Source organism: Triticum urartu, chromosome 7A (assembly GCF_056163025.1).
Source record: "Triticum urartu cultivar PI428250 chromosome 7A, HENAU_Tu73, whole genome shotgun sequence".
NCBI lineage: Eukaryota > Viridiplantae > Streptophyta > Magnoliopsida > Poales > Poaceae > Triticum > Triticum urartu.
The window spans coordinates 100,234,531-100,377,883 of NC_141879.1; the positions used below are offsets into that span (position 1 = coordinate 100,234,531).

The window sequence follows — 143,353 nt, forward strand, 5'->3', positions numbered from 1 at the left end:
TCTTTTGTTTTTTGTGATTTGTTTGCTATTTCATTTTTGGTTTTTTCTCATCGGTTTTTTTGTTTACATCAAATAGGAGCGTGTCCTTCGGCATGAAGTATAGTTATGCTTTTCGCGTGAAAGCACATTGTGCTTCCACAAAAAGTGAAGCACAAATGCCCTCGCATCAAGCAACAGTTGTACTTCCGCATGCTTCCCCCAAAAGTGAAGAACACTAGTGCTTCTCGCATGAAAGTACAACTATACTTCCCTATAACTGATGCACAATTAGTGTTGTATTAAAGCAAGGGTTAGTACAGTTTTGGAGCATATACTTCTCCCATAACTTTTTGTCAAAACCTATCGACATGGGATATTTTTTAGATCTCGACGAGAGGAATGCAGAGGTGGAAATTGTTTGTAATTTGGACACACGATTAATGAGATAAATAGTTTCATAAAAAGAATCTACGAAAAGCACAAATAAACCCATTTATCTCTCCCTACGCATGGGGAAAATCCCACAGAAACACCTTAATTGCAACAACTGGCACATACCCTATGCGCCACTTTTCATCACCAGAGAAGGCCTGAGTGACCTTTATGCTTCCCCAAGTGAAAGCAGAACCGTATTTCCCCATAACTGAAGCACAAGTAGTGTTGTATTGAAGCATGAGTTATTACAGTTGTGGAACACATATTCCACCCTTAATTTTTTTTGTTAAGATCTATCAACATAGTATCAATTTTTTAGATCTCGACGCGAGGAGTGCAAAGGTGAAATCGGTTCATATTTTGGACGCACGGTTCAAGAGATAAATCATTTTGAAAAATGAAATATATGAAAAGCAAAAATAAACTCACCCATCCCTACGTGTGGGAAAATAAAGCAGGTCGGAGTGACCTTTGCAAGGAGTACACGTGTGAACTAACGATTTCAAAGTTTCCTACTAGATGGGCCTGTGTGTATTGGATTTTGGCTCCGACAGAATTCAAGCTTTGTCCACGGCATGTAACTTGTACTCCCTCCGTTCCAAATTAATTACTTGTCGTATTTAGAACGGAGGGAGTATAAGTCTAGAGACATCCTATTTGGCGCTCACAACGACGAATAGTTGCCCAAACGCATAGTGGCATGCATCGTGGGACGGCCAAGTTCGGCCGCTGCGTCTTGTTTGTTATAGAGCACCCCTCCTACACGTTTTAGCAATTTATCCGGTTTGCACTTGTGTTTTTACATGAAACACAAGCAATTTCTTAAGAAAAATGTGATTATTTTATAATTATATGAACAATCTTAAAAAAAAGGTGTTGCATTCTTCTGAATTTACATGAAATATTTATTAAAATGTGTTAATATTTTTAAAATTGCATAAGCATTGTCTAAAATGCATGATTGTCTTCAAAGTTTGCACGCACAATTTTTGAGAAAAGGTCACCATGTACTTCAAAATGTACATCATGTGTTGAAAAATGTTTGCCATGTTTTAGAAAAATGTTCGTGGTGCATTTTGAAAATATTTCAAACTTATCTGTATAGATGAGAAAATAAATCAAAGAAAAGGGAAAAACAAAACCAAAGAATGAACACAAATACAAAAAAAAGACACGGTGCAAATGGCCCAGCCCAGCTCACACTGTCAGCAATCTGCCGCACTGAGTGTTAAGTGGAAATACCCACAGGTCTCGCATAAGCTAGCGAGGTAGCACGCCTAAAAAAAGAACTCGCTAAGTAATTGCTCAGGTGAATGTGCATACCGGGGACTCATGAGATTAGGCGATAATGACAAAGCTTGGATAAACGTGTGATACGGGTGCCATGAATTGAGTTTTGTCCATTTGCAGTCTTTTGTTTCTTCCGAATGATCCAGTTGCACACACTCCCAACAGATATTGTTGGAAATATGAGCAAATTACTACGAGATTTAATCCGAATAAACAGAAGATAAATCATGACCACAGCAACAGAGATTAAACTAATTATGCGAACTAGCATAGCAGATGAACATATCACATCTAGGGCACATACTAGAAGCATGAATTCTACCACGATCTCGAACAGGAAGGATAGAATCACATACGGTGCAGCGGGTGCAGCACCGCCGGCGTTGACGTTGTCGCCCATGTCGTCGAGGACGAGGTTGCCGAGGTCGGGGAAGAAGTCGTCGTTCGCGAAGTCGTCGCTGCCAGCAGTCGCGCGAGTGCGCTCCCCAAAAACCTGATCGCCCCTCTCCCGTACAGGATCACGAGAGGCGGGGTTCCGGAGGCCTGCTGTCCCTTCTCGCGGTGCACGCCGGAAGGAGGGATGGAGAAGACTTGCTTGGCGGCGCAATGATCTGGAACGGTGGTGAGAAACCATACGAAGCGGCGGCGGCTAGGGTAGACGTCTGCCTGACTATATAGTGCGGGCCGGGTAGGTCGTGGGAGTAAACCCCACGTCCGAGTCGTCACGATCCAAAAGAATCGGAAACGGTTCAGTAATTAACGCGTCCGTTAATTATTAATTAATGACTCATTAATTTTCCCATGCAGCAAAAATATAGACAACGTGCATAGCTCTGCCCTCGGCTCGGCTCAATCCCGCAACCCGCGGTGCGTCGTGACGAGGCATGGCGTGGCGAGGCGAACGAGGAGGAGGAGCACGCGTGTAGGTTTCCTCTTCTCATGCTCATACAAGTGGTAGAAGAGCTCACCTTATAAAGAGGTGCAACTCTCTCTCAACTTACGGGGTGGGACTAAACTTTAGCCTCACTCACTCCACTCACATGTGTGCATGAATGGGCCAAGAGAATTTCAGAATTTTAGTTGGGCTTTGGGCCAAAGGCCTACTAGCAAAATTCCAACAATCCCCCACAAAGTCTCATTGGCACATCTCATCATTTAGTTCCAAAACATTGTTTTATATATCGGTGCTTAGTGGAGACTGTGAAGTTGAACTTCCACTTAGAAATTTATGCTACACTAGATCACAACTTGAATAGTGGACTATGCCTTGAACTACAAGTTTTCTGTGAAACTAGTTTCACACAAATTCTTGACCGATACTGGGCTGCCGCAAGGCTTCCCCGCGGGTGGAGCGTATACGTCATACTCCAGGGCCTTTCATGAATTTTATTAGAGAACACCCAATTCTCACAGACTGCGACGTTAACAGTCAAATTCATATAGGTGTGTTCCTCAGAAGATGTTCTGCAGGAGAACATCTCTGCTTACCCGAATAAGCCACTTGGAACACATTAAGATAAGTATCAACCTGCCATGCAGATCAGGAGAGTATTGCATCTTCACGGAGTGGGATAATTAATATAGGGATACTCTCCTCCCAACTGACCAACAGCTTGTCTCCCACTTCTACTTCATGGGATCTCCGATCACATAGAGTGGGTTACCACTATGGACAACTCATGCGGTGGGTCTCAAACCCATCTCCATCGATGCATTATCTATCACATTACGTGATAGACCCTTTGTGAAGGGATCTGCCAAGTTTTTCGACGTTTGGATATAATCCAACGTAATAACTCCGGAGTTCCTCAATTTTCTGACAGATTTTAGTCTCCTCTTCACATGCCTTGAGGACTTCATATTGTCCTTAGAACTGTTTATCTTGACGATCACAGTTTGATTATCACAGTTTATCAGGATAGGGGGTATTGGTTTTTCAACCATAGGTAAGTCCATCAAGAGTTCACGAAGCCACTCTACTTCAACAGTGGCAGTGTCTAATGTTGTGAGTTCTGCTTCCATAGTTGACCTCGTTAAGATGGTCTGCTTGCAAGACTTCCAGGAAACAGCGCCACCACCAAGTGTAAAAACATAACCACTTGTGGCCTTAATCTCATCAGCATCAGATATCCAGTTTGAGTCACTATAACCCTCCAGTACCCTTGGATACCCGGTGTAGTGAATCCCATAGCTCGCGGTGCCTTTCAAATAGTGCATAACTCTCTCAAGCGCATGCCAATGATCATCTCCCGGTTTTGACACAAACCGACTCAGCTTGCTCACAGCAAAAGAGATGTCAGGCCTCGTGGCACTCGCCAAATACATAAGCGAGCCAATAATCTGAGAATACCTCAGTTGATCTCTAGCAATCCGTCGATTCTTTTGAAGCAACACACTAGCATCATATGGAGTTGGAGAAGGCGTGCAGTCGCTATACCCAAAACGACTCAAGACCTTTTCCACATAATGAGACTGAAGCAGTGTGATCCCACCATTCTCATCTCTCAACAGCTTGATGTCTAAGATAACATCAGCTACTCCTAGATCCTTCATCTCAAAACAGCAAGATAAGAAATCCTTAACCTCCTTGATTAAATCAAGTTTGGTTCCAAAGATCAATATGTCGTCGACATACAGACAAAGAATAACTCCTTCGCCCCCACCATAGTGATAGTACACGCACTTGTCACCATCGTTTACTACAAAGCCGGCAGCAGTTAATGTTCTTTTGAACTTCTCATGCCACTCCTTAGGAGCTTGTTTAAGGCCATATAAAGACTTTAATAACTTGCGCACCTTTTCTTCCTGACCAGGTACTACAAAACCATCTGGCTGATCCATGTAAATTTCCTCCTTCAACTCTCCATTGAGGAAAGCCGTCTTAACGTCCATTTGATGAACGAGAAGACCATGTGAGGCAGCCAGTGATAGTAGCACCCAAATTGTGGTCAGTCTAGCCACGAGTGAGTAAGTATCAAAGAAGTATTCACCTTCTTTCTGGGTATAACCCTTGGCCACAAGCCGTGCCTTGTACTTTTCAATTGTACCATCAGGTCTAAGCTTCTTCTTGAACACCCACTTACATCCTACAGGTTTGCACCCATAAGGACGGTCAGTGATCTCCCAGGTGTCGTTAGCTAAGATGGAATCCATCTCGCTACGTACAGCTTCCTTCCAGTAGTCAGCATCAGGAGATGCATAGGCTTCTGAAATAGTCCTGGGTGTGTCATCCACGAGGTACACAATGAAATTATCACCAAAAGACTTTGCAGTCCTATGTCTCTTACTCCTCACAGGAGTTCCATTGTTACCCTCAATAGGATTCTCAATGTGTTCCATCGCAATGGTGGGTTCAGGAATTACAGTGAATTCCTCACTAGATGGAGTAGGTATCTCTTGATTTGATGAACTCGACATATCCTTCATAGAAAATATGTCCTCAAAGAAAGTTGCATCATTTGATTCCATAGTCGTACCAATATGCATGTCAGATACATCAAATTTTATTATCAAAAATCTATAGCCGATGCTATGAAAAGCATAGCCCAGAAGAACACAATCCACGATTTTTGGTCCAAGCTTACGCTTCTTGGGAATTGGTATATTGACTTTCGCCAAACAACCCCAAGTACGTAGGTAAGAGAGTTTCAACCTTTTCCTTTCCCATTCCTCAAATGGAGTCATGGTCTTATGCTCTGTGGGAACTCGGTTTAGGACATGACACGCAGTCATTAGCGCCTCCCCCCACCATTCCTTGGATAGACCCGAAGTGTCTAACATGGTGTTAACCATATCAGTTAGAGTTTGGTTCTTTCTTTCGGCTACCCAATTTGACTGGGGTGAGTAGGGAGGCGTCCTCTCATGGATTATACCATGTTTCGCACAAAACAGATCAAATTCATTGGAAAAATACTCTCCACCACGATCGGACCTAAGCCGTTTAATTTTTCGATCAAGTTGGTTCTCTGCCTCAGCTTTATAGTTTTTAAAGAAAGTCAAAGCCTCATCTTTTGATTTCAGAAGATACACATAACAATATCTAGTGGAGTCATCAATCAACGTCATGAAGTATCTCTTTCCACCTTTTGTCAACACGCCATTCATCTTACAAAGATCAGAATGTATAAGCTCTAGTGGAGCCAAGTCTCTTGCCTCTGCAGTCTTATGTGTTTTCCCAAGCTTGATGTGATCAAGCATTGCACGCTCCCTCTACCATCGAGATTGGTGTTTGCGTTGAGCATAGACATGATTGGATTATGTCTATCGCAATACGGTTATTCATTTAAGGAGAATAATGGTTACTCTGTTTATTTGAATAATACCTTCAATGGTCTTGCACCTAAAATGAATGGCTTATTGAATCTCGATCGTAGTGATACACATGTTCATGCCAAAAGATATAAGATAGTAATGATAGTACCACCTACTTGTGGCACTGCCGCATAAGTCATATCGGTATAAAACGCATGAAGAAGCTCCATGTTGATGGATCTTTGGGCTCACTCGTTTTTGAAAAGTTTGAGACATGCGAACCATGTCTATTGGTGTATATGCATGAAGAAACTCCATGCAAATGGACCGTTTGGACTCACTTGATTTTGAATCACTTGAGACATGCAAATCATACCACATGGGCAAGATGACTGAAAGCCTCGTTTTCAGTAAAATGGAACTAGAAAGCAACTTGTTGGAAGTAATACATTTTGATGTGTGCAGTCCAATGAGTGCAGAGGCGTGTAGTGGATATCGTTATGTTCTTACTTCACAGATGATTTGAGTAGATGTTGAGTATATTTACTTGATGAATCACGAGTCTGAATTATTGAAAGGTTCAAGTAATTTCAGGGTGAAGGTGAGAGATCGTCATGACAAGAGGATAAAATATCTATGATATGATCATAGAGATGAATATCTGAATTATGAGTTTGGCACAGAATTAAGACATTGTGGAAATTGTTTCACAACTAATACAGCCTGAAACACCATAGTATGATGGTGTGTCCGAACATCATAACTGCACCCTATTGGATATGATGCATACCATGATGTCTCTTATCGAATTACCACGATAGTTTATGGGTTAGGCATTAGAGACAACCACATTCACTTTAAATAGGGCACCACGTCATTCCGTTGAGATGACACCGTATGAACTATGGTTTAGAGAAACCTAAGCTGTCATTTGTTAAAAGGTTTGGGGTTGCGACGCTTATGTGAAAAGTTTTAGGCTGACAAGCTCGAACCCAAAGCGGATAAATGCATCTTCATAGGACACCCAAAACAGTTGGGTGTACCTCCTGTCTCAGATTCGAAAGCAATAAGGGATTGTTTCTAGAATCGGGTCCTTTCCCGAGGAAAAGTTTCTCTCGAAAGAATTGAGTGGGAGGATGGTGGAGACTTGATGAGGTTATTGAACCGTCTCTTCAACTAGTGTGTGGCAGGGCACAGGGAGTTGTTCCTGCGGCACCTACACCAATTGAAGTGGAAGCTTATGATAGTGATCATGAAACTTCAGATCAAGTCACTACCAAACCTCGTGGGATGACAAGGATGCGTACTACTTCAGAATGGTACGTAATCCTGTCTTGCAAGTCATGTTGCTAGACAACAATGAACCTACGAGCTATGGAGAAGCAATGGTGGGCCTGGATTCCAAAATGGCTCGAGGCCATATAATCCGAGAGAGGATCCATATATGAAAACAAAGTGTAGACTTTGGAAGAACTACTTGATGGTCGTAGGGCTGTTAGGTACATGTGGATTTTAAAAGGAAGACAGACAATGATGGTAAGTATCACCATTAAGAAAGCTCGACTTGTCGTTAAGATGTTTTCTGAAAAGTTCAAGGAGTTGACTACGATGAGACTTTCTCACTCATAGCGATGCTAAGAGTCTGTTGGAATTATATTAGCGATTACTGCATTATTTATGAAATCTTGCAGGTAGGATGTCAAAACATTGTTTCCTCGATGATTTTCTTGAGGAAAGGTTGTATGTGATACAACCGGAAGGTTTTGTTAATCCTGAAAGATGCTAACAAGTATGCAAAGCTCCAGCAATCCTTCTAAGGACTGGAGTAAGCATCTCGGAGTTGGAATGTATGCTTTGATGAGATGATCAAAGTTTTTGGGTGTATACAAAGTTTATGAGAAACTTGTATTTCCAAAGAAGTGAGTGGGAGCACTATAGAATTTCTGATGAGTATATGTTGTTGACATATTGTTGATCAGAAATGACGTAGAATTTCTGGAAAGCATATAGGGTTATTTGGAAAGTGTTTTTCAATGGAAAGCCTGGATTAAGCTACTTGAACATTGAGCATCAAGATCTATAAGGATAGATCAAAACGCTTAATGGTACTTTCAAATGAGCACATACCTTGACATGATCTTGAAGGTGTTCAAGATGGATCAGTCAAAGAAGGAGTTCTTGCCTGAGTTGTAAGGTATGAAGTTAAGACTTAAAGCTCGACCACGGCAGAAGAAAGAGGAAGGACGAAGGTCGTCCCCTATGATTTTGTCATAGGCTCCATACGGTATGCCATGCTGAGTACCACACCTGATGTGTGCCTTGCCACATATTTGGCAAGAGGGTACAAAGGTGATCTAGGAGTAGATCACCAGATAGCGGTCTAAATTATCCTTAGAGGAATAAGGATATGTTTCTCGGTTATGGAGGTGATAAAGAGTTCGACGGAAAGAGTTACGTCGATGCAAGCTTAACACCTATCCGGATAGCTCTGAGTAGAGATACCGGATACGTATAATGGAGCAACAATTTAGAATAGCTCCAAGTAGAACAGTTATTTGAAATAGCACCAAATGTAGCATAGTAGTTGCATCTACAAGATGACATAGAAATTTGCGAAGTACATACGGATCTGAATGCTGCAGACCCGTTGACTGAAACCTCTCTCACAAGCATAACATGATCAAACCCAGAACTCTTTGGGTGTTAGTCACATGGGGATGTGACCTTGAGTGTTAATCACATATCGACGTGAACTGGATTATTGACTCTAGTGCAAGTGGGAGACTGTTGGAAATATGCCCTAGAGGCAATAATAAATTGGTTATTATTATATTTCCTTGTTCATGATAATCGTTTATTATCCATGCTAGAATTGTATTGATAGGGAACTCAGATACATGTGTGGATACATAGACAACACCATGTCCCTAGTAAGCCTCTAGTTGACTAGCTCGTTGATCAATACATGGTTACGGTTTCCTGACCATGGACATTGGATGTCGTTGATAACGGGATCACATCATTAGGAGAATGATGTGATGGACAAGACCCAATCCTAAGCCTAGCACAAGATCATGTAGTTCGTATGCTAAAGCTTTTCTAATGTCAAGTATCATTTCCTTAGACCATGAGATTGTGCAACTCCCGGATACCGTAGGAGTGCTTTGGGTGTGCCAAACGTCACAACGTAACTGGGTGGCTATAAAGGTACACTACAGGTATCTCCGAAAGTGTCTGTTGGGTTGGCACGAATCGAGACTGGGATTTGTCACTCCGTGTAAACGGAGAGGTATCTCTGGGCCCACTCAGTAGGACATCATCATAATGTGCATAATGTGATCAAGGAGTTGATCACGGGATGATGTGTTACGGAACGAGTAAAGAGACTTGCCGGTAACGAGATTGAACAAGGTATCGGGATACCGACGATCGAATCTCGGGCAAGTATCGTACCGCTAGACAAAGGGAATTGTATACGGGATTGATTAAGTCCTTGACATCTTGGTTCATCCGATGAGATCATCGTGGAGCATGTGGGAGCCAACATGGGTATCCAGATCCCGCTGTTGGTTATTGACCAGAGAGTTGTCTCGGCCATGTCTACATGACTTCCGAACCCGTAGGGTCTACACACTTAAGGTTCGATGACGCTAGGGTTATAGGGAAAGTATGTACGCGGTTACCGAATGTTGTTCGGAGTCCCGGATGAGATCCCGGACGTCACGAGGAGTTCCGGAATGGTCCGGAGGTAAAGATTGATATATAGGAAGTATGGTTTTGGCCACCGGAAGTGTTCCGGGCATCACCGGTAGTGTACCGGGACCACCGGAGGGGTCCGGGGGTCCACCAGGTGGGGCCACCAGCCCCGGAGGCCTACATGGGCCAATAGTGGGAAGGGACCAGCCCCTAGGTGGGCTGGGGCACCTCTCACCAAGGCCCAAGGCGCCTCCAAGAGGGGAAGGGGGCACACCCTAGTCTCAGATGGGCCTAAGGCCCACCTAGTGGTGCGCCCCCCTCTCTCCCCCCTTGGCCGCCCCCTAGATGGGATCTAGGGCTGGCCGCCACCCCTAGGGAGGGAACCCTAGGTGGGGGCGCAGCCCCTCCCCTCCCCCTATATATACTTGAGGTTTGGGGCTGCCCAACACATGTGATTTGCTCTCCCTGTTGGCGCAGCCCTACCCCTCTCCCTCCTCGTCTCTCGTAGTGCTTGGCGAAGCCCTGCTGGAATCCTGCGCTCCTCCACCACCACGCCATCGTGCTGCTGCTGGATGGAGTCTTCCCCAACCTCTCCTTCTCCCCTTGCTGGATCAAGGCGTAGGAGACGTCACCGGGCTATACGTGTGTTGAACACGGAGGTGCCGTCCGTTCGGCACTAGGATCATCGGTGATTTGGATCACGACGAGTACGACTCCATCAACCCCGTTCACTTGAACGCTTCCGCTTAGCAATCTACAAGGGTATGTAGATGCACTCTCCTTCCCCTCGTTGCTAGATTACTCCATAGATTGATCTTGGTGATGCATAGAAAATTTTGAATTTCTGCTACGTTCCCCAACAGTGGCATCATGAGCTAGGTCTATGCGTAGTTACTATGCACGAGTAGAACACAAAGTAGTTGTGGGCGTCGATATTGTCAATTATCTTGCCGTTACTAGTCTTATCTTGATTCGGCGGCATCGTGGGATGAAGCGGCCCGGACCAACCTTACACGTACGCTTATGTGAGACCGGTTCCACCGACTGACATGCACTAGTTGCATAAGGTGGCTGGCGGGTGTCTGTCTCTCCCACTTTAGTCGGATCGGATTCGATGAACAGGGTCCTTATGAAGGGTAAATAGAAATTGGCAATTCACGTTGTGGTTTTGGCGTAGGTAAGAAACGTTCTTGCTAGAAACCTATAGTGGCCACGTAAAACTTGCAACAACAATTAGAGGACGTCTAACTTGTTTTTGCAGCAAGTGTTTTGTGATGTGATATGGCCAAAGGATGTGATGAATGATATATATGTGATGTATGAGATCATGTTCTTGTAATAGGAATCACGACTTGCATGTCGATGAGTATGACAACCGGCAGGAGCCATAGGAGTTGTCTTTATTTTTTGTATGACCTACGTGTCATTGAGAAATGCCATGTAAATTACTTTACTTTATTGCTAAACATGTTAGCCATAGTAGTACAAGTAATAGTTGGCGAGCAACTTCATGGAGACACGATGATGGAGATCATGATGATGGAGATCATGGTGTCATGCCGGTGACAAGATGATCATGGAGCCCCAAGATGGAGATCAAAGGAGCTATATGATATTGGCCATATCATGTCACTATTATTTGATTGCATGTGATGTTTATCATGTTTTTGCATCTTGTTTACTTAGAACGACAGTAGTAAATAAGATGATCCCTCATAATAATTTCAAGAAAGTCTTCCCCCTAACTGTGCACCGTTGCGACAGTTCGTTGTTTCAAAGCACCACGTGATGATCGGGTGTGATAGATTCCTACGTTCACAAAGAACGGGTGTAGGACAGATTTACACATGCAAACACTTAGGTTGACTTGACGAGCCTAGCATGTACAGACATGGCCTCGGAACACAGAAGACCGAAAGGTCGAACATGAGTCGTATAGAAGATACGATCAACATGAAGATATTCACCGATGTTGACTAGTCTGTCTCACGTGATGATCGGACACGGCCTAGTTGACTCGGATCATGTAATCACTTAGACGACTAGAGGGATGTCTATCTGAGTGGGAGTTCATAAGATGAACTTAATTATCCTGAACATAGTCAAAAGGTCTTCGCAAATTATGTCGTGGCTCGCGCTTCAGTTCTACTGTTTAGATATGTTCCTGGAGAAAATTTAGTTGAAAGTTGATAGTAGCAATTATGCGGACTAGGTCCGTAAACTGAGGATTGTCCTCATTGCTTCATAGAAGGCTTGTGTCCTTAATGCACCGCTCAGTGTGCTGAACCTCGAACGTCGTCTGTGGATGTTGCGAACATCTGACATACACATTTTGATAACTACGTGATAGTTCAGCTAAACAGTTTAGAGTTGAGGCACCGAAGACGTTTTGAAATGTCGCGAAACATATGAGATGTTTCGAGGGCTGAAATTGGGATTTCAGGCTCGTGCCCACGTCAAGAGGTATAAGACCTCCGACGATTTTCTTAGCCTGCAAACTAAGGGAGAAAAGCTCAATTGTTGAGCTTGTGCTCAGATTGTCTGAGTACAACAATCATTTGAATCGAGTGGGAGTTGATCTTCCAGATGAGATAATGATGTTTCTCCGAACTCATTACCACCAAGCTGCTAGAGCTTCATGATGAACTATAATATATCAGGGACATATATGATGATCCTTGAGATATTCGTGATGTTTGACACCACAAAAGTAGAAATCAAGAAGGGGCATCAATTGTTGATGGTTGGTGAAACCACTAGTTTCAAGAAGGGCAAGGGCAAGAAGGGATACTTCATGAAACGGCAAATCAGCTGCTGCTCTAGTGAAGAAACCCAAGGTTGAACCCAAACCCGAGACTAAGTGCTTCTGTAATAAGGGGAACAGCCACTGGAGCAGAATTACCCTAGATACTTGGTAGATGAGAAGGCTGGCAGGGTTGATAGAAGTATATTGGATAAACATTGTGTTAATGTGTACTTTACTAGTACTCCTAGTAGCACCATGGTATTAGATACCGGTTCGGTTGCTAAGTGTTAGTAAACTCGAAATAAAAGGCTGCGGAGTAAACAGAGACTAGCTAAAGGTGAGCTGGCGATATGTGTTTTCCCAAGCTTGATGTGATCAAGCATCGCACGCTCCCTCTACAATCGAGATTGGTGTTTGCGTTGAGCATAGACATGATTGGATTATGTCTATCGCAATACGGTTATTCATTTAAGGAGAATAATGGTTACTCTGTTTATTTAAATAATACCTTCAATGGTCTTGCACCTAAAATGAATGGTTTATTGAATCTCGATCGTAGTGATACACATGTTCATACCAAAAGATATAAGATAGTAATGATAGTACCACCTACTTGTGGCACTGCCACGTAAGTCATATCGGTATAAAATGCATGAAGAAGCTCCATGTTGATGGATCTTTGGGCTCACTCGTTTTTGAAAAGTTTGAGACATGCGAACCATGTCTATTGGTGTATATGCATGAAGAAACTCCATGCAAATGGACCGTTTGGACTCACTTGATTTTGAATCACTTGAGACATGCAAATCATACCACATGGGCAAGATGACTGAAAGCCTCGTTTTCAGTAAAATGGAACTAGAAAGCAACTTGTTGGAAGTAATATATTTTGATGTGTGCAGTCCAATGAGTGCTGAGCCGTGTAGTGGATATCGTTATGTTCTTAGTTCACAGATGATTTGAGTAGATGTTGAGTATATTTACTTGATGAATCACGAGTCTGAATTATTGAAAGGTTCAAGTAATTTCAGGGTGAAGGTGAGAGATCGTCATGACAAGAGGATAAAATATCTATGATATGATCATAGAGATGAATATCTGAATTGCGAGTTTGGCACAGAATTAAGACATTGTGGAAATTGTTTCACAACTAATACAGCCTGAAACACCATAGTATGATGGTGTGTCCGAACATCATAACTGCACCCTATTGGATATGATGCATACCATGATGTCTCTTATCGAATTACCATGATAGTTTATGGGTTAGGCATTAGAGACAACCACATTCACTTTAAATAGGGCACCACGTCATTCCGTTGAGATGACACCGTATGAACTATGGTTTAGAGAAACCTAAGCTGTCATTTGTTAAAAGGTTTGGGGCTGCGACGCTTATGTGAAAAGTTTCAGGCTGGCAAGCTCGAACCCAAAGTGGATAAATGCATCTTCATAGGATACCCAAAATAGTTGGGTGTACCTCCTGTCTCAGATCCAAAAGCAATAAGGGACTGTTTCTAGAATCGGGTCCTTTCCCGAGGAAAAGTTTCTCTCGAAATAATTGAGTGGGAGGATGGTGGAGACTTGATGAGGTTATTGAACCGTCTCTTCAACTAGTGTGTGGCAGGGCACAGGGAGTTGTTCCCGTGACACCTACACCAATTGAAGTGGAAGCTTATGATAGTGATCATGAAACTTCAGATCAAGTCACTACCAAACCTCGTGGGATGACAAGGATGCATACTACTTCAGAATGGTACGTAATCCTGTCTTGGAAGTCATGTTGCTAGACAACAATGAACCTACAAGCTATGGAGAAGCGATGGTGGGCCTGGATTCCAAAATGGCTCGAGGCCATATAATCCGAGAGAGGATCCATATATGAAAACAAAGTGTAGACTTTGGAAGAACTACTTGATGGTCGTAGGGCTGTTAGGTACATGTGGATTTTAAAAGGAAGACGGACAATGATGGTAAGTATCACCATTAAGAAAGCTCGACCTGTCGTTAAGATCTTTTCCGACAAGTTCAAGGAGTTGACTACGATGATACTTTCTCACTCGTAGCGATGCTAAGAGTCTATTGGAATTATATTAGCGATTACTGCATTATTTATGAAATCCTGCAGATAGGATGTCAAAACATTGTTTCCTCGACGATTTTCTTGAGGAAAGGTTGTATGTGATACAACCGGAAGGTTTTGTCAATCCTGAAAGATGCTAACAAGTATGCAAAGCTCCAGCAATCCTTCTAAGGACTGGAGTAAGCATCTCGGAGTTGGAATGTATGCTTTGATGAGATGATCAAAGTTTTTGGGTGTATACAAAGTTTATGAGAAACTTGTATTTCCAAAGAAGTGAGTGGGAGCACTATAGAATTTCTGATGAGTATATGTTGTTGACATATTGTTGATCAGAAATGACGTAGAATTTCTGGAAAGCATATAGGGTTATTTGGAAAGTGTTTTTCAATGGAAAGCCTGGATTTAAGCTACTTGAACATTGAGCATCAAGATCTATAAGGATAGATCAAAACGCTTAATCGTACTTTCAAATGAGCACATACCTTGACATGATCTTGAAGGTGTTCAAGATGGATCAGTCAAAGAAGGAGTTCTTGCCTGAGTTGTAAGGTATGAAGTTAAGACTTAAAGCTCGACCATGGCAGAAGAAAGAGGAAGGACGAAGGTCGTCCCCTATGCTTTTGTCATAGGCTCCATACGGTATGCCATGCTGAGTACCACACCTGATGTGTGCCTTGCCACATATTTGGCAAGAGGGTACAAAGGTGATCTAGGAGTAGATCACCAGATAGCGGTCAAAATTATCCTTAGAGGAATAAGGATATGTTTCTCGGTTATGGAGGTGATAAAGAGTTCGACGTAAAGAGTTACGTCGATGCAAGCTTAACACCTATCTGGATAGCTCTGAGTAGAGATACCAGATACGTATAATGGAGCAACAATTTAGAATAGCTCCAAGTAGAACAGTTATTTGAAATAGCACCAAATGTAGCGTAGTAGTTGCATCTACAAGATGACATAGAAATTTGCAAAGTACATACGGATCTGAATGCTGCAGACCCGTTGACTGAAACCTCTCTCACAAGCATAACATGATCAAACCCAGAACTCTTTGGGTGTTAGTCACATGAGGATGTGACCTTGAGTGTTAATCACATATCGATGTGAACTGGATTATTGACTCTAGTGCAAGTGGGAGACTGTTGGAAATATGCCCTAGAGGCAATAATAAATTGGTTATTATTATATTTCCTTGTTCATGATAATCGTTTATTATCCATGCTAGAATTGTATTGATAGGAAACTCAGATACATGTGTGGATACATAGACAACACCATGTCCCTAGTAAGCCTCTAGTTGACTAGCTCGTTGATCAATAGATGGTTACGGTTTCCTGACCATGGACATTGGATGTCGTTGATAACGGGATCACATCATTAGGAGAATGATGTGATGGACAAGACCCAATCCTAAGCCTAGCACAAGATCATGTAGTTCGTATGCTAAAGCTTTTCTAATGTCAAGTATCATTTCCTTAGACCATGAGATTGTGCAACTCCCGGATACCGTAGGAGTGCTTTGAGTGTGCCAAACGTCACAACGTAACTGGGTGGCTATAAAGGTACACTACAGGTATCTTCGAAAGTGTCTGTTGGGTTGGCATGAATCGAGACTAGGATTTGTCACTCCGTGTAAACAGAGAGGTATCTCTGGGCCCACTCGGTAGGACATCATCATAATGTGCACAATGTGATCAAGGAGTTGATCACGGGATGATGTGTTACGAAACGAGTAAAGAGACTTGCCGGTAACGAGATTGAACAAGGTATCGGGATACCGACGATCGAATCTCGGGCAAGTATCGTACCGCTAGACAAAGGGAATTGTATACAGGATTGATTAAGTCCTTGACATCATGGTTCATCCGATGAGATCATTGTGGAGCATGTGGGAGCCAACATGGGTATCCAGATCCCGTTGTTGGTTATTGACCGGAGAGTTGTCTCGGCCATGTCTGCATGACTTCCGAACCCGTAGGGTCTACACACTTAAGGTTCGATGACGCTAGGGTTATAGGGAAAGTATGTACGTGGTTACCGAATGTTGTTCGGAGTCCCGGATGAGATCCCGGACGTCACGAGGAGTTCCGGAATGGTCCGGAGGTAAAGATTGATATATAGGAAGTATGGTTTTGGCCATCGAAAGTGTTCCGGGCATCACCGGTAGTGTACCGGGACCACCGGAGGGGTCCGGGGGTCCACCAGGTGGGGCCACCAGCCCCGGAGGCCTACATGGGCCAATAGTGGGAAGGGAGCAGCCCCTAGGTGGGCTGGGGCGCCTCCCACCAAGGCCCAAGGCGCCTCCAAGAGGGGAAGGGGGCAAACCCTAGGCTCAGATGGGCCTAAGGCCCACCTAATGGTGCGCCCCCCTCTCTCCCCCCTTGGCCGCCCCCTAGATGGGATCTAGGGCTGGCCGCCACCCCTAGGGAGGGAACCCTAGGTGGGGGCGCAGCCCCTCCCCTCCCCCTATATATACTTGAGGTTTGGGGCTGCCCAACACATGTGATTTGCTCTCCCTGTTGGCGCAGCCCTACCCCTCTCCCTCCTCGTCTCTCATAGTGCTTGGCGAAGCCCTGCTGGAGTCCCGCGCTCCTCCACCACCATCACGTCGTCGTGCTGCTGCTGGATGGAGTCTTCCCCAACCTCTCCTTCTCCCTTGCTGGATCAAGGCGTAGGAGACGTCACCGGGCTGTACGTGTGTTGAACATGGAGGTGCCGTCCGTTCGGCACTAGGATCATCGGTGATTTGGATCACGACGAGTACGAATACATCAACCCCGTTCACTTGAACGCTTCCGCTTAGCGATCTACAAGGGTATGTAGATGCACTCTCCTTCCCCTCGTTGCTAGATTACTCCATAGATTGATCTTGGTGATGCGTAGAAATTTTTGAATTTCTGCTACGTTCCCCAACACTTATGCTTTGTGGGAACTCGGTTTAGGACATGACACGCAGTCATTAGCGCCTCCCCCACCATTCCTTGGATAGACCCGAAGTGTCTAACATGGTGTTAACCATATCAGTTAGAGTTCGGTTCTTTTTTTCGGCTACCCCATTTGACTGGGGTGAGTAGGGAGGCGTCCTCTCATGGATTATACCATGTTCCGCACAAAACAGATCAAATTCATTGGAAAAATACTCTCCACCACAATCGGACTTAAGCCGTTTAATTTTTCGATCAAGTTGGTTCTCTGCCTCAGCTTTATAGTTTTTAAAGAAAGTCAAAGCCTCATCTTTTGATTTCAGAAGATACACATAACAATATCTAGTGGAGTCATCAATCAACGTCATGAAGTATCTCTTTCCACCTTTTGTCAACACGCCATTCGTCTTACAAAGATCAGAATGTATAAGCTCTAGTGGAGCCAAGTCTCTTGCCTCTGCAGTCTTATGGGACTTGCGAGGTTGCTTAGCGTGCACACATACTTGGCACTTGGAGCCTTTGACAGTAGAGATTTTCGGAATTAAATTCATATTGGCTAACCGCGTCATGCAACCAAAGTTAATATGACAGAGTCGTGAATGTCAAATATCAGAATCATTATTGTGGCAAACATTATTAATAACTTTAATGCAAATATCTGACAAAGATAGGTGGAACAAGCCTCCGCACTCATAGCTTTTTCCAACAAATTGTCCACACTTAGAAATTACAACTTTATTGGATTCAAAAACCAACTTAAAACCAACTCGACATAAACGGGAACCGCTAACGAGATTTTTATTGATGGACGGCACATGATGAACGTTCTTCAGACGCACAGTCTTCCCCGAAGTAAACTTCAGATCGACCGTACCAACACCTCGAACGATGGCATGTGACCCGTTCCCCATCAGCATGGGTGAAGTCCCTGTTGCCTGGTAAGAAGAAAACATGGAGGCGTCAGCACAAACATGTACATTGGCACCGGTGTCAATTAACCAATCAGGGGATTGAAATACTGAAAGAATGGTAGGAAAAATACCGTATCCTGATTCCTTCATATCAGTATCACCAATGACAACATTAGCGGACTTGCCGCTCTTCTCATGTTCGCACTCCTCAAAGCGGTTAGAACACTTCGGAGCCCAGTGATTAGGATCACCGTAGACATGGCAAAGTCCCTTCCCCTTCTTATGAGAATTCTTCTTGAAGTTGGTAGAATGTGATGGCTTGTTCTTTGTATCAAACTTGCCTTTGCCCTGAGTTTTGTTCTTATTGTTTTTGAACTTGTTGGGCTGGGAGTTCTTCTTCTGTACCATGTGGGCACTAGAACCGCCCTCAGCAACTCGAGCACGTGTGTCCTTTGCTCTCGCCTTCTCTTCAACATCAAGAGTACCAATGAGATCCGCAATGAAAAACTCCTGTCTCTTGTGTTTCAGGGAAGTAGCAAAATTGTTCCACGAAGGTGGAAGCTTGGCAATAATGCCTCCGGCAACAAATTTGTCCGGCAACACACACTTGAAGTACTCAAGTTCTTTTGCGAGCGACTCTATCTCATGAGCCTGTTGTACAACAAGGCGCTCATCAGTCATCTTGTAGTCATAGAATTGCTCCATGACGTACAACTCGCTGCCGGCGACCGAGGCACCAAACTTGGCCTCGAGCGCAGCCCACATGTCCTTGCCGTTGTCAAACGACATATACGAATCCACAATGGAGTCATCAAGAACACTCAGAAGAGCGCCTTTAAAGAGGGTATCGATCTTCTCAAAAGCTTCCAGCTGTGCTGGATTAAGATCGCCCTCAGGCTTGCCCTTGATGGCATCATAGCAGCCCATGGTCTGAAACCAGTAGACTGCTCTCGTGCGCCACCTCTTATATTGCGCCCCCTTAAAGGCAGGCGGCTTCAGATGCGCAGCAAAACCACTCGGAGTAAATTTCCTATAATCAGGTTTTTGGATTGTTGGAAATATGAGCAAATTACTACGAGATTTAATCCGAATAAACAGAAGATAAATCATGACCACAGCAGCAGAGATTAAACTAATCATGCGAACTAGCATAGCAGATGAACATATCACATCTAGGGCACATACTAGAAGCATGAATTCTACCACATCTCGAACAGGAAGGATAGAATCACATACGGTGCAGCGGGTGCAGCACCGCCGGCGTTGACGTTGTCGCCCATGTCGTCGAGGACGAGGTTGCCGAGGTCGGGGAAGAAGTCGTCGTTCGCGAAGTCGTCGCTGCCAGCAGTCGCGCGAGTGCGCTCCCCAAAAACCTGATCGCCCCTCTCCCGTACAGGATCACGAGAGGCGGGGTTCCGGAGGCCTGCTGTCCCTTCTCGCGGTGCACGCCGGAAGGAGGGATGGAGAAGACTTGCTTGGCGGCGCAATGATCTGGAACGATGGTGAGAAACCATACGAAGCGGCGGCGGCTAGGGTAGACGTCTGCCTGACTATATAATGCTAGACAACGTGCATAGCTCTGTCCTCGGCTCGGCTCAATCCTGCAACCCGCGGCGCGTCGTGACAAGGCAAGGCGTGGCGTGGCGTGGCGTGGCGAGACGGAGGAGCGCGCTTGTAGGTCTCCTCTTCTCATGCTCATACAAGTGGTAGAAGAGATCACCTTATAAAAAGGACAACTCTCTCTCAACTTTCAGGGTGGGACTAAACTGTAGCCTCACTCACTCCACTCACATGTGTGTATGAATGGGCCAAGAGAATTTTAGAATTTTAGTTGGGTTTTGGCCAAAGACCTACTAGCAAAATTCCAACAGATATGGCATGTGTACAAACAGCATTTTCATGTGCTATGACATGTGAAACAGCTGAGAGCTCTTTTTCTCCTCCGAGACCAAGAGATGTAGGAGTATACCATTTCTACACGTCAAGCATCTCTATGTGTATATATATAGAGAGAGAGATACATGGATGAATCAAAATATCAGAGTTAGTGGAGGTACAGTACAACACAAGGTCACAAGCACCCAAGCGTAGGAACGCAATGGTGAAGTTCACCGCACGCCGGAGCATGCCCGAGCCGGTGGCGCCGGCACGGCCAACACCACGCGAGACCAAGATCCTCTCCGACGTCGACGACTGTTATGACCTACGAGTATACTCTTTTGTGATCGAGTTCTTCCGCTGCCGACCAGGCGGCCATCCGACGACGACGCCGGCGAAGGCCGTCAAGGCGGCCCTCGCGGAGTCTCTAGTGTACTATTATCCCATTGCCGGTCGGCTGAGGGAGGTCCCCGGAAACAAGCTGGTGGTAGATTGTACCGGAGAGGGAGCGGTGTTCGTGGAAGCATCGGCCGACGTGGGCCTGGAAGAGTTTGGACATCCGCCACTGCGGCCACCGTACCCATGCGTCGAGGAACTCTTATGCGATGCAGGCGATACGACAGTCGTGGTCGGCAAGCCCTTGTTCTTCATCCAAGTATGATCAATATTCTTCTACAGTTTTCTTTCTGTCTTAGATAATTACCAGTGCATTGCAATGAGATATTGATATTCCAGTACGTTAGCCCATAATTTACCTATTCTTGCCTTTATTAATGTTCATGATTTACCTACCTAAATAAATTCAAGGATTTTATTTGTTAATCACTTAGTAAGAATTTATTGGTTTATCAAAGAATACACAAATTATTTGAAAGCCAAATAAAAGGTGTGACAGTTAAGATGGTTTAAAGAAAACTGATGAAAACACTAGAGATATAGAAGAAAAAATTAAAAGGGAAAGAAGAAGGGGAAACATACGTAAGGTTGGACAAAACACTCTGACTGACAGAGAAAAGAATGCTATTTTTTTTTCAAGTATAAGACATTATTTGGTGAGTTAATAAAAGGGATGGTTTAATGGTTTTAAGGAAAGCCGGTGAAACAAACTATAGGTGTATGTAGAAGAAGAAGAAAATCAAAACAGAAAGATGAAGAAGGTGCGTGCGTAAGGTTGGATGAAGCACTTTATCTGATAGGAAAAGGAACACTATTTTTCAAAAAAGTAATATAAAAAAGTAGAGATACTCATGAAACTAATTTAGTCCCCGGCTAGTATGTCATTAATTGGTACTACGGTAATCCCTCTGTCCCCAGCTAGTATGTCATCAATATGAGGTTCTTCTATTTCAAGGTTCAATTTTAAATATCAGTTGGATGGATCAATACTGCTTGACCAATACTATATAGGATGTGATGCTATGTTTTCTTTGGAACATCCACCAGGGGAGAGCGTTCCCACCTAAATATATTACTCAAATGTAGCTATAGTGACAAGAGAGACGAGGCGCGAGTGGACGATGCCATGAAAGGTTGTGGCATTTCTTGAGTCTCAAATCTTCCATATAATTGAAAGCACAACTGTAGGCCAATTGGTCCGCTCGCTGCCGACAAGTGTATGCCTTCCATACTTGTGGTAGAGATTGAGGGCAAGAAGTCGAGGTCCATTCAGATCAGTGAGGCAGACGATCAATGGATGGAGATATGCTCGGTGTCCTAACGGCTGGCATCCCACCAGCATGAAGGATCTTGTAGAAGAGGTTGGCTCTAGAATTGATCCCATCGCCGAAGAGGGAGCCTAACCAAAATCTTGACCTTGATGGGAACTTTGGAACATCTTGCATTAGAGTCTTCTACTTCCTTGAGAGTAGCTGAGTAGGTATGTTGTAAGCATTCTTGGCTGATAAGGGCATCCCGTGTGTAAGGAAGCACTCATTGTCGGCGGTGTTGATGATAAAGTCCCGCAACAACAAAATCACCTCATCCAAGTCTACCAAAGAACATTAGTCAGGTGGTTTCTTAGGTTAGCTAGCAAGCCACCGGCCTAACTTGTGAGACTAGTATGGTGGGGTTTATGTTGTGATAGAATAGGTTGGGAAGCTATATTATGGAGTTGACTAAGTAGTTGTTGGTGGTGAGAGGGTAAATAGTATTTTTTGTAGATAGGGAAGCTGGTGGTTTACTATTTTCCAGGGGAAGGAGGAGGTTACACTTCGTGATGGCTATGATAGTGTAATGGCAAGTGGAACCAGTGCACCCAAGGGAGGTCTAGAAGCTCAGGCAGTTTGAAAGCAGATTTCATGAGCAGGCAATTGTTTTGGAAGAGTAATTTTTTGTACCTAGATGATGGTTTTTTTTTACAAATATTTTCCGAGAATTGAGGCATCATTTCCTGGTATAAGAGTCCTTGGTTTCCATAAAAAGGCCCTACGAATCGCATAAATAGTATTTACAAGTCCTTTCATAAGGCGGAAAACAAATACCAAAGAGAGTAGAATGAGGCAAGCTTCGCGCACCAAAGAGGGTATAATAGTACGACGTAGGCCATCAGTAATTCAGGCACCAAAGAGAGTAGAATGAGGCAAGCTTTGGGCGAAGGTGAATGTGCAACCTGACCTTGCAGGTAGTTGCAAAATTAGCTTGTAAAGGAGCTGAAGGCAGATGTTGGTAGTTCATCAGGAGAGAGGGGTAGGCCAATGCAGGTCAGGGGAAGAAAGCGACATAGCAATTTTGGCTATCAAGATGGAAGTGAAGTGATCAGTGTTGAGTGTGAGAATGGTGGTATAAGTTGATGGTGAGTCCAGCCGTCAGGGCAAAATCATCAATGATGGATTTGACATGGATTACGCCCTGAGTGGAAGCGTGAGCTATAATAAGTGTGTCACTAGCATATTGTAGAGTGATTGAAGGAGGTGTCGGTAAATGGGGTGATGAAGAAGCTCAACGGAGTGTGCCTTAATCACCATCTGCTAAAGCAGGTCTACGACGATAATGAATGGGTGCGGGAATAGGCACATGTGCATTGAAAGTGCACGATTCAAACTAGAGGGGAACATCGAACAGTTAAACTTGTAGTAATATAATTGCGGATTAAATCCCACATAGCAAAGATGTTTTATATGAAGTTTGGATACTCGCCTCTTGACGAAGCTTGAGACTTACTTCAAGCAGACCATTCACATCATGTGTGTTTTCCTAAATCACTACTGCATGTAATTGTCTTTGGTTTTGCTAATTCTATGTTGGCCTTGATTTTCTTAAGTCTCAATAAATTTGAAAAAGTATGCCTTTAGTTTAATAAAAAATGTGAATGGGTGAACAAAATGCAGGTTACATTTTTTACTAATAAACAGAAAATTACTTTCCGAATCGATTGAGACTTGAGAAATATCAATCGATTTTGACGTAGACGGACCCGATTCTCCTTCTTAGCTACGCTCTTTCTCCTCCCGCAAGGGGTAGGTGACGTAGTACATGTTGAAAATTCAATTCGCTTCCTATTAGCGGCCACCCATATTGGCCTTATTACCCATTTTTGTATCTATATACACAATTTCATGGTGGAAATCTTCAACGCAACCCATTTCCCATTATGCAACCATGTCACTCCGCAAAACAGTTATTCCTGTCTCAAAGAAAGTTTTAATTTAATTATCGCTCTATTTGGGTTTCAGTTTAAATGCATCTTTCTTTATTTATTCAAATAAACAAACTTTGTGTGTACAGGTAACAGAATTGATAGGCAGAGGGTTCATACTTGGTTTCCAGGTATGCCATAGCATCGTCGACGGCTTCGGAATGATCCAGTTCATAAAAAGCATAGGTGATCTTGCACGTGGCGAGGTGCAACCGGCAGTGCTACCCGTGTGGGAGAGGCATATTCTGATGGCACGCACTCCTCCACGCATCACCGACATCGACCCCGCATACACACCGGTCCTAACTGGCTCCGAGCACGATGCCAACAGGATTGTCAACGACGTTATGCTATCAACGGCAGTCGAGAGCATGGTGCACAAGTACTTGCTCTTCAGTCCAAGAGAGATAACTCATTTACGAGGGTATATCGTCCCATCGCTTCTCACCAAACCCGCCACTGCCTTCGAGCTTCTCACTGCTGTAATGTGGCGTTGTCGGACGATAGCGCTTGGCTACGAGGTCGATACAAAAGTACGCCTCATCTTTACAATCAATGCCCGTGGGAGATGGAAGCGTGATTTGCCCATCCCACGGGGATACTACGGAAACGCCCTTGTGTACACCATAGCGGAGACCATGGTAGGTGACCTATGCGGGAAGCCACTCGGCCACATTGTGGAGCTAATCCGTAAGGCCAAGACCGACATGTCGCTGGAGCGGATGCGGTCAATGGTGGATATGATGGCACTATTGCGTGGGCGGCCAACTTTGCCCGCGCAACAAGTCTACTGGGTGACAGACAATAGTCACATTGAAGGTGACATAGTGGACTTTGGGTGGGCGGAGTGGGTTGGTGGTGGCATGCCAGTCCCGAAGCTATCAAGCTTCCACACTAGATGCAAGGATGTACATGGCGAGGAATCAATCACGGTTTCAGTCTTATTGCCAAGGTCGGTGATGGATAAGTTTGCCAGTGAGATCGCCTCCTGGTTGAACAAGGACAACGGAGGCAACTACTTTACACCTAGCTCCCTATAGTTATATTTATACTAGTATATCGAACACACACACATGCATAGTATGCGTACGTGATTGAACAATAAAGAGCACTACGATAAAGAAATTATATGTATCATAGTTATACATAACAATATATTTTTAGTATAGGTGCCACACTTCTGTAATCCCGGTAATATCATAGGTTTAAGTACTATGCAATAAGAGCCTTTTAGTTATGTCTATAACTACTCCTTCCATTCCTAAATATAAATCTTTTTAGAGATTCCAACTGGGAATACATATTAAGCAAAATGAGTGAATGTACACTCTAAAATATATCTATATACATGTAGGTTTTTGTGAAATCTCTAAAAAGACTTATATTTAGGAATGGAGGAAGTATATGTTTACCACATTATGTAACAGACAATTGTTGATATGTTTGTTTAACAGTCACAAATATTGGACAGCACAAGCGTGGGAACTTTGTTTGGCAAACCTTTCAAATATCAACAACTACACAAAATCGTGCTCTGGAGTCCTGCCACAACATTCTCCATCTTCCCTGTTGGAGGAATTAATGTGGAGCTATTTGCATGCATGGAGACGGGTATATGCATGGGATATTCCCTGTTGGTAGGGTGTGGAGTTACTTGCATGTATGGTATACAAGAGGTTTAATCGTAGAATTATTTCATAACTCATAACTTTGAAATGTGCTATCTCACAAACCATATATTTTTATTTATGACCCGTCTTTATTATCAACTTTGTTCAGTGAATGCTTCAAAAATAGCTCCTGCATGATATATTTTAGCGAATTTACTTAAAAGTTACCCCCCCCCCCCCCCCCCATGTTATATGTAGTTCCACTGACTAGTATGAAAATTAGCAAATTTAAGTTTATTTGGTTACATTAGGAGATTAGCAGGGCTATTTTGGTTCTAGATGTGTCACCCTGTGTTAGCACTAAATAATTGGGCCACACTATAGAAACTTCTAAAACTTCAAATCATCAAGCTAAACACTTATAGAAGAAATTACCAAATATGGCTATTCCTAACTAGTTGTGAGAGAGAAAGTCACTTGAACACAGGTATACATGTGAATACAAAGAATCTTTGTGGGACCAGCAAACAGTCGATGTGACATGAATGGCAGATGAGTGGAGCAGATATGGGTTGTGCGCGCAGCTAGTTAGGAAAAATCCATGTCCAGAAAGTGGTGGCGTCAACTTGGTAAACAAGTTGCCATCATAATGGTGCGTAGTTACCATGGTGGTTAGTTTTAGTTACCAGCATATGGTGGTAATGTACTTGCATCATATGTCCTGATAAAACCTTTGTCATTATTGCCCATCAGACGACACGCCGGGAAATTTGATTCCTCTCTATTCTACCGTGTTTGTTCCTTCCAAGTGCATACTCTAATGATCTAAGCTAACTTGATGAGTACGCCCACTGTTCTCCTCGCACAAAAAGAAGACTAATTAACAGCACCTTATGAAATGGTAAACAGTCAAACTCCACTCATGCATGCTTCTTATTCATCACAGCACCCGGTTCACAAACCATAAAGCAGCAACTAGCAAGCATGTAGCACTCAGTACGGTTCCACAAGCAGACTAATTAACAGCAGCGATTAAGGAGCAACCAACTGATAAGCTACTACTAGTACTAAGGATTAAGATGATCGAACAAAGCGCTCAGTGCTTAACAATCAGGCTCCCACCGAAGAAAGAAACGACTCTCGAACTCGCGCTGGTCGAACAGTGGCAGAGGGCGCTCATACCATCTGTCGCCCAGCAGCCGCATCAGCTTGCCGACGGCGTCGTAGTAGCCGCTGCACGCCTCCTCGCTGGCGTCCTTCGCCGCCACCTGCGTCATCGCCTGGTTCACGGCCAGCAGCTAGCCCGTGACCGGGGCGAGGTCGGGGCAGATGAACAGCTCATTTTCCGGGAACCGCTGGCGAGCGGAGAAGGGCGGCATCATGCGCTGATCGGCCGTAGCGTCACAGAAGAACGTGCAGCTCATTGCACGCGAAAGCTGCTGCACGCGGCGGCGGAGGTCCTCGTGGGTCGCCGCCTGGAGAGCCCGGACGGTGGACAGCGCCACGGCGTAGGGAACCCAGCGGAGTGCCGAGGGCCTGGCCACGCCAGTAGCGGGCTCGTAGTGGCCGCGGGAGGGAACATGGCGCCGTTGCGCGCCGGAGAGCTGGATCGCGTATCCTGACATTGTTTATGGTGAGGGGGGTGCGCTCTAATAGCTGTATGAGAGGCGCACAAGATACGCCTATTTATAGCACAGGTTGCAGTGGCGTCTACTGTCACTCCTGGGCTAATTCATCAACACTCCCTGTCAATGCAATGTAATCAATTCCTGCGTTGGAAAATAGGGGTTGTATTGGAAACCCAACGGCTCTTGTATTCCCGGCGTGCTGGTGCAAAGAATCACCTCATCTTGGAACTCGCTACCTGATTTAGTGCGTGCATAATTTCGAGAAAAGCTGACAACCATACATAGACTCAAAACAATGGCTCAAATTCGATTTGATGGAAGAGGGCATGCATCCTTTTCAAAATTCAACTTTGACTATAAATTAAACGACATTGCTTTTTTTAAGTGAATTAAACCAATATTACTATAGTAGGCCATGTAACTTGAAACTTACCTCGTACTTATATCACTGAAAAATTCTTTCATATACGCAGCAATTTGATTTTCATGACACACAAATCCACATTTTAGTAGTGAAATTATGGTTAAAATTATATTGCCGAAAGTATGTGCACCATTTTTTGAGTCGAAGGGAATACTTCTAAACAAGGCCACTGCTAGCTAAAACAAGAAAGCAAGGCCTACTCCAACATAGTTTTAATTCGCTATACGACATTTTTTATAGAGAAAAGGCCCGAATGGATTGTTGGGGAATGTAGTAATTTCAAAAAAAATCCTACGCACACGCAAGATCATGGTGATGCATAGCAACGAGAGGGGAGAGTGTTGTCCACGTACCCTCATAGACCGAAAGCGGAACCGTTATGACAACGCGGTTGATATAGTCGTACGTCTTCACGGTCGACCGATCCTAGTACCGAACGTACGGCACTTCTGCGATCTGCACACGTTCAGCTCGGTGATGTCCCGCGAACTCACGATCCAGTAGAGCTTCAAGAGAGAGCTTCGTCAGCACGACGGCGTGATGACGGTGATGACGAAGCTACCGACGCAAGGCTTCGCCTAAGCACTACGACGATATGACCGAGGTGGATTATGGTGGAGGGGGCACCACACACGACTAAGAGATCAATGATCAACTTGTGTCTATGGGGTGCCCCCTTCCCCGTATATAAAGGAGTGGAGGAGGGGGAGGGCCGGCCCTCCTATGCCGCGCCCCATGGGGAGTCCTACTCCCACCGGGAGTAGGATCCCCCCCCCCCTTCCATGTAGTAGGGGTAGGAGAGAAGGAAGGAGGAGAGAGGGAGAAGGAAAGGGGGGCGCCGCCCCCCCCCCCTCTTCCTAGTCCAATTCAGTCCAGAGGGGGAGAGGGCGCGCGGCCTGCCCTGGCCGCCCCTCTCTCTCTCCACTAAGGCCCATGAGGCCCATTAAACTCCTTGGGGGTTCCGGTAACCCCCGATACTCCGGTATATGCCCGAACTCACTCGGAACCCTTTCGATGTTCAAACATAGTCATCCAATATATCGATCTTTATGTCTCGACCATTTTGAGACTCCTCATCATGTCCGTGATCATATCCGGGACTCTGAACTATCTTCGGTACATCAAAAGACATAAACTCATAATACCGATCGTCACCAAACGTTAAGCATGCGGACCCTACGGGTTCGAGAAGTATGTAGACATGACCGAGACACGTTTCTGGTCAATAAGCAATAGCAGAACCTGGATGCTCATATTGGCTCCTACATATTCTACGAAGATCTTTATTGGTCAAACTGCATAACAACATACGTTGTTCCCTTTGTCATCAGTATGTTACTTGCTCGAGATTCGATCGTCGATATCTCAATACCTAGTTCAATCTCGTTACCAGCAAGTCTCTTTACTCGTTCTGTGATGGATCATCCCGCAACTAACTCATTAGTCACATTGCTTGCAAGGCTTATATTGATGTGCATTACCGAGAGGGCCCAGAGATACCTCTTCGATAATCGGATTGACAAATCTTAATCTTGATATATGCCAACTCAACAAGTACCATCGGAGACACCTGTAGAGCACTTTTATAATCACCTAGTTACGTTATGACGTTTGGTAGCATACAAAGTGTCCCTCCGGTATTCGGGAGTTGCATAATCTCATAGTCATAAAAACATGTATAAGTTATGAAGAAAGCAATAGCAATATACTAAACGATCAAGTGCTAAGCTAACGGAATGGGTCAGGTCAATCACATCATTCTCAAATGATGTGATCCCATTAATCAAATGACAACTCATATCTATGGCTAGGAAACTTAACTGTCTTTGATTCAACGAGCTAGTCAAGTAAAGGCATACTAGTGACACTCTGTTTGTCTATGTATTCACACATGTACTAAGTTTCCGGTTAATACAATTCTAGAATGAATAATAAACATTTATCATGATATAAGGAAATATAAATAACAACTTTATTATTGCCTCTAGAGCATATTTCCTTCATGGATTTGGGTTGAGGGGATTTAGGTTGAGGGGACTTGTTGTAGCTAAGCATCCTTCATTTAATGATTTTGCAACTAAAGTTCTTCATGCATGGTAGGCTTCTTCCATTTAAGTGTTTTTCCTAGGTTCGCGCGCTTAGCATTGTTTCTTTCTGGGGTCATCACAATCATCTCTCTCCTCTTAATTACCTTGTCACTATAGATTTTTTGCCTACATTGCAGCCTTAGCATCTGTATAAGGTGGAGCATTGGGAGGGGCTTTAGCCTGCCCATAATGGGTACTAGTAAGTGTATCATACAAAATATACACTGCAGTATATCTCACACTGAAGAATTTGAAAGATTTTCTACATGATGTTTTCCACTCCTTCACATCATGTCTAAGTTCTTATGTATGTTTGATCGCATGTTTATCACCTGTGCTATGCTTTCTTAGTTTTGACTTAATGACTTTGTCTTCATTCTGAACGACATGCATGGTGCAGCTTTTCTTTTTGCTGTGTATTTCATAACTCTAATATTCATCAAAACCTTACTTTTTTGACGAATTTGTAAAAATCTATCATTCACCTCCCCTCCGGTCGATAACTTGCACTTTCAAAGAACCTGCCCGGGAGAAGGGCAATAAGGTTTTGCGGAGCATCTTGGCGCGACTGCTCCCGATCCGTCCCCGTCTCCATGCTCCTCTGCTTCGACTACTTCCTATGCATTGACTCCATGACGAACGACGACAAAGCCGCCAAGAAGAAAGCCACAGACGATGTCGAGTCTGTTGTTGCTGTCACTGCATTGGTCTGGCAAGAGATATATGAATTAGAGAACTAAGGATCGTTGCTCAGCTGGTCAGGTACTTTGTGATGGAGCCAGTGCACCAGGGTTTACGTCCTAGACTTCATTCATTGGGTGTGTACGTGAGCATCTACGTTCATATTGTGTTAAAGAAAATCATGAATCATAGTGCTATGACCGAGCGTGGGAATGCAATGGTGAAGTTCACCGCATGCCGGAGCATGCGCAGACTGGTGGTGCCGCCGTGGACAACATGGCGTGAGACCAAGGTCCTCTCCGACTTTGATGTTCTGTGTGTCTTACGATCAATGGCTAGGGTTTATTTTCCTCCGTGGTGAACTCCCGCCACCGAGTCCCTATCGATCTCGAGTTCTATTTGAGGCCAACAGAGGTTTTCCCCTGCCTTGGTTCTCTCTTGTCAAGAATCAGGGCTGATGGCGCCCGCATGAGATGCATGTTCAACTACTGAAAATGGCACAAAACACCGTTTGACAAAGTCCGTCAGTCATTGACTTGTGTGCACCTCCAACTACCTTCTCTCTCTTCCACCAAACTTCATGTTTCCTTGTGTGTGATGATTTTGTTTCATGTTTAGATCATTTGGTGTGGAAACACATTAAACAAAGGATATCGAGATCTCTTGCATTCATTAGTCATTATTGACAATATCAAAGAGATTTTCTAGGAAATCTCAGGATTACCCGGTTTAACCAATGGTGTGATGAGCGCAAAACTATCCCTCATCACTTTGTTTGGTTAGCTACTAAACCACATGGATTGCCATGGATACGGTTCAATCCATTGAGGGTCATCCAAGCCGGGAACAGTTCCATGTGGTTCACAATTTTCATGTTTAGTTTGGGCAAAGGCGGGTGAAATCCCGGCCCAAACCACGTCGATCCGCTCCATTCCACGTTGTCCAGAAGATCCGAGTCCCCTTCGTGGAATCAGTCCATTGGAGGCAAGCGCAATTAACCTACGAAGAAATAGGAAGCGTGGCGAGGCGGTGCCTCTGGCAACGACGACAACAATGAGCGGCAACACAGGCCACTGACAACGACGACGGCTTCCTTCTCTACCAGGGGTCTTCCCGTAAAAAATGCGAGGCCCCACGGCGGTACCGCGGTGCTAGAGTCGCATGAGGGGCCATATTAGGAACCGCAGATGTTACATATTTTTGTGCATAGTGACCGTATTGAGAGGTTTTCAGGTACAGGAGCAAATGTGTAGTGCGCCAACAAGTCAAGGGACGAATCATGTGATTTTCTCTATATGGTCGAGCTATTAACGAATGGTGGCGGGCTGGATCGAACGAACTTGTGAGCATCTGTGCGTCATACATAGATTGTCAGTGTGCACAGTACTTTCTGTCTTGGTTTATTAGTCTCCTTGGATTTAGTGTCATATTCTGTCCATGGTTTTAACTCATAAAATATAATTATGCATAGCCGAAATAATATTATCAAAAACTATATTCAAATGCGAATCCAATGATATAAATTTTGGTGATATTTTATTAGTTAAATCTACAGTCCAAATTTGACACAAATACGAAAGGGGCCAATAAACAAGGACAGTGATATTACTATTAGAACCTGGAGTAGTATGTAAAAACAAAAAGTGACTTGCCCAAAAAATTCAGGCAACTATACATATCAAAAGTCACTTGCACTTGAGGTTCAAAAAAAGTCACTTAATGTGTCGACTGCAACTGTTGTGGACAAATATAACTCAAATGTGCAATTTTAGAGTTATAAATAGATTATAAATCCATCGAAATCACTACAAAAACTAGCTACAACAAAATTTTCTGCCAACTCGGGTTGATGACCAGTTGGATTCTAATCAAATAACTTGATACCTTTGATCCATTTAATTCCTTTGCCTACATCCTCACACTCCTTGACATGGCGAGACAGCTCCTCCTTGTTCACCGCCTTCCCCCGGCACTCCACATCGGGCGTCATGTGGAAGCACGGCTCCATGGACACGGCGCGCACGCACGGCGGCTCGGGCACCTTGCCGTCTTCCGGGATCATCAGCATCGTCGGCCGCAGCCCCGCAAGGCTGCTGCTCATGTAGCCAAACGTGGACGCCCCCGTGGTGAGCAGCACGTCGGAGAAGCTGAGCAGGTAGATCTCCGCCAGCGCCTTCTGGTTGTGCGTCCGCTGCCCCATGATCTGCCGCTCCTCGTGGCTCGGCTGGAACACCCCCACCATGTCGCCGCCCTTGGCCGCGTGCTCGTAGTAAGTGGACTTGATCCTGTCGTAGTAGTCTGCTTGCAGCGACGCGATCAGGATGGCCTTGGATTTGGAGCCGCCGTGGTCGTGGCTACTGCTGCTCGCTGCAGCGTCGCCATCGACGACCTCCGGCAGTATGTGCTCCTGTCGAGAGCACGCCATGATCTGGCTGTACATGTCGTCGACGGGGATGGTTGCCCAGGAGAACATCCTGATCTGCACGCCGATCCTCTCCTCCGCCTGGGCCATGTACGTGTGGTAGTACCTGGTGATCATGCCCCAGACGGAGTTGGACGGGTGGAACAGGTACCGGCCGAGAAGGTGCGCCACGCTCTCCTTGGCCGGGAACAGCCTCCGGAGCTCAGCTTCGAACTCGGCCATGTCGTACAGCGCCGGCACGAAGTAGAAGTCGTTCTGCACCAGCAGCCAGTTCACCTTGGCCAGCACGAGCTGGTCGTCGTTGCAGTAGAAGAGCCGGTCCGAGCGCCGGAGGTCGTGCGCCAGGTGCAGGTACACGTACGGCGGCACCGATCGCGCCGTCGCCTTGGCCGGGTCGTTGGCGATCTTCTTGCCGTCGAGGAGGTTCCCGTACGACTGGTTGGAGCCCACCCCGAGCCAGGACATGTCGGCGACGGGGAAGTCCGGCGGGAGCACCCAGGTACCGGGGAACGGCTCGCAGAAGAGGCCGGTGAAGTCGTCCGTGGAGTGGACGAGGAGGACGCGGTCGGTGAGGAGCGCGTAGAGGAACGTGCTGAGCAGCGAGAGCATCCGGTTGCCGAGGCCGTTGTAGGGGATCCACACGACGTAGTTGCACTCCGCGTCCTCCGTGCTGCTGCTGCTGCCGGACCGGAGGTGGTCAACGGACCTGGCGTACGGCGGCGTTCCGGGGCCGCACCGGCTGTGCCGCGCCTCGTAGTCGCGCAGCTTCCGCAGGAGGTGCCGCGACGGCGCGTACGGGGAGTGCTTGTAGTAATGCGGGGACTGGTAGCGGCCGAGGCACGCGCGCCGGTCGGAGCCCGGCGAGAGCAGGCCGCCAAAGAGCTCGTCCGCACCGGCGGCGCTCTGACGAGAGACGTTCAGTAATCCTGAGGAATTATCAAGCACGAGAACTTGCAATGTTACCAAAATTTGATTTATGCGAGACCATCACGAGATCAGATGATTAGATTTCGTTCATGTGCCCAACCCCAAATTGGATCAAGCATTAGCAAGCTTGTATTGTGTTGTGGGGATCGGCAAAGCTGGACGACTTTTGCACCTAATCGTGAGTACACATATGCAAATCGACCACGAGAGAGAGAGAGAGAGAGCTTGCTTGTACCTCCACCCATGGCGGTCAGCTTGGCGGCGTTCTGCCACACGGCCAGCGCACCCGCCCGGCCGCCGAAGAGGAGCGCCATGAACGGCAGCGTGAACAGGCACGCGATGAGCAGCACGCCCGCCCTGCCCATCCCGTCCCTCCTCCTCGCCGGCCACGCCGCATCCGCCACCGGATGATCTCCCGCCTTCTTGTTGCCGCTCATGTCCTTGATCATCTCCCTAGCACAACCACATGCGCAGTATACGTCAACCGATCGGGCCACGAAAGCCCCGCTGTTTTAACAAGATCCGTAAGCTCGTCATGGGATGGATCGATTAACGTCTCCGTAGAGTTGCGTCGCGTGATCCGCGGCGATTCGCTTTGGCGTGCAGGTGGGGTTGACCTCACCCGGGGTAACCGAGCCAGCATGTCGTGGGAGCGTCGTGGTTGGACTTGGAGGCTTGGAACCAGCATGTGACGGGCGCGCGTGTTTTTGGGACTACTGGGCACGATATATATGAAGGCAACTCTTCGCACACTCGCCGATTTTATTTACTCTCAATATTAGCTTTTCTCAAGTCAAACTTTGTAAACTTTGGCTCAAAGTTTTAGAAAAAATTACTGTATTAGCTTCTACGATATCAAATCAACACCGTTAGAGTCATTGTTGAATATATTTTCACACTATATATATTAGCTAAATACCCGTGCATTGCTACGGGGATGAAACATTATTTGAAGAGTGGTGCCATGTGACAGATTGTCTTTGCCTACGGTGACGTTGACTGTGTTGTGACGATTTTGGTGGCTAATTAGACTGGGTGCATGCGAAGCGACATATTATAGACGGTTTTAAAAAGGAATCTCTACTATTAAGGAAAATACGGTTTTTAAAAATCTCTACCACAAATAATACTAGTAAATGCCTACGTATAATGCACGTTAATATTAGGCAGTATATTAATTGCACGCATATATTAGGTAAGATATTATTTGTGTGTTAATTATATGATTAATGCAAACACTAATATTTGATATGGTATTAATTAAGTGCTCACCATTGAGGAACCTGAGTTGTTGGATTGATCTGGTTTGATGGCCGAGATTAGTTCGATCTACCCTTTTGAATCTTTTTATACGGGTATAGATGCAAGCCTAGTTAATTGTCTGGTGAATTAGTTAATTGCATTAATCACTTGGTTTTTAAATTGATTTGGCGTAAAAAATCACGATTTAAACATTATATCGCTAATTAATTGTATTAATGACTTGATTTTTCAATTAATTTGGTGCTCGGTTTTCAAGTTTATTTTATTTTTGCAGTTTTTTTAATTAATGAATATGTGCCGAACGACGAAGTACCAACTCCTCTTTTACGGTGAATGGTAGAATGTTCGTGCATTGCTATGGGCTATAACGCATATATAAATGAATCAAAAAAAGATTAAAATCATTTCCAAGGTCGAAGCTCATTTCGAACGTGTTCGGACATCAAACGACGCCCAGTAGGCCCCCCAAAATTCAACCGTTTGAGCAATCCGGATCCCTCAAATCCAGACCATATGTGGGGGAGAAATGTCATTGTCCGGACTATCCACCAAGTTATCTCCCAGGCACGGGCTCAACACAGAAACCCGACCCCAAGACGCATCCTTCCTGAATATTCTTATCATGTCTTTTAAGTATTTATAAATTATATAAGTCAAAAAAATCTTGGTATAACTATTATTGAAGTAAGAATATTATTTTGTAAATGGCAAACATTTATATTATATTTAAGTCTTTTATTGTTTACCTTTTTATTATTTCTAAATGGTGAACATTTTAATTTCATATGTTTTGAGTCATTTTATTATTTTTTTGTGTCTTTTAGTTATTAAAATAAAAAAATTAATTTTAAATATTTCATTTTTTATTTTTTAGTTATTAAATCAAGAATATTTATTATTTTGAGTCACTTATTATTTTGAGTATTTTATTTTTTGAGTCTTTTTATTGTTTTTAGGTGGCGGCGTTGTTTTATTTTCTCTTCTGGCCCACTAGCCTATTGGGACAAGCCGAACAATGTGTCTGACGCTGGTCAAACCAAGGGGGCCACACCCCCTCGCCCCACTTCTCTCTCTGCCTACCCCTCTATCGATCCCCTTTTGTCGACGATCATCACTGGCCGATTCTGGCCATTTTTGTCAATATCTGGTGTTGAGGTACACATCTACACCTCCCCCTCTCGTTGATGTATGTCGTAGACCAAGTCGTTTTGTTTTTTTTGCTCCCTGAGGTCAATCCCGTTTGATTCCCAATGCTAGGGTTTCGGCAACGATGAAAACGACGGCAGGTGAAGGCGACGGAGTCACGGAGATGCAAGCAAACAACGATGCACCTCGGCGAGCATCTCCCTCCGATTTTCTAATCAACGCCATGGCCATTTAGGAGCCACCACCATTTAGGATTAATTAGGTTGAAATAGCTCAATTAGTTGCATATGGTGGTCCATTGCTGATCAAATATAAAATATATGCAAAATGTGTGCTATTATATTATTATTATTTACATACAACAAAAACTGCAATTTCAGTGCAAAGTTGTGTGCAAGTTTTTCTTCTTCTTCTTAAAGAGTAATACCAATGCCACTAATTAATGTCTCCTTATAAAACTTCATTATTTTGATTTTGTCCCAGTTATTATTTCATTTTATTTATTGTTTAAGGGTAATATTATTGTCACTAGTTCGTTTCTTCTCAGGAATCTTATTTTTTGCGAAATTTCACTACTATATGCTTATTCTTGCATATTTTCAAAAAGTGCAATCTGTGTGCATATTGCGTGCATTTTTTTCATTGTTTGTGATTCAGTTTATTTTTTCTAAACGGGTAATACCAATGCCACTAATTCATTCTTCCATGCAAAAACCTCATTGTTTCAAAAAAAACTGTACTTTTTTATTTCATTTTTACTTTTTCAATGGTAGTACCAAAGCCACTAAATAATTATTCCTTCGAAAACTTCATTATTTGATTGTGTTTTAGTTTTTCTTTTATTTTCTTTCTTTTTAAAGGCTAATATCAATGCCACTAATTCATTTTTTTGGAAAACTACTACATTATTTTGATTTTGTTGTAGATTCTATTTCATTTTCTTTCTTCTTGAATTGTAATACAAATGTCGGTAATTCACAATTTCTTAGAAAACTACATTATTTCAACTTTGTTAAGTTTTTATTTATTTTCTTATCTTTAATGGTAATAACAATGCCAATAATTTATTACTTCTTAGTAAAATTTCTTCCTTCTTAGTAAAATTCATTCCTATAAAAATCCACTATTATATAATTATTCATGCATATTATAAAAATGCCTTTTTGTGTAAATTGTGCCAAAATTTTGTCATTATTTGTTTTAACCTTTTCCATTTTCTTTTTTCTTAAAGAGTAATACCAATACTACTAATTCATTATTTCCTAGAAGATATTATTATTTTCGTTTTTATATTATTTTCTTTCTCTTTAATGGTAATAGCAGTACCACTAATTCATTCTACTCGGGAAACTTCCGTTTTGCAGAAATTCCACTAGCATATGCTACTATTGCATGTTATAAGAAGTGCAATATCTTTTTAAATTGTGTGCAAATTTTACCTCATATATTTTTATTTTGCTTCATTTTCTTTCCTCCTAAACAGTGATATCAATGCGACCAATTCACTATTCCTTGGAGATCTTCATTTTTTATTTTTTGACGAATTTTATTTTTGTTCATTTATTATTTAATGTGACACGACCACAAGTATTAGAATTTGAGGCCACTCGCCATTTTTCTTCTTTTGTTTATTTAGTCAACACCTCACAGTAATTTATAGCATGGCAACTAAAAAAATTATGATAATCTATGAATATTTAGAATATCGACAGTAAAATGTTAATTACGCTAATAATTCACAAAAATTAATATGATTTTTTTTCATTAGTGGGTATTCCAATATTTAATTTCACAATATTATCTTGTGAAACAAATAATTAAATTCTCTATAGCAGGCACATGAAAAGTACGGTACCTGGCGTACGCATAAAGTAAAGTCGATCGATTGATCCATCACAGATGATGCAGTCACCTAGCCTGGGCCTGCCTTGCGTCATGATAGATCAACCCGGCCGAGGTCGTGCACTGTGCTTGTTTCCCACAAATTTGTGAACATTTTTTAAATCCTAAACATTTTTGAATTCATGATCTTTTTTTTACTTCACAAGCTTTCTCAATTTATTGTACACTTTTCGAATTCACAAACACACTTTTAAATTCATGTAAATTTTTTTATTGATGAACATTTATTTGAATTCACAAACATTTTACTGAATTCATGAACATTTTTTGAATCCACAAACAATTTCCATATCCATGAACATTTTTCCACAAACATTTATCGAATCCATCAACATATTTTTGAATTCGTGAGCATTTTTTGAATCCATGCATTGGCGGTTGTAGATGCTCTAAGTGCCTAAGTGCTAGGAGTATACTTGTAGTGTATATCTAGTACTAGGGGCCCTAATGCATCGGCAAGTAGCCTTGCAAGTTACACTCCACTCATGAATCATAACACAAATACGCGGTCCGGTTGGCCAACTGAGGTTCGCTTGTTCCAAAATTCTGTGAAGCGGAAATCCTCGTGAAGTCGGGATCATGCGCGGAGGCGACATCCAGCAGGGCACGGACGCAGAAGACGAGCAGGGAGTGGTGCTAAAGCCACTGAATTGGGTCTCATACCTTCACTAACTGAGAGCAACCACTTCATCCTGTCGACTGATGATTTCACAAATGCCTTCACGTATATCTCCCATGGTAGACCTTGCATGTCCTTTATCTAAGAAGTTCTAAAAGAACACCATTCAACCATCCGGTGATAAAGATCATCATCTCTAAATATATAGTATTTGAAAGCCATCCACCAAATGGTCTTTCCCACCCTTATGGTATTTATTTATTTTTGAAACGGAGGTAAAAGATTTGCCTCGTCCATTAAATAAAAGAGGAACAGAGTTTAGAGTTTTACAATAACACCGACATACACAGCATGACGATTACTCATGCAAGATAATAGTCCCTAGTCTTTTAGCACCCGCGGTAACCCAAAGCTTTGTCTCGTCCATGATGATGTTAAGAAGGATAGGCGGCGGCGCGCACTTGTGCCGGAACATCCGGGCATTGCGCTCATTCAAAATGGTCCAAGAGACAAGCATGATGAGGGAGGTCGAGCCTCTTCGGTTGGGGACATGTTTGCCAGTTCGCTTGTCCCACCATTCGTGGACAGAGTCGGCAAGGTGCCAGTCAGAGGTGTCCATGTGAGTAAGGCCAAACTTGGCGACGATTGACCTCCATAGCTTAAGCGTGTAGCAAAACTTGAAAAAGAGATGTGCACCAGTTTATTGTTCCCTTTTACAAAGAGAGCAGAGACCATAATTTGCTCAACCCCGTCTCTCCAAACGATCGGCGGTCCAGATCCTATCTTGGAGGACCAACCAAGCAAAAAAATTACCTTCGGGGTAGCCCAAACTTTTCAAACCATGCAATCCATAGGGGAAAGAGTTAATCCAAGGAACTGGGCCTTATACGCGATGGCCGCCGTGTAGATCTCATCGTTCGAGTGCTTCCAAACAATGTCATCATCAAGTTGCTCATCAAGGTGGACGTCATTCACAAGCATCCATAGAGTGAAAAATTCCCGGATGTGATCAGCAAAGACGACGGTGTTGAAGATGATTTTGAATATCCATGCATCACTTTTGAGAGCTTTCCTCACCTTCCAATTCTTTTTCCTCTATCCTTTTTGGACTCCCCTTGGCTTCTCGGGCGCACGCCCAAGGATATTGAACCCTTAGGGTGTTGGCTCCTCATGAAAATCGAGATTCAGCTAGCCGGGTTGGTGATGGTGGCGTCCTCCGAGTCATTCCTTAGGCCACTTCCAATGCATAGGTGCTTAGATAATGTGCTAAGCATATAAAAAGTTTAGCAACCAATGTCCACAATGCATAGGTGCTTCACTTGTTGGTGCTAAGCTCCCCTCATTTAAGAATTTAGCAACGAAACTATTTCATGCATTAGTGAGTTTCTTTCATTTAATTGCTTTTTCCTAGATTCATGTGTTTGGCATTGGTTCTTCCCGGGGTCATCAAACTTACATCTCTCCTCTTTATTACCTTCCCACATCAGATTTTCTTTTGCCTACATGACAGTCTTAGCATCTGTACAAGATGGAACATTGGGGAGGGCCTTAGCATCGTTTAGAGGAAAGACTACTTCCCTGTCTTGGTTGGGCACTTGGCTTTGGCCCTGTTTGGATCCATGGGTTAGAGTTAGTTTGGACGCAACTAACCCAAAAATATCCAAACAGGAGGGTTAGTTTGGGTTAGATGCGTCTAACCCATCCAAAAAAACTAACCCACCCAAGAGATGCTTATTTGGGTTAGTTCTTCTAGGGACCACTAAAAAAACATTTTTTTCTCTCGCTCTTCCTGCAGTAGATCCCTCTTCACTTCCTCGAAGCTTCTCGTCCTCTTCCTCCCTCCCCCCTCTCGCACCGCTCGTAAAGGCGCCTTGCCGTATCCGCGCTCCATCTAACCCTGCCATCCAAACACGTCTTTGGTTAGAGTTAGTTCAAGGTTAGAATCTAACTCTAACCTCTAACTGAGTTAGAGTATCTAAATAGGGCCTTTGTGGTGGAGCGGCTCAGAGAAAGTCAGTGGTGGTAGCGCGTCGCTTAGCGGTTATTTGTTGCTTAGGCGTGAGTCTCCAGGAGCGCAAAGTACGCCGTCGCCGGTACTTCCCACATGTCGCCTCCCTTGGGATTGGTTGGATCCTGCCACCAATCCTCCAAAACTTCTAGACACTTAGGCACTTAGGGCATCTACAGCGGGACTTGACAAATTTGACCCCTTATACATTTGCAGCGCGTCCGGGCACACCCGTCGGCGTATCCGGACAGGCCTTCATATTTCCGTCCTGGCATTCACATATCTTAAATCCGGACTCCCAAATCCGTACAAATACATGCACGTCAATCATACAAGCCAATGTCGCACGTAAATAGCAAATGTTGGTACAAAGTATAGATAGTGTTTACATAAAATTATTTTAAGTGTCAAACTCAGCATTGGCTCTTTGGTTGCCATTGTGGGTTCACATGTGCTCCACAAGATCATTGAATAGTTGCGTGTGCACCTGCCGATCTCAAAGATTCTGATGCATCTGCAAAAAGTTCATCGGCTATGCCGCATCTTGATCTTTTGGAATTTCAACTTGTTCTTCAGGTGCTTCGAAATCATGGGTTTGGGTTACACCATCACCTCATCCTTGACAATTGTTTTGTGCAGAATACCACAACATGTCATCAGCTGCCACAAAGTTTCTAATTTCCATATCATTGCAGCGCTCCACATAATTCTCCAATGAGTCTGAAGCACACCAAATATCCTCTCCACATCCTTTGTAGCCGCTTCCTGTGGATCGGGCATGACGGCGGAGTGCGAGACGGACGACGCGGAGGAGGAAGAAGAGAGGAGATAGCAAATGGATCCGGCTGGTCTTCGGGATGAATTTTGTGCAATTTGGGGTGAAGTCAGGTTGTCGGGTCTGACGTGACGGACGTCCGGACGCCCCTATATCCGCATTATATTTAGGATGGATATGAGAGGTACCGGTCAACCCTGACGTTTGAGGGCCGTTTAAGGGGGCCGTCTGGGTCAAAAAATTATGACCGGACAATGACCGGACGACCCGCTCAGGCATATGAGACGGATTTGATATGCCCGTAGATACTTTTACGGGTGGGGGCGTATGTTGACCCGAGAGACATGCTCGTGGCACGGGAGTGTCCAACATTGATTGAGACGCGGCCATGCTGCTCTACTTGGGAAAGTAATTTCCTTGTCATGTTGTCGTGGTGTGAGTGGTGGATAATCTCTTATTAGTGTTGTATGCCGAAGGGCGTTCTACTAGCCGCTTGCCTATCGTGATATGAGAAATGATACGCCCTTTCACGGTGTGTATTCAAAAAATAATTATTATTCCGAGCGAAAGTGTTATTTTTTTTGCGGCAAAGCGAAAGTGTTACTTTAATCTTGAGCACAAATGCACATGCATGAACAGTAAATTCAAAGAAAAAGTTAAAACAGTTTAAAAATCTTTTTTTTTGTGAATGAACATCAACAAGTTTTTTAAATCAATTAATCAACAAGTTTTCGAACATCCAGCAATATTTCGCTCCGGGAAGACATCCTGAGGTGTGTGCAAGAAAAACAAAAAAAAGTGCGCTCCAATTTTTTTTAGTCCCAAATTATGTTTCTTTGTACAGGCCTCCAAGGATGTCTTTTCAAAGTGAAATTTTGCAGGATGTTAGAACTTTTATGATGTTCATACATAAAATCATATATTTTAAATTTCTTTACTATTTGTTCGGAACTTACTGTTCATGCGGGTGCATTTGTGCTCAAGATTAGATACTCCATGTCCGATTCCGAGCTAATTTAATTTGAGCTAATTTTGATGTATGACAATGAGGTTCAGATTTAGACAACGAAGTTTTGTAGAATGAATAACTTAAATTTTCATATAGCATACAAACATAAAAGTTGGAAATAATTCCTTATTTAACACTATCTTAAATTTCGTTTCCTTATTTGACACTAAAAAACTTTTTCTTCCCTATTTAACAGCGAGTCTAAATTTTATGCCTTTTATTACATTTTTGTCCATTTTAAGTCTAAATAAGACCGGAAAAGACTCTTTTATCCTTCATGTGATTTGTGTGTGCGTGGGGCAGTAGCACACACGCAACATCAGTGCGAGAAAGTAGCACACACATAGCAACACACACGCACGTGCACGCACACAACAACACACACGCACGCAGGGGCGAAGCCAACAATGTGGCAAGATTTGGTGCCCGCCATACCTAATATTTGGTGCACATACTTAGTTGTATGATATACTAGCTAGCATACTCCTGTATAGTACGTGTTTGGTTTTAGCTTAGCCGTGCGTCCGTGCCGGCCCTGCTGGTCTGATTGCTGATAGATAATGGATAATGGCTAATGGGCCGTGCTCCTTGATCAGCATGTGCCTTCAGTGCACTCCACACGTTTCCCCTTTAAAAAGAGTACACGCAGTTTGGTCGTATTTGTTGAACACAAAGTTATATGTACTATTCTAGCGAGCTCTTGCACAGTTATATTATATATGATTTTGCCCTTCATAAACTCTGCCACACCTGAAAAATATTTCTGTCCTCGTCACTGCACGCTCGTATCACACACACACGCACGCAGCACGGACGTACACAACACATATGCACGCAACTGCATGCGCGTGCGCACACACACATGCACGTACACACCCACTAGCAAACACACACGTACACATGCAGTAGCAAACACACACGCACACACACAGACACTCAGCAGTAGCACACACGTACGCGCGCGCACACGCAACAGCACACACGCGCGCACACAAACATACCATTTGAGGGCAAAGGGGTCTTTTCAGGTTTCATTTCGGCTCAAAATGAAACGAAGTGTTATAAAAGGCATAAAATTTAGACTCGTTGTTAGATAGGGAAGAAATTATTTTTGGATGTCAAATAGGGCATAAAATTTAGGCACGGTGTTAAATAAGGAATTCTCTCTAAAAGTTGTTGTTGGAATATTTCAGAATCAAGTTCAAATTCTGTCAGAACCGAAATTTGAAATTCAATCGAATGAACTGAATTCAATTCTGCCAAAACGTAACAACAGTAGTTGATAACAGAAAACTCTCGGTGTACAGTGAACTTATTACAGAGGTGAGATTTAAACGAAAATAAAAATTAGTTACACAAACTTTTCAACATACATTCCTTGCTTCCCCGCAAGTTGTTTGCTCTGCAACCTGAAATTCTGGGAGGGATCAGCTGCTGTTGACGACCCTGCAGTTGCGCCTGATCTCGCCGGCGCTTCCGGTGAGCGGGCTGATGTTCCCCATCTTGATCATCGCGGCCACGAAGTCGGCGAAGAAGAGCGCGCTGTCGGCGCTGTACTGCCGCACCAGCTCGTCCTGGGCGGCGCCGTTGAAGAGCTCCTGGTCGGAGTGCAGCAGGGCCCGCCGCGCCACAAGGTTGGGGTAGTAGGCGTTGTCGAAGACGAACCGCGTCTGCGCGTCGAGCGGCGTCAGGTTGGTGTCGCCGGAGCCTGCCGGGGCGGGGCAGCTGCGGCGTAGATCGGCGGCGAACGCGGGGTCGATGTTGGTGTCGTTGTAGATGTGATCCCGGAAAAAGACGCACTGCGAGAAGCCGATGGTGTGCGCGCCCGAGAGCGCCGTGAGGTCGCGCGGGCTCAGGCTCTTGTTGGCGAATGACTGGATGAGCTCGGTCAGGTTCAGCGTCGGCCCCGGGAGGTCGCTGTTCGCGCCGTCCAGGCTCGCCGTCGTCGAGTCCCGCCGGCCCAGCGGCACCGCCCAGCTTGGGCCGCCGAGCTGCGCACGTACGTGACAAAGTACGTGCACGCATGCAGATTGTGGTCAGCGTAACTGTACCAAGTAATGAACGTACACACATGCATGCAGAACGTGAACGTGTGCTGCTGCGCGCCATGCAGGCACGTACTGTACGTACCAGAACTGTGCCCTCCCGTGCGGCCAAGGCGAGGATGTCGGCGCAGGACACGACGCCCGGGCAGACGTACTCCACATTCCTCTTGATATCGTCGATGACCTCGAAGCCACGGACGGAGTTGACGTTGGGGAAGGCGGTCTTCTCGCCCGTGAAGTTGGTCGCCGGCACGTCGTCCAGAAGGATGGACCCATCGCAGCCCTGAGAGAGACATACATATGTGTCGTCGCACCACCTCTTGACGTGATCACGAATGTAACCTCGTACGTGCATGGTGAGTGTGTTTACCTGAACGAAGCAGTCATGGAAGAAGAGGCGAAGGAGGGAGGCGCCCATGCGGCGCTCCGTGAGGACGGCCTTGATCATGCTCACGCGCACGATGAACCCCAGAGCAGGGCAGCTCTTCTCATAGAACTTGGGATCCAGCTGCCCGTTCCCGTAGCCGTAGCTGTTGCCATTGCCGTCACCGTAGCCATTGTCATTGCCGTTGCCATCCCCGTAGCCGTAGCCGTAGGCGGCGGAGGAGAAGAGGGAGAGAGCAACAAGGCATTGCCAGACAGTGGACGAAGCCATGGGGAGCTCACAAGTCACAACAAAGTTAAGCTCTCAAGTCTCAAGAGAGCTAGCTAGGCAGGCTTTCTTTGGAGCAGAGAGCTGAGCTGATGAAGTGTTGTGTATACATGATGCCCTATTTATAATGCTCTTCCGCTTCCATGCACATAGCTCTAATTTTCTGTCTCTGCCAACTAACTGATGCCCCCAGCCATGCATGTGGGAATATTCTGATAAGGTGGCACGATAAATTTCATTGTACTACCTGTATATATGTTTTTGAGGAGTAATTTCGTCCTAGCTAGATTCCTGAAAATAATCAACCGTCGTTTGGTGCAACTACGGGCAGTTGCCGGCACACACATAGTTAAACGATAGGCATGCCAAACTTTCAACGGGGCTGGACCGCGCGCTGTATCTTGCATAGGAAAGGTGAGTGGAGGTGACACGGCAGAGCTGGGCATCAGTCGTGCTAGCCGAGATGTGTTGGCCGTACAGCAAAAAGTTAATCAGCTGGCGCGACTGGCGGTCAACTAACCATGAGAATGTCGTTGAGGTGTTAATTATGATCAGTGCTATCAGTACACGCACATTACGCGAGAGTACGACGAACCAACCAACGAACCTGCAGTCTAAGATATAGGGTGAGTCAATGGAGACGACTACTTTACATTACATTACATGTAGATAGATGTAGCGCCCTCTAATCTATATCTATATCTATATCAATATAAAAAGATTCAAAGGGGCAGATCAATTAATCTTAGCTATCAAATCATGTCAATCCAACGACTTAGACTACTTCAATGTTGAGTGCTCAACACGTTTAGCGTGCGGTTAATTTTATGCCAAATATAATGTTAATCATATAATAACACACAAATAATATTCTACTTAATATCCGTATGCACTTAATATACTTCCAAATTAACGTGCATTGCACGCATAAATTGACTAGTGTACTCGAAAAAGAAACGTAGTGCCCTCTAGTGTGTACATGCATAGTACTCCCTCTGTCCGGAATTACTTGTCGCGAAAATGTATAAAAGTGGATATATCTAGAACTAAAATACGTCTAGATGCATCCATTTCTTTAACAAGTATTTCCGGACGGAGGGAGTATATGTGATTCAACAATAAAGTGATAGGACGTTTTTGCCTCTTTTTTCTGAAAATTGCATCATGTATCTTTTAGTTATTTCTAGAGAAAGCTTTACGAAGTGAATTCACTACGACTCGAAGTCTTGTGTATGGATACTCTGCTCATTCTAGTACATGCTGCTACTTAATTATAAGCGCTTCTTTTATGAGCTTCTATCGTATGCAAACAATGTGATTATTTAGCAGCCTGCTTTCATGGCTTTGAGTCTCACTTGAAAAAATTATAAGTGGAAGTGTGTTTTGTTGTTCTTTGCTTAACTAGATGTCAAAGTATAAAGAACAAGCCCATGTACAAGATGTCAAAAGTATAATTAGGTACAACCGTACAAGCTCAAGTTCTATGCTTCATAATAATAACAGCTTTGCAAATAACAAGGTCCTGTATGAAATATCGAAGTCTAAATAACAAGTTCATGTTCTTTACTTAATAATAATAATAATAATAATAATAATAATAATAATAATAATAATAATAATAATAGCACCTTCGCAAATAAAAATCTTTTGGTGTCCCAAAGGCGCCCATCTATCAGGGCTCCTTTAATAATAATAGCAGCTCCACAAATAACAATCTTTTGTTGTTCCAAATGCGTCCATCTATGAGGGCTCTATACTAGTTCTATCAAAGTTTTATTACGCCAAAATCCTACATGCATATCATATGCAAATATTATAAATTTCAGTGTGGAAAATATATTGCATGTTTGTTACTTGGGAAACCGATGTTGAACGAATTAAATTGGTACTCCCACCGTTTCGTTTTACTCTGCATATTAGATTTGTCTAAAGTCAAACTCTTCAAAGTTTGATCATGTTTACACAAAAAATTATTAACATTCACAATACAACAATGACATCATTAGATCCATCATAAAATATAATTTTATATTATACTTATTAGGTCTTGTAGATGTTGATATTTTCCAGTATAAATTTGGTCTAACTTTGCAAAGTTCAACTTCAGACAAATCTAATACGCGAAGTAAAACGAAATGGAGGGAGTACATGTGAGATTTCAACATAAAATGCTTATTGGTACTTCAGAATTTTCCCTTGTAAAACAAAAGTGTCAAAGTGTTTCTTACTTCGTTATACTTTGATCATATACTGTGCAAATTTTATTCAAATTTGTTGTGCGATTTTGTTTTAGCACATAGATGCACCGAGGACAGATTTGAGTTCCTGGAACTCTTTTGTTTGACTATGTTTAACATGTAGATGCACTTTAGGTTGAATACAAATCTGACTCTATTTTTTTTTGTAGCTCAACATTGTAACCAAGGTCGTGTACACATCTTGTGAAGGTTTCGCAAAATCTTGAAGTTGGTGGAGGTTTGGCAAGATTAGGTAGCTTGTGGAGTAATGATATTTTTGTAGTATGCCTAGTTTTTTGGGCTTAGAAACTTTGGCAAGATCTGGTTCTTTTTTTCATTTCGGTTGTGAGTTGTGTCGCAGAAACACATACTAAGTAATGCAATATACATGTAAATAATTCTAGTTGTGATTTTCGGATGACAGCTACTCTATATTGAACTAATGTGATATAGTCCTTCTCGTTTGCATGTTTGGTAATTGATATATAAACTGCCGGGATAAATAAACATCTAGGGCAGACTTAATTTATGCTAGAAATTATCATAACTGCCGGCAACTGTATTTACTGGCACATACTTTTACCTGCCCAGAAAAAAGCTGTTAGCGGATATTGCGATCGCGGGCCAATTTACCGTCCCTCGTCACCTCCGGCCAGCGTCACTACGCACCATCTCGTCACATGTCCTACCTTTTTGAACACATTACAGACGCAAGCGCTCATATACATGTCCTACTTGATCCGTCCGATTCATTGTCGCCCTAGCCATCCCTCTAACCCCCTCCCGGCACCGGCTACCCACAGCACCCTCGTCAACCTCCGACAAGGATGTCGGTGCCCACTGTGCTTGCTCTCTCTGTGAAATTCGACTGAGGCCTGGGTCTTTTATCGACCACGTAGAGAATATGATATGGGCTCTACTACCATTTTTAGTTAAAGTAACATTTGTGATATTCTAAAAAAATAACCTATGAGGAGCATAGGAGCAAGTGGAGTATTTGAAGCATTTCAGAACAGGCATGGAGCGACTTTGGCAATGGAAACTGGGGCCTCAAAGTTGATCTTGGAAATTGATAGTGCTGGCATAGTGGAAGAAATAAAGGAGTTGTTCCTTGGCTTCTAGGAGGTCTCTATTTGTGCGGTGCGACGAATGGAAAATGAAGTTGCTCATCGCTTAGCAAGCACTGCCTTCTTAATAATTTAAATATGACTTGGCTTAGTGTCCCTCCGAAGTGTATGGCGGACGAGCTAGTCTCAGACTTTTTGTACTAGTTGGATCAATGATGGTGGCGTCCTCAACCTCATCCCTTTCTTGGAAGCACCGTGTTGGAGGCGGGCCTTCTTTGCCTTGGTTGGGCACTTGTCTTTGCGTTTGATAGATTGGGAGGAGGCCGGAGGTGATGGCGCAACGCTCGGTTATTGCCCGTTGCTCGGGGCATGAGACTTTAGGGGGCACAAAAGACTTCCTAGTTCCTACACATGGCCTCCCTCTAGATTGGTCGGATCCTGCCATCCGCTCGCTGCTTCTAGGCGCTTGGGTGGAGGGTGTGTTGAACAGGGGAGTTCCAGAGACGTGCCGGTTATACAGGGGTGTCCGGCATTGGTCGAGACATGTCCCTGTGCTACACTAATTGGGCAGGTCGTTTCCTTGGCGTGTTGTCGTGGGTTGAGTGGTGGCTAATCTCTTATTAGCGTTGTATGCTGAAAGGCGTTGTACTAGCCGCTTGGGCATCCTTCTATGGGAAATGATGCACATTTTCATGGTGCATTCTGGGGTGGTGGGCGGGGCGATCAAATGATTCCTGGCAAATTTAAATGTGTGAAGAAGATGCTTGAATTTTAAACAGCGAAAACAAAATTCCATCGAATGAGTAACTTACATTTCCATGTAGCATCCAAACATAAAACAGGAATTAAATCTTTTAGCGTCAATTTCAAATTCTATCGGAACCAGATCTGAAATTCAATTGAACGAACTGAATTTGTTTCTTGGGAGCCAAAGGTTATGTTTGGGGAACGGTAACAATAGTGGTTAATGGCAGAAAATTCTCGGGCGTACAATGTACTACTCCCTCCGTCCCATAATATAAGAGCGTTTTTGACACTAGTGTAGTGTGAAAAACACTTTTATATTATGGGACGGATGGGGCACTTATTACAGACGTGAGATTTTGAACCAAAACAAAAATACAAAGTTATACAAACTTCTGACGATAAATTCCTTGCTCTCGCATATGATAAATCACGTAAATATTTCACGACGAACGACGTAAATAAGTTGTTTCTGCCGGAGCCCGGGAGTCTGAAAGAAAAGATTGATCAGCTGTTGTTGACGACCCTGCAGTTACGCCTGATCTCGCCGGCGCTTCCCGTGAGCGGGGTGATGTTCCCCATCTTGATCATCGCGGCCACGAAGTCGGCGAAGAAGAGCGCGCTGTCGGCGCTGTACTGTCGCACCAGATCGTCCTGGGCGGCGCCGTTGAAGAGCTCCTGGTCGGAGTGCAGAAGGCCCCGCCGCGCCACGAGGTTGGGGTAGTAGGCGTTGTCGAAGACGAACCGCGTCTGCGCGTCGAGCGGCGTCAGGTTGGTATCGCCGGAGCCCGCCGGGGCCGGGCAGTTCCGCTGTAGCCCGGCGGCGAACACGGGGTCGATGTTGGTGTCATTATAGATGTGGTCCCGGAAGAAGACGCACTGCGAGAAGCCGATGGTGTGCGCGCCGGAGAGCGCCGTGAGGTCGCGCGGGCTCAGGCTCTTGTTGGCGAACGACTGGATGAGCTCGGTCAGGTTCAGCGTCGGCCCCGGGAGGTCGCTGTTCGCCCCGTCCAGGCTCGCCGTCGTCGAGTCCCGCCGGCCCAGCGGCACCGCCCAGCTTGGCCCGCCGAGCTGCGCACGTGCGTGACAAAGTATGTGCACGCATGCAGATTGTGGTCAGCGTTACGGTACCAAGTAATGCACGCACACACGAGTAATACGCATGCATGCACGTAGTACGTACCAGAACTGTGCCCTCCCGTGCGGCCAAGGCGAGGATGTCGGCACAGGACACGACGCCCGGGCAGACGTACTCCACATTCCTCTTGATATCGTCGATGACATCGAAGCCGCGGACGGAATTGACGTTGGGGAAGGCGGTCTTCTCGCCGGTGAAGTTACTCGCCGGCACGTCGTCCAGAAGGATAGATCCGTCACAACCCTGAGAAAAACATACGTGTTGTCGTACCACCTCTTGACGTTCTCATATGTGCATGATGAGTGTATTTACCTGAACAAAGCAGTCATGGAAGAAGAGGCGGAGGAGGGAGGCGCCCATGCGGCGTTCCCTAAGGACGGCCTTGATCATGCTCACGCGCACGATGAACCCCAGAGGAGGGCAGCTCTTTTCATAGAACTTGGGATCCAGCTGCCCGTTACCGTAGCCGTTGCCGTTGCCGCTGTTGTTGCTGTTGCCATCCCCGTAGCCGTAGCCGTAGGCGGCGGAGGAGAAGAGGGAGAGAGCAACAAGGCACTGCCAGACAGTGGACGAAGCCATGGGGAGCTCACAAGTCACACCAAAGTTAAGATCTCAAGTCTCAAGAGAGCTACTAGCAGCTAGGTAGGCTTTCTTTGGACCTGAGAGCTGAGCTGATGAAGTGTTGTGCATACATGATGCCCTATTTATAATGCTCTTCCCCGAGCCATGCACGTGGGAATATGCTGACAAGGTGGCACGATAAGTTTCATCTATGCACTACCTAGTATGTATATGTTTTTAGGAGTAATTTCGTCCTAGCTAGATTCCTGAAATTAGCCAACCGTCGTTTGGTGCAACTACGGGCAGTTGCCGGCACACACGTACATAGTTAAACGATGGGCATGCATGCCAAACTTTCAACGCGGCTGGAGGACGTAGGGACTACAAGTAAACACCGCGCGCTCTATGTTGCATGGGAACGGTGAGTGGCGGCGACACTCGTAGCCTCGGCGGAGGCAGAGGCAGGCATGTATCGGTCGTGCTGAGATGTGTTGGCAGTACGGTAGAAGCTTAATTGCTGGCGCGACTGGCGGTCAACCAACCATGAGAATGTCGTTGAGGTGTTATTATCAGCACCAGTATAAGTGAACTAGTCAATAGCATGCACATGCAAGCGCACATTACGCAACAGTACGACGACGAATGTTCAGTCTACAGGGTGAGCAAGACAACCGGAGCCGGAGGCCACTACTTTACACGTACGTAGCCCCCTCTATCTAGCTGGATCATACATGCATGGTAATACATGATTCAATAAATAGTAAAGGGTGGGGGTCGGGCTACGACCGATCGACAATACCTTTCTTTTTTTTTCCTTTTTGCGGGGAACAATACCATTGTTGAACCAGAAACCCTATCTATATCTATATCTATATCTATATCTATACCTCTATATCTATATCTATATCTATATCTATATCTATATCTATACCTATACCTATACCTTTCTACTAATAAAGCAAGGTGATATTCTTGGTTTTGTCCCGCATTAGATGTTTTTTTCCGTTAGTTTTGGTCGACGATTCGTCCAATCGCGAGGTGGTACTAAATTTTTTGTCCATCCAATTGGTCTGCATCCACATCCTCTCAATGGGCCTGCATGCACGTTTTGGTACCTTACATGATTTTCACACGTACTCACAATAATACCACCTCGATTGCTTTCCTGAAATCCTACCAATTTATATACCTACACAAATTGCATGTAATATCAACAACTAGCCTCTTGGATCAACAAACACAGAACGAGTCAAGAGAAAAAGAGAAGGGAGCCGGCAGACATGACCGGCAGTCCGGCGCGCGGGGCTCCCGGAGCAAGGCAGGGGGCGGAGATGGCCACAGGGCTCCCGGAGCAAGGCAGGGGGCGGAGATGGCCGGAGGAGGGGGAGGCAGTGGTCGGCCGAGATGGCGTCAGGCTATAGCCGATCTGACGCGAGATGACCGGAGGAGGGAGGGCAGACCGGCAGCACGCGGGGCTCCCGCCCCTCTTGTGAGCATGTGTGGTGGCGCTAGGGATTGGGAGGATAGGATCGAGGGAGTGGTTTTTAGGCCTTATTGGGCCGGCCTGGCCGGTTGGTCTTTTCACATATTCTCTCTCTCGTCATTACAGAAACTAGGAAAAGAGGCAATGATGAAAAAATAAATAGATAGCTAGGTTGCATGAAAAAATATTAAACTTTTCTTGTGGCATGCATGATTTATACTTATCTACAAAAGAAGTTTCACTGAAATTGGAGAATTTTGGAAAAAGTTTTGGGGGCCAAACTTGTAATTGAAAATGCAAGGGATTTTGAAGAAGGTTGGAACGAAAATTGGAAAAGCAATTAAATAAAATACAAGGAAGGCTCAAATGAAGTTTGGCCCCCATGTGGTGATGACGGGTGGAGGTGAACGACGAGTGTGTTGCTCTGCTCGCCGGAGAACACGCATGGCGGGAAGAAAGGAAGTTGTGGTGTGTGGCTCGCTCCTAATCCCAATCTCTGGAGGAAAGATGATAGGGACGGGAGGAGAGAGATATGCGGAGGGGGGTGGCCCACAAGGCTCCAATCTTATGTTATCTTATCTTCTTACGGAGGTTCAATCTATTCATGAGAAATCATTATTTTCAATAATCTTCTAAGAAATTGGCAGCTAAATTTGATAACATAACTTTATTTGATATATAAATTTTTGAATAATAATTTAGAGGAAAATAGCATCGATTTTTATTAAAAAATAGTACTTTTTTTGTCCCGTTGCAACGCACGGGCACATGTCCTAGTTACTACTCTTTCCGTTCCAAAACTTTTGTCTTAGATTTATCTAAATACGGATGTATTTAATACTAACATGTGACTTGATACATCCATATTTAGACAAATGTAAGACAAGAATTTTAGGATGAAGAGAGTGCATAAAAAGTTTTACTTAAATCGTGCGTGCCGTCAAAGGAGGAATATCTACCTAGAGTAAAACTCGTACGTACAAATAGCATTGAGCAGGCTGTTGACTAGCGTAGGAGCCCCTTTCAAAATAATTTATTACCCGTTTCAGAAGAAAAAAAAGGCTAGCGTAGGAGCAGGGTGGAGGATTTGAAGCATTTTAGGGCAGACGGGGAGCGAATTTGCCCATGGAAACCGGGGCCTCAAAGTTGATTTTAGAAGCATTTCAGGGCAGACGGGCAGCGAATTTGTCCATGAAACATCTCAGAAGTTGTTGTTTGGCTTACAGGAGGTCTCTGTTTGCGCTGCTGTGGGGTGCGACGAATGGCACATGAAGTTGCTCATCACTTAAAAGACAGGTTGTTCAACACCATTGGATCGCAGCCAGAAAACCCTTCTCTTTCCCACCTCCCCTGTTCGGCACCATTGTATCACAGCCAAAAAAAGGCTTCTCTCCTCCTAAAAAAAGGCTTCTCTCTCCCACCTCTCACCTCGCCGTGTCATGGCTCCTTGTATCTCCCACCTTCCACCTCCCACCATGCCGTGTCATAGCCCTGACATGGCCCTTGGCCCTCGCAGCACTGTCGTGTGACCCTGTCACCCTGTTTGCAACTCCGGCATGAGGCTTCGCAGCACCACCAGCAGTCTGCCGCTTGCAGCACAGCTGCCCTCTGTTCACCGCACCCCACCGCTGCCTCAGGCAATTCGTAGCAGTGCATGCCCATGCTGATAGCACCACGCACCGCTGCTCCGATGGCTGAGGATCACAGCTCCGCTCACAAACAGTTGCAGCTCCGCACACCACCACTCGTATCTCTGCTGGTCGAGGGCAGGGGAAGCATTGTAAGCGAGCGACCACCACGATCTCACGCCGATTGGCAGCATTTCCCCAGAAAAAAACCCTCATAAACTGTTGAGGACTTCCTCTGTTTTCAGATGAGCTCGTCCAGTACTTACAAGCTGAAGCATAGCGACCCTGAAAACTCGAAAGGCTTGCTGACCTACAAGAAGCAACTCATCCTTTTGCAAAAGATAAAAACAAAGAATAAGAAGAGATGAAAAAGAAGAAGAAAGAGACGGAAAGACGTCAACCCTAGCCTCTTCCTACTGAATTAGCTCTCGCCTATTATGTCCTAAAGCAGTCTATTTATTATTATAGACAGTTTTGTACAACTGGGTGGCGATGGCGATGTCGCATGACATGAAATGTTGGAACATAGCCACGCAGTTGCAGAGGTGTTTGACTGGGCTCTCTTCGCACAGACTAAACATGAGCCACCACGACTTGGACCTCGATTGACATCCATTGCGAGCTTTATGTCCAGTCAGTGGACCGATGTAGCTTCGGTTATATCATATACCATGGCAGATGGCCAGACACGCTGGAGCCAAAACCTTCTTTGGCCCCACACCACTTTCCATATTATACCGAACTTGACAGACGACCGGTTGCGGACCCTTTCCTTGGTCGACGGCGCCTTTGTTGAGCTCTGCAACTGAGGTACACCAAAATGCCTGCGTGTTCAACAAGGAATCGAATGAGAAATCACACGCCTTCCTCATACATATCAAACTATGCATATGTTACTTACAAGTAGTGACAGCAAAGCAAGCAGGTACCATCCATTGGCTTGCGACCTGCATAGTAGTAAAATCATCACCTTAAAGTCAGCACACTCCAGGCAATGACCATATAACATTGACCAGGATAAGATTAACTGCTCAAAGCAATGGCCATATAACATTAGCCTAGGATAAGATTGACTGCCTTTTCAGCCCAAACTAGCTTGTCTAAGAAATACTCATAACAGTTTACTGGTTAGATCAGCCTTAAGTAATACTCCCTTTGTACTAAAGTTGAGACACTTATTTTGGGACAGAGGGAGTATCTTCCAACAATAACTAGATAGCAATCTTCCCCTCTGTTCTATTCCAGCGAAGAGATTCTAGAACTAACTTTCTATCCTCTACATGCGCAAGAACATTATTGTAGTTTTCTCTCGGGTTCAACCCGCCCCGATATCTCACCGACCACTTTCCTAGGGATAGGTCCTGGTTTTATATCTACATTCCATCTTCCATCAGTATTCAGACATACATTCCTGTTAACTCTGACGTATTAGATTCCTTGCATCCTGTACCGCTGTGGGTCTCATCTCATTCAATTCCTGTCAAGGAGCCAGGCAGCTTCCAACAACCAGCTACCACATCAACCTTTACCGATTTGCACGCTCTATGACATACTAGGTTCCTTAGGGGAAAATGTTCTTACAATTCAGAAAAATGTTCATTCCTTGTTAAAAAATATTCATACATTTTGGAAAAAATATGCATCCCATATATAAAAAATGTTCTTATGCTAAGAAAAGTTGATGTATCTAAAAAAATGTTCATGTCAACATATTTTGTTTTCCCAAAAGGTTTTTGAATATATAGTATGAAAAATAAAATATTCACATATTCAAAAACAATCTTCCTGTTCTATAACATGTTCGTGCAAATCTGAATTGAAACGCTCCTCCTAATTGGTGACACGTTTTCCCGTATTCACCGACAGTAAATGCAGGTCAGAGAGCCTTGTTCGAACAAGCTATGTCTTCAATGCAGACCATAGGGAGAAGAGATCACCGCGTCCACACACCGTTACAAATCACGTTTACTCAAGTGCCAGCCGTTGTATGGAACAGGTCCATCTGTGTATAAATCTGTTTTGCGCTTTCATGCCACCGCGTATTCGTCTAGACACTTCTCTAGCCACAAATCATGATTTCAGGAGTAGGTGCCGCCGAGTTCCATTCGTCCGTGTCCTTATATGGCCTTCCTGTTCACGAAAGCTCTATGTTCTCTATAGTCTTAATTCCCAATGTGCTTTTCAGGATAGACATTAACCTGGCACAAAAATAGTTGTGCAGCAGCTCTGCCTTCTAAGATTCAGGGCCTGTTTGGTTCATACACCAAGTTTGCCAACATGTGCCACACTTTTTTTGCCATACATGCCTAAGGTTAGGCAATCAAAATTGGCGCCACAAAATCAAACACAATAATTTCAGGCCTGACCCCTGCGCTGCCACTCCCTGACATCTCAGGGGAACCCTAGCCCCTGCCACCAGCCTTCCTCCACCATCTCCTCCCGCTGGCGTTGCCGCAAGCCCTTGCCGTGCTGTTGGCGGTCCCTGTTCCCAAGGAGGGGGGGGGGGGGGGGGGGGGGTTGCCTGTGGTCTTCGTGCGGCGGCCCTAGGATGGTGGTGGCGGCGCTCAATGGGGCATGTGCTGGCGCATCCACCCGAGGGGCTGAGTTGCGGTGGCGAGGTCCTTGGCCTCCCGTCTCGGCACTTGCTCGTGGCAGAGGTGGCTCGGGCTCATCCCGATCTTCCCAGCTGCTCGTCCTGGAGGCGCAATTTCCAGCAGTTGTGGCTTCGGGCACATCAACAGTGGAGCAGCGTGGTTTTGATCTGGCTGCTCGCATGGCTTGGTGCAGCGGGGTGGCAGCCCAGCCTCCTAGCTCTGGTGGTTGCGTGTCAAAACGTTTGCCTCCTGCGACACTGGCAGGGATGGTCACCGGGTCTGTGCGGACTCGTCCAGATATGACCTTCCCATGAATGGAGGCAAGGGAGGTGGTGGCTCAAGTGTGGCTTTGGGGCCATCGCTACACTGGTGATGCACGGCACAACGGGTTGGCATACCAATGATTGTTGTCGGTTGCGTGGGGGCATCGGATTGTGCCGAAGGCTTGCCGGCCGCAAGATTGCCCAAGCACCAGCGCCCATGGGACGTTGTCGAGGAGTGTTATGCCCTCCCCCCCCCCCCCCCCCCCCCAGGGTCGGGCGGTGACGGTGGTTCACCGTAACCAGTCATTTTCCCTCTTTGGAGGGTCGTTTTGAAGACCATGCCTTCCGTTGTGCTTTTCTGTAGTTGGGCGTGCTCAACATCTTTGGCGGTCGGGCTTTGTTGGGGCAAGGTGTGCTTCTTTCTCTTGCAAGACTCGTCATAGAAATCAAAGTAGCCTAGTCCTCAACATCTTTGGCAGATTGTTTGGCATCGGCCAACAACGATTTCACATGTTGCGTGCAGCGAGTGATCTTGGTTGGTTTTCCACGGTGAAGGAGTCGCGGAGTTGTAGCAGCACATAGCAACACAGTGGCGACGATGCTAAGCGATGGAGGTCGGGCTTTGTTGGTGCAAGGTGTGCTTCTTTCTTCCGCAGGACTTGTCATAGAAATCGGAGTAGCCTAGTCCCCGACATCTTTGGCAGAACTTTTGGCATAGCCAGACAAAGATTTCACATGTTGCGTGCAGCGAGTGCTCTTGGTTAGTTTCCCGCGGTGAAGGAGCCGCATGCTCGAGAAGTGATGATGATGATAGTTTGCTGGCAATCTCGACGGCGTTCCTCTCGTCGACGTTGTGTAGCCAGGTTGGACGGGTGCCCTGCGTCATGGGTGTGATGTGCCTGTTTTCGCATGTTTCCTATTAATTAAATGGGTAATTCTCTTCTTAATGACTCCCTTCGTTCCTTTTTTTTTGCCTACATACAAATTTTCCATGGAAGTCTACTTGTCGGCTGTCGCGATCCTTTCCAACTCTCCCTCCCTTTCGTACCCGGCTGCACACCCGCAGTAACTCTCTCTCTCTCTCTCTCCCTCTCCCTCTCTCCGCTCCACGACTTTTCTATCTCTTCGTCTCCTCTCCCACCTCCAGCAATCCCATCTGCTCTTCCCCTTCACCCTCTCATACGTTTCGCTGCCGTCCCGCTCATCCCGCCTTCCCTTTGTCCTCCACATCCCACTTCCCCTTCTCCACGCCCTGCTCCTCATGGACGAAATCCATGCATGCTTGTGGGAGGAGAGCTTGGTCGGAGAGGACAACGGCATGCTCACGGACGGTGGCGGCCACTCAGAGGACTGCGCGCCAGCTGCGTGCTCACTGAAAATGGCGTTCACCGGGAGCACCACATGCTCATTGAAGGTGGCGTCCACGCGATGGCCCGGCGGCGTCCACCCAGACCACAACGAGCTCCCAGAAGGCGGTGTGCACGCGCTCGACCACATCATGCTCCGGAAAGATGGCATGCACATGCTCACAGAGGGCGACATCCACTCCGACGACGGTGTGCTTGTGGAGGGTGGCATCCACCTTGACGACGGCGTGCTCACGGATGGCGTCGTCCACCTAGTGCTGGTCAACACGTCGAAACATGATCAACAGAGGAGATAAAAATTGGAAAAAGATCGACATGGAAAGAATCAATTCATAGCGCTGTCGCTCTCCTCGAATACGTACATAGAATTGGGGTTTAGGCTAGCCATTGCATGCATGTTCATGATGTGGGAGAGAAGAACAAGGAGAGTGAGGGGGGTTGTTCTGTTCATGGTGTATGAATTTGTAGACATTAATTCTGAGTTTCAAAGACCATAGGGGCAAGCAAATTTTCGATGTGCTAAACTATGGCGGGCAGTTCTGTTTCGGAGGCAGCCCAATGCATGTAGCTCCCGCTTGCGCAGGGTCCGGGGAAGGGTCCGACCACTTGGGTCTATTGTACGCAGCCTTTCCCTACATTTCTGCAAGAGGCTGTTTCCAGGACTTGAACCCATGACCTCATGGTCACAAGGCAGCAGTTCAGTTTCGGAGGGAACTGGAAAATTTGAGCACAAAGTGTTTTGATCAAACCAAAAAATTTGGCTCCAATTCCACCAGTTTTCAGCGTCTCTTGGTATGCTTCCTTTCTCCTCATATGCGAACACCATGAAAAAGTGTAGCGTCATGGAACGGGCACCATGGAAGTGCAGAGTCATGGGACGGGGAGAGACAGATTCTGCGCATGCAGAGAGTTGCAGAGACGCATGCGGAGAGATGGAGAGAGAGGAGTACTACGTGCGCGCGAGTTTTGAGGCGTGGGGCAAGGAGAGCCAATCGTTTGCATGCACATCATAACTACTACATAGCAGTCATTTGTAACAAACCAGGGGCAAAATTCCAATTTTGGCAAAGAAATCCTCTCCTTGGTATGTGGGCTCTACCTTACACGCATAGAAAAAAAGGACAGGAGGGAGTAATAGATTGAGCCCTAAGGGCTCCAGTTTCAAAAATAAAAAAATGGCGTCACATGTTGCCACACATTGCATGAAAAGAATCTTGCCACAAGTGCGGCTGCAAACCAAACAAGGGGCTAACTCAGTCAAACTTGCCTAATTTGTGGTGTGGCAAGGTGTGGCAACTAAACTTCATGGCAATAAGTATAACAAAAAATCATTGAGAAACTGAAGATGGACTACAAAAACTATAATGGATCATAGTATACCATTTTGAACCACAAGCTCAGCTGCTGCTTCTCTCAAGAAGCCAGAACTACCCCAATTCAAATAACCCAACAGTGCTGGATTATAGACTAAACATGGAAGAGTTATACTTTTTAAGCGAAAAATGAAAGAACTATATCAGCAATAAACTTAGGCTATTGCAGAGAATATTTGGCAACTGTTTTCGGCATGAAAAAACGGCAAACGGTTATATATTAATAGCATGCTAACCTTGATGGTAGTCAGTGTTTAGTGTTTACATAAATTGTACAGCTCAAAGGGATCACTGAACCAACAGAATGAAGACAGGAAAGGAAGGCAATTGTTAATTGACAGAGAAAGGCAAGATATGATACCTCTTCATGGCTGATAAAGCCAAAATAATCTCTTTTATCATCAAATTTATTAGCACTCGGTGCTAAAATGGATTTTTGCAAGCCAGCTTCATCTTGTCTCTTGTAAGAAGATTTTATTAATCGATTGGGACTACTAGAAACTTCATTCTTTTGGTATTCTGGCAGCTTTCTTGTTGTGCCTGTTGGTTGGATACCATAACCTTTCGTACCCCAAACTTCAAATCGGGAATCCTGGTGACATATCAATTCCTTGCCAATGACAGATGAAAACATTGAAAAATTTACATCGGGTCTACGCAAGGGTTTCTGGATGTTCTCAAAAACTGGAAATTTTAACCGAGTTGCTTCTGAGAAAAGGACAGGATCTCTGAGTCCATTGCCAGCAAACTCCACAATTTTTCTCAAAAGCCAATAACAGTTTGTTACCATGTGACTACTGTCAAGACAATTTGAATCCCCATATACTGCAATTCGCCCTTCGCCTGCTTCAAGCATACCAAGAATCGAGGAGAGCTGACATGAAGAAATTAATAAGCCTTGGATACCAAATCCGTATGACGATATTGTATTACCTCTACCAAATTATAAGACGTTTTTGTAGGCTAAACTAGCATACAAAAACGTCTGATATTTTGATACGGAGGGAGTATGATTTGAAATTTGAAAAAAAAAATTATTCATTGAAGTAATAAACGATCGATCAAACTATTCTCATGGATAAAACTGTAAGTCCAAAACAAAATATAACTTCGCATCTACATGGAGAACGAACAGGCCAGCAGCACACTCACTAGCATTCTATTAATGGGATAGCTGCTTAAGCCACTACTGAACCATACCAAAGGGTCAAAGCGTCGCAATAAAAAAAAATTTTACAGGACGCAATAAATATGTTACCTATCTGCTCTAACTGTATTTTTTTAAGAATTAGCTGTTATCATCTTCCTCGACGCCAACAATGGGGTGGCATAGAGCTGGGGACTAAGTAAGCGTATGGCAGACGGTTGCAAGAACCAGCCTGAGATGTAGCCTATTGTGTGTGTGTTGCCTATGGTTTTAATTGGACTTTTACTTTCTTTTGATGAAAAATCTCTGACATTGTTTTGCTTTCCTACTTAAGGAAAAGATGTGAAAGCCTTCATGTTCTCTACAAAAATCATCTTCAACGAAAACAACTTATATAGCTGGACATACAAAGAGATCAGCTGGAAGATAAATTTCAATAGGGAAAAACTCCAGGTTGATTCTAAAGCCACCTAACCCCCTGAATTTAAAGCTGTATATCCTACGACCAGAACTTCCAAAACCAAAGCGATAAACCCCTAATCCAGTGTTGGAAGCAGTTTTGACCCACTGGATGACAACTGGAAAATGATGTGGAAAATTTAAACAAAGACACCACCTCCTTTGCTGTCTTCTCAAGTGAGCGTCACTTGGCAATGGTGAACCAGAGTCAACTCCTGGCATGCCTGACATGACAAGACCACTATCTCTATCGCAAAATCACTCTTAGTCTCTTACATTTGTTTATCACATTTTATTACAGTAAATCAAACAATCTAAATACCTAGAGCTTATGTCTGGCCAACAAAGTGCTTTATGGAAGTTCAAGGGGCTACCGTACAAGTAATCATCATCCAATAGCTAGAAACTCGCAGATAAAACAATACTCCCTCCATCCGGAAATACTTGTCGGAGAAATGGATGTATCTAGATATATTATAGTTCTACATACATCCATTTTTATCCATTTCTGAGACAGGTAATTCCGGACTGAGGGAGTATGATATAAAAAGGAGTCCAACTAAACAGGCAATGGATGCTAACCTTGCTCTTCTCCTGGGACTGGGAGTTATGTGTATCTGGAGTTGAGCTATTCTGTGCAGTTTTGGGGTCTTCCTGGAGTTCGAAGCCATGCAAAAAACCTCCTGCTGGGAATTGCACTATATCAGTCCCAGAAGCATAGTGGGACTGCTCACCATTGATTGAGAAATCACCACTCAATATTTTGTCCCCAAAAGCAATGCCAAATGGGGCCAAAAGTTCATTAAGCGCAGGAATATTTGCACCACCAGTAAGCGGACTCCACCAACTGCGGGTATTTTCATCAAAGAATGTCATCTTCACCATGGTATCAACATGATACCATTCAGCAAAAACAGCAAGGCCGAGCCCCTTGTGTACAACATCATCCCTGAGTTTCTGAATCTCTTCACTGAAGTACTCGTCCTCAAGATCAACCATGAGCAGTGTACCATAATTGCTAGCGTCAAAGCAGGTAAGTGGTGACCCAAGGGTCTCAACATAGTATCCTGCATCTCTCAGCATGTTGAACAGTATGTGAAAATTTGTGTGCAAGTGGTCACCATGCCAATCAAGGATATCATTATTCACATTAAGTGAATCCCTCGGAACATATCCAGATGGGTACTTGATGTTATGAAATTGGTCCCACAGTATTCTTCTTGACCTAACAGGTGTTTGAACCACCCTGACCTTCAGGTAAAGAACACACGTACTACTCCGTGGGCTGCTTTCCCCCTCAGCAGCTGGGCTGTAAATCGACAGGGTAACATTGCCACTAATTATGCCTGAAAACTGAGAACCTTCGTCTTTAACTTGCATGTGCAGGGCAAGGTACCCTGTCCAAGGCCAGATGGTGTCCGAGTAGGTGAAGTGAACAGTGAGAAGATTGCCCACATCTTCAGATGGCTGCCATACAGGTGGATCCTTAACATAACCAATCACCCCCATCCCGTTAAGAATTGTAGCATTGAATACTACTGGCATGGCTCCAGCATACAAAGGTTGCCGACAAAAAGGCCAGAAGTAGGGACAGTCGGTGAAGTCAAGCATGTTAGGAAATACACTTGCTCGTGGTTGGTAATTTTTCAATATTTCATATGATTGCCATCTGGAAATGGATAGTAGAATAAATGAGCGTGACTTGAGCAACCAATGAAACAAAAGAGCAGGCAAGGATGACAGGATACATTGTCTGGTTTCTGAACCGTTGCACCTTACAACTGGAATGCATCTGAAATGTCCAACACACCATACACCTATGAAGAGATATGTAGAACAAAAGCAAGAAACTTACAGATCAGGCTTGCCTGCACCCTGCTCATATATATTCGGCCCCACAAGCTTAGAAGCACCCTCAACAAGGGCCTGTTTCATACTGGCAGGATTAAGGATGGATTTCCGCTTGTCTTCTGGTATAACACTAACAAGCAAGCATACTGCTCCAGCAACCACCGGGCTTGCAACACTTGTACCTGAAAGAGTCTTGCAGCCTGTGCTGGTCTTAGAACCCATTATATCACGACTGTATGCGACAACATCAGGTTTTACACGGCCATATCTGCAGAATTGAAGACACAAATTCTGAGGGTGCTATTTCTAAATGTGAGAAATGAAACGAGTGTAAGAGTAAAGTTGCTTAGCGCTGTCAAAAAAATCCAACACCACAAAACAATGAACATGCACCACCTTTCCAACATCCAATTATTTGCTTCAGTTTTTTATTTCAGTATCAATTACAAGCTAGCTATGACCAATAATGTATAGCAGTTAAGAGGTACAGAAAATAGTTTTCCTCGTCATATTAAAAAAACACAGATATGTCGCACTAACATCCCAAGCAAGAAATTTACACAAAAGCATTGTTTTTAAGGCGTCCTGCCTTGGAAGCTTAGGCGACGCTTAGGCGGTAAGGCGCCCTGGCAGCGCCTTACAAATATGCCTTAGGTCGCCTTAGGTCGCCTTACCGCCTTAAAAACAATGCACAGAAGGTACAAAAATTGAAAATTTTCACACTAAAACCGAAAGAGGTGTAATTATAACAGCATAAATACAGTCATCAGATTAGAACTTGACATGAACTAATTTCCCTTGACCCCAAAGAAGATATTATGTTTTAAGAGAAACTGCATCTCCCATCTTTCGTGTGCACTTTGGCCAAGTTTAGTAAGCAAAAATCTAGCAAAGACCTTTAACACAGAGAGGAAAATATGAGATACCCATAACCTACACCTTCAATATAATTTCAGGATAGTACAGATATAGCAAGCTCACAACTATGCTACAGCTTCTATAGGCTTCGCACACTGTTCTAATGCATTCCTAACCAATATTGGCTTTTTCAGGAGGGACAAAGCCCAGCAAAATTGCCTACGGAGATATTAGAAAATTAGTGACATACCAAGAAGACAGTACACTATCAAGTTAAAAAATGTACCCATGGGGAAGTTCCCAGGTAGTCATGCCTCTAGAGGAAAATGAAGCTATGTGGTTATTGTAATCAATACCACCAACGCCGATGACATCGCTTTGGTCTGCTGGGTTATTTAATGTGCCATAGAGAGGACCATCATTTCCAATAGCTGATACCATAATAATGTTGTTTGCTGTGAGCTCCCAGACCTACAGAACAAATTTAGAAAGATTTCAAGACCCCGATAAAAAATTATTTAAGATCCCCAAAGTTTACTCATTAGCAGCAGAAAACATTTGTTAGCACTCGTAATTTGGACTGGTTCTTTTTTTACTCCAGTAAGCAGAGAAGTACGCAAAACTACACAATTAAGGGGAAATGCATTGAAACCAAAAATAAGAGAAGACAGCAACAGTTGGTGTTGCTCAAGTCAATGACCGCGAACATTCATAGAGGAGATTTGCCAAGGAATATAAACCCATAGTTGGTTAAAACTCGATAGCTACGAAAGTACATGTGTTCATGCTACGAAATTACTACAAAATCCTTCGTTCAGAGCAAGTCCTTAATTTGGTCAATAAGTGGGCCTTCTTCCCATTATTGGCAGGTCAATAAGCTCACCTATTTATCTACAACCCAAAAAAATACGATAATTAATTGACAAAGAAAGACAGGACTTCTGTAGCTATCAAGGATACTGCCAGTTACTAGTAGCCCATCACTAGAGAGCTATGAGTTACTATCATTACTTAGTAGCTGCAAGAGCTATCACATTTCAACGAATTGCAGTAAAAAAACAAAAGTCAATGTAATACTAATAAGTGAGAAGGCAAAAGAAAGAAATTGGAGTTCAGTGATCATAACCAAGTTCCACCTTTTCCACAAAGGGGAGATCCAGGTAATCAGGTCCGCCAATACTCAAATTCAATACATCCATACCAGTTGCCATCGCATAATTAAATGCATCCAAGAACCATGATGTGTAGGATATCTGCACTGCAAGGAAAAGGTAATTCTCAAAATCTTACCAGCACAAATTTTGGCATAATTAGTTGTACTTGCTTCAAATAAATAGTAAAAATTGCTCGCAGAATTTTCACAGATACTAGTAACATAGCATCTCAAGGTCTGGTGATTCTAAATTGTATTTTACATTTATAAAATGAAGACATGTTGAGAGCATTAAAACACTGTAAGACTCATGGTTTGTCTTTCCAAAAAGTTACAGTTCGGTTTCCTTAGTTTTGAGGACATTTGCAAATGCAAATACAAAGAAGATGGAAAGTAATTATGATGGTGCAAAAAGCTGGTGGATGCGCTTCATATATAGCAACCAAGTCCAGTACCTGAGCATCTGTGAATACTCGAAATGCATATATCTCAGTGTTTGGTGCAAATCCAGGACATTCTGGATCTTGACCAGCAATCACTCCAGCTACAAATGTTCCATGTCCAAGGTTGTCATTTAATGTGTCTTCATTTGTCCAATTTGTGCGCTCCTGCACAGTTATGCTATCTTAGAAAGACTTCACTTTTTGGGGGGAGTTTTATCTCATATGCAAGAAAATGGTGTAACTTTAATTTGTCCTGCACAGTTAATCAGGATAGCAAGCTCTAATTTCGTTTTCCATGTGAGATAATACAAGCATAGCAGTTTCCCCAAGGCATTGCCACCATAGTTTTGTGACGGGCAGACATGAATTAATGTTGCAACATCTCAGAAGAAGTACTTTTGTCAGGACAACAGTGTTAGGTAATAACAATAATAAGCTACGAAGCACCATACGGCCGGGTCCGGCGTACCCACGTCCAAGACGCGACAGATACGCCGGATACGTTGTGATACGCGTATTCCCACAATGTCGCTTCTTTCAATTAAAAAAGAAAAGAAAAAAACTATACGGACGTGGGACGTGGGATGATGGGAGCGCAGCCCGAGCCCAATAGAAGCCCGGTGCAAACCCTAACAGCAGCTCTCTATTCCCACAACCACAGGAGGACCAAGGCAAGCGATTGGATCTTTGCGACCGCACACGCACACTGCCGCCTGGAATCGCATCGCCACCATGTGGATTCACCTCGCTAATGCCTGGAGTCACCCATGTCGCCACCTCAAATCCTCTTTGCCGCCACCACCCGTCACCGGTAAGGTCCTCCCCAGTCCCCGCGTGCTTGCTGGGCAGCTGCTGGGTGCTGGCCGTTGGGTGCTCTGGCGCTGGGCTGCTGGGCTGATGATGTTGGTTGTATGCTGCTGACCTGCTGATGTTGCTGCTAGGGAGTGAAAAGAGGCACAGAGGCGACAAATGGGACAGTATTTTGATCTCATCTCATGCATTCAATTATTTTGTGTCTTTATTACATGACATTTTCTGAACGATAGATATAGTCGCTGTATCGCTGTATGACAGTTTCTAGAGATTGACGTATCCCGTGTCACCATATCCGTACCACCGTATCCATGTCGCCGTGTCGGTGCTTCATAGCTAATAAGTGCATGTTAAGATATCGTGTGTGTTTTCAAGAGCAGAGACAAACTTCCACAAGCAAAATTGTTTGCCTAACTTCCTCCAGATTCATGTTTTTCTACCTCTTGTGCACATATACTGGACCAAAATCACCAGTGACAAAATTTACTCAATATCATACCTTAATATTGCGAAAATGTGGGTGATCTGCCCGAATACCAGTGTCAAAAATGGCCATTTTGACTTTCCTACCAGTGAAGCCTCTTTCCCATAGTTGTGCAGCTCCAAATAGAGATGTCACATGTGGTCTCTGTCAAAGGACACGTGTTACGGTACTAAAAAACATGACAACAAGCAGGCTGCATGAAAATTCACAAAATCTGAGGTGTCTAGATGATACAATCCACTGTTTAGAACGTCGCTCTGGCGTTGCAACATAGTGCCATAGCATCATGCTAGTTGGAAGCCGTTCTAGCTTTAAGCATAAACTGCATAGCACGTTCATTTTCAGTTCCAGTTTATATATAAAAGGCTAATGTTCTGGAGTCCTTTTACAAAAGACGAAAACAATAAGGTTAACATTCTGGACCAATTTTAGCAACTATAGAAGTACTCCCTCCGTCCCAAAATATAAGAACATTTTTAACACTAGCATAGTGTAAAAAACGTTCTTATATTCTGGGACAGAGGGAATACAAATGAAAAATCTAGTCCTATACAATTGTTTCCACAAGAAGTTGACATTAAGAACATAAATGATGTTGAAAATGGCCTTCAATTCCACTGAATGTGACTGGTCTAATCCTTTTCCGAGCTGGCGATCTTTATGTACCCCGGTCCGGTTGCAAGCTACTACTAATAATTATCAAACAAATGATCATGCATAGATGTTTCCACCATGGGCAGCACTGTGCCAAGAGAAATGTACCCGCATTTGAAGCTTCCGCCTCGGACCACCAGAAGAGGAACTAGCATTATTGCTGGGAACCGCGTCGTCGTCACCGCCGCGTCCCTCCTCCTCGAACGACATGGCGGTGAACCGCTTGCCCCGCCGCTGCGGCCGATCCGCCGAGAGGGCGGCCCGCGAGTGGCTGGCGTCGGGGTGCACGTCCCGGACGCGGCCGAGCGCGCGGACGGCCGCGAAGACGGCGTCCCGGTGCGCGTCGCGGATCTCGAGCACGGCGAAGTCGGTCGGGTGCGCGGCCGCGGGGTTCCGCCGCTCCACCCACCGCCACGGCCCGGCCTCGCGGGGGAGGCCTCCCTCCAGGTACTCCCGGTGGTCGTCGGCGGGGCGGTACTCGAGGAACCGCACCACGTACCTGCTGGCTAGGGTTTCCTCCCCGCCCCGGGCCGGGGGGTCGGAGGAGGGGAGGAGGGCGCGGAGCGCGAGGAGGAGGAGCAGCGGGAGGAAGGCCGCGTACGCGGCCCTCCTCTTCTCGGCCGCCATCGCGGGCGGCGGCATCGGCGCGATTCGCCGGAGATCGGCGGCCCCCGCGCGGTGGCTCGCCGGAAATGAGCGATGGGTGGGTCGACAGGACAAGCAGAGAGCACGAGGCGCTGCGGGTGTTACGATGACGGGGCCGCACCGCACGGATGCCCACCACACTGACCGGTGGGAGCACAAGTAGCATTTTTGTTTTTTGGAGAAAGCAGTTTTTTTTTCTTGGAGTAAAGTAAAGCGTCGCTCGGTGAGTCATTCGGCTGCCTGATCCGGTGATGCTTATCCAGGACCACTGAAATCTGGGCCCAAGGCCACGAGACCAGTGGAGAGGCGGCCCACGGTCGCTTCCTGGCTTGCCTGTCCGCGGGGTGGTGGTGCGTCGGTTGGCTTTGCTGGTGGTGCGATTAGTCCCACCTCGCTCGCGGACGGGGGTGGCGGGGGGCGAGATGGGTATAAGAGGGGGCCGTGGGCGGACGGGAGAAGGCATCTTTGCGCTTGGGGCAATGACGCAGCTAGTGAGGTTATACCGAGGCGCGTCAATTGCTGGTTGAAAACTATTTCCAAACCCCCTCTTTGGCCCTCATGGGCCACTGAGAATTTCTGGAAGGGCTCCCTCTCTTCGGAGAGGGGAAAGCCCTACAAATCTAATTCAAAATTGGGCCTGATTTTGTTCTTGAGCCTGTAGAACTAAACCAAAATCTGGCCTGCACTTGAGCTTTGTTCTATTTGCCTTCATTTCGTCCTGGTCTGCAACTTTTGCTCTTATGTACCTTCAAAAAATTTTGCGGCAAACTAACTTACGAATTCCAAAATTTTGCATCCAAAGAAACTAATGCAGTGGAACTTTGAAGCCAAACTCACACACATTTTCTAACCAATAGATAGTACTGCAAAATAAATTGGGATCATTCTCATGTAACATACCCAACCTGCTTGAGCTTTGATACTCATGCAACATCCGATATTAGAGTTACTGACTTTATTATTTTCATTATATAATACATGAACAAGCTATGTGGTACATCAACATGTGGTACATCATCATATATGTTTGATTTTAGATGTCTACTGCGTAACCGTGACCAACCCCTACTCTATTTCCTTCTCTATAAGGCCACTCCATGGTCATTTTCCTTCAACGCGGCCAGCATGCTTGAACGAGCAATCAACTATAGCTCATCCTTGACATTGTCAGCGGCAGCTACTGTTTCAATGTTAGGAGTTTGGAGCTTCTCCTTAATTTCGACGTCCGAAATCTGCAGCTTCTCCTTGATGAATCTCGCCATGTCTTTCAGGCTTAATTTCTTTGAAAGTTTGATCTGCATTTCCAAAAGGAGAGCAACAATATATCACTAACACATGGCGAAGGGTAACTTATGGCGTCTTTGCATTTGTTTCAGCAGACGTACCGGGTTGGTCTTGTCTTCAGCAGGATAAAGCAAGAGTGTGGGGTAATTGTTTACCTGTAAGAAACCATGGGGAAACTGTAAGCTAAAGTTATATCTTTGATGGGTCATTACGGGTTTATTAGATCAATTCATTCAGCAGAATGGCAAAAAACTATGCTTCCAGGTTCCAGCATTCAAATGCAAAGGAGCTAGAAACCTTCAGATCTCTTTTCACAAATTTAACTTTAATAAACATCCTAGTTATCACCCATTCATTTATGCCACTTATTAAGCTTTTCTTCCTTATATAGCTGTTAGCCAGTCATAAGTGGCAGCAATTCCACCAGAACCTCATCTTAAACATATAGGAAGTCATTTTTCTGCTTATTCTTTATCCACAGAACTATCTTTGAAAGTCCATGCATGGCAACATTTGCAGTGAACAACAACTGTGTTTTTTTTTGCGGGAAACAACAAACAAACTCCACATCAATATTTTACATTCACAGTAAACAACAAACAAACTCACCCTCATATATGTCAATGTTCATGTGTTATGCACACATTGTTATGGGCTTAGTTATAAATTTCATGGATGTAACTATGCACGGTCCAAAGCTTATAAATTCATAAAAACAGTTATTACTTTTTAGAGCAATCTAATTTAAAGTTTCACAAATTGTCTAAAAAACACTTAGTGTGGTAATTCAATGGACATAATTCCAACAATAGTTAATTAAATCAGCAATCCAACAGATAACGTGAACGTATCGAAAGTAATCTCTTTCATATGATTTTCTTTTCTCAAGGCACTTATATAGTAACTAATAGCACATAATCCCAATACTTCAATGAGAACTACCACCTCTGTATCAAATATAAGACTTTTTTGTAGACTAGTTTAGCCTACAAAAACGTCTTATATTTTGCTACATAGGTAAGTATAATTTAATGGATGGCATGACTGTGGTACAAGGTTGAAAGTATTTGATCTCTATGTTGTGGGCATATGTGATGGTACAGCAAAAGGATCGAATTACCTGCAATTTTGGATGTTCATTCACCGAAGCATCAATGCGTGCAAATTTAAGATTGTCCAAACCACTGAAATGCTTGGCCAACTTCTCAATGTTTTTACTGATGGCTTCACAGTCAACACACCAAGGTGCATGAGCCTATGGTTTTCAATGTAAAAAGGGGTGTGAGATCTTGGATAGAAATAAAAATAGTTTGAAAAATGATGAATCGTGAGTATTGGAGTATACAAAATTACAGATAAATAACTATGAGTAAGATCAAATACCTCGAGGAGAACATTGTGAGGGCTTCGCAGGACAGAAGAATCAAATGTACGTCCAACAACCTTTTCAACAAGTCCCTTCTGCAAAATGGTGGGTGGGGGTCAAAGGCTAAGTAGACATGCCAGGAAACTAATTACAAAAACTTCACAGCATTCCCTATATGTTAACAGATCTTATTAAGAGCAAAAACTGAGTATGCATGTCAGGAGTAACAAGTTCATATGTTGCTCACATCTTAACATGAGTTGTATTTGAGTTAGACTGCTTAGGGACTTTGAATACTGACACATTAACTTGCAAGATTCAAAACTTGACAAAATTAAAGCTTACTTCTTGTGGTACTGGTTCTGAGCGGAAGTATGGAGGGAGTGTACCATCCAAAAGGCTTAAGGAGAACTCCTGTTATTCAGTGCATGATCTAATAAATCAATTTGCTTCAAGTAACATATCATAAAATCAAATAAACAACGCACTACCTTTAGGTTCTTCGTGTTAATATCTGCCTCCAACACATATTTAGTACCTTTGCTCGTATCAAATGCTGTAACCTGGTAAACTTTATAGTTTTAGCAACAGGCTATATCGTTAAACAATACGGAAACAACCCCCACCATAATGCACACATGTGCACACCTGCATCTACTGGAAAAAGATATATAATATGGAAAATGAGATTCATAATACTTTGAACGTACAGTAGGTTTATCTCCTTCAAGGCCATAAAGAGTCAGGAATGGTTTTGCAAGGTTTTCTTCAGCAGTGTCCACATATATAAACATTATCTGCAGTGCCAGAGAGAGAACTGTTTCAGTCATTTGCATGATATGACGAAAATGGACAGAGCAGACGGCAGCTATCTATTTATATCAAAACTGAGCACCTTTGTCTTAAATCCTCTGGCCACCTCTTGAACAATAGATTCAAGATCTTCAAAATCATAAGCCTCTGCGAAGGTGAAGACCTAGAACGAATTTGCAGAAACTAAATCAAATTAACCATGCAAAAGACCAAGAGTACATTTATAATTTCCTACGATCACTTTACAGTTATAAGGCTTATTACATAGTTCAATCCACTAGGGAAGAATGTGATGTATATCCAAGGTGCCCTTGTTAATATTTAGAAAGGCTGGGATAGACTAACCTGCAACTTAATTGGGCTTGAATAGACTTTAGCTGAGTTTAAATCAGTGAATACAGTAATTAGTGGGAACTTGTTAAGCTCCACAAACTGCAATATCTCCTTTTCTTCAAATGCTCCATCTGGAAAATGGAATTACATGAGTTATTGGACAAATCATAAATTTATGACTGTTACACTTACAATAACTATATTGTACACGAAATGGATGATAAGCATGAGCAACTGGCATTGAAGCTTAACCCAGCATTATCTTTCTTTTTGATAGCATCTTTCAATAATGAGTAAGGATTCCGATTAATAAGTTACTCATCAAATCATGGCATGCAAGGCCATGCAAATAAGGAAAAAAATAGAACATCTGCATAAAAGATACTTACCGAACTTTTCAAACTTCTCTGGTTCGCTTTTCACAAGGCCCAGGAATTGTTCTTCAGATGCAATCCCTGGAAAAAGAATCTTGGCCACATTCCTATCACTGGTTTCTACAAATTGAACCTCATTTTCAGCAGTCGCTGCCTTCACAAATTCTCCGTGGTCAGCTCCCTGACAAAAATGGATATGAATAAACAATGTCAACAAAATTGAGCAAATGTATAACGTCATCCTCAAGTTTTTATCCAGAGAGCAAAGCATAACCTGCAAATTAAACATCTTTATCAAGCATTTCGCATACCTCGTAATTCTTGAATAAGCCAAGAGCAAATGTCTGGCCCTTCTTAAGAAGTTCCTCAGCTGAATCCTTCGACTCAATCCTAATTACTGGCGTGCCGGTCTTCTTTCTAACCCAAGTAACTATCGCGTCCCTGTCAACAGGAGAGACAAAAGCCTTATTAGTCAATTCGTCGAGCAGATCAAAGGCAGCTGAGCAGCCAGCCTGCTCACTTGGTGTGGAGGCCGGTGTAGGCGTGCTCGGTGCCGTTGACGAAGAGGAGCACGGAGGGGAAGCCGTTGACCCCGACGGTGGAGGCGGCCTTGGGGAACCGCTCCCCGTCGAGCTTGGCGAAGGCGACGGCGCTCCCCATGGCGCGCAGCGCCGCGGCGGCCTCGGCGAAGCGCGGCATGAGCTTGGCGCTGCGCTCGCACCAGGGCGCGTAGCCGAGGAGCAGCAGCTCCGGGTGGTCCCGCACGGCGCGCGCCGCGTTGTCGTTGTCGAGCACCAGCACCATGGACTGCGTCCGCCGCACCGCCTCCGCGCCCCCGCCCCCGCCCGCGCCCGGCGGCGTCGCGTCCTCCTCCTCGTCGTCCACGGCCAGCAGCGCCTCCAGCACCTCCGAGTCGTCCACGTCGTCCAGATCGAGCTTCGCCGCCGCGCCTGCCGCCGCGGACACCGCGAGCAGCGCGGCGAGGAGCGCCGCCGCCGCGAGGAGCCGCATCGCCCTCATCGCGTCCGTCCTCCGCCGAGATCTAGGAGATGAGGGAATCCCGCGCGCACGACGACGCCACGGGGAGAGGAGATCGGAGTGCGTGTGGGGAATGGGAGGGGCCGCGGCGCGCTATTACTAGTGGTGGTGCTAATGGCGACTGGCGAGCGAGCTCGAGTGTTCAAACGGCAATGACGAGCGCACGCCGCTGCGCCGCGGCGGTGACGGGCAGGCGCGGGCGAGACTGGCGGGTGGGGCCGGGTGGACGGCGGGGCCGCCTGTCGGTGAGGGCGGCCGGCGAGCGGGGCCGTGTCGGCGAGACGGGACGGGAGCACATGGGGTTGGGATCGCGACCGCGTGATTGGTGGTTAAGCTAAGCTAAGCCGGTGGAGCTGCGTTTGCATGTGATGGGCGAAGGAAGGTCAGCTCTCCTTGGCTTCTCTAACGAGGTCAAAGGCCTTTTTTTTTGTCCGGATCAAAAATAATTGGAGGAGTTTTGCTGGATTCAAATTCAGTAGAAATATTTCTTCGCATTTGCTATTCCTTCGTTAACTGGAAACAAAAGGTTATATTTCAATCGATTTGGAGGGAGGGTGAGAGCGGTGCGGCCCTAAGCTCGAGCCGACGAGGGTGAGCCAAGATATCGTCGGAGGAGGGGACGAAAGCGGCCGGCTAGTACGGGGGGTTGGGGGAAGGGATCGAGTTTTTACTTCTTGAACTAAGCATAAACCCCTTTTTGTTACAAAGCATAATGGAAATATAAGTTGTCCAAATCGAGCAAGATATTACAGAAAGTAAGAACGAAAAGAAGCGGGTTCAAATTACTATCAGTAAACCCACTCTACGTGCTCGCAATCGACATACGCATCATGGGACGAAAACCTGATTGCACAACAAAAACTAACCTACCGGAGATAAGATAAACCTCATAGTGTTCAGACTATAGCATGGCCAAAAGACAACATCAAATGTCCAGCACAATAAGAGCCTTCAAGCAGAACCACACGCAGTAGGAACAACTCCAATAGCATGCGGAGAACTATTACCCGTGTTTGGCGTCGGTGCCCTTCTGGATTGCTGCACAATTCCTCATCATGTTAGTAGCATTGCTCCGGAGCAGCGTAGCTCCATACCTCAGCGAATGAAAGTGTGTTTTTTTCTAAATGGGATTTTGGCGTGATGACGACATGGTTAGTGAAACTAATGACGATTGCTAAGATTTATATCAGGTTGTCGGTTGTCACACCCTAGGGCGGACGGGGATCGACGACGGCGTAGGGGAGGGGAGCAGAGCAAGGGAGATGCGGCAGGTAGAAGAAGGAGATAAGATAGAATGAGGTTCAGAATATTCTCAATTCAAACTTGCCGTCACACAGCGCACCCGTTCGCTTATATAAGGCGAACCCATTACAAGGCCCACGCCCCACACCCCACACACTCTACTCGCTGGCCCAACTACTAGCTGCTTCAAATGTTCTTTCTCCCGCCCTACGTCTTGGTTCCCTCGATCGCCTGCGCCGCACTGCTTACAGTACCCGCCCCTGAAGAACTAGCTTGTCCCCAAGCTGGTGCGCTCGGGTATCGTGCCTTGAGCACCTCGTAATCCTCCCAGGTCGTTGATGAAGCTGAAATCGTCACCCATTTCACCAAAATCTGCAGATATGCTGCATTGCCCTTCTTGACCATACGTCGATCAAGAATTTCCTCCGGTACCACTCCTGGTGCTGACAGATCCACCAGCACTGGCAACGTGGCGAACATTGGGGTGTGATCTGGCACATGTCCCTTCAACTGGGAGACATGGAAGACCGGATGCACCTGGCTCCCTCTTGGTAGCTCCAGGAGATATGCTGCATTTCCCACTTTCTCCAAATTTTTGTATGTACCAAAGTACTTGAGAGCCAGCTTGTGACAAGGACGATTTACCACAGTTGATTGAGCATAAGGTTGCAACCTTAAGTAGACCATTTCTCCTACTGCAAACTCCCTTTCAGATCGCTTCCGATCTGCAAAATGACTGTACTTGCATTGAGCTCTTGTCAGATGCTCCTTCAGAGCAGCATTGTGCTTAGTGTGAGTTGCCAGCCATGTGTTTGCATCGGAGTTTTGAGAGGTAGTATGTCCCAACAATTGGCCCATATTGGGAGCATGGCCGAAGAGCGCCTGGTAGGGTGTACAGCCCAAAGAGGAGTGATATGAAGAGTTGTACCCAAATTCAGCTTGTGGTAGCCAAGTTGCCCACTTCTTTGGAGAATCATGAATTGCACAGCGAAGGTACATTTCGAGGCACTGGTTGACTCGCTCCGTTTGACCGTCAGTTTGTGGGTGATAAGCCGTGCTCATCTGCAACTCAGTCCCCACACATGAACAGCTCTTTCCAAAAGGAGCTAGTAAAAATCCTATCTCTGTCTGAAACGATAGCCAGAGGAAGACCGTGCAATCTGATGATGTTGTTCAAGAAAACTTTGGCCACAGACGCAGCTGTGAACGGATGCTTTAAAGGAAGAAAGTGACTCACTTTAGTGAAACGATCGACCACCACCAATATGGCACTGTACCCTTCTGACTTGGGCAACCCTTCAATAAAATCCATGCTGATTTCTTGCCATGGGCTGTCAGGTACACATAGAGGCTGTAGTAATCCAGGTTTTTTTTTTGCAGAGTTCATGTTTTGCTTGTTGGCAAGTGGCACATTGCTTAACAAAGTTTTCCACAGCCACTTTCATTCCCTGCCAACTGAACAGTTGCTTCACTCTGTGATATGTTGGTAGAATTCTAGAATGTCCCCCAACAGGGCTTGAGTGAAAAGCTTGTATCAATTTGGTTTGGAGACCTGTGTTGGCTCCTACCCAAATCATGTGATCTTGTTTAATCATACCTTCTTGCAACTGAAATCCAGGACTAGCATTTGGGTCTACAGCTAGTTTTTGCAGCATTGTAGAAGCCACAGGATCTACTAAGTAGGAATTCAGTATTTCCTGCACCATAACTGGTTTACTGGTAGACACATTCTGAACTTGAAATAGATGGGCAACTCTAGATAAAGCATCGGCTGCTGAATTTTCCACTCCTTTCTTGTATTGCATAGTGAATTGCAAACCCACCAACTTGGTCATTGCTGCTGGCGTATAGAAAAAGCCATCGGCATAGTGGGTTATTACCATAGTGCATGAGGCATACAAATGGCTCTGGAAATCCAAAAGCATTCTCAGAATATAGGTCTTCGGTTGGCTACTCCTCTCTGACAAAGTTAACACGCGAAACATGTTAAACATAAGGCATTACAATATCAACCATCCTCGTTTCAAACAACACCTGCCATTGGAGTCAAACAGTTGAAGCAGCGTTCGGGAGATCCACATTGATATATATGCAAGATTATACCTGGGGATAGACCAGTCCTCTTATCTAACACTGAGAATCAAATGTACATCTACAAAGACTGGTCAGACTCAAAAACTCCTTGTATTAATAGACACGCCTCAATTCTCTACCACCACAATGAGAACTCACACGGTCCACCATCATGAGAAGAACGAACAGAAGAATGGGCAGAGAAATAAAAGGCCTCGTGTATATTCCTGTACTCAATTACAGAATTACTTGCAGCTAGGGAAAAATCCTAGTGCATTGAACGTCAATTAGCTTGTCCCAAGCCACCTTTCTTCAAGAATACTCACTAAGCCCAGATAGCAAGTGTTGACATGGCAATAGCCCCAAAAAACAAGGCAACATATGAGCACACTTGCAGCTTCGGGTTGCAGCTCATCCTCCGGCTAAGGAAATCAGCAGCAATGAGATCCACTAAAGCCATATATATCAGTATTCCGGATGACATTGAATCAAGAATACCCTCCACGACCAATGCCCTGGGGCTGTTGGCGTTGTAGAACAAAGCGATCCCCGCTCCCACGGCGATCCCAACAGGTGTTGTGATAGCAAAGAAGAAAGCCATCAGGAGTGCAATGAAATTCTTGAACTGAGCCTGCATTTGTTTATGCAAAATGTAATGAATTGATGCAATTGACATGAAGGGTTCATGAGTGCCAACTTCAAGTGAGGAACTGCTGACCATAAAGCAGAAATGAAGCGGACAATTAACTCAGAAATGCAGCCACCCAAGGCAAAACCCTCGAAGAACTGGTGGAAGGAGAGAGCAGCAACAAGAGGTTTTTTTTACGGAACCTTGTCAGAGAGCGGGGAGCTCCCGCATTGCATTAAGAAGAAGTGAGTTGGCCCGGTTAATAAAGGAAACCACCCAAAAACCATACATTGACATGAAGAACAAGAGGTTTAATGATACATGCGGGCTCTGTGAAACGCCCAAAGAAAGCCCGATGATCACCGAATGTGATACAATCCCCATTTCCAGAATCTTGCTAACAATATAGGAAATCACTATTTAGCATATACGTTGCAGATTTCCAAACTCAAATCATCTATCAAGATAGCGCATTTCAGATAAAGCAAAGGAAATTCACTGGCCAGAATTCAAACATAAGAGACTAAGCATGTGTACTGTGTGTTTATACATTGCTATATATATAACCTGCATAGGAAGGTAGAATTTTTCTTTTGCAGGATAATACTTGTATTACTCAAAACTATCCAGGGTTACAATCATGACCGGCAATGTCGAGGAGTTCATCAGGACCTGATCCAAGCCACACAACAGTTCGGCATTGTGATCGTCCAAAATTTGCCAAAAAGTGACTAGCATTATTTTTGCTGCGCACAATATGAGTAATACAAGAATTATGCTCGATCAAACTAGCTTTGATCTCCTCTATTGGAAAAGCATATTTTGATCTATTCATATCTCCAATATGAATCATCTTCACTGCTTCAAGGATGTCTTATTCAACATCAACATGCAAATTGCTCCATTGCAATAATACAACGATTATGCAAATTCTTTGGGATAACTGAATTTCTTTGGGAGATTGACTTTACAATATTATTGAATTCTGAAATTTTGATTTGCATACAAGATGTGACATGCATGCGTTTTTTACCATGTACAAACTGTCCGTGCCTGCGAGACAACCACATAACGAGCTTGGCACGGCCTCTCCTCGCTCCCATGGGCGTGGGCGTGGGCGTCATACACGGCTTCTCCATCACACACGTCATGGCCATGTGCATGGCTATGCTGGTGCGCCGCCGCGTGCGCGCATCCCTACTATGTGCATGGCGTCGTGCTTTTCGTCGTCGCCGCTCATCGCGGCGGCAGTGGTCCCTGCGAGAGAGCCGTCCTCGAGCAGCGCCGTCGTGTCGTCATGCCCGGCTTTGGCCGCGGCAGCAGCCTCCTCGCCGTGCCTGGGCTCGTAGAAGCAGGTGCTGATGAACTCCATGATGAGGGTCCCCAGGGCAGCAAGCATGCCGATGAAGCCCGGGAAGGGGAACCGGCGCCAGGGCGTGGTCGGGAGGCACGGGTTGGACAACTTCTGCTCAGCGTCGTGCAGCATGTGCACGAACCCCGGTGGCGAGGCCTGTCAGGGTCAGCATGGCAGATATGTTCGGACAGCCCTATATCGGCTTCATATTTAGACCAAATTTAAGGTTATCCGCACTATATAGAAAGGAATAGAGGCGGTTCAAGAAGGGCCGTAGGACCGTGTTTGAGGCCGATTTGAGAGTCCCGTACTCCCGTTGGAGACGCTCTTACGACGCAGATAAAAGCCAACACATCGCTCGTCGCCCCCTCGTCGCGCACTCAAAACCTCGCCGGAGGGGACGGACTGCCTCGCAATTACTCGCCTCGCTGCTGGTACGTACGCTGCGTTCGCTGTAGATTCATCTCTTCCTCCCTGCTGCTTCCCTCACCGATGGCGATGCAATCTCCTCCTCCACCCCCGTTCGCAGATTGGCCGCCTCCTCTCCCCACGGCGATGGCGGACGGCCCCAAGGTCATCTGTAAGCGGCGGAAGCCAGCGGACAGCCTCACCGAAGACCTCCTCGTCGAGATCCTGTCGCGTGTGCCGTACAGATCGTTGTGCCGCTTCAAGTGCGTCTCCAAGCAGTGGCGCGGCATCATCTCCCACCCCGACAACCGCAAGGTGCTGCCGCAGTACCATCTTCAAGAACTCGCCGGCTTCCTCTACGAGCGCCATTACCTAGTTCGCAATTTCGCCCGTGTCTCGGCGGGAGGCCGCCCTCGTATCCGCCCTTCCCTCCCCTTCCTGCCTGGCTGTGATCACTTCCACCTTCTGGACAGCTGCAACGGCCTACTCCTCTGCCGCCGCTTCGAGACCGCTGATTCATGGGAATTTGATTACGTCGTGTGCAATCCTGCCACGGAGAAGTGGGTCGTCTTGCCCGGCTTCTTCAGCATGTGGCACACAGCTCGCTTGGGGTTCGACCCGGTTGTCTCCTCGCACTTTCATGTGTTTCACTTCCTGGAGCACGAAATAGCTGGGTATCCTGACGGTGATGATTACGAGAGTGATGGACACGTCAAAGGGGTTGAGATCTACTCGTCCGAAACCGGGGCCTGGAGTCACAAGGACAGCGGTTGGGGCTTCCCAACTAGGATAGCGCATGATTCTAAAAGTGCATTTGTCAATGGTTGTCTGCATTTGATCGCCGCCGAGGATGCGGTGGTGGCAGTGGATGTGGAGGGAACTACTTGGAGGGTTATTCCTATGCCAGATGATCCGGATGCCCCTACAATAGATCCTGCTTATGGGTTCATTGATCTGTCTCAAGGGCGTTTGTATTTAGCGAATACTGATCAACATGATAAGTATAAACTATCGATCTGGGTTCTTGAGGACTATGACAGTCAAGTGTGGGTCTTGAAGCACAGTGTCAGATATATTCATCTACTTCGAGTGAAGTATGCCCATCTGGGAAGCAAGTATCATATTGTCGCCCTCCACCCGCAACGAAACATGATTTTCTTTGTTTATGGGCATCACAAAAGACTCATGTCTTACGAAATGGATAGTGGGAAAGTGCAGCGCATCGACTATCTTGGACATGATTCCGTGCTACCCTACCTTCCTTATGTTCCCTTGTACTCAGAGGAATTGGCAGATTGGCACTGATAATCTGGCTCGCATATCACTGCTCCATTGTTGATCCTTTCAGATAATGTTGAATTATAGGTCCCAAGAAATATCGGCAGCTATTTGGTTAGATCTTCCTCATGTTGTGTTACTTCTCCTTTGGTCTCGAGTGTACAGTGTAACCTCACTTTATGGGGCTACCTGTTCCAGTTAACTTAGTAGTGCCTCTTATGTAAACATATATGTGTTTATGGTTGGTAGCAGCATAGGTGCAACATCCTTTGCTATTAATTTTATGGAGCTACAGTTTTAATTATACCATGATTGCTGTCTGTGATTGTCTAGAATGTTGTGTTGGGCTGTTGGTGTATGCCCTCTTACAATTACTGTATCTGTGTTGTTGAATTTTATCGTGCATTCAAACTATGTAATCATATACCGTAAAACGTTGGGAAGGAATATATGTTCTTTTCCTCTTGTCAATGCAGTGACATCTTTTTTTATCTTCGACATATAGTGAACAAGAGAGCATGTGAGAGTTTATGTTCCTTTGCTCCTGTAAATGTTGAAATGATCAGCACTAGTAAAGCACATCTATTATTTTCTATTAGATGCTATCAGGAGTCTAAAGCATCATAAGTCTGATTCTATTTTTTTGTCGATTCCATCATTAAAATTGCTTGATTCACTGTGTGTCATATTTAGTTCGAGTGTCGGATGTAAAGTCTGAAACTAACCTTTTGTTGATTTTATCTAGAAAATTGCCCGATCCACTTCCTGTTGTATTTAGTTGCAATTTCTGGTCTTCGCCCGGGGACGCTTTGAAATTTGAATTGACGTTTAATTTAACACAGAAAGGTAGGTACCATCTTCTTCAGAGGCGCCTACAGTATATTCAGATAATATATATTATCAGGATAACAAATAATTACATTAGAACTCTCCGTTTTTCAGCCTCCGTGCGCCCTGATTTTGTACCTGCTGGTGCCTTTGGTCCAGTTGGGTATTAAATAACAGACTTTGCAGATTGTGAGTTCAGGTGTAACTATAGAATGAATTAGATGTGTTAGAAAAGTTAAAGTCATATACAAGGGCTTAAAGTTATGAATATCAACTGCGGGTGGAAGCAGCGAGGGAAGCAAAAAATTCAAACAACTGGAAACTCATAGGCTGTAAGTGGATTTTTGTATACAAGGTTTTGTTCCGTAGAATTTTACAACTTCATATCCAACTCTTTACACAGAGGGATATATGCTTTGTGGGAACTCTTTGGCATGAAATTTAGGGAAACGAAATAATGACAGGGTTTGCTATTTCAATAAATGGATTTATGGTCTTGTAACAAGATTCACATCAATGATATAAACGCGTTCATCTACAAACGTAAGTGTAAACTGTTTTGCACTATATTGTATATATTTTAATATTGGTCTTGCTTTTTGCAATGATGAAGTCATTGGTGGAAGTGAAAGCTTGGTTATCTTCTATCTTTCATATGAAAGACATGTTTGAACCTTCGTATGGGAGTTGAAATACACGGGGAGTGTTTTGAAACGTTTCTCTATGGAAAATTGCGAACCTGTTAAAATATCTTTGATAAAGGAAACAGTAAGAAATTGTGTTTAACTTCTAAAGGAAATGAAGTTTTTTTTAATGTATTTTCATCATTATAGAAGCATAACACGTAGCAGCCGCCCAGCCCCGCGTCTTGGGCAACACGGGAGGCACTCCCAGCCACCGGCTCTAGGGCTCCTTCCTTCCCTGTCCTCCCTCTCGCCTCCTCCGCCGGGAAAAGCTCCGGCGGTTGGCGGCGGCGGGGATGATTCCTCCACTCCCCACTCTGTACTCCCCCTGGATCCCCTTCTCCTCACCTCTAGCTCCAGGCCGCCCGCCGTGCTCCTGTTGCCTCCTTGGCCACAAATCCGTCGATACGAGGGCCAGATCCATCCGTCCGGTGGTGGCTCCGCACTGTTCTGATGCGTTGTTGGTGGTTGTCCCCTCCGCATCTTGGGGGAGGGAAGTCCAATGGCGTGGTGGCCATGGCCTCCTCTCCGTCGGTTGGTCCTGCAGCGGCTGCCCTTGATGCGAGGAGACGAGCCCCCTGGGGTGCGCTCCCATGGCAACGACTCAGTGGATGTATGGCCATTCCTTTGCTCCATCGGCAGTGCCGTCTCCTGGACCTGCATTGTGCTCAAGCGGGTCCCTTTGGGTCCATCTTGCTCTGGCGGCTGTTGTGGGCTGTGGCAGGACGGTTTTGAGCTAGATGGAGGGAAAGGACCAGGTGGTGGCCCTAATGGTCATCGCGCGAAGTCACCGATCTACTTGCGGTCGGTCCACTTTGATCTGGCCATCAGTGAGTTCCAGACTTATTCTTCGAAGGAAAATAAATATTGGAGCATATGGCTCTCTTTGGACACCCTGATTTGATAGGGGGCGGTCATGTACACCCGCAACATCAGCATAACCAGGTTCACTAGGGTATCGTGAAGCTCTGGCTCTGTTGACACCTTGGGACATGTTTGTACAAATATTTTTAAGGGATCACACATGCGGAGAATGCCATGGTGTGATTGAAGGACCTGCAAGTGGCGAAAGTGGAGTCTTGGATGCGATGAAGACTTTGCTTCATAGGCAGTTTTTCAGACTTGGCTTGTGGGATATGTTCTCGTCCAGACCGGACATGAGTTCCTATGAGCCTGGTGGTACGTGACTTGCAGTAGTGGCCTCCCCAAGTAGGGGCGGCAGCATAGGAAGACTTCTTTGTTGGTGGTGCTTCTCTAAGTACCGAGTCGTGATTTTCAGGACGAGAACCCAAAGTCTGTCCTTTATTGTTGTGCCTCATAGTGACCTTGTTGAAGGTGTTGTTTTGAGAACCCGGTCTTTCTCCACGGTGAAAACCTAAGATTTTTTATCGCGCAATGACAAAGCTTGTACTTTGTTTCCTTCTAGGAGGCATTGCTTTTGAAGAACCTCCTTTGCAATCCAGGTGTTGTCTTTGGTGATGGTTAGAGTGTTGCTACTGCAGGTGATTGATCACTGTGGCGGAGTCTTTTTTCTTTTCTTTTTGTTCTCTTTTTTATTTTCTTTTTTGGATGTGTGCATCCTGGATGTTTTTAGGCATCTTGTTGATGCAGAGGTTGGGTGTAAATGAGATCTGCTTGATAATAATTTATTCCCCTTTGAAAAATACTGAAATTTATTGTTGCATTCCAGCAGCGGAAGGGAAGACGTGTGGTTAAGGGAATCTCACGCGTCATATATGGTTGTGGAAAGTGTATCACAGCCTGACATTTTTCTGAATTTATAGTAATGATAAACGTATTGAGTAAGTTATTATTTTATCCATGGTGTGAAATACCGATTTGAACTTTTTTTAGTACTAATATGGTGCAGTTTCAACTAAAGTCACAAATTCTTATCAAGTTTTACATATGGTGCAGCTCAAGTCATCAGGAAAAATCTATAATATTATAATTAAAGACGTAGATGAATAAACTGTATCTCGACAAAATTAACTGTGGTGTACAAATAAATCTGCAGTCCAGCAACAACAGTATCAGCGAGCTGCTTCAGTTCACACATTGCTCAATCATGTAAGCTAATTCTGGTAATTGCAATATACAAAAAGAATGAAAAGTTTCTGCTGCATCATATTCACTGTTCATATGATTGGCATTCAAGTTGGGCAAGCCCCGTAACCTTCATTCCACGAGCCCTGCTCCGGTGCTCCCCCCTAACCTAATTTCGGAGGGGTATTTTTGTCCTTGCGAATTTGTTTTTTTCCTAGCCCGCCGCAGCCCAGATCCAAGCCCTGTCTAGCCCTGTATAACCCAGACCGTATACGTACCGTACCCTGGTCCAAAAAAAAACATCACACGACCCCACGTCCACGTAAGACCTGCCGAATCCAATCATTCACGCGAGCAGCTCCATCAATCTCGCGAGCATTGACGCAGCTCCATAAGTCACGTAGTAGATCTCCACCAGCGGCTATCTCGTCGCCGGCGATCTCGTCGGACAGCAGGCGCGACAACGTCGTGAATCTCCAACGATCCGCACAGGTACCGCATCCCGCGTCCCCCCTCTAGTCTCGCTCGCGGCAACATCGAACGAACTGCCGCCGCGCCAGTGGCAGTGGTTAACCTAGCGGAGCGGGTAACCTAGCTACCCGGCGGCGCATGCGATCGTGGATCTTGTTCCGGTAGTGCTGCTCCTCGTGATCTGGGTTCACATAGCGTCGGTTGCCGCCGGCTGTGCGCACCACCAGTATCGTTATTTGATGTGGCGGCTAACCTAGGTATCCGGCGGCAGAGGTAATCACAGATCTAGCTATGTTTTGAGATCGTGCAGTTCCTCGCGATTGAAAGTGATCATGATGGGTGTCGTGGCCATCTTCCTTACTAAGTTTGGCAGATCTGAACGGCCTCGGTTGCGGTTGTTTAGATAACATCAATGATCGTGTGCTATGTGTTTTATATTTCATCATTGATAATGTTTGCACATGTGATGATACAAATTATTGGTTGTAGGAAATGGCGGACGAGGAGTTAACTGATATCATGGTAGACATGGAGTTTGGAGAACTGATGAAAGACTGGATAGAAGATTGGTCAGATGATGAAAATTCAGATCGTGAAGATCGGTCAGAGAATGGGAACGAATGGGACGATCTTAATGTGAGTGGCATTGTCATGTTGTAATTTTTTGGTGGCATCCGACAACATTAAATCTTTGTGTTGAAAATTTATAGATCGATGAGCTTGATGATGATCAGGAAAACAACTCGGAGCTCTCGAATGAAGATTACATTAGTCAGGTACGTAAGTGAAAAATTTTGTTGGCATGCAAATTGAGTTTCTTCTGGAATATTATATGATAAGTAATTATGTATTGTGTTGTATTTTTCAGTTCATTTCCGAATGTCATAATGCGTACGACTATTACGGTGAATTAGACGCGGAGACAGGCCTTAACGACGAATCATTAGATGCACCTGCTTCTGGGGAGTCCGAGTCGTCGGTCGTCATGAGTGAGGTATGTGTGTAATCAATGTTCTATGGAAGTAAGTAATGTTAAACCATAGAAATCTATTTTCATGGCTGTGGTTTGATTGTGTAGGTGACACAAGATGATGGGGCAAAGAATGTCCAAGATACTGCCAGTGCAGATGATAAGAGGGATATGTTCATGCAGATAATGGAAATGACCTTTACGTCTCACGATGCTGCGTATGATTTCTACAACAGCTATGCTAGAGATAATGGTTTCAGCATTAGAAAGAATAAGGTCAGGTATAGCAAAAGAGAGTCACGTCATATGCGTTATAGGCGGTTTGTTTCTTCAAGACAAGGGAAACATGACGGGAAGTTGCTAACCGAGGAAGGACACAGCCGTAGGCTCAGAGCCGAGACACGCTGCTTTTGCGAAGCGCACCTGACCGTCAAGCTTGACCAAAAGCGTGGAGTTTGGTATGTTGAAAGTTTTGAGGACAAACATAGCCATATGTTGGCATGACCGGACGAGGTACCTTTTTTTTGGTCCCATAGAAAAATCAAAGAGTATTAGAAGCATGAGATAATGTCCATGAGAGCTGCAGGGATTAGAATTCACGACATGATGGATTGCTTCATTAGCAAACATATATGGTACGGCGGTATTGGTTTTACCAGGCGTAAAATATACAACCTTTGCGCCAAGGAGAAGAGGAAGCTGCTTTCAAAAGGTGATGCTGCCGCAGCCATAGGCATCATGGCCAGTAGGAAACAGAGGGATCCTAGCTTCTTGTTCGAGTACAGGCTAGATAAGGAAGGACATTTGAATAGGATGTTCTGGTGTGACTCCCAGTCTCATCATGACTATGAGGACTTCGGCGACATGCTTGTATTTGACAGCACGTACAAGATGAACCGCTATGGTATGCCATTCATACCTTTTGTTGGTCTTAACAATCACCGGAAGACCACTGTTTTTGGTTGTGCCATAGTTTCGTACGAGACCGAGGAGACATACGTGTGGCTTCTGCAGACTTTTTTGAGGTCCATGTGTCAAAAGATGCCTAAGAGTGTTATCACAGACGCCGATGCTGCGATGATCAAGGCAATTCGCGAAGTCTTGCCAGACGTGTGGCACCGTATATGTACGTTCACATAGAGAAAAATATGAAGATTCACCTCAGTCACAAGTCCTTGAAGGAGTTCCGAACTCTTCTGTACTACAACACGTCCACGGCAACGTTTGAGGAGAGATGGCACGCATTTTCCAAAAGATGGCAGTCGGAAAAAACTGTAACATGGTTGAGGTGGATGTATAAGAAGAGGAGACTGTGGGCCGCGGCATATCTAACAGAGGGGTTTTGGCTTGGCATGAAAAGCAACCAGCGGAGTGAAAGCCTGAACTCATGCCTTCACCTCCACCTAGACGGTGAAATGACCCTGGTGGATATGATTTTGCACTATGAGAACGCCGTTGTGCGTATCCGTGAAAACGAGGCGTGAGATGACTGCACGGCCTCACAGAGTTTACCGGTGCCAGTTACTAGCTCGAGGGAACTTGAGATAGCTGCTTCTCACATCTTCACTCCAGCAAACTTCTATATGTTGCAAGATGATCTTAGAAAAATTGACGGCATGGAGATTGTAGAAATTAAGCTGGGAGACGGATCATAACAGTACATCGTGGCCTGGAAGAATAACCGGAAGCACCGTTTTTGGGTGGAGTATACACCAGTAAATTCCGCAGAAACTATAAGGTGCAGCTGCAGAAGAATGATTCGAAAGGGTCTACCTTGCAAGCACATATTCCATGTACTGAAGCACTTGAACATATCTGAAATACCAAAGTGTTTAGTTCTTATTCGGTTCACGAAAGAAGCAAGGTTGGGACTGCCCGCGAGGCGCACAAGCGATCTGTTGGGATTTGGTTGGACTGGGGCTGGGGAAAGAATGAAATATAGCCAGGTCAGTGTGTTAGCGTCTGAAGCTATGCATGCGGCATGCAAACACCCTGCTTTGTGGGATCAGTTACAGGAGAGTTTGAAGGCTGTGATAGCTAAGAGTCATGAGTATGATCTGCTACAGTAAAATTTGTTGAAGCAAACAAATGACATCAGTAAGTGTGCAGTTGAATATGTGGACGATGGTGAAGGCAACATGATTGAGGTTAAAGATCCTAGGAAAGTGTCAAGCAAAGGTGCAACAAAGGTAGATGAGAGCCGCCCTGTCTCGAAAAATGGTAGACCACTCTCTTTTGATGAGTTGAAAACCCGGTGCGGCGCTTGCAAATTGGTAGGACACACTAGACGTAGCAGGAAATGCAAACTAAATCAGAAGTAAGTGTTTGTATGCATTGTGGATTATTAAATTTTGTATCATTCATTAACTTAGCTTGTCTTCTATCATGTGTAGATAAGTGGAGAAGGAACAAGAGTAGAACACTTGCTTCAATTATTTACCGTGTTAATCGGCCGGCTCATACTTTGGCTAAGGTAGCTGTAGGCGCTTGTGTTTCTTTGGTTTGGAGGCTTTCGCCCCCTGATTGTATCCTTAGTGTATTAGCAGACGAGATACCAGTCTTTGTTTAAATAAAGTAAGATGTTTCCCTCTAAACAAAATTCAAAAAAATTCTTTTCTGTGTAATGACCGGGGCGGGAGGTAGAAAGAATATTGTACATTTCCCCTGCCCACGTCCTAAATGCCATTAAATAAGTAACTGTACCACTCTCCTCCCCACCACACACTCACCCACCTCCCACGGGTGCCGGTTCGAACTCCCCTCTTATCCCCACCTACAGTAGATCGAGAATACCCTCGCCGGCGACCGCTGCAGCCGCCTCCATGGAGAGAAGCCTCGGCTGGCAGAGAGCGATGATGGACCTCGCCGGCGATGACGAGGGGTGGCGCGCGCAGTTGACAGAGGTGTGCGGCTGGTTCCCCAGCACGGAGATGTTGGTCAACCACGCGAGTGGCCTCGTCAAAGTCCTCACCGACGCCGAGAGAAAGCGCGCCTTCCCCTACGGCCGAGGCATCCCGCCGGCTGTCCTACTCGTGTGGGCAATGCGAGAGGCCATGCTGAGCGACTCCCCTGTTCAGCGCGGAAGGTGGTGGATGTACCACTCCACCACCATGACGCTGCGGCCAGATTCAGCACGCGTCGCGTCGAGGGCGGACCGCGTCGACGTCGAGCTCGCTCTCCCTGCGGCCGTCCAGCCCGGACTACAAGGTCCGCCACGTGTCGAAGCCAGTGCTGCCGTTGGGCTGTGACGTCGTGGAGGATGACGTGGAGGAGGTACTGGTCATCCCTGATGACCATGAGGAGGGCGAGGAGGAGGTACTGGTGATCCCTGATGACCATGAGCTGCAACAAGCTTGCACCATTTCTCTACGGCGCATACTATTTCTCCATTCAGCTCGTCCATCCTGTTGAAAAAATATATATAACTTCGTGACATTAGCTAACACTAAAGCAAAAATAACAATAGACATGCAAAAATATAAAACTTTCTGGCAGTAGATAACACTAATGCAAAAATAACACTAATGCAAATACAAAACTATCACCATGTATACTGCAACATGCAGCCAAGTGTGTGCTGACATGAGGCAATAAAAAATAACTACAATTGGTAATTGAATTTACTTGCATCTGATCAAGTTCTTTGAGTATCAGATAAATTATATAATCAATAAATTTAATATGGTAAACTTTTACTAATTCGTCTGGTTGTCTTATTAACAGGGTGACAAATCGTTCAGCTGTAACTAAACTAGAGTCTATAGCAATGGTACCTAGCTATATGAGGTTCATCAACATCTAATGCTAATAACTCTTTAATGTTCTATGTGCACAACAATATAATTGGATCGTGTGACAAAAATATAATTGGATCTTGTGACAAAAAATGTATTGCATCATGCTTCTCGAGAAACAACATCTTATTCTACCATGCTATGAAAGAACCAAAGATTGTTTTTATCTACGCCATCTGGTCAGAACGCATCTAGTCGAGTTCATACTAGTTGAAAATATGTGGTAAACCTAAGTCCATCAAAGCAACGAGACGGAGGAAGTAGCTTGCTATGAAGGCGCGAGTGAAGGAGGACAATGTACTTGATCGGTCGACGAAGATGAAAGAAGTCGGCGATGCGTTCTCGACGTAGTTCGTCGAGGTCGGCCTGCACGTGCGGACGACCTTGATCTTCTCGGGGTTTTTGTGGCGTGTGGGATGCGGCGGACGGAGCTGTCGACGCCTTGCCGACAGGAGTCGATCTAGTCAACGACATGTGCGAGGAGGAGGAGATTATATACGAGGTCGACGCCTAGGTCGTCGTAACTTCCCTGTGGCCAATCTCGCGATCTATATTTTCCTCCGTTGAAGCGAGGCTGAACGTGCTCCTCAATCGTAGGGATTAGGAACATATGGATTAGCACGATCCCATAAATGTGTAACAGAACGGCAACTACTCCCGTGATCGACGTGCGTGTGATCGACGTGCATGGAAAGCGCGGCGTTGTGGGCCCCACAATATGGATCCGACACTTATTTGCGGACTGGGCCGGCCCACCTACCTGCATTGTTTCTTCCCTCAAAAGAAATATCATTGGTTCATCCCTAAAAAAAACTCTTTGTGACACCTATTAGTTATTGTATACTTGTATATGTTCATCAATATTAATGGTATCTCTATCATTTCTACAATATTATACATGCATCAAGTGTCGGAAATGAACGATACTTCTCATGCATGCATGCCATGGTCATCGTAGGTTACGCATAAAGTTTGGGATCATTTCGTGAGATCGTAGGTTACGCATAAACCACATTCAGACCTGCCCTCCGGCAGACCCGAATGGTCCTGCTTGTACATAGTGCATGTGAAAGCATGCATGAGATGATCCCAACTTTTGGGACCATGTGGGCTTGGCCATTGTGGTCCCCCAGGCAATGTGTGCACGAATTCGGACACAAAACGCACGTTGCGTCACGTGGAGGCAGTGTTGTAGGGTTTTGTCGCCGGAAAAACCCTAGAAAATGCATCGAGTTTTGGAAATGAACGATACTTGTCATGCATGCTTGCCATGGTCATCCCAGGGTATGCATACAGTTTGGTCTGAATTAGTGAGACCGAGAAGATAATCATGCTTCTAGTACATGGTGCACGTGGAGGTATGCATGCGACTGTCCCAACTAGATTTGATTTAATAATATTTCAAGTATCAAACAGAGAATAAAATTTATAATTAGGAATGAAGAATTGAAATAAAACAGAACATTTGATCAGAATGAAGAAGTGCAATAAGATAACATATTATCTTACATTTTGAAAATATTTCAAATATAAAGAAGAGAACAAATATTAGAATGAAGAAGTGAAATAAAACAGAACATTTTATCTTACAAACTAAAAATATTTAAAAAATAATAAAGATAAGAAATATTAGAATGAAGAATTGAAATAAAACACAACATTTTAGTTCATATTTCGTAAATATTATCAATATACAAAAGAGTACGAACAAATGAAATAAAACACAACAGAATTTGGCATATTTTTTTAATTTTAGTAAACACTGTTAGAAATAATATAGAAAAAAGAGATTTGATTTTAAATATTATAAATATAAACAAGAAAAGAAACAAAGAAAATATAAAACATATCAGCGCGCGGGTAAGGCTGCCCTGGGCCAGCCCGCCCGAATTAGGCCCAAGGCGGAGCCACGCAGAGCACATCGCAGCGCGCAGCCGTTGGGTGGTGGAAGTTTAGTCCCACCTCGCCAAGCGAGAGAGCGCCGCACCGGTTTATATACCCGACTGCGACTCCCCTCCTAAGCTCCTATCAATTGCATGCAGTACATTGCCTAACTCTCGTCCCCTCTGCCCCGTGGGGCCTACTAGCAGCAGAGATATTCTGCACCACGGGCCTGCATCCTGGCCCATGCACGGCAGGGTTCCTAGTCTTATGCAGGCGTGGAGTATGAATTCTCCTGCTCTGGTAGGTGGGCACTTTTTTTGGCATATTGCCATCTGTATTGATCTTCAAATCACACACTAAATTATACACATGCTCACTTGCATTCAATACACATTTTTTTGCATATATGACAAGTTAATGTTTTGACCTTCAAGTCATCAAATAAATTTTACACATGCTCGCTTACATGTAATACACATGGATATTGATTGGATTTCAACAAAAATGAGGCCGTGGTGTATGAATTCTACTACCACATGCATGCCATGGTCATGGTACGGTGTGCAAAAAGTTTGGGATCATTTGGTGGGACCGTCAAGGGAAACCTCTTCCAAACTTGCCCTCCGGCAGACCCGAATGGTCCGGCTTGTACATGGTGCATGTGGGGGCATGCATGAGATGCCCCCAACTTTTGGGAGCATGTGAGCATGGCCAATGTGGCCCCTCAGGCAAGGTGTGCATGAGTTCGGACACAAAACACACATTGCGTCACGCTGCGGCAGTGTTCTAGGGTTTTATCACTGCAAAACGCCTACAAAATGCATAGAGTGTCGGAAATGAACGGTAGTTGCCAGGCATGCTTGCTATGGTCATCGTAGGGTGTGCATAAAAGTTTGGTATCAATTGGTGAAACCGAGAAGAAGAACCTACTTGTAGTACATGGTGCAAGTGGAGGCATACAGGCGATTGTCCCAATTATATCATAAATTATTTAAATTTATAACTGTATGAACAAAGAAAAGAGGAGAATATAGAAAACAGAAGAAAAATTTGAATGAATAAGTGCAATAAAAGAAAACATATTATCTTACATTTTGGAAATATTTCAAATATAAAGAAGAGAAAAAATATTAGAATGAAGAAGTTAAATAAAAGATAACATATTATCTTACATTTTGGAAATATTTCAAATATAAAGAAGAGAACAAATATTATAATGAAGAAGTGAAATAAAACAGAACATTTTATCTTACAAACTAAAAATATTTAAAAAATAATAAAGATAAGAAATATTAGAATGAAGAATTGAAATAAAACACAACATTTTAGTTCATATTTCGTAAATATTATCAATATACAAAAGAGTATGAACAAATGAAATAAAACACAACAGAATTTGGCATATTTTTTTAATTTTAGTAAACATTGTTAGAAATAATATAGAAAAAAAGAGATTTGATTTTAAATATTAGAAATATAAACAAGAAAAGAAAAAAGAAAATATAAAACATATCAGCGCGCGGGTAAGGCTTCCCTGGGCCAGCCCGCCCGAATTGGGCCCAAGGCGGAGCCGCGCAGGGCACATCGCAGCGCACAGCCGTTGGGTGGTGGGAGGTTAGTCCCACCTCGCCAAGCGAGAGAGCGCCGCACCGGTTTATATACCCGGCTGGGACTCCCCTCCCAAGCTCCTATCAATTGCAGGCAGTACATTGCCTAACTCTCGTCCCCTCTGCCCCGTGGGGCCTACTAGCAGCAGAGATATTCTGCACTACGGGCCTGCATCCTGGCCCATGCACGGCAGGGTTCCTAGTCGTATGCAGGCCGTGGAGTATGAATTCTCCTGCTCTCGTAGGTGGGCACTTTTTGGCATCTTGCCATGTGTATGGATCTTCAAATCACACACTAAATTATACACATGCTCACTTGCATTCAATACACATTTTTTTTTGCATATATGACAAGTTAATGTTTTGACCTTCAAGTCATCTAATAAATTTTACACATGCCGTGGTGTATGAATTCTACTACCACATGCATGCCATGGTCATGGTACGGTGTGCAAAAAGTTTGGGATCATTTGGTGGGACCGTCAAGGAAAACCTCTTCCAACTTTTCTTTCATAGGCATAATTGGCACATGTGGGTCACCATGTTCAAGAAAGTTTGTGGGATTTGGAGGTGGTGGGAAAAATAACATTTGTTCAAAAACTGGCTTATGTTAGACCAAATGGCCCCTCCGGAATACGGTCATTTTTTCGACCACCTCCAAATGACCTGAACTTTGGCACACATGATCTATTGCACAAACAAAGGTGGGTTTCCAAGGTTTTATATTTTTTTGAATTTTTTATTAATTTATAATGCCCTCTAGGCTGACTGGTCAAAACATCAGTCTATACCTCAGGGGGGCATTGTAAAATATTCTTTTGCAAATTTTCTTTCATAGGCATGATTGGCACATGTGGGTCACCATGTTCAAGAAAGTTTGGGTGATTTGGAGGTGGTGGGAAAATTCACATTTGTTCAAAAACTGGCTTAAGTTAGACCAAATGGCCCCTCCGGAATGCAGTCATTTTTTCGACCACCTCCAAATGACCTCAACTTTGTCACACATGATCTATTGCACAAACAAAGGTGGGTTTCCAAGGTTTTATATTTTTTGAATTTTTTTATTAATTTATAATGCCCTCTACACTGACTAGTCAAAACACCGGTCTATACACCAGGGGGGCATTGTAAAATATTATTTTTCCAAATTTTCTTTCATAGGCATGATTGACACATGTGGGTCACCATGTTCAAGAAAGTTTGGGTGATTTGGAGGTTGTGGGAAAATCAAATTTGTTCAAAAACTGGCTTAAGTTAGACCAAATGGCCCCTCCGGAATGCGGTCATTTTTTCGACCACCTCCAAATGACCTCAACTTTGGCACACATGATCTATTGCACAAAAAAGGTGGGTTTCCAAGGTTTTATACTTTTTTTGAATTTTTTATTAATTTATAATGCCCTCTAGACTGACTGGTCAAAACATCGGTCTATACCTCAGGGGGGCATTGTAAAATATTCTTTTTCCAAATTTTTCTTTCATAGGCATGATTGTCACATGTGGGTCACCATGTTCAAGAAATTTTGGGTGATTTGGAGGTGGTGGGAAAAAGCACATATGTTCAAAAACTGGCTTAAGTGACCAAATGGCCCCTCCGGAATGCGGTCATTTTTTCGACCACCTCCAAATCACCTAAACTTTTGCATACATGATCTCTTGCACAAACAAAGCTAGGTTTCCAAGGTTTTTTATTTTTTTATTTATAATGACATCTAGACTGACTGGTCAAAACATCGGTCTATACCTCAGGGGGGCATTGTAAAATACTTCGGTCTATAATGCCCTCTTATTTTTTATTTCTATTTCTTTAATTTTTTTAATTTATAATGCCCTCTTATATTTGTTTATTTTTTAATGCCCTCTTATATTTGTTTATTTTTTAATGCCCTCATATTTTTTTGAATTTATTTATTTATAAAGTTAGGTTTCCAAGATGGCTAGGCTGGCCCATGCTTTTCCTTTTGTTTATTTTTTCCTTTTCCTTTAGTTTACATAAAAATTACCTGAGCACTCAAAAAATAACATAAAAATTACATGACCTGTCAAATAATAACATACCAAAAATTCAAAAAGTATTTTTATCAAACACATCTTTTTGAATATTTATATTTTCTTTTCTTATAAATAAGTGACACTTTCAAATTTCTAATAAGTAGGGTAATATAAATTTATTAAAAAATAAAGTATATCTTATTTCAAATTCCTTCTTTTTGCACACATTATTTTTAACTAGTATTTTTTGCACATATAACTAATATTTGCTCTGTTATTGCAGCATTGGTTCAAATGATGGAACATTTGATCTTTTTGCTTATTCAAATTATGCATTGATGGATTGTGTGAGGATGAACAATTATCAGTAACTTTACGAAACCCCATGTACTATAATTCATGACAGCAAATTTGGAACATTGCCAGATTCAATATTTGGTATAATTGGCACATGGGCACAGCATGTTGCACTTGCCCACAGCATAGACAGGTGTTGCATCATGTCTGAAGCAACACTGAAGCGCCATTTGTGATCATTGCACCATCGAAACAACAACTAAACATGAAGGAAGCATTCACCACCAATAAAGTTAAGGCCACACATATAGATAGCATTCTAAGTTACCACCACATGTACCAGGCAGTTCACCACAGATCCAGTTCACACACACAATACATTACATTACATTACGTTAATAGAGGTAGTTTCCAACCAGTTCAGACCCAGATGCAGCTTCCCAAAAGTAAAACATCATCAAATATAGTGATGATGAGTACGGCTTCCAGCTTCTGATGATCAGCATGATGTACGACTAGAGGTTAGGGTTTCTCAGGACCTTGTGGAGGGCAGAATGCTGAGCCCCGATCTTGTAGTCATCACTGCTGATGGATGTAGGCCGACAATGCTTCATCAGATGCTCCAGCAACCCAGACCTGGGCTTGGGCTTGCTGCATAAGGGGCACCTGTACTTGTCCTTCCTCTAGTTATAGTACATGGCAGATCCTTGTGCCCTGATCTTCTGCACCTCCTTCTCTTTAAAGGACCCGACGTTCCCCTCATCCACATCATCTCCAGATTCATACTGCACACATTAATGACTGACATTAATACATTATGCATTCAAATACTATAAACACGTAATACTAACTCAATGCACAAATAACATTTCAACTAGGCCTTACCTCATATGGCTCATCTTCATCAGTCATATGGGTAGAACCCAGTCTTGTCCCACTTCCTCTTGTTGCCCACAAGATCCTCCTCCTCCTGCTATATTGTCAAACAAGCACATCATTTACAATGAATTGAATTGCAGTTCAAAGAATGTCATTACAAACAAAATTGTGAATGTGAACCACATTGGTATGTTGCAACTGACCAAATTCTTTCCTTATAAATGCAGAATCTAAGCAATCAATCAACAGACAAATGCTTTCCTTCATAAATGCTAATGAAAATCCAAGCTAGATTCTTGACATTGCTACTAATTACAGAAGCCAACTACAAATTTTAATATGCACAAATTACTATTTTTGGGATAATGCAGCAAAGCTCCTACACATATTAACATAATGCAGTAGTTAATTAGGTACAACTTCAACTATAAATGCATACATCTCCAACAAACATCTAAAATTTCATTACTTACCTAAACAACAACAAATTATACTATAGATGAATCTTGTATCATCTAAATCAATTCATTGGCACATCAAAATTAATGCATTCCAAATCAAATATGTTTCCATCCAGTATCATTGAACCACAGATCAAATCAAATAATCACATATGTCTGTAGCATTGAACTACAGATCTAATAATCATATGACGTCTATCTGACCTTAAATTCCCCCTTAAATAAGGTATTCAACCTCATACTAATTAAAATCTATGAAGCAACGGCAAAATTCCACTACTAACCCAAACTAAATAAACATAGACTGCCCCTTCCCCTCTCCTTCAGAAGCCCCAATCCAACACAAATAAATCCAGCCCTTGAGAAGCTCTTTTTGATTAACATGACAACACCCATTACATGAGCACATCCTTCACTATATTTACAACCAAACTAATGCACCATCTAATCACCTCAGGTAGACAATTTCCAAAAACACAAGGCCATGCACAAACCATCTCATAGCCTTTACCTGACAGGCATCAATCAAGCATCAAAGAACTGCAACTATGACAACATGCATCAATCAAGCATCTAAGAATTGCAACTATGACAGGCATAATACCTAGAACTAAGCATCCATTTAATTAATCATCAAGCCAAAGAACTAAAGCAGGCACCAACCCAATCCATCGTCTAATCCTCAAGCCAAACACCTAAAGAATTGCAAAAATTCCACTACTAATCTAATAAGCATCTGAAAAAACCCCATCCCTCAATCCGGCTACTTCTAACCTAATCTAATAATCATATGAGGTCCACCATTCTTGCACGAATCAAATACAAAAAAACCCTAATGCAAAGAATACCCTGCATCCAACAAATCTAACCAAAAAACCTTCTCGCCACAAACCCTACAATCTAAAAACTACCACATTAAAGTGATAAGCAGATACTTTCTGCTCCGCCTGCTCCTCGCCAGAGCCGGCCTCCACCTTCTGCACCTTCTCCACCTCGTGTGCCTCGCCAAAGCCCGCCTCCACCTTCTGTGCCTCGCCAGAGCCCGCCTCCACCTTCTGCGCCTCGCCGGAGATTGCCAGAGCGGGCGCATCTGGCTGGACTGCGCCGCTGCAGCCCGCCCCCGCCTTGTCCAGATCTGCAGCGGGGGGAGCACCGCGCTGGACGCCGGCACGTCCCCTCACAAAGGTGCCCGCAGCGACCTGTCGCGCCTGCTCCACCAGATCTACGCCCCAAGCGGGGCGCTCGCCTCCTGCGTTCGCCATGGCGATGGAGAGGATGCGGTGAGGGAGACGAGGAGGTTGGAGAGGAGAGGGAGTGGGAGTGGGGAGTGGGGAGTGGAGAGAGGGAGACGATGCGGCGGGGGGAAATGGTGGGCGATGCAGCCGGAGGTGGTTGCCGTCCACATTTATATGATGGGACAGATTTGACAACTACCCGTGACACGTGCTGCCCCACGCGCGGGCGGCTTCACGTGTGCACGAAAGGTCGCCGTATGTACGGGCATACGTATACGGCCGGGCATACGATCTAATTGGGCCCGTACGGGCCTCCCAGGGCTCCTCGACGGCTATACGCGGGGGCAACAAAGACGATCGTGCCCCTCGTTATGAACTGTTTTTGGTTCATCCTGGCCGTCGATGTGTTTTTCCACCCCGCGTTCAGCCCAGGGGGGAGCACCAGAGCAGAAACGTCATTCCACATATACAACCAAAAGAGCGCTACAAGGTGCGGGCAAAAGACTGGCGTGTGAGTTCATAACCATCCTCATTTCAAACAGAACCTGCCATTGGATTCAAGCAATTGAAGCAGCTTTCGGGAGATCCTCATTAATGTATATGCAAGATTATACTTGGGGACGGACATGTCCTCTTATCTAAAACTAGAACATGAAGGCGCGCGTTGCCGCACCCGGTCCAATTAATAAAATAACAACATAAATATTGAAGGAAATTTAGACATTTCAAAACTTTTAGAAGATTTGAATGATTCAAACTTACAATGTTAGAAGTGGAACCCTGCGTGCCTATGTGGTATTTTTTTTACTTTTAGTTATGGAACCAACAGTTTAGTGTGGTCTTTGGTGGCTTACAGAGACTGGTTTTGGTGTGGGCACCATGGGTGTTATGCCGGAGGACGACCCTAGCAGGAGGTATATCTGCTACATGGCATACCAGGCATTTCCATTTTAGTTTTTTTATTAGGATTCTGTCAGTTTGTGGAATCTTTGGGCTTGAAAGCCTCAAAATCTTGGATTATGTTCCCCCATGCCCTGAGAGCATGTATTCAGGCCAGTGGTTGTTCTTTTTGGAGGTAACATGATCAAGAATCATCTCTCTTTAATTAATTACTCTTAAGACTTCTGCTAGAGTGATGGCACTTGAAGGGGGAGAATGCCAAGCTGAGGCCATCTTTAGGGAGCCAAGCTGATGTGGTTGTAGAAGATGCCGACAAAATGCGAAAATGAGATGCGCTGAAGCAAATGCTTCAAGAGAATAATTCGAAAGTGCGAGATGTAGGTAGAAGATTGGTGAAGATGGTAGCAAATAAAAGCCAGATGCATCGGTGTGTTTTTGTTGCTCTTGGCCATACAACATGTAATCTTATGTATGTTAGTGCATCAGTATTTTTTTTCTAAGTGCAATGAAAAAAACGTGTATGGCTCATATATACTTTCAGTAAGCAATGAGAGCAATAACTAAGTAAAATCTGACAGTTATCTAAATGCAGAGGGATCAACCACATTAACTTGTCAACAACCAAAATATTATAGCTAATTATTATATAGTACTAACTGATCTTGTTCCAAACTCTATAACATATTAGTATACATTCACAATAACACAGTACATTGAAACCAAAAGAACATCCTGAATAATGTTGTGTTTGTTCCAACAAAAGCACAATCTAATTCCCTCTCAAAAAGAAAGACACAATCTAGTTTACTACTCCCTCCGTTCCAAATTACTCGTCGTGGTTTTAGCTAAAACCACGACGAGTAATTTGGAACGGAGGGAGTACAAATCAGAACATCATCTAGAGCGGGACAATGCTAATCCATGAGCTTCAGTGGCTTCGAGTACACCCTGGTAGACTATTGGCAGCATTAGGCACGACACTATTAGATGTGGCATCATTCGCCTTGGGAGCGACAGGGGGCTTTTTTTTCCGGTTACAGGAAGCTTTGACTTGGTAGTTGCTTGCTTTTTGTTGCCATGGAACATTTGGACTATATTGTTTGTGAGTTCTAGAAACCTTGTGCTGGGTTGATAGCTGGTGGTAAAATTGTTCTCTTAATCCAGTCATGCAGAAAAATTGGGCAAGGTAACAAGCGATATGTAATTCATATTTTCTAGAAATATTATTCTGCCGCTGAGATCCAGAAACCTCATGATATTACCTGCTAATCCAAGCACAAAAGAATCACACAAAATAACTTACAGTATACGATGACATACACCCCAAACAAAATTTAGTGTTACTCTGCTGCGGCAGCGTTGCAGATAGATCAGCCTGTATTGAAACCTGCTAGAAAAAAACATTTTATCGGTCACAGACAATCATTAGCTCCCTGACGATGCACTCAAGAATGTTTACACATTTTATGCTAATGAAGTATAACCTGTGGCACACATGAATTTCGAACACTAAAAGCAGAGCACAAGTTGCAAGAAGTATAAGGGAATCCCGGCAGGGATAAAAACTGAAGAGATAACATACTATGTACAACCACTTAAAAAGGTGGAAGAATTATAAAGTGGAAGGAAGAAGAAGGGTACCTATCTAGAAGGCATTCTCGCAAATGATGCTCCCACACCCTGTGTCCAGCTCCAGCCCCAAGAGAGAAATTTTGAAGGCGACTCCTGAAACAAGTAACAGTAAATAATCTACCTTGGTAATACGCGCACAGAGCATGACAAAAGAGGAGCAGATATAGTGGGCAAAGGGATCAATACCCATGGACACTAAAAGGTTCATGGAGGCAAGATAGGAGGACGAAGGAAAGATGAAAAAACAACAAACAAACACATCATCACTACCAGCGAGTTACAGGACGCAGACGACCGATTCATCCTGTACTATGGCGCCGCCGAGTCCGCCGCCGCAGGGGAAGAAACAGAAGAGGAATAGACTGACCAACCCTGCAGGACGCAAAACTAAAAAACCGTAAAGAAGGGGTTGCGGACGAAAATTTCAGGGCAGGTGGACGGCACCGGCGCGGAGGCAGTTGTGCAACAGAAGCTCGCCGACGGCGGAACATGGCGTGTTGAGGAAGAAGGAACGCCGGTGAATCGAGAAGCAAGAAACGGCGGCGCGGAAGGAACACAAAAACTGTTCGGACGGGGAGGATAACCCTAGAACGCCTACGACCCCTAGGTGTTAGTGGAACGACGTGGGCCTTCGAAGGCCCGAGTGCGGAGAGGAAAACCAGCTCGTTCCGCGGAGCAGCGGCCCGCGACGCGTGCGAGCGAGGAATGACACCATTTGATCTGAGATCGTATGTTTGATCGGACGGCTGAAACGGTGATATTCTGTGGAGGCTCGTAGCTAGCCTCGTTATACTGTTTCTCAATTGAGGATGAAATGTACATCTGCAAAGACTAGGGAGACTAAAAAACTCCTTATAATAAACTAGCCTCAATTCTCTGCCACCACAATGAGAACTTATACGGCCCACCACCATGAGAAGAATGGATAGAGAAATAAAAGGCCTCAATTACTGGCAGCTAGGGAAAACTCCAAGCGCATTGAACGCCAAGCAACTTGTCCCAAGGCACATTTCTTCAAGAATACTCACTAAGCCCAGATAGCAAGTGCTGACATGGCAACAGCCCCAACAAGCAAGACAACATATGAGCACACTTGTAGCCTCGGATTGCAGCTCATCCTCCGGCTAAGGAAATCAGCAGCAATGAGATCCACTAATGCTATATAGATCAGTATTCCGGATGACATTGAATCAAGGATGCCCTCCACCATGAATGCCCTGGGGCTGCTGGCGCTGTAGAACGACGCGACCCCCGCCCCCAAGGCAATCCCAACAGGTGTTGTGATAGCAAAGAAGAAAGCCATCAGGAGTGCAGAGAAATTCTTGAACTGAGCCTGTATTTGTCCATGCAAAATGTAATGAGTTGATGCAATTGGCATGAAGGGCTCATGAGTGCCACCTTCAAGTGAGGAACTGCTAACCATAAAGCGGAAATGAAGCGGACAATTACCTCAGAAATGCAGCCACCCAAGGCAAAACCCTCGAAGAACTGGTGGAAGGAGAGAGCAGCAACAAGAGGTTTGATGGTACATGGGCTCTGCGAAACGCCCAAAGAGAGCCCGATGATCACCGAATGGGATACAATCCCCATTTCCAGAATCTTGCAAACAATACAAAAAATCACTATTTAGCATATACTTTGCGGATTTTCAAACTGAAAAACATCTATCAAGAATTCAAGATAGCACATTTAAGTTAAAGCAATGGAAATTGCACCGGCCAGAATTCGAACATAAGAGACTAAACATGTGTACTATACTACTATATACTCCCTCCGTTCCCAAATATAAGTCTTTCTAGAGATTCCAACAAGTGACTATATACAGAGCAAAATGAGTGAATCTACACTCTAAAATATGTCTACATACATCCGTACCTTGTAGTCCATTTGATATGTATAAAAAGACTTATATTTAAAAACGGAGGGAGTATGTGTTTACATTTCTATATAACCCGCATAGGGAAGGTAGCAAGAATACAACGATTTTGTGAATTTCAAGTTGTTATGATCTTTGGGGTAACTGGATTTCATTGGGAGATTGACTTACAATGTTATTAGATTCTGAAAGTTTGATTTGTATACACGATGTGACATGTGTTTAAGTAAAACTTTGCCGCCTTAGGACATCTCCAAGGTGGACCCGCAAACCGCCAGCATTCACTACTAGGAAAAGGCCTACTAATGGCGCACCAGTTTTGCCTACTAATGGCGCATCACTGGTGTGCCATTACTAGCACGCCACTACTAATGGCGCACCACTGGTGCGCCATTAGTATCTGTTATACTAATGGCGCACCACTAGTGCGTCATTAGTATAGGCCATGGTGCGCCATTAGTACAGGCCACTGGTGCGCCATTAGTATTTTTGAATTTTAAAGGCGGGAAAATAGTAGTGGCGCACCGTCTAACCCCCACCGTGCGCCATTGCTATTTTTGAATTTTGAATTTGGATCTGGATCGTGATTTTTTTGCCCATTTTTTGCTAGTTTTTTTTGCTCATTTTTTGGCACGATATTATTTCAAATTTTGTTCCTGTTTTTGGATCTTGTACGTTCTTTTGCCGTATTCTTTTGCCGGAGAGGAGTTCGCCGGAGAGGAGGAGGAGGAGGTCACCGGAGAGGCGCTCGCCTACATCGCCGGAGAGGAGGAGGAGGTCGCCGGAGAGGAGTTCACCGAAGCATCGGAGAGGAGGAAGGAGAAACCATGAGGGAATGGAAGAAGAGGAGGGAGGAGGAGCTCACCGGAGAGGAGGGAGGAGAAACCGTGAGGGAAGGGGAGGGAAGGAGAGGAGGGAGGAGGAGGTTCCTGGAGAGGAGGAGGTCGCCGGAGAGGAGGAGGAGGTCGCCGGAGAGGAGGAGGAGGAGGTCGCCGAAGAGAAGGAGGGTAGTATGGTGAAGGAGAGAAGGGAAGATGGAGTGGAGGAGAGGAGGAGATGGAGTGAAGGAAAGGAGAGGAGGAGATGGAGTGGAGGAGAGGTGGAGTGGAGGAGGTGCGCCCAGCCATATATACGACATAGTAATGGCGCACCGTGGGCAGGTGCGCTATTACTAACTTTTTTTATTTTTTTTGATTTATTTTGAATTTTGAAGGCGGGAAGATACTAATGGCGCACCATGGGCAGGTGCGCCATTAGTAACTTTTATTTTATTTTTTCTAACTTATTTTGAATTTTAAAGGCGGGAAGATACTAATGGCGCATCATGGGGTGCGCCATTAGTATTTTTTTTTTATTTTTTGACTTATTTTAAATTTTGAAGGCGGGAAGATACTAATGGCGCACCATAGGCAGGTGCGTCATTAGTAAGTTTGAATTTTTTTGAATTTTTTTTGCCTTTCCAGATCTTAAAAGCCCCGTAACTTTTTTTCTGTTAGGTTTTTGAGGATTTTGAAAATGTTTAACGGGTTCCCCTGTTAAATTCGGATGTAACTTTTCGAGTAGATGATTTTTCATATAAAAAACTTTTTCATCCGAATTCGTATGTAAAAATTATGCCCATTTTTATAAATTCTTAAGAGATTTTGCAAAAAAGTTGAAAATTCATGTTTGTAAAATTTGCTAACAATTAGACTACATATCACATGGGAAACTTATTTTCTTCTATTTTTTTGATATTTCCATCATTTTTTTATTTTTTTAAACTGAAAAGGCGGTCCACGGGGGAGGGGGGGTGGTGCATTCGGTGGAAGTGGTGGCCAAGTTACTAATGACGCACCGTGGCATGGTGCGCCATTAGTAGTTCAACTAGTAATGACGCACCACTCCCACGGTGGGCCATTAGTAATTTTGAATTATTTTTTTTTTTACTAATGGCGCACCGTGGGTGTGGTGCGCCATTACTAGTAGTAATGGCGCACCGTGGGTGCGCCATTAGTAGTTTTGAAAAAAAAATTAATTTTTTTTACTAATAGCGCACCGTGGATGTGGTGCGCCATTAGTATTTGCACACTAATGGCGTACCAACACATGGTGCGCCATTAGTATATAGTAATAGCGCACCACATGTCTGGTGCGCCATTAGTGTCAATTCCATCTATAGCCCTTTTCCTAGTAGTGATTCGTCCGGACCGCGCTATTCAGACCGTGAAAGTCATCTAACACGGGCATGTATCGGTCCGCAGCGCGGTCGGTACGCCTTTTCTCTCGCAAATTGGAGACAAAGTGGGGGAAAGTTTGAGGGAGTCCGGACAGCAGACACGCAGGACTCCGGCAGCCTCGGCCCACCCAATCCTCCCTCCCAGTCCCATTTCTTTCCACTCCACTCCTTCTCCCCCTTGCTTTACATCCGCACCCGCCACCTCCGATGCAGTTGTTGTACGTCTCCGGCCGTCACAGAGGCATTGCTAGACGTCCGCAATCATTACCGACACGCCCGCTCGCCTTTACGATGGAGCTGCCCACCTTGGAGCCGTTTGTACCCAGGTACACTCCCCCCCTCGACGACCTCCATGGCGGACGAGATCTCAACTTGTTGATTGATTCATTCTCTCAATGTTGGTCTACACATTATATATAGCCCGCACGCGCTGCCGTGGTGTACCATAGGACAGAGGGACGGCCATTTACATGCACACACTGTTGAATGAAACTGAAGGGGAAGTATGTTTGGAAAGACATGATCCGTTGCTAAAAAACTCGTTGGACATCCATAATCTAGTCGAATTTGAGATATTGTTGTATTAGACTTAATTTGCATGCTATGTATGGATGATTTATGTTAATTTTTTATCCGAACTTTGATGAATATCGGCCCATTTACATGGATTTCGTCCGGTTTGTTGAAAAAAGTTCGAAATGTAATATTAAACTGTCCGTACCTGCGAGACAACCACATGACGAGCTTGGGACGGCCTCTCCTCGCTCCCGTGGGCGTGGGCGTCGTACACGGCTCCTCCATCGCACGCGTCATGGCCATGCGCATGGCTATGCTGGTGCGCAGCCGCGTGGGCGCGCATCCCAACGATGTGCATCGCGTCATGCTTGTCGTCGTCGCCGCTCATCCTGGTGGCAGCGACACCTGCGAGCGCGCCGTCCTCGAGCAGAGCCGTCGTGTCGTCATGCCCAGCTGTGGCCGCCGCGGCAGCCTCCTCGCCGTGCCTGCGCTCGTAGAAGCGGGTGCCGACGAACTCCATGACGAGCGTCCCCAGCGCGGCGAGCATGGCGATGAAGCCCGGGAAGGGGAACCGGCGCCAGGGCATGGCCGGGAGGCACGGGTCGGACAACTTCTCCTCAGCGTCGTGCAGCATGTGCACGAACCCGGTGGCGAGGATGACCCCCGCCGCGAACGCCTTGGCGAGCACGAACGTCCCGCTGCCGGAGGACGAGCCCTCTTCGCCGCCGACGAGCGGGATCGCGACGCCGATCGCGCCAGCCACTAGGATGGTAGCGACGGCCACCATCTTGAGCCTGAGCGCGGCCGGCTCGTCGCGGCACTCGTCATCGCCGCCGGCGCCCGGCCCCTCCTCGCAGCTGGCCGCGGAGACCGACGCTGCCATCGCCGGCCAAGCGGTGCCCGGCGCGTCAGAATCACGAGCTCCCATGATGTGTTTAGCGATGAGAGGAAATGGACATAAACAGCACATGCATGGATGTAGTAGTACCTGCGAACTGGTGCAGGTGGGTGCGGAGGTAGGGGACGTAGCGCGACTCCATCTCCTGCCACCACACCAACCAATGGAGGATTCGAATGATTATCACCAAAAACTGACGAATTTTGCCTCACGGTTCAGTAGAACAACGCGGCAAGAGAAGGCGCTCACCTCGAAGAACGCCATGAGTGACAATGCCGCCGATCCGAACCTGCTGTGCTGGTGTCCAGAACAGTCGACGGATTACTCGATCCAGTTCGAGGAACGGAGTGGACTTTCACGAAATTTATACGCGCACGCGGCCGCACCTGCATGCGACGTGGAGCAAGAGCAACAAACACATCGGCGCGCGGGGAGGATGTTGTCATCCCCAAGCCGCCGCCGTCGGTCGGGACCAGCGCCGCGGGTGGGCCCGGTTTGGCGTGCGCGGCGGAGGCCGAGTGGGCCGTACGTGCGATGGGGCCCGGGCATCAGTGGCTCGCGTGGTGTGGTGTGACTCGGCTGCTTTTTGTCCCGGCGGGACGCGGAGGTGCGACGAGTCCACGATGTCGACACTATGGCGAGGAGCGACGCCCTCCCGTGCGTGAAGCCGGACGCTCGTTCTCGCCTGTGGGCGGCATGACCTGTGCTCGGACTGCCAACTGCATGCGATCCGCCTTGGCTCTGCCTGCATTGTCCACGAATCCCCAAACAACCAATTATCAACGGAAAAGCTAACTGCGGAACGTCAGAATTTGGTGATTTCTAGCGAAGTACCGTTGTACTAAAAAAAAAAGAAGCAAACTACCATTAGGACGTGTTTCTTTTTTGTCAGTTGAGATCGGTCGAGCGGCCTAGTGTGTTCGATTTAGGGAAACGTTTCGCACCGGCGGGCCGGCTGAAAACTGCGCCGGTCGCGCACGGGCCGCTGAAATCTAGTTTAATTTCTTTCCTCTGCCACCGGCGACGCGGTGTCGGCCGGCCATGGCCACCCCCTTCCCTGGTTTAATTTCTTTCTATCCTTTGATGGCAGCGGTTGCCCTACCACCATTTACCCCTTTTGATGACGAGAAACGTCATCCTTTTTTCCCCTGTGCTGGAACCGGCGGGGGAATTGCTATAACCGGGGGGTGGATTTGCTTCAACCGGTGAGGATGGTGGTGGGCGACGACGGCGTTGGCTGCGGTAAGTTGCTGTATTTTTTTATTTTTTGCTGGAGCCACTTTTGATTTTCTTTTTTTGCGGGAATCAGTTTCCGATTGGCTGCAACAGGGGGGAGATAGTGCCGGGCGGCGGAGGCCGCCACCATGGATTTTTGCTGCATATGTTTTTGGCTGGAAGCAGCATTTTGGCTTGCTGGAATCGGCGAAGATGATGCTAAAGACAATTGCTTCAAAGAAATCTTCCTCTCGTGGTTTCGATAACCCAGAGTCACCTCTCGGAAAATAGGTGCAGGATACATTTTCCTGTTCCGTTACCGGATCAGTAAAAGCAGGTATCAAGCCCTTTTGGCGCCGTTGTGGGGGGGGGGGGGGATTTAGTATTCCTAGTCTTTGTGTTTAGAGTTCTTGTTAAAGTTAAGTTTCAGTTTTTGTTTTTGTTTGTACTTTTTACTTTTAGTTAAAACAAAAAAAATTACCATGACTCGTAATCTTGGGAGTTTCACTACTCCCAGCAACAACTTCATGCGTGAACCTGTAGCACAACCTGAGTTTGCAACCACCGAGTATGAGTTGAAATCGAACTTAGTTTCCATGGTCCAACATGACCAATTTGGAGGACCTGCTTCTAAAGATGTCAGTATGCACTTGCATAATTTTACTGAATTGTGCAACATGACACACATTAGAGATATGATCCCGATGCTTTAAAGTTGCTTCTATTTCCTTTCTCTTTGAGAGGGAAAGCAAATGAATGGCTTCTAGCTCTTCCTAGAGGCAGTATCACTTTTTGAGCTGATTATTGCAACAATTTTTTATATAAGTTTTGTCCACCTGCAAAAATTATGCAATTACATTCTCAGATTACAGGTTTTGAGTAGGAAGAATGTGAGCTACTAGCGCTTGCATGGGATAGAATGAAAGAAGCTATAAGGAACTGTCCCAATCATGGAATGTAGGAGTGGCTAATCATTCAAATGTTTTATAATGATTTAAATCACATGTCAGAAACTATGCTTGATACACCTGCAGGAGAAACAATCATGGGAAAGCCCATAGAAGATGTCAAGACATTTCTTGATGATATGCAAGAGAACCACGCCCAATGGCATGTTGAAAGAGTCGCCACCAAGAGGGTGAATGCCATTGAAGAAAGTAGCACGGAGTTGACAGCTAAACTTGATGAACCTATCTCCGTGATGAAAGGTAAAGAAGAGGTAAACATAAATTCCATCACTACTGAAGAAACTAGTGATGTGAATTTTATTGCTCATAATAGCTATAAACCCAATTGGAAAAATAATGGTTATGCTCCCAGACTACCTTATCCTAGTAATGGAGGAGCATCAAATAATTTATTGGAGCTAATAGCAGCAATAGAAATACTCTTGAAGTAACTCTTAAAAAATTTATTGCTAGTCAAACTGAGCAGAATGGAAACTTCAAGAGTATGTTGAAGAATTATGATAACTTACTTGGTTAATTGACCAGTAAGGTTGTTGGACTAACAAATGATGTGCAGATACATGAAGGAAGATCCAATAATATGGAAGCACAGGTGGCTAAAATTGTAGAGAGTCAAACATTAATCTTAGCCAAGTTTGTAGGTAAACCGGGACCCAACCCAGTTGAAGATATTAGAATGGTGAGAAGCAACGAAGAGAAGATCAAAATGCTTGACACAAGCCATGTGCTAGAGTACAATTATACCGCCGTTGATTTTGTAAAGATGATATCAATGAAGTATCCACTACCTGAGGTAGTAACAAGGTATACAATGTCTTTGTTGAACAAGTGCAGCTAAGGTACGTGAACTTGATGATGAAAGGTAGAAGCTTTACACTAAGTTGCCAGCTAAGCAAGAATATGCTTTTGAACTAACGATAGAGATTTAGATTGGATTGAATAAATTCAGTGCTTTCTGTGATCTAGGGGCTAGTGTCTCCATCCCAAAATATATTTATGATAGTCTCGGTCTAGGTCCTTATGCTAATACTGAGATTATATTGAATATGTGATGACCCACAAGTATAGGGGATCAATTGTAGCTCTTTTCGATAAGTAAGAGTGTCGAACCCAACGAGGAGCAGAAGGAAATGACAAGTAGTTTCTGGTAAGGTATTGTCTGCAAGTGTTGAAATTGTAAGTAGCGGAGTAGTTTGATAGCAAGATAATTTGTAACGAGCAAGTAACGATAATAGTAACAAAAGTGCAACAAGGTAGTCCAATCCTTTTGAGGAAAAGGACATGCCAAAATGGTCTCTTATGATAAGCAAAGCATTCTTGAGGGTACACGGGAATTTCATCTAGTCACTTTCATTATGTTGGTTTGATTTGTGGTCGCTACTTTGACAATTTGATATGTGGGTGGACCGGTGCTTAGGTGCTGTTCTTACTTGAACAAACCTCCTACTTATGATTAACCCTCCCGCAAGCATCCGCAACTACGAGAAAAGTATTATGAATAAATTCTAACCATAGCATTAAACTTTTGGATCCAATAGGTCCCTTACGAAATAGCGCATAAACTGGGATTTAAGCTTCTATCACTCTCGCAACCCGCCATCTAATTGCTACTCCAAAATGCATTCCCTTAGGCCCAATTATGGTGAAGTGTCATGTAGTCGAGGTTCATATGAGACCACTAAGGGAATAACAGCATACATACTGGCAAAATATCGAACACATATCAAGTTCACATGATTACTTGCAACATGATTTCTCCCGTGACATCAAGAACAAAAGTAACTACTCACAAATGATAAACATGTTCATGATCATAGGAGTATTAAATAACATAATGGATCTGAACATATAATCTTCCACCAAATAAACCATATAGTAATCAACTACGAGACGTAATCAACACTACTAGTCACCCACAAGCACCAATCTATAGTTCCGGTAACAAGATTGAACACAAGAGATGAACTAGGGTTTGAGAGGAGATGCTGCTGTTGAAGATGTTGATGGAGATTGCCCTCCCCAAGATGGAAGAGTTGTTGGTGATGATGATGAAGATAATTTCCCCCTCCGGGAGGGAAGTTCCCCCGGCGGAATCGTTCAGCCGGAGGGCAAAAGTGCTCCTGCCCAAGTTCCGCCTCAAGGCGGCGGCGCTTCGTCCCGAAAGTCCTCTTCTTATTTTTTTTCTAGGTCAAAATAACTTATATACCAGAAGATGGGCACCGGAGATGGGCCGAGGAGGCCACAACCCACGAGGGCGCGCCTGGGGGACTGGCGTGTCCAGGTGGGTTGTGCCCACCTGGTGGCCCCCTCTGGTGTTTATTGGCTCCAGTATTTCTTAAATAATCCATAAAAATCTCCGTGAAGTTTCAACTCATTTGGAGTTGTGCAGAATAGGTGGCCTAACGTAGCTTTTCCAGGTCCAGATTTCCAGCTGCCGGAATTCTCCCTCTTGGTGTGTTCCTTGCAAATTATGAGAGAAAAGGCATTAGAATTACTCCAAAAAGCATTATTATGGATAAAGACATTATAAACAACAGTAAGAAAACATGATGCAAAATGGACGTATCAATATGAATAATTATACTTTTACTAAGGCATTAGACATTAAGCATGGAGTTATAGTTCAAATTAATGATTGCCATGTCATGATTGATCTTGTGATAGTAGATATGCCTGAAGATCCTATTGCTCCTATAATTCTTGATAGAACTTTCTAAGGACTACTAAAGTTGTGATAAATGTGTTTGAGGGGAATGTGAGATTTGACTTACCGGCTAAAGATCCATTTGTGAGACATTTCCTCAGGAAAAAGAAAAGGAAGACCTACACTGAACAAGGCATCATTGTGAATGCTACAAGCTATGGTCTCGGTGTGTTTGCACCACCTTGATCACCACTATGGTCGAGCTATCCGACAAAAAACAAGTGCTTCGTGGGAGGCAACCCACGCGAATAAAGTAGACAAATAAGTTTTTATTTTTGTTTTAATTAAAGAGTGATTTAAGTTCTTTATGAAGAAGTAAGTTTGGAATAGTTGTTCTAATGAAGGCTTTATTATGTGCAAGATGAATTTTATGTTGTATTAATGTTTCAATGCTTGGAAATATGTCTATGTATTGTTTTGGAACTAACCTCAGAAGAGAACAAAGAAAAAGAAACATTTCAAAAGAAACATATCAAAAGGCAGCCTTTAAAACGACTGCATCACTCGTTTGAGCGGTCATTTAAAACTTTCGGAGGGAACATAAAGAGTCTGGAGCATTTGACGGCATTCTAAACGGGCGCACCCGCCCATTCGAGTGGTCATATAACTTCCCCGGCCAGAAGAAGAAAATAACCAGAGCGTTCGGCGGCATTCCATACGGGCGCCGCGGCCCATTTCAGCGGTCATATGAGGTATGCGCGGGCATGATACGTCTCCAACGTATCTATAATTTTTGATTGCTCCATGCTATTATATTATCTATTTTGGATGTTAATGGGCTTTATTTTACACTTTTATATCATTTTTGGGACTAACCTACTAATCGGAGGCCCAACACAAATTGCTGTTTTTTTGCCTATTTTAGGGTTTTGAAGAAAAGGAATATCAAACGGAGTCCAAATGGAATGAAACCTTCGGGAATGTGATTTTCTCAACAAACGTGATCCAGGAGACTTGCAGTGGGCGTCAAGAAACAACGGAGGAGGCCACGAGGCAGGGGGCGCGCCCTCCACCCTCGTGGGCCCCCCGTTGCTCCACCGACGTACTTCTTCCTCCTATATATATCCACGTACCCCCCAAACATCCAGGAGCACCACGAAAACCTAATTCCACTGCCGCAACCTTCTGTACCCGAGAGATCCCATCTTGGGGCCTTTTCTGGAGCTCCACCGGAAGGGGCATTGATCACGAAGGGCCTCTACATCAACTCCATGGCCTCTCTGGTGATGTGTGAGTAGTTTACTTCAGACCTTCGGGTCCATAGTTATTAGCTAGATGGCTTCTCTCTCTTTGGATCTCAATACAAAATTCTCCTCGATCTTCTTGGAGATCTATTCGATGTAATCTTCTTTTGCGGTGTGTTTGTCGAGATCCGATGAATTATGGGTTTATGATCCGGATTATCTATGAACAATATTTGATTCTCCATTGAATTCTTTTATGTATGATTGGCTTATCTTTGCAAGTCTCTTCGAATTATCAGTTTGGTTTGGCCTACTAGATTGATCTTTCTTGCAATGGGAGAAGTTCTTAGCTTTGGGTTCAATATTGCGGTGTTCGATCCCAGTGACAGAAAGGGAACCGACATGTATTGTATTGTTGCCATCGAGGATTAAAAGATGGGGTTTATATCATATTGCATGAGTTTATCCCTCTACATCATGTCATCTTCCTTAAAGCATTACTCTGTTCTTATGAACTTAATACTCTAGATGCATGCTGGATAGTGGGCGATGTGTGGAGTAATAGTAGTAGATGCAGAATCGTTTCGGTCTACTTGTCTCGGACGTGATGCCTATATACATGATCATACCTAGATATTCTCATAACTATGCTCAATTCTATCAATTGCTCGACAGTAATTCGTTTACCCACCGTAATACTTATGCTCTTGAGAGAAGCCACTAGTGAAACCTATGGCCCCTGGGTCTATCTTCCATCATATTAATCTTCCAATACTTAGTTATTTCCTTTGCCGTTTATTTTACTTTGCATCTTTATTTCTCTTTATCATAAAAATACCAAAAATATTATCTTATCATATCTATCAGATCTCACTCTCGTAAGTGACCGTGAAGGGATTGACAACCCCTTTATCGCGTTGGTTGCGAGGTTCTTATTTGTTTGTGTAGGTGCGTGGGACTCGAGCATGATCTCCTACTGGATTGATACCTTGGTTATCAAAAACTAAGGGAAATACTTATGCTACTTTACTGCATCACCCTTTCCTCTTCAAGGGAAAACCAACGCGGTGCTCAAGAGGTAGCAAGAAGGATTTCTGGCGCCATTGCCGGGGAGATTCGCGCCAAGTCAAGTCAAGCATAAGTCAAGACATACCAAGTGCCCATCACAAACTCTTATCCCTCGCATTACATTATTTGCCATTTGCCTCTCGTTTTCCTCACCCCCACTTCACCCTTGCCGTTTTATTCGCCCTCTTTTCCTCTCTCCCTCTCTTTCCGTTCCCCTTCTCTTTTTCTATTTGCCTTTTTGCCCATTTCCTGTTTGCTTGTGTGTTGGATCGCTTGCTTTTTTGTTATGGCTAGTCCTTTATCTACTCCTTTGTCTCCTGAGTATGAAGTTCTTAATTTTAAACAGAGGGAGGGAGAAAATCTAAAAGATGCTTGATACAGAATTTGCAATGCGCAAAATAGATCTACTAGGAAGCAATCTACTTCCGTTCTTCTTCACAATTTCTATGTAGGCATCACTCCTTGGAATAGATATATTCTTGATACCATTACTGGAGGGAATTTCTTGGGTAGTGATAACCCACAAGTATAGGGGATCGCAATAGTTTTTGAGGGTAGAGTATTCAACCCAAATTTATTGATTCGACACAGGGGGAGCCAAAGAATATTCTCAAGTATTAGCAGCTGAGTTGTCAATTCAACCACACCTGGAAACTTAATATCTGCAGCAAAGTATTTAGTAGCAAAGTAATATGATAGTAGTGGTAATGATAGCAAAAGTAACGGTAGCAAAAGTAATGTTTTTGGTATTTTGTAGTGATGATAACAATAGCAACGGAAAAGTAAATAAGCGAAGAACAATACATGGAAAGCTCGTAGGCAATGGATCGGTGATAGAGAATTATGCTGGATGCGGTTCATCATGTAACAGTCATAACCTAGGGTGACACAGAACTAGCTCCAATTCATCAATGTATTGTAGGCATGTATTCAGAATATAGTCATACATGCTTATGGAAAAGAACTTGCATGACATCTTTTGTCCTACCCTCCTATGGCAGCGGGGTCCTAGCGAAAACTAAGGGATATTAAGGCCTCCTTTTAATAGAGTACCGGACCAAAGCATTAACACATAGTGAATACATGAACTCCTCAAACTACGGTCATCACCGGAAGTGGTCCCGATTATTGTCACTTCGGGGTTGCCGGATCATAACACATAGTAGGTGACTATAGACTTGCAAGATAGGATCAAGAACTCACATATATTCATGAAAACATAATAGGTTCAGATCTGAAATCATGGCACTCGGGCCCTAGTGACAAGCATTAAGCATAGCAAAGTCATAGCAACATCAATCTCAGAACATAGTGGATACTAGGGACCAAACCATAACAAAACTAACTCGATTACATGATAAATCTCATCCAACCCATCATCGTCCACCAAGCCTATGATGGAATTACTCACGCACGGCGGTGAGCATCATGAAATTGGTGATGGAGGATGGTTGATGATGACGATGGCGACGGATTCCCCTCTCCGGAGCCCCGAACGGACTCCAGATCAGCCCTCACGAGAGAGTTTAGGGCTTGGCGGCGGCTCTATATCGTAAAACGCAATGAATCCTTCTCCTTGATTTTTTTTCTCTCCGAACACGAATATATAGAGTTGGAGTTGAGGTCGGAGGATCTCAAGGGGGCCCACGAGGTAGGGGGCGCGCCCAGGGGGCAGGCGTGCCCCCCACCCTCGTGGCTAGGGAGTGGGCCCCCTGGTCTTGATCTTTTGCCAGTATTTTTTATTATTTCCAAAAATAGTCTCCGTGAAGTTCCAGGTCATTCCGAGAACTTTTGTTTCTGCACATAAATAACACCATGGCAATTCTGCTGAAAACAGCGTCAGTCCGGGTTAGTTCCATTCAAATCGTGCAAGTTAGAGTCCAAAACAAGGGCAAAAGTGTTTGGAAAAGTAGATACGACGGAGACGTATCAACTCCCCCAAGCCTAAACCTTTGCTTGTCCTCAAGCAATTCAGTTGACAAACTGAAAGTGATAAAGAAAAACTTTTACAAACTATGTTTGCTCTTGTTGTTGTAAATATGTAAAGCCAACATTCAAGTTTTCAGCAAAGATTATAAACTAACCATATTCACAATAACGCTTAGGTCTCATGTTTACTCATATCAATGGCATAATCAACTTAGCGAGCAATAATAATAAATCTCAGATGACAACACTTTCTCAAAACAATCATAATATGATATAAGAGGATGGTATCTCGCTAACTGATGTCTACTACACAACCTTCTTATTGTAGACGTTGTTGGGCCTCCAAGTGCAGAGGTTTGTAGGACAGTAGCAAATTTCCCTCAAGTGGATGACCTAAGGTTTATCAATCCGTAGGAGGCGTAGGATGAAGATGGTCTCTCTCAAGCAACCCTGCAACCAAATAACAAAGAGTCTCTTGTGTCCCCAACACACCCAATACAATGGTAAATTGTATAGGTGCACTAGTTCGGCGAAGAAATGGTGATACAAGTGGTATATGGATAGTAGATAATGGTTTTTGTAATCTGAAAATATAAAAACAGCAAGGTAACTAATGATAAAAGTGATCGTAAACGGTATTGCAATGCTGGTAAACAAGGCCTAGGGTTCATACTTTCACTAGTGCAAGTTCCCTCAACAATAATAACATAGTTGGATCATATAACTATCCCTCAACATGCAACAAAGAGTCACTCCAAAGTCACTAATAGCGGAGAACGAACGAAGAGATTATGGTAGGGGTACAAAACCACCTCAAAGTTATTCTTTCCAATCAATCCGTTGGGCTATTCCTATAAGTGTCACAAACAACCCTAGAGTTCGTACTAGAATAACACCTTAAGACACAAATCAACCAAAACCCTAATGTCACCTAGATACTCCAATGTCACCTCAAGTATCCGTGGGTATGATTATACAATATGCATCACACAATCTCAGATTCATCTATTCAACCAACACATAGGACCTCAAAGAGTACCCCAAAGTTTCTACCGGAGAATCACGACGAAAAAGTGTGCCAACCCCTATGCATAGGTTCATGGGCGGAACCCGGAAGTTGATCACCAAAACATACATCAAGTGAATCACGTGGTATCCCATTGTCACCACAGATACGCACGGCAAGACATACATCAAGTGTTCTCAAATCTTTAAAGACTCGATCCGATAAGATTACTTCAAGGGGAAAACTCAATTCATTACAAGAGAGTAGAGGGGGAGGAGAAACATAAGATCCAACTATAATAGCAAAGCTCGTGATACATCAAGATCGTGCCAAATCAAGAACACGAGAGAGAGAGAGAGAGATCAAACACATAGCTACTGGTACATACCCTCAGCCCCGAGGGAGAACTACTCCCTCCTCGTCATGGAGAGCACTGGGATGATGAAGCTGGCCAGCGGAGAGGGATTGCCCCCTTCGGTAGGGTGCCGGAACGGGTCTAGATTGGTTTTCGGTGGCTATGGAGGCTTCTGGCGGCAGAACTCCCGATCTATTGTGCTCCCTGATGTTTTTAGGGTATATGGAGATATATAGGCGAAATAAGTACGTCAGGGGGGCACGAGGGGCCCACGAGGGTGGAGGGCGCGCCCTAGGGGGGTGGGCGCGCCCCCTACCTCGTGGCCTCCTCGAAGCTTCCCTTACACGCACTTCAAGTCTTCTGGGCTTCTTTCTTTCCAAAAATGAGTTCCGTGAAGTTTCAGGTCAATTTGACTCCGTTTGATTTTCCTTTTCTTCGAAACCCTAAAAGAAGGTAAAAACAGAAACTGACACAGGGCTATGGGTTAATAGGTTAGTCCCAAAAATGATATAAAAGTGTATAATAAAGCCCATAAACATCCAAAACAGAAGATAATATAGCATGGAGCAATCAAAAATTATAGATACGTTGGAGACGTATCAGCATCCCCAAGCTTAATTCCTGCTCGTCCTCGAGTAGGTAAATGATAAAAACAGAATTTTTGATGCGGAGTGCTACTTGGCATAACTTCAATGTAATTCCTCTTAATTGTTGCATGAATATTCAGATCCAAAAGATTCAAGACAAAAGTTCATATTGACATAAGAATAATAATACTTCAAGCATACTAACTAAGCAATCATGTCTTTTCAAAATAACATGACCAAAGAAAGTTCATCCCTACAAAATCATATAGTTTAGTCATGCTCCATTTTCGTCACAGAAGAATGCTCTCATCATGCACAACCCCGATGACAAGCCAAGCAATTGTTTCATACTTTAGTAATCTCAAACCTATAAACTTTCACGCAATATATGATCGTGAGCCATGGACACAACACTATGGGTGGAATAGAATAATGAGGGGGTTATGTGGAGAAGACAAAAAGGAGAAAGTCTCACATCAACGAGGCTAATCAATGGGCTATGGAGATGCCCATCGATTGATGTTAATGCAAGGAGTAGGGATTGCCATGCAACGGATGCACTAGAGCTATAAATGTATGAAAGCTCAACAAAAGAAACTAAGTGGGTGTGCATCCAACTTGCTTGCTCACGAAGACCTAGGGCACTTGAGGAGGCCCATTTTTGGAATATACAAGCCAAGTTCTATAATGAAAATTTCCCACTAGTATGAAAGTGAAAAAACAAGAGACTCTCTATCATGAGGATTATGGTGTTACTTTGAAGCACAAGTGTGGCAAAGGATAGTAGCATTGTCCCTTCTCTCTTTTTCTATCATTTTTTGGGCCTTCTCTTTTTTATGGCCTTTCTCTCTTTTTTTGGGCCTTCTCTTTTTTATGGCCTTTCTCTTTTTTTATTCTTTTTTTATTCCTCACTTGGGACAATGCTCTAGAAAATGATGATCATCACACTTCTATTTATTTACAACTCAATGATTACAACTCGATACTAGAACAAATATGATTCTATATGAATGCCTCCGGCGGTGTACCGGGATTGCGATGATGCATGAGTGACATGTATGAAAGAATTATGAACGGTGGGTTTGCCACAAATATGATGTCAACTACATGATCATGCAAAGCAATATGACAATGATGATGCGTGTCATAATAAACGAAACGGTGGAAAGTTGCATGGCAATATATCTCGGAATGGCTATGGAAATGCCATAATAGGTAGGTATGGTGGCTGTTTTGAGGAAGATATAAGGAGGTTTATGTGTGAAAGAGCGTATCATATCACGGGGTTTGGATGCACTGGCGAAGTTTGCACCAACTCTCAATGTGAGAAAGGGCAATGCACGATACCGAAGAGGCTAGCAAGGATGGAAGGGTGAGAGTGCGTATAATCCATGGACTCAACATTAGTCATAAAGAACTCACATACTTATTGCAAAAATCTACAAGTCATCAAAAACCTCGGTACTACACGCATGCTCCTAGGGGGATAGATTGGTAGGAAAAGACCATCGCTCGTCCCTGACCGCCACTCATAAGGAGTACAATCAAATAACACCTCATGTTTCAAATTTGTTACACAACGTTTACCATACGTGCATGCTACGGGACTTGCAAACTTCAACACAAGAATTTCTCAATTTCACAACTACTCAACTAGCACGAATTTGATATTATTACCTCCATATCTCAAAACAATCATCAAGCATCAAACTTCTCTTAGTATTCAAAACACTCATAAGAAATTTTTACTAATCTTGAATACCTAGCATATTAGGATTTTAAGCAAATTACCATGCTATTTAAGACTCTCAAAATAATCTAAGCGAAGCATGAGAGTTCATCTATTTCTTCAAAATAAAACTACCACCATGCTCTGAAAGATATAAGTGAGGCACTAGAGCAAATGACAAACTACTCCGAAAGATATAAGTGAAGATCAATGAGTAGTCGAATAATTATGCAACTATGTGAAGACTCTCTAGAATTTAATAATTTCAGATCTTGGTATTCTATTCAAACAGCAAGCAAAGCATAATAAAATGAAATTCTAAGAATGGCAAACATCATGTGAAGAAGCAAAAACTTAGGATCAACCGAAATTAACCGATAATTGTTGAAGAAGAAAGGTGGGATGCCAACCGGGGCATCCCCAAGCTTAGATGCTTGAGACTTCTTGAAATATTATCTTGGGGTGCCTTGGGCATCCCCAAGCTTGAGCTTTTGTGTCTCCTTAATTCCTCTCATATCAAGGTCTCCCTAAATCTCAAAAGCTTCATCCACACAAAACTCAACAAGGACTCGTGAGATGAGTTAGTCTAAACCATTGCCAAAACCTTATCATACTCTACTGTAGAAAATCCCTAAAATTATTATTCAACATTGCATACTAAATGCCTCTGCATATTTAATAGTCCTATCCTCAAATAGAATCATTAAAGAAGCAAACATATGCAAACAATGCAAACATAACAGCAATCTGCCTAAACAGGACAGTCTGTAAAGAATGCAGCAACATCCATACTTCCCTAGCTCCAAAAATTATGAAATAAAATTCCCACTGTAGTAAATTTATCAGATCTTAATATTCAAAAGGTTTCAACATTTTATCACATCCTGACTTTTCTAGGGAATTATTGCAACAGCGATAAACTTTCTGTTTTCAAACAATGCCACTTTTATTGAAATAAATGATGCAAAACATTGTTCTAAGTAACAGCAAGCAAATCCTAACAAAATAAATTGACGCTCCAAGAAAAACACATATCATGTGGTAAATAAAAATATAGCTCCAAGTAAAGTTACCGATGAACGAAGACGAAAGAGGGGATGCCTTCCGGGGCATCCCCAAGCTTAGGCTCTTGGCTATCCTTGAATATTACCTTGGGGTGCCTCGGGCATCACCGAGCTTAGGCTCTTGCCACTCCTTATTCCATAGTCCATCGAATCCTTACCCAAATCTTGAAAACTTCACAACACAAAACTTAACAGAAAACTCGTAAGCTCCGTTAGTATAAGAAAATAAATCACCACTTCAAGGTACTGTAATGAACTCATTCTTTATTTATATTGGTGTTAAACCTACTGTATTCCAACTTCACTATGGTTTATAAACTAATTTACTAGCCATAGATTCATCAAAATAAGCAAACAACACACGAAAAACAGAATCTGTCAAAAACAGAACAGTCTATAGTAATCTGAATCAAACGTATACTTCTGGAACTCATAAAATTCTCAAATAAATTGCTGGACCTGAGGAATTTATCTATTAATCATATGCAAAAATAATTAACTAAATATCACTTTCCAAATAAACATGCCAGCAATTCTTGTGAGCGCTAAAGTTTCTGTTTTTTACAGCATGATCAATAAGACTTTCCCCGAGTCTTCCCAAAGGTTCTACTTGGCACAAACACTAATCAAAACAATAAAACCACATATAAATAGAGGCTAGATGAATTATTTATTACTAAATAGGAGCAAAAAGCAAGGAATAAAAATAAAATTGGATTGCCTCCCAACAAGCGCTATCGTTTAACGCCCCTAGCTAGGCATGATGATTTCAATGATGCTCACATAAAAGATAAGAATTGTAACATAAAAAGAGCATCATGAAGAATATGACTAGCACATTTAAGTCTAACATACTTCCTATGCATAGGGATTTTGTGAGCAATCAACTTGTGGGAACAAGATTCAACTTGCATAGGAAGGTAAAACAAGCATAACTTCAAAACTTTAAGCACATAGAGAGGAAACTTGATATTATTGCAATTCCTACAAGCATATATTCCTCCCTCATAATAATTTTCAGTAGCATCATGAATGAATTCAACAATATAACCAGCACCTAAAGCATTCTTTTCATGATCTACAAGCATAGAAATTTTATTACTCTCCACATAAGCAAATTTCTTCTCATGAATAATAGTGGGAGCAAACTCAACAAAATAACTATCATGTGATTGAAAATTAAGATCAAAATGACAAGTTTCATGGTTATCATTATTCTTTAAAGCATACGTGTCATCACAATAATCATCATATATAGGAGGCATGCTTCCATCATAATAAATTTGCTCATCAAAACTTGGGGGACAAAAAATATCATCTTCATCAAACATAGCTTCCCCAAGCTTGTGGCTTTGCATATCATTAGCATCATGGATATTCAAGGAATTCATACTAACAACATTGCAATCATGCTCATCATTCAAATATTTAGTGCCAAACATTTTATAGATTTCTTCTTCTAGCACTTGAGCACAATTATCCTTTCCATCATACTCATGAAAGATGTTAAAAAGATGAAGCGTATGAGACAAACTCAATTCCATTTTTTTATAGTTTTATTTTATAAACTAAACTAGTGATAAATCAAGAAACTAAAAGACTCGATTGCAAGATCTAAAGATATACCTTCAAGCACTCACCTCCCCGGCAACAGCGCCAGAAAAGAGCTTGATGTCTACTACACAACCTTCTTCTTGTAGACGTTGTTGGGCCTCCAAGTGCAGAGGTTTGTAGGACAGTAGCAAATTTCCCTCAAGTGGATGACCTAAGGTTTATCAATCCGTAGGAGGCGTAGGATGAAGATGGTTTCTCTCAAGCAACCCTGCAACCAAATAACAAAGAGTCTCTTGTGTCCCCAACACACCCAATACAATGGTAAATTGTATAGGTGCACTAGTTTGGCGAAGAGATGGTGATACAAGTGGTATATGGATAGTAGATAATGGTTTTTGTAATCTGAAAATATAAAAACAGCAAGGTAACTAATGATAAAAGTGAGCGTAAACGGTATTGCAATGCTGGTAAACAAGGGCTAGGGTTCATACTTTCACTAGTGCAAGTTCCCTCAACAATAATAACATAGTTGGATCATATAACTATCCCTCAACATGCAACAAAGAGTCACTCCAAAGTCACTAATACGGAGAACGAACGAAGAGATTATGGTAGGGTACGAAACCACCTCAAAGTTATTCTTTCCAATCAATCCGTTGGGCTATTCCTATAAGTGTCACAAACAGCCCTAGAGTTCGTACTAGAATAACACCTTAAGACACAACTCAACCAAAACCCTAATGTCACCTAGATACTCCAATGTCACCTCAAGTATCCGCGGGTATGATTATACGATATGCATCACACAATCTCAGATTCATCTATTCAACCAACACAAAGTACTTCAAAGAGTGCCCCAAAGTTTCTACCGGAGAATCACGACGAAAACATGTGCCAACCCCTATGCATAGGTTCATGGGCGGAACCCGCAAGTTGATCACCAAAACATACATCAAGTGAATCACGTGGTATCCCATTGTCACCACAGATACGCACGGCAAGACATACGTCAAGTGTTCTCAAATCTTTAAAGACTCGATCCGATAAGATTACTTCAAGGGGAAAACTCAATTCATTACAAGAGAGTAGAGGGGGAGGAGAAACATAAGATCCAACTATAATAGCAAAGCTCGCGATACATCAAGATCGTGCCAAATCAAGAACACGAGAGAGAGAGAGATCAAACACATAGCTACTGGTACATACCCTCAGCCCTGAGGGAGAACTAGTCCCTCCTCATCATGGAGAGCACCGGGATGATGAAGCTGGCCACCGGAGAGGGATTGCCCCCTCCGGTAGGGTGCCGGAACGGGTCTAGATTGGTTTTCGGTGGCTACGGAGGCTTCTGGCGGCGGAACTCCCGATCTATTGTGCTCCCTGATGTTTTTAGGGTATATGGAGATATATAGGCGGAAGAAGTACGTCAGGGGGGCCACGAGGGCCCCACGAGGGTGGAGGGAGCGCCCTACGGGGGTGGGCGCGCCCCCTACCTCGTGGCCTCCTCGAAGCTTCCCTTACGTGCACTTCAAGTCTTCTGGTCTTCTTTCTTTCCAAAAAAGAGTTCCGTGAAGTTTCAAGTCAATTGGACTCCGTTTTATTTTCCTTTTCTTTGAAACCCTAAAACAAGGTAAAAACAGAAACTGGCACTGGGCTCTGGGTTAATAGGTTAGTCCCAAAAATGATATAAAAGTGTATAATAAAGCCCATAAACATCCAAAACAGAAGATAATATAGCATGGAGCAATCAAAAATTATAGATACGTTGGAGACATATCACTATCCCTTTCTGAGACCGCAAAACATAAATGCAGAGCACCTTTAAAGATCAAGGACTTACTAGACATTGTAATTCATGGTAAAAGAGATCCAGTCAAGTCATACTTAATGTAAACTAATCATTAATGAATGCAAATGACAGTGGTGCTCTCAAACTGGTGCTTTTTAATAAGAGGATGATGACTCAACATAAAAGTAAATAGATAGGCCCTTCGCAGAGGGAAGCAGGGATTTGTGGCGGTGCCAGAGCTCGGTTTTGAAATAGAGATGAATAATATTTTGAGCGGTATACTTTCATTGTCAACATAACAACCAAGAGATGGCAATATCTTCCATGCTACACACATTATAGGCGGTTGCTGTCGTGGAATTGTCACGAAAGATGTCCTTAGTGTCAGGACTTAGTCGCGAGGCCAACGCATCTATGTGGTAGCTTGAGAGGGGTTGAGCGGAATCGAGAGACGCAACACAAGACAGGGATTTAGACAGCTTCGGGCCCCGGGAAACATCATCCGGTAACAACCCTACATGCTGTTTGAGGCTAGATCTCATTATCATCATGAGGGAGTCGCCGTAAACCGGCTCTCCTCTTTGTGTCTAGCCCTAAGATTGTTTCTTCTTACTCATCCCTCTTTGGGGAGCCCTGCCCCTCCTTATATAAGTTAAAGGGGCAGGTTACATGTAGAGTCCATCTCGGACAAAGACTTAAACTATTTTGACTTCCCTTCCTGAGCTTCTTAACGTCTGCCGGTTTAACATTGTCTGCCAGGTTATGATTGAGTTAACACCTGCCGATGCTACCATCTGTCTTAACTCTCCGCCGGTTTACCAAGTCCCAGCCGGTTTACAACTCCAGCCGGGTCATACCGCGGGGTATATCCCCGACATTAGCCCCCAGTTTAATTTGGATTTATCCATGTTAAACTGATCCTGATCATCCTTAAGTCTTTGTCACTTCCTTGTTCGATAAAATTTGAGTCAATGGGCCAGCTTCATAATCAATTTGCCGACATTGGTTTGTCACAGAGAAATATTGTGAAGAATAACTCCTTTTGACTTCAGCTCCCAATGCTCAAAAAGTATTGGTCTTTGAAATACTCATCTGATCTTCAGCCGGCATAGAACTTGCTGATAACCCACAAGTATAGGGGATCGCAACAGTTTTCGATAAGTAAGAGTGTAGAACCCAATGAGGAGCTAAAGGTAGAATAAATATTCCCTCAAGTTCTATCGACCACCGATACAACTCTACGCACACTTGACGTTCACTTTACCTAAAACAAGTATGAAACTAGAAGTACTTTGTAGGTGTTGTTGGATAGGTTTGCAAGATAATAAAGAGTACGTAAATAATAGGTAGGGGCTGTTTAGATAAAGAAACAATAAAGTAAATATAGCGAGTGTGGAAAAGTGGTGGTAGGAGTTGCGAAATTGCCCCTAAGCAATTGACTACTTTACTAGACCGATAGCAAGTATTATGTGGGAGAGGCCACTGCTAGCATGTCATCCCTGACTTGGAATTCTATGCACTTATGATTGGAACTATTAGCAAGCATCCGCAACTACTAATGTTCATTAAGGTAAAACCCAACCATAGCATTAAGATATATTGGTCCCCCTTCAATCCCGTATGCATCAATTTCTATGCTAGGTTGAAGCTTCTGTCACTCTTTCCCTCCAATACATAGTCCTATCCACATACAAACTAACCCTAGGGTGTGATCCACGCGCGCAATCATATAATGGGCACCAAAGGACAGCAACATAACCATAAGTAAATTAAATCAATCATAGATATTCATCAACCACTGATAGGACAACGAAATCTACTCAGACATTATAGGATGGCAACACATCATTGGATAATAATATGAAGCATAAAGCACCATGTTCGAGTAGAGGGTACAGCGGGTTGCGGGAGAGTGGACCGCTGTAGATAGAGGGGGGAAGGTGATGGAGATGTTGGTGAAGATGGCAGAGGTGTTGGTGTAGATCGCGGTGATGATGATGATGGCCACGACAGTGTTCCGGCGCCACCGGAAGAGAAGGGGAGAGGGGGCCCCTTCGTCTTCTTCTTCCTTGACCTCCTCCCTAGATGGGAGAAGGGTTTCCCCTCTGGTCCTTGGACTCCATGGCATGGGAGGGGCGAGAGCCCCTCCAAGATTGGATCTGTCTCTCTGTCTCTCTCTGTTTCTGCGTTCTGTTCTGGCTCTGTTTCACCGTTTCGTATATATATGGAGATCCATAACTCCGGTTGGCCTGAAACCTTCGCCATGATTTTTTTTCCAAATATTAGTTTTCTTGCGGCAAAAGAAGAGCGTCAACCGCCTTTCGGTGGGCTCACGAGGTAGGGGGTGCGCCCTAGGGGGGCGCCCCTGCCTCGTGACCACCTCGGGCACTGGTTCGCGTTGATTTTCCTTCCGAATTTTCCATATTTTCCAAAAATAAGCTCCGTCCGTTTTTATCCCATTTGGACGCCGTTTGATATGGATATTCTGCGAAACCAAAAACATGCAATAGACAGGAACTGGCACTAGGCACTGGATCAATATGTTAGTCCCAAAAATAATATAAAAAGTTGCCAAAAAGTATATGAAAGTTGAATAATATTGGCATGGAACAATCAAAAATTATAGGTACAACGAAGACGTATCAGCATCCCCAAGCTTAATTCCTGCTCGTCCTCGAGTAGGTAAATGATAAAAAAATTTGATGTGGAATGCTACCTAGCATAATCTTGATCACATATCTAATCATGGCATGAATATTAAGACACGAGTGATTCAAAGCAATAATCTATCCTTTGATATAAAAACAATAATACTTCAAGCCTACTAATAAAGCAATCATGTCTTTTCAAAATAACATGGCCAAAGAAAGTTATCCCTACAAAATCATATAGTCTGGCTATGTTCCATCTTCACCACACAAAATATTCACATCATGCACAACCCCGATGACAAGCCAAGCAATTGTTTCATACTTTTGACGTTCTCAAACCTTTTCAACTTTCACGCAATACATGAGCGTGAGCCATGGACATAGCATTATAGGTGGAATAGAATATGATGGTGGAGAAGACAAAAAGGAGAAGATAGTCTCATATCAACTAGGCGTATTAACGGGCTATGGAGATGCCCATCAATAGATATCAATGTGAGTGAGTAGGGATTGCCATGCAACGGATGCACTAGAGCTATAAGTGTATGAAAGCTCTAACTGAAACTAAGTGGGTGTGCATCCAACTTGCTTGCTCATGAAGACCTCGGGCATTTGAGAAAGCCCATCATCGGAATATATAAGCCAAGTTCTATAATGAAAATTCCCACTTGTATATGAAAGTGATAACTCAAGAGACTCTCTATATGAAGAACATGGTGCTACTTTGAAGCACAAGTGTGGAAAAAGGATAGTAGCACTGCCCCTTCTCTCTTTTTCTCTCATTTTTTTGTTTTCTTTTTTTTGGGCCTTCTCATTTTTTGGCCTTTCTCTTTTTTTAGTCCGGAGTCTCATCCCGACTTGTGGGGGAATCATACTCTCCATCATCCTTTCCTCACTGGGGCAATGCTTTAATAATGATGATCATCACACTTTTATTTACTTACAACTCGATATTACAACTCGATACTAGAACAAAGATATGACTCTATATGGATGCCTCCGGCGGTGTACCGGGATGTGCAATGATCTAGCGCAGCAATGATATCAAAAAACGGACAAGCCATGAAAACATCATGCTAGCTATCTTACGATCATGCAAAGCAATATGACAATGAATGCTCAAGTCATGTATATGATGATGATGGAAGTTGCATGGCAATATATCTCGGAATGGCTATGGAAATGCCATGATAGGTAGGTATGGTGGCTGTTTTGAGGAAGGTATATGGTGGGTTTAAGGTACCGGCGAAAGTTGCACGGTACTAGAGAGGCTAGCAATGGTGGAAGGGTGAGAGTGCGTATAATCCATGGACTCAACATTACTCATAAAGAACTCACATACTTATTGCAAAAATCTATTAGTCATCAAAACAAAGTACTACGTGCATGCTCCTAGGGGGATAGATTGGTAGGAAAAGACCATCGCTCGTCCCCGACCGCCACTCATAAGGAAGACAATCAATAAATAAATCATGCTCCGACTTCGTTACATAACGGTTCACCATACGTGCATGATACGGGAATCACAAACCTCAACACAAGTATTTCTACAATCCACAATTACCCACTAGCATGACTCTAATATTACCATCTCTATATCGCAAAACTATTGCAAGGAATCAAACATATCATATTCAGTGATCTACAAGTTTTATGTAGGATTTTATGACTAACCATGTGAATGACCAATTCCTGTCATTTCTCCAAATATATATAAGTGAAGCAAGAGAGTTTAATTCTTTCTACAAAAGATATGCCCATGCTCTAACAAATATAAATGAAGCAAAAGAGCATTCTACAAATGGTGGTTGTCTATGTAAAGAGAAACATGCAATCCAAACTTCAAATGATATAAGTGAAGCACATGAAGCATTCTATAAAGCCATACTCAAAAGATATAAGTGAAGTGCAAAGAGCATTCTATAAATCAACCAAGGACTATCTCATACCAGCGTGGTGCATAAAAGAAAAATGAAAACCTAAATGCAAAAGACGCTCCAAGATTGCACATATCGCATGAACGAAACGAATCTGAAAACATACCGATACTTGTTGAAGAAAGAGGGGATGCCTCCCCAGCATCCCCAAGCTTAGACGCTTGAGTCTCCTTGAATATTTACTTGGGGTGCCTCGGGCATCCCCAAGCTTGAGCTCTTGCCTGTCTTCCTTCTTCTCACATCGAGACCTTCTCGATCATCGAACACTTCATCCACACAAAACTTCAACAGAAAACTCGGTAAGATCCGTTAGTATAATAAAGCAAATCACCACTATAAGTGCTATTGCAAACCAATTCATATTTTGTTTTTTCATTGTGTCTACTGTAGTATAACTTTTTCATGGCTTAATCCACTGATATAAATTGATAGTTTCATCAAAACAAGCAAACTATGCATCAAAAACAGAATCTGTCTAAAACAGAACAGTCTGTAATAATCTGAACATTCACCATACTTATGATACTTGAAACATTCTACCAAAATTAGAAAAAATAAACAATTTGTATAGGAAGACAGTGCAAAAAGAATCAGAACCATTTGACGTTCCAGCTAAAAATGTAAAATCACGCACTACAGCCAAAGTTTCTGTCCTGCACCGTACAAACCATCAAGCAAATGTAAACATCCTAAAGGCAAACCTTGGCACATTATTTTTATAATAAAATGTAATTGTACAAGGGGATAATTATTTTTGTTGAAAAGTTTCTGTAATCAAGATTCTCAAAGTTGCTGTGAGCATGAACAAAGTTCAAGGAGCTCTCCCACTTCACCAGTGCTTGTCTTTCTCACTTTCACTTTCCTTTTTGAAAAAGTTTTGGGTTCCCCTCTTTATTTTTTTTGTTTTTAAACTATATGAAAGCACTCAACAGAAATAAATGACTCTGTAAAACTTCCGGGTTGTCTCCCTGGCAGCGCTTTCTTTAAAGCCATTAAGCTAGGCATATAGTGCTCAAGTAGTGAATCCACCCGGATCCCAAGGTATATCAAAGCCAATTGCAATTAACAATGATTTGTAATTTAGTAGTGAGCACAAAGCAACATATATCAAGCAATGATGAAGTCTAACTCTCTTCCTATGCATCGGCATGTCATAAAAGAACAATTCATGCACACCTAGTAAAGGCCAATGCATAGTATAAACAGTTTCTTGCAATTTTATCATGTGGGAAGCATAGAGAGGTGGAGATATAGTTCCTCTCTCATAATAATTGCAAGTAGGAGCAGCAAGCACATGCATATTATATTCATTAAAATCATCATGTGTAACAGTAAAAGGCAATCCATCAATATAATCCTTAATAAGGGCAAACTTCTCCGATATAGTGTAGTTTGGAGAATTCAAAAAGATAATAGGACTATCATGTGTGGGTGCAATAGCAACAATTTCATGTTTAACATAAGGAAATATAGCAAGTTCATCTCCATAAGTATAATTCATATTGGCATCTTGGCCACAAGCATAGCATGCATCATCAAAAAGGGATATTTCAAAAGAATCGACAGGATCATAGCAATTATCATAATATTCATCCTTCGGTAAGCATGAAGGGGAATTAAACAATGTATAAGTTGAAGAGTTACTCTCATTAGAAGGTGGGCACGGGTGATCAATCCGCTCTTCCTCCTTTTGTTCTTCGCTCTCCTCCTCATCTTTTTCATCCAATGAGCTCACAGTGTCATCAACTTCTTCTTGCATAGATTCCTGCAAAATATTAGTCTCCTCTTGGACAGCGGAGACTTTCTTAATAAGCGCATTAATTTCATAATTGTATTCATAATTCTCATAACAATATTTCAGGATAGCTAAATTTTCAGGTCTATAAACATCATCATCAAAATCTTCAAACTCTTTAAACATAGATTCAATTTCATAAGCACCCATAAAAGCAACAAATTCTTCTATTTGTTCCACATCATAGTAATCATATATACCATTAGCATAAGAAGCTAAGGTTTCATTATCATTAAATTCACATGAAAAGGGAAGGTGTGGAGCCTTCACCTTAGAGCAACAAGTATAATCATATCTCAAGCATTGTTGCCTAGCATACCAATTCAATATATGAATTTGATCCCATAATAGTTTCCCTTTTTGTGTCAAGCGGTAATCCCTAAAGTATTCACGTTGATCCAACGTTACTCCCATTACATAATTGAATGGGGTTTTCTCAGGATTATTAAAGTAGTACATAATTTCTTTCACATAACCAGCATCGAGGGTTTTAGGAGGTTCACCATCTCCATGAGCAGAAAGTACACCTAATTTTTTTGGTATTTCGTGTTCCATATCCATAATTAAAGATACAGAACAACTAAGAACATCAAATAAAAATTACTTAGTGATAAAGCAAACAAGCACACACGAGAATATTCACCCCACGCTATTGCTCCCTGGCAACGGCGCCAGAAAAAGGTCTTGATAACCCACAAGTATAGGGGATCGCAACAGTTTTCAATAAGTAAGAGTGTCGAACCCAACGAGGAGCTAAAGGTATAACAAATATTCCCTGAAGTTCTATCGACCACCGATACAACTCTACGCACGCTTGACGTTCACTTTACCTAGAACAAGTATGAAACTAGAAGTACTGTGTACGTGTTGTTGGATAGGTTTGCAAGATAATAAAGAGTACGTAAATAAAAAGTAGGTGCCGTTTAGATAAAGAAACAATAAAGTAAATATAGCGAGTGTGGAAAAGTGGTGGTTGGAGTTGTGAAATTGCCCCTAAGCAATTGACTACTTTACTAGACCGATAACAAGTATTATGTGGGAGAGGCCACTGCTAGCATGTCATCCCTGACTTAGAATTCTATGCACTTATGGTTGGAACTATTAGCAAGCATCCGCAACTACTAACGTTCATTAAGGTAAAACCCAACCATAGCATTAAGATATATTGGTCCCCCTTCAATCCCGTATGCATCAATTTCTATGCTAGGTTGAAGCTTCTGTCACTCTTGCCCTCCAATACATAGTCCTATCAACATACAAACTAACCCTAGGGTGTGATCCACGCGCACAATCATATTATGGGCACCAAAGGATAGCAACATAACCACAAGCAAATTAAATCAATCATAGCAATTCATCAACCACCGATAGGACAACGAAAATCTACTCAGACATTATAGGATGGCAACACATCATTGGATAATAATATGAAGCATAAAGCACCATGTTCAAGTAGAGGGTACATCGGGTTGCGGGAGAGTGGACCGCTGTAGATAGAGGGGGGAAGGTGATGGAGATGTTGGTGAAGATGGCGGAGGTGTTGGTGTAGATCGCGGTGATGATGATGATGGCCACGGCAGCGTTCCAGCGCCACCGGAAGAGAAGGGGAGAGAGGGCCCCTTCGTCTTCTTCTTCCTTGACCTCCTCCCTAGATGGGAGAAGGGTTTCCCCTCTGGTCCTTGGCCTCCATGGCATGGGAGGGGCGAGAGCCCCTCCGAGATTGGATCTGTCTCTCTGTCTCTCTCTGTTTCTGTGTTCTGTTCTGGCTCTGTTTCACCGTTTCGTATATATATGGAGATCCGTCACTCTGATTGGCCTGAAACCTTCACCGTGATTTTTTTTTCTGAATAGTAGTTTTCTTGCGGCAAAAGAAGAGCGTCAACCGCCTTTCGGTGGGCTCACGAGGGTAGGGGGCGCGCCCTAGGGGGTGGCGCCCCCCTGCCTCGTGACCACCTCGGGCACTGGTTCGCGTTGATTTTCCTTCCGAATTTTCCATATTTTCCAAAAATAAGCTCCGTCCATTTTTATCCCGTTTGGACTCTGTTTGATATGGATATTCTGCGAAACCAAAAACATGCAATAGACAGGAACTGGCACTGGGCACTGGATCAATATGTTAGTCCCAAAAATAATATAAAAAGTTGCCAAAAAGTATATGAAAGTTGAATAATATTGGCATGGAACAATCAAAAATTATAGATACGACGGAGACGTATCACTTGTCGGTTTAAGAATGTAGAACTTTGCCGGTTTAAGAATGTAGAACTTTGCCGGTTTAAGACTTAAACTTGCCGGTTTATCATTGCCGGTTTACAATTATTGATGGTAGCGGGTCATAATTGTAGTTAACATCCTGCTTGAAAATATACCTCTTATATGCCCATCACTTGTAGCCCCCAAGTCTTAAGAAGGTAGCATAGCAACAACTTAAGACTTGCTTCAAATACGGCTATCACAAGTTTGAAGAAATCCCAGTTGTTCATCTCAATCACCAGTCAGAACTGAGTATTCCATATATGTAGCCCCCAAGTGCCGGGTTGTCATGCTTGCAGCAACCTGCTGGGAATTGAAATTGCCTTATGCTTATAAAAACTTCAACCAGTATAGCCCCCAAGGGTCGGGTCATTATGCAATAATGAGCAGGGACTTTATAGATATTAACATGTAGACTTGAAAAAGCAACGTGTAGCCGTCAAGGGCCGGCTCAGTAAGATAATATTGAGCTGGGACTTTATGTGTACCTCATTGAGAATAACATTATACGATGTAACCCCTATCATGGGGCTTGAACCCACGTCCACAAGGTTGAGAGCTCTGTGCTTTACCAACTGAGCAGTGGATCCTTCAATAATAGATGAAAATTTATGTACCTTGAATTGTTGACAGGAGCAATTGGTAGCCCCCAAGGGCCGGCTCATTATGATGTGATGACTTGGGTCTTCAATAAGTGAGAAAACAATGACTTTGCATTAGCCCCCAAGTGTCATGGTGCATGGTTGCAGTGACATGAGACTTGTGTATTTGATGTAATCCCTACTTGAATAATGTAGCCCCCAAGTGTCGGGTCGTAAGCCTGCAGCGACTCGGGACTATTCCTTCAATTGCAGAATAAATCATATCCATTGATAATATGATAATCATTGTGCTAAAGCGACTTTGAAAACCTTAATCATAATACTGGTTATTTGATAACCATAAGAAAATCCAGCCATGTTGGCTATTAAAGATTATGAATAATAATCTGGTTTGAAAACCGATTCGTGCCATATAAGCCGGTATATCCATGCACATATGATACATGTTATGATGATGTAATGATGATGCAACGTATGATGCAACATATGATGATGTATATGTATGATCAAGAGGGTTTAAGCTATGGTTCGGATACGACCAGAGCCCCCATGTAGTCATAATTGTGGCATTGCGCCGATCAAGAGGTGTAGCTACGGTTCGAATACGACCAAGCCCCCAAGTGATTTCCCTAATTCCCTTATGCTTATCAAGAAGTGTAGCTATGGTTCGAACCCATAACCCCCAAGTGATTTTCCTGGTGGCCTTATGCCTATCAAGAAGAGTAGCTATGGTTCGGATACGACCAAACCCCCAAGTGATTTCCTTGGTGCCCTTATGCTGATGAAGAGGGTATAAGCTATGGTTCGGATACGACCAGAGCCCCCAAGTGATTTCCCTGGTGGCTTTAAGCCTATCAAGAGGTGTGACTATGGTTCAAACATAGCCCCCAAGTGACATTATGAGCTGTGCTCAAGGGATACCCATGTTTGAGTTGTGCTGTGCAGCAGACTCTCTTTGGCCCCTTATGATAATATTGGCTTGATAGCCGGATTACTGAAATAACCAGAGCTGTGCTCTTATGATAATATCGGCTTGATAGCCGGATCAAGAGGTGTAGCTATGGTTCGAATACGACCAAGCCCCCAAATGATACTGTGAGCTGTGCTCAAAGGGTACCTATGTTTGAGCTGTGCTGTGCAGCAGACTCTCTTTGGTCCCTTTAATTTTTCCTGAGAACTCGAACTTGCGAGAGTTTGTTCTTTTTGAACCGGAAATTCTTAGACCGGATATTGAGAGCTTCAAAGCTTTGTGAGAGAGATGACTCTTCAACTGGATGTTGAACCGGAATCCTTCTTTTTAAGCCAGAAATTTTCTGACGGCCTTTAAACTCGAACTTGCGAGAAGTTAATTCCTTTTTGAACCGGAAATTCTTAAACCGGATTTGAGAGCTTTACAGCTTTGTGGGAGAACAGATTTCTCTTGAACCGGATTTTAAACCGGCATTTTTTACTTTGAACAGGAGATTTTCTGACGGCCTTCAAATTGTCATCGATATGGTAACAGCCTCCGGGACCGGGTTATCTTTCCCTCCATCGTCCTGGGGTTTTTGAATTTGCTTAAACCGGCAAGACTTGCTGAATCATATCATCGTAGCTCCCGAGTCGTAAGATGACTCAAGGAGTTGTCTTGAGATTCTCCGTACTTTGACCATAGCAGAAGGTATATATCATTGGTGTTGATAACGCGATGTAAATCCACAGAAGGCTGAGGTGACTGCGTCGGGTTATAAATGATCCCGTATGAGCCGTGTCAGCAACTTGGCCAATGGCTCCTTCCAACTGGTTGTTTGAAGTTAAACAAACTGTAGTGGCAGCGATTTGTGCGCATGTTCATTGATCCATCCAGTGCAGACGGCGGCTGAATAATAGTTTGCCTCCAATTTAATGGAAGAAAAACCGGGCTACCCAAGCAGTGACTTGCTCATACAATAAACAGCTCCTGCACACAGGTGCGGCCCGGTGTGTTGATGTAAACCAGACCTCGGGGGCGGCGATTTGCGCACGCCAATTGACAACGAGCTGACACGATCCTAGCAAGCTGATGTGGACCGGACCGCAAGGGCAACAGCTTGTGTGCGTCCATTCATCATATGATATGTCCCGAAGTATCCCCAGACGGAATATTATCAATCCGTGCTCCATATCTGTGGTATAAACCATATTTGTAGTGAATAATGGTCCTGTGTATAAAAATATACAAATCAAAGTAATTTGTCCTTTGATAGAAATAATATGTGTTAATAAAACAATTTTGAGATGAATAGCACCTGATGTTTGCAGATGGCAAAACGGTTTTGGATGATGAATGGTCCGTTCACCGCAACCGAGGTGGTGACCTAAAGCACTGCACCGGTCGACTCAGACGGACCCTCGGCCAGCTCTCAAGCTCGGCGTGCTCAGATTTGGGTGACTCGGGGCGCTGTAGCTCGCCCGCGAGAAGCAGCAAAAAGGCTCGAGGCGCTCAGCGATTTGGCGGAGACAGTCAGACAGGGGTGATCCGGAGGTAACAGGGCCGGCTCAACCCGGCGGCCAAGCAGAAGGCACAGACAGATCTTTCATCGTACCGCTAGTAAGGTGATTCAGCAGTGGTGGTGATGCAGATGAAGCCCAAGGCGGGTCACTTGGCGACTCGGACGGCCGCATCGGCGGCAGTGAGGCCGGATCTGTTGGCGCCGCCTCGCGTTACAGCGCCGCTCCTTCTACCTCAAGCTGCCTTACACAACTCTCTTGAGGTTTTTCTCAAGAACACAAGAACACACACACACAAGAAACTCTACACACACGCACCAAGGAAGAAGCCCAACTAGCTTTGCCGTGAGGCATTTCCTTAGTGGCACACCGTGACTACATTTTCCTCAGCCCTCTCTCTTCTTTTTCATTTACTCAGTGCAATATATATACACGATGGTAGGCACTCAAGCCATGCAAAACTCACGCCACTAACCCACTAACCAACTTCCTAGCTACATGCACGCACTGCCCCAGCCGCCACACTCGGCCACCATACCACGTACGAGCACATCCAGCTAACTTATCCCTGGATTCTCTTCATATTTTAGTACGACCCAGCTACCCAACTAACACCCATGCATGCACTAAGGCACTAACTAATCTATGCATGGAACTAACTAAACAGATTAGCTTTGCATATGTGTACACGTGAAGCACAACTCTGACGTGCACACCTGCCGCAGCTTGAACTACATGCATGACTCATCAATAACAAGATTAGTTCTAACAGGATCAACTTGACCCGGCGGCGGTTTATCAGTGGAGAGAAAATTCCAACTCAACGTGCGCAGTCAAAGCGCGAGACCGATTAAAGGTCACGATGGATGAAGCGGCGAGGTGAATTGGAAGCGACGCAGCCTGACCACGGCAGCTCCGCTTTGTCCGCGGGAGCTGAGTGACCCAGCTCGGAGGTGAGCAACCCGACTCGGAACGAGAGGTCAGCGCCAGCGCGGCTTGGCGCGTCGGGCGGCCCAGGGTGAGGTGCGTCGTGGCTGTGCCGCGGCGGAAGTGGGTTGACCCGGGGCGAATTGAGGGCGCCGGGTAAAACGGCGTGGCAGTGCCAGAGGTCAGCGCGGGAGGCGGCTTGAAGCAGAAAGGCGCGCGACCATGGCGACTTTGAAGTGACAGCTCGGGGGCACCGGTTTAAAGCAGTGAGGCTGGGTCGTGGAGGTCAGCCCGGGAGAAGCAGGGCCAATGGCAACTTGGCGATTCGGCAGTTGGAGCCCGCGGGCAAACGGCGGCGGGCAGGTCATCGAGCCCCAGAGCTCCGGCGCAGCAACGACGTCTTGTCGCGCAGTCGATGCAAGCCGGTTTGTAGTGAGTAGTGTATAGGTGATTTGATGATCGACAGTTTCAGTAAAAACGACGGCTTGAGGCGCAGCGAGGCCATGGATGTAGCAGCGCTTCGGTGGCGTCTCCACACAAAGGTAAAGAAAAAATGGCGGCTCACTGTCCGGTGAGGTGAGCAGCCCGGCGAGTTAGGGCATCTCCAGCCGTTGGCCCTCAGGGGGTGTTTAAAAGCGCCGCCTGGGGGTGAGCCGGCGTAAAAAATGGCCCTGGGGCGAGTCGGTCCCCAGCCGTCGGCCCCAGGGCCGCCCCCAGGCGCGTATTAAAAAAAGAACTGTTTGGCGAAGTTATGATAAAAACTAGTTAAATTTCGGACTAACATGGCAAATTTCGGTGAAATTCGGCCAAACATTACATTAACCTAATCTAAAAAAAAGAAAGGGGCTGAAGTCGTCGCCGCCGTCGCCGCCATCGTCGTCATCGGCCTTCTCCTCCTTGACGCGGGTGCCCCTGCTGGACCCCTGCCCGGCGTCGCCATGGCGAACAGGCGGCGACGCGTCGTCGTCGTCGTCGCTGTCACATAAGACGACGACCCCGCCTTCCTCGCGGCCGCGTCGGCGCTCCTCGAAGCGGCGTAGGGCGGCGCACTGGCGCTCCTTCTCCTTCTCGCGGCGCGCCTTCTCCATCGCAATGGAGTCCTGGCGCGCCCATTCGAGGGCTGCATCGTCGTCGTCGAACTCCGCCTTCACCGGTGCCAGCCCCGGCTCCGTCTTCACCGGCGCCAGCCCCGGCTCCGTCTTTGGATTGACGAAGCGCGGGGGAGCCGACGAGGAGGAGGCGCGCCGGCCGCCCTCGTTGATGACGATGCCGGCGCTGCGAGTGCGCCGGCCGAGCGGCGTCTCCGCCGTGGGCTCGGCCTTGACGCCGAGCAGCGCCGGAGAGCCGGAGGAGTGTGAAGAAGAGCGTGATGAGGAGGAAGAAGAGGAGGCGCCGAACCTCCTTGGCGCCCATGGCCCGGCGCGTTGGTGCTGCGCCGGGGCGGCCACCCTCGCCGGGGGGTACGCCAACGGCGGATCGTTGCCGCCCTCGAGGTACGTGAGCACGCCCTCGAGTGTGCGGCCGGGGACGCCCCACCAGAGGTGGCGTCCCTCGCTGTTCTGCCGGCCGCCGACCACCGGCGCGCCGTTGGTGGACGCCAAGCGCTGCTGCTGGCGGCGCTCGAAATACGCCGCCCAGGTCGCGTGGTTGTCGGCGGCGTACTGGGGGAGGGAGAGTTCGGCGTCGTTGAGGGACGCGCGCATGATCTCGACCTCCTCGGCGAAGTACTTCGGCTTCGCCACGACGTCGGGCAACGGGGGAATGGGCACTCCCCCGGCGCTGAGTCTCCACCCTGTTGGCCCGGCACGCATGTCCGGCGGCGCCGGGATGTTCGCCTGGAACAGGAGCCAGGACTCCTGTTCGCGGAGCGAACGGCGACCGAAGCCGTTGGCCGCCGCGTCGTCTCCGGGGAAGCGTTCTGCCATGGCGACGGTGGGGCTGGGCGGGCTCGGCAGAGGTAGAGGGAGGGGCTGGGCGGCGGCGCTCGGGAGAGGTAGGGAGAGGAAGGGGTTGGACGGCGGCGAGGGGCGGGGCTGGTGTGGGCACAGGCGAGTGGAGGCCGCTGGCTTTTATAGCCGGGCCGCGCCCGTGTGTACGCGTGCAAGGGAGGGGAGGCGTCGGCGCGCCGTCCCGTGACGCGCCCCCCGTGAGGAATCAATGGCAAGGCTGACCGGCGGCAGCCTTGCCATTGATTCCCCGCGGGAACCGAGGCCGTTGGGGGAAGACGAGGCGCCGAGTCGCTGACGCGGCTGGCCCGCGTCTTTTTTGCGCCAAAACAGCTCGCCTCGGCGCCCCCGGGCGCCCCCCCAGTGCGCCGGGTTCGGCCTGTGTCCGCCGGAGCTGTTTTCGGCCCAAGCCGGCGAAAATCGGGCTCCTAGGGGTGCGACTGGGCCGTTTTTTCGGTGCCGGCGCGAAAAAATCGCCTTGGGAGGCCTTCCTGGGGGCGCGGCTGGAGATGCCCTTAAGGCAGAGTCGCGATTGAGGCCGTCAAGCAAGGCTGAGGCACTCCGAAACCGCGGCGATTTGCGGCAGTCAGAAGCAGAACCGAGGGCGGGGCGACAGGTCGTGGCCATGGCGGCCGAATGATGGGCGCGGACGGCCCGGGGCGAGTCAAGGCACGAGTTCGTGCTGTCAGAGGCGGCGGCATAGTGCGAGGCTGCAGCAAAGGCGTCTGAATCCAGGCCGGGATAGTTTGGCGCACCGGCGAAACCGGCAAGGCGGCAACTTAAAGCGGCAGCTGGTCCAGTGATCTGGTACGGAGGCGCGGCAACTCGGAGTGCGTCGCAGCGGTGACTCGTTGCAGGCGAATCCGGGTCGGCCCAGTGAAAGCGAAGCTGGTGGAGTTCTATCCGTTTCCGGGTTGGAGTTGACTTGGCGGCCCAAGGAAATTCAGGCGACACAAAAACTGTCTCGAGGTACGCCTATAGCAGCAGCGGGTCGGCGTGGCGGAAGTGACCATGGAGGCGACTTGAAGGAGCGAAGCAGAGGCTTCGACAACTGGCACAACACAGTCGAAGGCGGCTCGTGCACAACCGGCAACAACAGCAAGGGCACTCCGGAGGCCGTAACTACGGCGGCGGGTTGGTGGAATAGAAGTCGAGCTGTGATGAACCGACGAAGAACGGCCAGCAACAGAGTAGCAGAGGGCGCGGCCAACGGCTGACGAGTTGAAGGCGCGAACTAGCAACGGCAGAGGTGAGGCGGGTCTTTTCGAGGAGTCCGAGCTTGTAGCCTTATCCAGTTCCAGCAGATGATTCGGTAGTAACTTTGGACATAATATACCCAAAATCTAAAAAGTGGCCGTGCACGATTTAGTCGAACCGAGCGGCCGCGCTAGACGACAGGTCGCTGTTAGAAACGACCACTCCATATCTCTCTCTCTTCGCCTTATCCACTCTGCCATCTCTCTCGTTCCTCTTCTCGATCCCCATTCCTCGTCTCTGTTCGATGCCGGGCACGGAGGTCCACGCCGACGCTCTGTTCGGCGGAGCGACGGAGTGCGGCGAGCAGGTCGGCCGTGGGGCCGGAGCAGCAGCAGCAGCGCCGCCGCCCTCTCCCCTTTTTCTCAGAGCCAGAGAGAGATGTCGTCGGCGTCGTGGTTGTGGATGGCGGTTTCGTGGTGGTCGTCAAAGTACCTGCTACCTCATGTTGGGCGTCTCCTGTAAGCAGCAGCGGCGGCAACTGCCATGGCAATCGAGCGTCAGCGGGGATCGAGTGTCAACACTGTACTACTCTTTGGATCCCGCTCCTAGTTGTACTTTTCTTTTAGATCCTGCCCGTTGCTGTTAGCTACACCGATTTGGCCTCGCCTTATTCAGTTTCTTTGATACATGCTCGCCTAGATTCAAACATTTTGGAGCTGGAGTTGTGCCACGAGGAAGACAAGCTAGCAGATTTCAACATCAAATTTTGGAGACGTGCTAGTGATCTGAAGACGACAGTGCAGCCAACTGAATCGATGCAGTGATATTTAGTTGGCTTGTAATGCAGTCTAGTTGCACATGCATTGATGTTTAGTTAGCAGAGAAGACTAGTTGCACACATATATGCTCAGTTGGCTTGTAACTTAGTCTAGTTGCACACACATTAATATTTAGTTGGCTTCTAATATAGTCTAGTTGCACACACATTGATGTTTAGTTGGCAGAGAATACTAGTTGCACACACATGCTCAGTTGGCTTGTAATGTAGTCTAGTTGCACACACATTGATGTTTAGTTGGCAATGAAGACTAGTTGCATAAACATATGCTCAGTTGGCTTGTAATGCAGTCTAGTTGCACACCCATTGATGTTTAGTTGGCTTGTAATGTAGTTGCACATACATTAATGTTTAGTTAGCAGAGAAGACTAGTTACACACACACACATATGCTCAGTTGGCTTGTAATTTAGTCTAGTTGCACACATATTGATGTTTAGTTGGCTTGTAATGTAGTCTAGTTGCACACACATCGATGTTTAGTTGGCAGAAAAGACTAGTTGCACACACATATGCTCAGTTGGCTTGTAATTTAGTCCAGTTGCACACACATTGATGTTTAGTTGGCAGGACTATTGGCACACACATATACTCAGTTGGCACGGCAATGTAGTCTAGGTTATACACACATTGATGTTTAGTTGTCAGGACTATTGACACATACATATGCTCAGTTGGCGTGACAATGTAGTCTAGTTGCACACATATTGATGTTTAGTTGGCAGGAAGACTAGTTCGTCGAAACATCCCCATGCGGGATCTATTTTCGAAGAGCATCTCGCGAGGGTTTCAACGATGAAAACGGATCTGAATTTCGACACACGGTTTAGAAGATATATCTTTTATAATTTTGAAAATCAGAAGTTAATGCATTAAGGACGAACATGGGAACAGACATCCATCACGTGAGAAAAGACCACGTAGAGTGATTAATTAGCAGTGTCATTTTAGTACTTTTGGATTACAGTAATTTTCCTCTTTTTAATATGTGGCAATGATTTGACGTCTGGACCAGGGGCCGGCCGCTCGCGAGCGGCAGCGAGCGCCCGGCCACCAGCTAGATGGTTCTAGCTGGTGGCCGGGCGCTCGCTGCCGCTCGCGAGCGGCCGGCCCCTGGTGCCAGAGGTCCAGTCACTATCACATACTAAAAAGAGTAAAATTACTGTAATCTAAAAGTGCTAAAAGGACATTGCTAATTAATTATCCATATGTGGTCTTTTTTTACGTGATGGATGTCTGTTCTCATGTTTGTCCCTAATGTATTAATTTTTTGGTTTGAAAATTATAAAAGATATATCTTCTAAACCGTGTGTCAAAATTAAAATCCGTTTTCATCGTTGAAACCCTCGCGGCGTGCTCTTCAAAAATAGATCCCGCATGAGGATGTTTCAATGAACTAGTCTTTCTGCCAACTAAACATCAATGTGTGTGCAACTAGACTACATTGCTGCGCCAACTGAGCATATGTGTGTGCCAATAGTCCTGCCAACTAAACATCAATATGTGTGCAACTAGACTACATCGTCACGCCAACGGAGTATATGTGTGTGTAACTAGTCCTGCCAACTAACGATCAATGTGTATGCAACTAGACTACATTGTCGCGCTAACTGAGCATATGTGTGTGCAACTAGTGTCTTGCCAACTAAACATCAATGTGTATGCAACTAGACTATATTACAAGCCAACTAAGCATATGTGTGTGCAAATAGTCTTCCTGCCAACTAAACATCAATTTGTGTGCAACTAGACTACGTTACAAGCCAACCAAACATCAATGTGTGTGCAACTAGACTACATTACAAGCTATGACAATTCATATGCGACTATGCGGACCAGGTTATGCAACTTTGTGGCCATATATGTGCCAACTAGGACTACTATGTGTGCAAATATAACTACCGTGGATGCAGCTCCAAAAAACTGGGTTTGAAAAAAATTACATCATGCAGTACTAAAGTTGCACAAAGCAGTACTTAAGTTGCACAATATAGCGCCAAAGTTGGCACCAAAAAAGTTTCGTCGAAACATACTCATGCGGGATCTAGTTTTAAATATCTCGTCGCAAAGAATTTAACAGTGAAGACGGATCTGAATTCCGACGCGCGGTTTAAAAGATATGGCTTTTTAAAAATTTGGAAAATCAAAATAATCATACGTGAACCTATTTCTTTCAAACCAGACTAACCAGTGTGAACATATTAAATACTGATAACGACATGCACTAGCAAACAAAAAAACAATTCATGCATAACTAGGAAGCCCAGCCGCTCGTTTTCTCCTGTTAGTGCATGGCCACTTTTTAGATTTTGGGTATAATCAATCCGGAGCTCTCTCGTGGCCACAAGCACTTGTTCTGATCGCCGTTTGTACTGGCAGATGACGCAGGTGACCCCTGTTGACTGTCTCTTGAACAACATGGATTTAGATAATTGTACGTGGAACAATGACGGTGACTCGCCGATTGCACTAGTTTAAATTGGCTTGGACGAAGATTGATTTGATATATCTACTTCTGTCGACAGAACCTGCCAGCTTCTCACAGACCACATGAAGCGGCGGTTTATCTTGGCGAGACCGATTTCTTTTCTGTCTCGGCGGCTTGAGGGCGTGGTACAACGTAGATGCCACCCGGCTCTTACTGACCCGGCCAGTCGTGATCTTCTCAAAACTCTGGAAAAAATCCCTCCAAGAACTCAACACCATCGTGCGCTAGCCCCACGGTGGCCGCCAACAATCGTGGAATTGTCACAACAGATGTCCTTAGTGTCAGGACTTAGTCGCGAGGCCAACGCATCTATGTGGTAGCTTGAGAGGGGCTGAGCGGAATCGAGAGACGCAACACAAGACAGGGATTTAGACAGCTTCGAGCCCTGCGAAACATCATCCGGTAACAACCCTACATGTTGTTTGAGGCTAGATCTCATTATCATCATGAGGGAGTCGCCGTAAACTGGCTCTCCTCTTTGTGTCTAGACCTAAGATTGTTTCTTTTTACTCGTCCCTCTTTGGGGAGCCCTGTCCCTCCTTATATAAGTTAAAGGGGCGGGTTACATGTAGAGTCCATCTCGGACTAAGACTTAAACTATTTTGACTTCCCTTCCTGGGCTTCTTAACGTCTGCCGGTTTAACATTGTCTGCCGGTTTAACATTGTCTGCCAAGTTATGATTGACTTAACACCTGCCGGTGCTACCATCTGTCTTAACTCTCCGCCGATTTACCATTCGCCGGTTTACCAAGTCCCAGCTGGTTTACAACTCCAGCCGGGTCATACCACGGGGTATATCCCCGACAGTTCCCAAACAGAATGGTAAAGTTTATACTCCCCCTTCACCAACAAGCATCAATCCATGGCTTGCTCGAAACAACGAGTGCCTCCAACTAACAAGAGTCCCATGGGAAGTTTTGTTTGCAATTATTTTGATTTGATTTGCATAAAGCATGGGACTGGGCATCCCGGTGAAGAGCCATTTTCTCGTGAGTGAGGAGCGGAGTCCACTCCTCTTAAGAATAACCCGCCTAACATGGAAGATACAGATGATACGTCTCCAACATATCTATAATTTTTGATTGCTCCATTCTATATTATCTACTGTTTTGGACATTATTGGGCTTTATTATCCACTTTTATGTTATTTTTGAGACTAATCTATTAACCGGAGGCCCAGCCCAGAATTGCTGTTTTTTTGCCTATTTTAGGGTTTCAAAGAAAAGGAATATCAAACGGAGTCCAAACAGAATGAAACCTTCAGGAACGTGATTTTCTCACCGAACATGATGTAGGAGGCTTGGACCCTATGTCAAGAAATAAAGGAGGAGGCCACGAGGTAGGGGGGCATGCCTACCCCCCAGGTGCGCCCTCCACCCTCGTGGGCCCCCTGTTGCTCCATCAACGTTCTCCTTCCTCCTATATATACCTACGTACCCCAAAATGATCAGATATGGAGCCAAAAACCTAATTCCACCGCCGCAACCTTCTGTATCCACGAGATCCCATCTTGGTGCCTATTCCGGAGCTCCACCAGAGGGGGCATCCATCACGGAGGGCTTCTACATCAACACCATAGCCTCTCCGATGAAGTGTGAGTAGTTTACCTCAGACCTTTGGGTCCATAGTTATTAGCTAGATGGCTTCTTCTCTCTTTTTGGATCCCAATACAATGTAATCTTCTTTTTGCGGTGTGTTTGTTGAGACCGATGAATTGTGGGTTTATGATCAAGATT

General features: G+C 44.6%; 8 protein-coding genes, 1 non-coding gene and 4 pseudogenes across 12 annotated transcripts; 5 read left to right on the forward strand and 8 right to left on the reverse strand.

The window, feature by feature from the left end:
- Positions 1-20,371: 20,371 nt before the first annotated feature.
- LOC125518413 (acyl transferase 1-like) lies at positions 20,372-25,037 on the forward strand. The gene is made up of 2 exons (XM_048683264.2): positions 20,372-20,848; positions 23,917-25,037. Exons 1-2 carry the CDS (start codon positions 20,414-20,416, stop codon positions 24,865-24,867), a joined length of 1,386 nt encoding a protein of 461 aa, XP_048539221.1. The 5' UTR covers positions 20,372-20,413; the 3' UTR covers positions 24,868-25,037.
- Positions 25,038-26,339: 1,302 nt separating this feature from the next.
- LOC147958250 (uncharacterized) lies at positions 26,340-27,083 on the reverse strand (annotated as a pseudogene).
- A 4,803-nt stretch (positions 27,084-31,886) lies between these two features.
- On the reverse strand, positions 31,887-34,293 carry LOC125522386 (putative fucosyltransferase 8). Its single transcript, XM_048687445.2, has 2 exons — positions 33,842-34,293; positions 31,887-33,605 (listed from the first exon to the last, which is right to left on the reverse strand). Exons 1-2 carry the CDS (start codon positions 34,053-34,055, stop codon positions 32,122-32,124), a joined length of 1,698 nt encoding a protein of 565 aa, XP_048543402.1. The 5' UTR covers positions 34,056-34,293; the 3' UTR covers positions 31,887-32,121.
- Positions 34,294-43,568: 9,275 nt separating this feature from the next.
- LOC125523300 (peroxidase P7-like) lies at positions 43,569-45,101 on the reverse strand. The gene is made up of 3 exons (XM_048688349.1): positions 44,744-45,101; positions 44,459-44,656; positions 43,569-44,319 (listed from the first exon to the last, which is right to left on the reverse strand). The coding sequence occupies exons 1-3, from the start codon at positions 45,026-45,028 to the stop codon at positions 43,756-43,758; spliced, it is 1,047 nt and encodes a 348-aa protein (XP_048544306.1). The 5' UTR covers positions 45,029-45,101; the 3' UTR covers positions 43,569-43,755.
- Positions 45,102-49,261: 4,160 nt separating this feature from the next.
- On the reverse strand, positions 49,262-51,560 carry LOC125522705 (peroxidase P7-like). Its single transcript, XM_048687745.2, has 3 exons — positions 50,524-51,560; positions 50,257-50,454; positions 49,262-50,144 (listed from the first exon to the last, which is right to left on the reverse strand). Exons 1-3 carry the CDS (start codon positions 50,788-50,790, stop codon positions 49,581-49,583), a joined length of 1,029 nt encoding a protein of 342 aa, XP_048543702.1. The 5' UTR covers positions 50,791-51,560; the 3' UTR covers positions 49,262-49,580.
- Positions 51,561-54,076: 2,516 nt separating this feature from the next.
- On the reverse strand, positions 54,077-68,133 carry S1P (SITE-1 protease). Of its 3 annotated transcripts, XM_048686748.2 has the most exons (10): positions 67,451-68,133; positions 66,704-66,832; positions 65,404-65,556; positions 64,932-65,048; positions 64,082-64,266; positions 62,942-63,205; positions 61,669-62,755; positions 59,842-60,354; positions 54,785-54,830; positions 54,077-54,707 (listed from the first exon to the last, which is right to left on the reverse strand). In XM_048686748.2, exons 1-10 carry the CDS (start codon positions 67,982-67,984, stop codon positions 54,616-54,618), a joined length of 3,120 nt encoding a protein of 1,039 aa, XP_048542705.1. In that variant the 5' UTR covers positions 67,985-68,133; the 3' UTR covers positions 54,077-54,615. The 3 variants fall into 3 exon arrangements, with proteins under 3 accessions (XP_048542705.1, XP_048542706.1, XP_087393935.1); XM_048686749.2 differs by lacking the exon at positions 65,404-65,556; XM_087537809.1 differs by lacking the exons at positions 66,704-66,832; positions 67,451-68,133 and having other exon boundaries at positions 64,932-65,053; positions 65,404-65,552.
- Positions 68,134-68,448: 315 nt separating this feature from the next.
- Positions 68,449-68,599, forward strand: LOC125526068 (U4 spliceosomal RNA). The gene has a single exon (XR_007291536.1). It is a non-coding gene; the product is annotated as a U4 spliceosomal RNA (small nuclear RNA).
- Positions 68,600-68,927: 328 nt separating this feature from the next.
- LOC125521066 (protein disulfide isomerase-like 1-5) lies at positions 68,928-73,496 on the reverse strand. The gene is made up of 12 exons (XM_048686125.2): positions 72,678-73,496; positions 72,469-72,598; positions 72,173-72,338; positions 71,796-71,914; positions 71,533-71,613; positions 71,348-71,434; positions 71,129-71,200; positions 70,983-71,051; positions 70,655-70,732; positions 70,392-70,526; positions 69,373-69,426; positions 68,928-69,282 (listed from the first exon to the last, which is right to left on the reverse strand). Exons 1-12 carry the CDS (start codon positions 73,175-73,177, stop codon positions 69,133-69,135), a joined length of 1,641 nt encoding a protein of 546 aa, XP_048542082.1. The 5' UTR covers positions 73,178-73,496; the 3' UTR covers positions 68,928-69,132.
- A 3,339-nt stretch (positions 73,497-76,835) lies between these two features.
- LOC125518412 (zinc transporter 10-like) lies at positions 76,836-78,847 on the reverse strand (annotated as a pseudogene).
- Positions 78,848-79,029: 182 nt separating this feature from the next.
- LOC125518411 (F-box protein At5g07610-like) lies at positions 79,030-80,205 on the forward strand. Its single transcript, XM_087536669.1, has one exon. The coding sequence runs from the start codon at positions 79,048-79,050 to the stop codon at positions 80,203-80,205; it is 1,158 nt and encodes a 385-aa protein (XP_087392795.1). The 5' UTR covers positions 79,030-79,047.
- A 4,493-nt stretch (positions 80,206-84,698) lies between these two features.
- LOC125524050 (uncharacterized) lies at positions 84,699-113,036 on the forward strand (annotated as a pseudogene).
- Positions 86,418-87,373, forward strand: LOC147958251 (protein FAR1-RELATED SEQUENCE 9-like; annotated as a pseudogene).
- Positions 99,413-105,747, reverse strand: LOC125524048 (zinc transporter 10). Of its 2 annotated transcripts, XM_048689125.2 has the most exons (8): positions 105,615-105,747; positions 105,456-105,510; positions 104,673-105,343; positions 101,307-101,456; positions 100,302-101,190; positions 100,128-100,229; positions 99,867-99,950; positions 99,413-99,612 (listed from the first exon to the last, which is right to left on the reverse strand). In XM_048689125.2, exons 1-5 carry the CDS (start codon positions 105,627-105,629, stop codon positions 100,885-100,887), a joined length of 1,197 nt encoding a protein of 398 aa, XP_048545082.1. In that variant the 5' UTR covers positions 105,630-105,747; the 3' UTR covers positions 99,413-99,612; positions 99,867-99,950; positions 100,128-100,229; positions 100,302-100,884. The 2 variants fall into 2 exon arrangements, with proteins under 2 accessions (XP_048545082.1, XP_048545081.1); XM_048689124.2 differs by having other exon boundaries at positions 100,128-101,190.
- Positions 113,037-143,353: the final 30,317 nt, after the last annotated feature.

What these genes read in the sequence shown, in the direction of transcription:
- LOC125524048 (XM_048689125.2), bottom strand. An exon ending in CCACCTGCACCAGTTCGCAG is followed by an intron (nt 105,344 to 105,455) that starts GTACTACTACAT and finishes CGGCGATGGCAG; the next exon opens with CGTCGGTCTCCGCGGCCAGC. An exon ending in GTCATGTGGTTGTCTCGCAG is followed by an intron (nt 101,457 to 104,672) that starts GTACGGACAGTT and finishes ATTGTTTGCAAG; the next exon opens with ATTCTGGAAATGGGGATTGT.
- LOC125518413 (XM_048683264.2), top strand. Translation starts at nt 20,414, where the DNA reads ATGGTGAAGTTCACCGCACGCCGGAGCATGCCCGAGCCGGTGGCGCCG. An exon ending in AGCCCTTGTTCTTCATCCAA is followed by an intron (nt 20,849 to 23,916) that starts GTATGATCAATA and finishes TTGTGTGTACAG; the next exon opens with GTAACAGAATTGATAGGCAG.
- LOC125518411 (XM_087536669.1), top strand. Translation starts at nt 79,048, where the DNA reads ATGGCGGACGGCCCCAAGGTCATCTGTAAGCGGCGGAAGCCAGCGGAC.
- LOC125522705 (XM_048687745.2), bottom strand. Translation starts at nt 50,790, where the DNA reads ATGGCTTCGTCCACTGTCTGGCAGTGCCTTGTTGCTCTCTCCCTCTTC. An exon ending in TCCATGACTGCTTTGTTCAG is followed by an intron (nt 50,455 to 50,523) that starts GTAAATACACTC and finishes TGTTTTTCTCAG; the next exon opens with GGTTGTGACGGATCTATCCT. An exon ending in CACGGGAGGGCACAGTTCTG is followed by an intron (nt 50,145 to 50,256) that starts GTACGTACTACG and finishes GCACGTGCGCAG; the next exon opens with CTCGGCGGGCCAAGCTGGGC.
- LOC125523300 (XM_048688349.1), bottom strand. Translation starts at nt 45,028, where the DNA reads ATGGCTTCGTCCACTGTCTGGCAATGCCTTGTTGCTCTCTCCCTCTTC. An exon ending in TCCATGACTGCTTCGTTCAG is followed by an intron (nt 44,657 to 44,743) that starts GTAAACACACTC and finishes TGTCTCTCTCAG; the next exon opens with GGCTGCGATGGGTCCATCCT. An exon ending in CACGGGAGGGCACAGTTCTG is followed by an intron (nt 44,320 to 44,458) that starts GTACGTACAGTA and finishes GTACGTGCGCAG; the next exon opens with CTCGGCGGCCCAAGCTGGGC.
- LOC125521066 (XM_048686125.2), bottom strand. Translation starts at nt 73,177, where the DNA reads ATGAGGGCGATGCGGCTCCTCGCGGCGGCGGCGCTCCTCGCCGCGCTG. An exon ending in TACACCGGCCTCCACACCAA is followed by an intron (nt 72,599 to 72,677) that starts GTGAGCAGGCTG and finishes TCCTGTTGACAG; the next exon opens with GGACGCGATAGTTACTTGGG. An exon ending in CTCACAATGTTCTCCTCGAG is followed by an intron (nt 70,527 to 70,654) that starts GTATTTGATCTT and finishes TGAAAACCATAG; the next exon opens with GCTCATGCACCTTGGTGTGT.
- LOC125522386 (XM_048687445.2), bottom strand. Translation starts at nt 34,055, where the DNA reads ATGATCAAGGACATGAGCGGCAACAAGAAGGCGGGAGATCATCCGGTG. An exon ending in GCTGACCGCCATGGGTGGAG is followed by an intron (nt 33,606 to 33,841) that starts GTACAAGCAAGC and finishes ATAATTCCTCAG; the next exon opens with GATTACTGAACGTCTCTCGT.
- S1P (XM_048686748.2), bottom strand. Translation starts at nt 67,984, where the DNA reads ATGCCGCCGCCCGCGATGGCGGCCGAGAAGAGGAGGGCCGCGTACGCG. An exon ending in CACATTTTCGCAATATTAAG is followed by an intron (nt 65,557 to 66,703) that starts GTATGATATTGA and finishes ATAACTGTGCAG; the next exon opens with GAGCGCACAAATTGGACAAA. An exon ending in ACCTGGGAACTTCCCCATGG is followed by an intron (nt 63,206 to 64,081) that starts GTACATTTTTTA and finishes TCAATTCTGCAG; the next exon opens with ATATGGCCGTGTAAAACCTG.